The sequence below is a fragment of the Parasteatoda tepidariorum genome, chromosome 1, assembly GCF_982258835.1.
Source record: "Parasteatoda tepidariorum strain Cologne lab strain chromosome 1, Ptep-v5.0, whole genome shotgun sequence".
NCBI classification, from domain to species: domain Eukaryota; kingdom Metazoa; phylum Arthropoda; class Arachnida; order Araneae; family Theridiidae; genus Parasteatoda; species Parasteatoda tepidariorum.
This window is the reverse complement of record NC_141755.1, coordinates 28,419,514-28,563,692: the sequence shown is the minus strand read 5'-3', so window position 1 is coordinate 28,563,692 and position 144,179 is coordinate 28,419,514. Positions and strand designations below refer to the sequence as shown.

Genomic DNA, 144,179 nt, shown 5'->3' with positions numbered 1-144,179 from the left:
TGACAAATACATAATCATAATTTATTATCTAATATGAAAGATAATTAAAGTGCAGCAGAAATAATAACACTTTTTGAAAAAAAAAATTATTTTACAAATTTCCTAACTAAATTTAGTTATATTAATTAACTAATAATATAACAGTAATGATTTTTTTTAAATATTTTGCATCTAAATATGTTTGAAACTTTTGTCTTTATAAAATTATGCAAATAAGGAAAATCAATCATTATAAACAAAAATACTGTTTACAGTTTACTTTACAGCTTCTAAACTTTAGTAAAGGTTCATTGGGATATTGAAATTCTTTTAGCAGTAAAAAGTATTGTGCTTCATATAGCTTGAAACACTTTTAAACTTTAAATTTATTTTAAATATAAAAATGCATGAATAATGTTAAACCATCATACAGGATTCCAACTCAATTTCAGAAATAAAATTCCTTGATTTTTTCCAATAAAATTTAAAATCACAATTTTGTTATACATAACATTTTATTAGAAATACTTTTTATTCTCCAAGCAATGAAAATTGCTTAAAAATATATCATACTACATTTTTGTAAAAAATGAAATTTTCAAAGGCTAAAGATTAATAAATATTTTTTTTCTTACACAAATGCATAAAAATAATAATTGAACAAATGAATAAAATAATTAAAAAACAATATTTTGAACTAAAATTGAAACCCATTGCAATATTGTTAATTAACAAAGTCTCGTAAATAATATAACTAACATATTTGAGAATAAGAAATTAAATTAATTACACAAAAAAATACATTTTGAAAAACAATTATCAATCTTAAGATTCAAAGATCTATCATTACTGAAAAACAAACATGGTTACACTTAAATAAAAATTTGAGACACAGGGATGAGAGTAGTCAGAAAGTATAAAAGAGGAAATCCAAAAAACAAAAACAAAAAAAAAAGAAAGAAAGAAAAAAGGAAAAAAAAGTATATATATATATATATATATATATATATATATATATATATATATATATATATATATATATATATATATATATTCCCCAGACAACATATATATATATTTATATATATATATATATATATATATATATATATATATATATATATATATATATATATATAATATATATATATATATATATATATATATATATATATATATATAAAAACAAAAATTTGACAAAAAAGTGCGATTTTTAAACTTGTAAACCATGTGAATATAAATCCCGATATGAGACTTTTAAATCACGTAAATATCAAACTCTACATCGAATTTAAAAAATGCGAAAATACAAATCATGATTTTTTAATTTTTTGATCACGATGCATAATTTTTAAATCGCGCGATATTACAACCACAAAAACGAATCATGGTATTGGATTTTAAGCTCACGTGAATACGAATTGCTACATGGGGCTTTAAAAGCTCGTAAATACAAATCGCGATATTGATTTTTTAAATCTCGTAAGTAAGAATCGCACTGTACAATATTTAAATCGCCTGAATAAGAATCGCAACGTTCAACTTTTAAATCAGGTAAATACGAAAATCGAGATTTGATAATAAAATCGAGATTTTAAAAATGCATAAATACAAAACACGATATTGGATTTTTAAATGTCGTAAATAAGAATCATAATATACGATATTTAAATAGCTTAAATAAGAATCGCAATGTGCAACTTTTAAATCAGGTAAATACAAAAATCGATGATTGATATTAAAATCGCGTGAATAAAAATCGAGATCTGAATTACGAAAATACGAGCTATCCAGCCGACGGATAAAAAATACGGAAAATCTTATTTTCTGTGCGTGAAATCGGAGAAAATAGCTAAAGTAAGTAAAAATGCGGAAAGGTTAGCAGCTAGGGCGTAGATTGAATTTTCTGTTTATCTTTGAAAATCGTAAATAAATATAATTATTTTACTTTAATGACTGAATTTAAAAAAAACGGGATATTTATTTTAAAAATAACGAAACTTTTAGAGAATCGGAGTTTTTGATAAAAAGGCTGAAATTCGAGAGACAAAAAAAATCTCATCCCTGTATAAAGGTCAACCAGTTTTATCCCAAGGAAATGATTTTTAGAGAAACTTCAGAGGGAGGAAAAGGGACTTCAACAATTTCCCTTCGCGGAAAATTAAATTCCTCATAAAACATTTTAACTTGGGCAAAAAAAAATTTCAGCGGAAATTAGCGGGAAAAATGGAAAAATCTGAAAAACAGCGGAAATCCGCGAATCCGCGGAAGAATCTCATCCCTGGAGACAAGAAATTGTTAAACAAAGAATATTTTATACAATATATTATTCAAATTTCATATATCTAAGAAAATTTAAGTTAGTTGCAACTGATAAGAAATAATAGTATAATATTTACAAGAAATAACAGATATAATAATGCCTTATTTACTCTGAACATTAGTTATGTTTCGCTACCTTGAATTTTAAGACTTAATTATTTTCTTATTTGTAGCAATACTTTATTCATGTTTAACATATAAATTTCATTATTAGCAAACTTTTCCCCCCAAAATCAAATTCTCTTACAATTTCAGATTTAAATTAATCTTAATTTGGTATCATCATCCATTTTTCCTGTGTAATTAAACAATCCAGCTCTAGGGAAAATTTAAATTTCTGAGGATAGATTTACATTTCTCTTTCATTATTTAAGTGCATGATAGAATATTTCTTTATTGAACTAGAACGTAAGTCTGAACCATTTTATCAATCTCACGTTCCACTGTTACGTCCTCTGTACGTTCATCACATCTGGGCTCAGTATTAACAATGATCAGTCCGCAAAGGACCACTAAAATCTGTCTCAGATCACAATGAAATAATAATTAGTTGTTCCCCTGAATCAGTAACAAATTGCAGTCAATTGAGTGTAAAGAAACTACTGTATGCTTGCTTGGTTTCTTCATTTTTTTGGTTTTATGTGTTTTATGTGTGTTTCTGCCAAAAAATTGCATACTTCATCAGAACTGAGAAGATTACACATTTTCTGTACTCTTTCAACTAATTTCATGTTTATAAAATCTTCTTTTACTTTTAATATCAGTATATATATATGTTTATCAGTTATCAGTGTTATGTATATCAGTTTATATATATGCTGATCAACTTGTAAAAGTATAAATTTAAATTGTAACACAAGACAATTATTTAACCTGTTTATTCAAACATAAAATTTTGATTTGTATAAAACTTTAATTGCAATTTATTTCATTTCACGTATTTTTAGGTTTTTTGTTTTGTCTTATTTATTTCTTTTTTATTTATTTCTTTTTTTATTTATTTATTTACTTACTTTGTTAAATCTAAATGGGGGTGGGAACAGACATTTAAAAATGTATACATACTATTGAAATCTTTCAGAAAAAAATCTTTTGGAGCAGTACACAATTTTCTTAATTTCGAGTATAAAATTTAATTAATTTCAAACTCTGCACTTTAGTCATGAGTCATTACTGGCGTTTACCTAAATGTTCTAATAATTGTAAGCTTTCTTAGATTATTTCTTAACATTTCCTTTTAATTTATTTCATTTTTCAATTTTTACACAACACTAACTAAATACAAAGAATATATATACTGATTATAAATAATATTAAATTTTTTACCTATTCCTGGCATGATATAAAACCTATCATTAACTTCAGGATCAACTTCTGAAGTAACAATTTTCACTTTTGGAAAAGCATACGCTATGGTGTGAACACCTAAAGAAAAAATATAATGAGGATGTGTTTAATAAAATAATTTTAAAAAAAATAAAACCAAAAATTTAAGTTTTTATATACTATGAAAATAAAATTTTATAAAATATAGGTAAATCACTTGAAATGACCAGATCCTTATTTGATTAAAATTAAAATTAACACACAAACAAAGGATTATATTATTTCCTAATAAACTTGGTAGATATGGCTGGTAGATAGTCTTTTGCTTTACAAAATTTAATTCCTTTACGATTTTATTTACAATACCATAAATATAAAATAAGCAGTGACATAGATTTGTTTGATGATTGATTAAAAATAAATGATAAAAAAAACTCCCATCCTATCAAATACATATTAATTCCATCATGAGTTTCAAAAACCAAAAGAATTCAATAAATGCCATCATTGAAAAAAAAAAATTTAGAATAAAGTTATGACATTTTTCAACATAGTCACATGAAGTTAGTGAGTTTTATTCGTTGCAGCAACTAAATGTATATTAACAATAATTTTTTAAAAATTTTTTAAGGTAAAATAAAGTATAATTTAATTTTTCAATACTATAATCTGCAGATTTATCCATGAAGAATCTGCATCAACCAAAATGAGTTTAGGAAGTTAATTGCTTTTTCTTTTTCAATACTACTGTGTTTAAAAAAGAATCCAACATAAATATTGCAATCATAAAGAATAATTTTAAAATCACTCGTATTAAAGATAGAAAGAAGTTCCCCTACCTTCTCGCTCCCCAGGAAAATGACGGGGTGAGGTTTCACCCTCTATTTCTCGATCCCCTGTTATTTCCGGGCTGGAGTGTTCAGTAGTAAAGCTCCAATAAGAATAAAACTAATTCATTTCTTTTGCACGGAAAACAGTTTATTTCTCATTTTACACACCAGATGGCAGTACCAGGATATTTTTAAGGTTATTGAAGATAGTTAGTTTGTTTTAAACTAGATGTCAGCACTAACGAGAGATGTAGGAAGGAAACTCGGTACTACTGTTCAGATTGTGACGTTGGCCTCTGTATCTCATGCTTTGAAATTTGTCACACAAGAAAAAATTACTAATCTTTATTTATATTATAGGTAAGTTTAATAAAATTATTTTTTAATGTTCAAAACACATATTTTTTAAATTTTCCTTGCTTGCTGGAAAATCAACATTAAGTCATAGAATGTTGGCTTTTCCTAAAAATTTAATTTTTTAAAATTTTAAGCTAAAAACAAATAAATATTAAAAATGAATATATATATTGTTCATACACATATTTTCATATAATTTTCAGGGATAAAAAAAATAGGCACTTTTATGACCGTTTTCTTGAAAATTAACCGATTGTTAAGTGGTTAACTTCCTTTCCTAATTTTGGTCGATCTGAATTTTGCTTGGATAAAAAGGACTTCCTAAAAGCTTCAAACAGAATCTTTAAAATAGAGCCGACAGTTTTGTCGTGTAAAATCTTCCAAAACATTTTCTGCCAAAAGATAGTTTACATAGAGATAGCATAGAAGTGTTTCCATAATTTTGTCCAACCCCTGAACATATTAATGCCAAAACAACAAATTTTTTCCACTGAAAAAAGCAGTGTCCGCCTTGAATTGTAAAAGAAAATATATAAAGATGACTTTCCATAGCTTATTAAAAACTCTTCATTTAAAATATTAATAAAAGTATAAGAAATCCTGTACCGGATTCAGCCATTAATAAGGAACAAAGCATAATATTTTCTTCGGGGACACAATGGTCTAGAAGCACTCTGATAGCCATCATAGCAGCAGCACCTGTTGCAACAGTGGCGTCCATCAATATGATGAAATAATCCTTGATGTCTTTGGGTAAACGCAAATAATAGAGCTGTAAAGAATAATAAAATAATTATTGAACTCTAACTTGATATTGTGCAGTTAATTGTCGTTCTTTGCATCAAACACAGATGTTTAGACAAGAGACTAGATGTATTTTATTAAGATTATAAGACATATGAAATAGAATAGGGGTGCACAACCTGCAACACAACAGCTTTTGATGTGCAGCCCGCGGGAGTGTCAAAAAATTATAAATATTTTTGAAAAATGCTTTTATGTTTTTGAGCTCTTTTTGCGTAAATTTCTTAGTGAATCAAGTGCAGTTTTTCAACGGTTATTGCAACGGATTTTTGCGGTTATTAAATCGCAATGTTTATAATTAGATATGTTGTAATTTCCCTGTTTTGGGGCTAAAATAACGTTTTTCCCTGACTTTTTTTTACTCTAAAGATTCCTGGTGCATACGAACCTTGTATAAATTCCTGATGATGCTATTAAAGGGCTACACACGCTCATATATATATAAAAGTATACACACGCTCATATATATATATATAAAAAAGTATACACACGCTCATATATATATAGAAAAGTAAACACACGCTCATATATATATTATAAAAGTATACACACACTCATATATATATAAAAGTAAGCTTAAGTTAAAGAAAAAATTATTCCATAGTTATCATTTAAATTCTGGTATTTCCATAATTCAAAATTTAAACTTTGAAATATTATGCATTATATTTCTTTACAAAGGATGCTGGAAATAAGTGTAACACAAAAAAAGGAAGCAAAAAGAAAGATTATTAGAGTACCTTCAAACTGTGGAATCTACATTACCAGAGAAAGGCAAATCCTATAAAGAGCCGATTTTAATAGGTAAAACTAATTGTTGTCAAATTAGTCTACATAATTCTGGTTGTTTGCTCTTATCTGAAACTAATTTAAACATACTTTCAATATTATACTCACTTCAGGCTCTCCAGTTACTTGGTTTGTCTGAATTAGAATTTTTCCTAATCTGACGTCTTTAAGTACATCACAAAGTGCTTGTTCCATAGTTTCACCAGCACGTAAAATAGATACACCACAAATCTAAGGCGGGAGAGAGAAAAAAACTTGATCTTAAAGATTAAGCATACATAATAGAAATAAAAGAAATAGGAAAGCATTGAAAAAAATTCATAAAAAAAACATGTTGATCAAATATAAACTATTATAGGTTTTAACAATAAATTTTAAAAAATTCAAATTGGTATTAAATTAGAATGTTTATTAAAATACTTAACAGACTATCCTATAAGTGAATTAACCATAAAATTACAATGGTATAGTCACCATACATCAATCAAAGAGTAACGGCTAATATTATAAGTAAAACAAAACATAGAAATATGTGACCGAATAAGATTTTGGTAAATAATTAAATTTCAACTTATTAAATTAAGCATAAGGTGAACAAGATAATGCTGGTGTGTATAAGGAATAAGGCATGAATTACCCCATATTTATTGGTAAAGTTAAAAAATACAGTAAAATAAATGCTTAATTCTTTTTATATTTTATCTCACTTTTTTGCCTTTACTTTAACCTGATTCAGATGAAGTGAGATGCTTCGACAGAAATATTTTCAAAAAACTACGACACCATTACAAATTTATATGATTCTGCAGGGTGCATAGCCAAATTATTCAACAAAAAATGAGCACCTTTAAGCACTTTTCAAGCACTCAAAAAATATTTTTAAGCACTTTAAAAAAATATAATTAGTCAGGGTTGGAAAGCTTTTCACAATTAACAGTTTCATCTTGTTTCAACCGTCATATCAAAAAAAAATCATTTTGGCACTGTTTTTGACAATTGTCAAAAATCATTAAATTTTTAATCATGTAAAACGAATGGCGTCTTCATACGCTACGAACTGACAATAAGCCTAAATAGATTAGGGTAGAATTAATTGTGAAAGCGTTGAATAGAACAATGCGAACTGTGTCTTTTTGCATAATTCGAAACTAAAATCAACATAGTAAATGAAAAATCTCATTTTGAAAAAGGAAAAATTAAGCACTTTTTAAAAACACCAAATGAAAAAAGCACCTTTAAGGGCTTTTCAAAAAACGAAAATAAGCACCTTTAAGGGCTTTTCAAAAAACGAAAATAAGCACCTTTAAGCACTTTTTAAAAACGCTACACACCCTGTTCCAGTACATGTTTTTTAATTTAAAATTTATGTTGTTATATCAGTTTTTGAAACAAATATGGTTGAATGAATAATATTTAAGAATATCGTTGAATGAATACTCCATTTTTGAAACAGAAATGAAAACAAATCATTTTTGTCTATTCAAATTATTTGTTTTCATTCCAATTAAATAATTTGTTTTCATTCCTTCGGTTGATGTCAATGGTTTGCTTTCATGCATTCAATCATTTTTCAGAAATGTCAACTTTTAATATTTCATTCTTTTTACCTTTTAAAACAGTTTAGTTTCAGAAATGAAAACAAAACATTTTTCTTGATTGTTCTTTAACAATTTATTAACTTATGAAACACTATATTCTACTACAAGTTTCAAAGAAAAAACAATTATCTTTAATGAAATTTTGTATTAAAACAGATTACAAATCAATCTTGAAGATAAATTTGAATTGCAAGGTCTCCCGATTCATTAGAGCACAATTTTCTTACTCCAAATTATTATCTTTAAAATATTCCTGATAATACATTTGAATAAAAATACATTAATACTGTAAATGATCGTTCAACACTATTTCTGGATTATTAATTAAAACTTATTCCTAAATTGAGTGGTGGCCTGGATTATTAATTAAACAGTGATCTCCCAAATAAGATACCCACTCCAGAGTATCAAAATTGTGGTGGCATGTCTTCGGATCATCCTCAGCAATGTTTTCTAAACTGTCGCCAATAGTTTAATGATATAAGAAATGCAATGTTGAATTGTGTATCATTACACAAACTAGAGCAGAGTAATAGAATTAATCAGAAACAACAAATTAACAACCAGTATCTTCTCAGGAAACAAATAGCTTCAATAATAGAAATTAGTAAAAATGTAGATGCCTATTTCAACATGGATTTAAACTAAAATCTTTAAATGCTCAACATTTAAGATTAAAAAATTAATGATTAAAGCTTATAATAATATTTTAATTCAAATTATGTGATGAACTTTTACCTTTTCAGTAGCTATACGTTTTCCCTGATACGGTACTCCTTGAGGTGTTTCAACTATGATAGGCTGCATAAAAGAGAAAATATAATTATCCGAAGCATACATAAGAAAATAGGGATTTGAGAGAAATCTATTATAATAATTAAAAACAAAAGTAATTTTAACCGATAAGGATAGAAATACTACAAAATTAATTATTGTAAATATTTTAAAAGACAAATATTAATATTATGGATCAAATAATAACTCTTAGAAAGACCTCGATTGGGATTGCAATAAATTTAAGAAATAAACTAGAAAGATTTTAAATACACAGGCCAGAATGCAATATAAAACCAACACAATGATGTATTTTTTAAAACTCAAAATTAAATATTGATACCTGAGTGTGTTCTAGTTGTTCTTTAAATTCTAATGAAGTAGTTATACTTTTATTTGTCTCTTATGACATGTCGACATAAATAATTAATAGAAATTATCATTTGCAATTTTTTTCTATATTTTACATACTTTTAAATGCTCCTTTATTTAAAAAATTTATTATTTTTATATCATTGTCATGTAAAATTAAAATCATATTTAACTAACATTATTCGTTTATTTATGACTAAGCAATTAAAAATAAATAATTCAAAGTAGTAAGCTTATTAGAATGTATTTTGATTTGAAAACTTATCATTTAAAACTACTAATAAAATTACGAGAACAATCAAAATAAAAAGAGAGAGAAAAAAAACTTTCCAAGTATTCTTAAAAGTATTTTTGTTTGATGCGACCACCAACTAGAAATTCTTTGCTGAAAGGGTGACCCTTCCACCAGTTATCTTTGAACAAGTTTTCAGACCCCGAACAATAGACTAACTATCTCTACTCAAACATCTCCTCTAAGTAACAACCTTGTGAAAAATTTTAAGGGATCCCTCTAGAAGTGTAAATTAGCATAACAATTATGAAGAAGCTGAATTTATGAACATAGGCATGAAATATAAAAACAGAATTAAAAAAAATTACCTTGAAAATTTTATGTGAAAATAAAATACTTACTTTGAAAGGCAGCAAAGATAATGAATATTCTATAAGAAGCCTCATAAGTCGCTTGGAGTAAAAAATAAATTCATCCCTAGAAGTATTCTTGTCCCTAATGAAAGTATAGAGACCCTTTATTTGTGATGTGGACGGAAGAATTTGGAGAGCTTCAGGCAAAGGCTGGTCACTATGACTTTCAGCTAGTTTAGATCTATAAAAACAAAATTAGATCTAATCATTTCTTAACATTAACTAATTTTTTTTTAAATTACTAACTACAAAAAGCATACAAATTAAAAACTATGAAACAAAACAACAAATTTATCTATTGTATTTGCAAGCAAAAGTTATATTTATCAAAAAAAATTTATTCTTCTCATAACTAGGAAATGATAAATCATACTTTTTTACTTACCTCAACTTAAGGCCTCTCTGAAAAAAAGTAAAAGGGTAATCAGCACAAAATTGTGAAACTTTAGTTAATACATGATTTTCATGTTTATTTTAAATGATTGATTTAACTCAGGACATATTAACCAAAATACCCCAAGAAAGTAATTTAATGCCATAAGTACTTAAATTACTTTCTTCACAATTTTAAAACGAACATGTAAAAACATGTAAAATTTAACTTACTAGGAGGCTTCGCCCCCTGATCGCTGGCGCTCGCCAACCCCCGGAACTGCCTTGGCAGTTCATTTCGGATTGCTTCGCAATCCGATGCTCGCTTTGCTCGCTCATTGGATACGCTCTTAACGTCTAGCTTTTGTATACTTTTTTGAACACTGAAGTTCCGAAAACTTTTCACTGTAGAACATTCTAAACCTGTGCATTTCAATATTAATTTGAAATTGCAAACAGTTCACATATTTTTCTTAATCACACTATTCTAAATCTCAATTGTTGAGAAAAGTAACTGTTGTAAGTTTTGTTTTAAAGTCTTTCCCACCAGAGGGCTAAAACCATGTGTTGTAAAACAATATGAAATAGTACTGAACGCCGGATGTAAAGCATCGGCTTCGATGAAGAGAATTTTGTGAGAATTTTTTTGATAATTCGGTGAGAATTCACCTGATTAGACATATGATGCTCACTACGTGCTCTTGTGCGCCGAAGCCTATCAATTAAAAATTAAAACTGTTGCCAACGCGAGAAAAGAAATATCATCGGTTTTATTGATACATGCGTATTAGCGTTTTATATAATATAGATATTCATTCTTTTATCACAATAATGCTCATTTACTTTAGCAGAAAAATATATTTTAACTAACTTAATTTTGGAAATAAATTTTGACAGTAAAAACACTGAGTTAAAAATTTTGATAAGCAGATTTTATATTTTATTTCTTCTATGTCTTCATAATTAATTTAACAAATTTACTTTATTCCGATGGTTACAAAAGTGATTTTTGCATGTCAAATATACAATTTTTGCAAACCTTTAAATATGTTTTGAGAATAATTGCTCTTATTATTGTTTGTATTATTGATTTTTACTTTAATATATATATAATTAATATGTTGACCCATTTTATTTTTTAAATTTAAAATTCTCTGAGTTTCAAAAAACGTTTTATCAAAATATTTTGAAAAAAATGCTAAAATAAAGTGAGGGATAAACAAATTTTTACTTAAATCTTTTCTGCAGTTTCTCAGAAAAATTACAACTAACTTGGCCAGCTAAATCTTTTTAATAGCAAAACTTTGCTAGACTGAGAACTGTTAGTACTAAATGGCTTTTATAGACAAGTAAAAATTTCTAAACAAATAACTCGCTTTAAATTTATAAATTATAATATGCTAAAAACATAAAAATTTCAACTCTAGAATTAATATTCCCTTACCAATTGTAGTTGTGTATGCACATGTTGAACAATTAAGGATATAGCTATTTCATTTTCACCACCTAAAAAAAAGTAAATTAAGAAGCTTATAAGGCATATAGGTTTAGAATAATTAAAACAGATTTACAATGGCTTCTGGTGCATAAAAACCAGCCAAATAATAAAACCACATTATTAAAAAATAATTCTTACAAAAAAATTTAAAAAAAATTTTTTTAATGCAAAATTACTTTCACTTCACATAAAAATTTATCTAAAAAATATTCCAACAAAAGTTATTTTTTCTTTAAAACTTGATGCAGGATGATTTAGGCATTTGCTAAAATTTGTAACTAAATTTCTCTCTTCATTAAAGCCATATTTTTTTTTTTAAATTATGAATTTTAAAAATTTGTCAATATGGTATCTTAATCTCAAAATATGATTTTTATCAAAATATCAAAAATATGACATCAAAAATATGAAATATGTATCAAAAATATGATTTTTCCTTTTAAAAAATTAAATTTTTAAGAATATAAAATTTTGAATAAATTTAATTCAAAATTTACAAGTCTAATTTTTTAACTTAAAATATCACCTGCACTTATTAATTAGCATATTTTAGGGGTCAACCCCCATGAACCATTAAGATTGAGTCCTAGAGTGTGAAGATCCGATCATTAAATCAAAAGTTATTGAGGGTGGTCCAATTTTTTGGCACACTGTACTGCCAATGGCTAGGTGAGAAATTTGCTAATTTTCATTTGAAGTAGCATCCATACTTGGGGGATGATCTATTTAGACCTTTAGAGCATAAAAGAAAGAGATTTCAACTATCTTATCTTGCTACAAATGAGAAAAAACTTACAAAAAATTAATTTTATAAAATGTAATTTATTAGAATTTCTGTGATTTTGTAACTATCTACTATTTGGAATCTAAAGTTAATCTTCTGTAATTTGAGACTTCCATATCCCCCTTTTGATGAAACCTCTCACTTACAGTACTGAAACATATCTGCATGAAACTATTTTCATTTATGCACATTACATTGTTTTCTGCAACATTTTTCCCAACTCAAAAATAACATTCCTTTTGATGAGTTATTACCTCTAGGAACAATGAGATCAGCGTGAACAACTGTAGGTGCGATGTAATAATCAAAGGCTGGTTTTACAAATTTCTCATATTGTTTTAATACACCTTCCAAGTCTCGACCTCTTTCCATGATGTCACGTTGCAGCCGTCTCGCCAAACGAATATCTGAATCAGTTTCTATAAACACTTTCATGTCCATCATCTATAAACACAATGGATTTCTTAAATTTCATTCCATCCATTTTTTATGCTAATAACACTAAATTAATAAATAAGAATCAATTATAACTAAAATAACATCAACTAATTCTATATTCAACAAGAAATTTTCCGTGTTTTTAGCTTAAACAATTCTGAGAAACATTGCTAATTATTCAGTATAAATAAAGAAAAGAAATTCAATGCAAACAAGAAAAAAAGTAGAGATAGCAACAAAACTATTTCTCAAGCGATTTTTAAGAACAATAATTTTATTACTATTATACTTAAGAAATATTTACTACTCTCATAAATTGCATACACATACCTTTTTTACCTTTTATACTTTCATCACACTGACAATTAAAAGATTCTATTTTCATTATTAACAGTTTATTTCTTATTAAATTAGTTATAATCTAGCAAAAGAAAATTAATGATACAAAAGGAATTGTATTCTGTATTTGCCTTAGTAATATTTTCTCACTGAAATGGCAATTACAAAATATATTTTAAAAGATCATAAGGAATTTATATTTATCTATATCAAATATTTTTCTGCATAATTCTTTTTTCATTGAATATAATATTTATTGAATAAATGTCAAATATAACATACATATCTTTTAAAATTGCTGATATTTTGTTTAATTTTTAGTATTCAATGGTTTTATGAACTGTAATAAATGTAATAGACAAAATTTAACGTATCAAACATTTAAAACAGTTCACAGATGTTTTTTTTTCTTTTTCAACAAACAAATGTTGCAGAAAATAAATATAAATGAAATATCTTACTTCGACTAGTTGTTTGTTGGCAAAAATAAGTATTCCTTCAAATATGATAACATTAGCACCATACATTGTTTTCTGAAACATAAATAAAGAAAACCTTAATTAGATAATGTAACACAGTTATACATAAAAAATCAACTAAATATTTAATATTAAATAATGCCAACTTAAAGTCTGATTAATTTAATGGTGGAAAACCAACTAAATACACTAATTTACAGAATTATATAAAGTAGATAAGCATGCTAGGATATTTCTACAATACATTTTATAAATATATTAGATAATTTTATGCTGTTTGATTTTAATTGACATATTAGTTTGCAGAGTGCACCAGTACCTTTTTTTACTAACATATCTATTGTAACTGGGATTTATTCTATACCCTAAAAATTGTTAATGAATTCATGATTATTCCAATATCCCTTATTTTTTTAATCATCTGGAAATTTCTGATAATTTCGATTTCAAATAATTTCATCTTCTTTTTACACTAACCCACTTCTCCCGTCTACCACTTTTAGGCTTTGTAGTGGATTGAAGAAAAAATCAGGACATTGCTTTAAAAAAAAAATCAGGACAATTTATGGAAACATATACTTAAGAGAGTTCAGAAAACATAGATATCAAATTTATAATAAACTTTTAAATGCATTTAATTATGTTCGCTGTCTGTGTTAAATACTTTTTAGATATTTTTAAATGAATGCACGAGTAATTAAATATCAACATAAAAATTTAAAGTACAGAAACATTATTATAAGAAACAACTTATGAATACTTAATAAATAAAGCAAAAGTTAGACAATACTTCCAATAAGATTTAACATTTGAAATATTAACAAGAAATAGAGGAAAAAAGGTTAATAACTGTTTTTAAAAAAAACTTAATGTATAAATTTTTAAGAATAAAAAGATTAATTTCATAAATACCATTCTTTTCTCTCTGGAATGTGACACAAAATTATAGATAGGAACATCTACGCTTTTTCCTTCTTTTAACTTCCTTACAGTTTCAATCAGAAGATCGAAATCAAAAGCATCAGGGTGATCAAAATTATAATTATTTTGTTTGGCTAATTTATGTTTTTCTTCATCTAAAACCTGAAATAACATTCATAATTAAATGCACCATTTGAAAAAAAGAAGATGTTTCTAAAAATTTATAAAGCTAAATCAAAACACTGAGTTGAGCATGCTTTTTATCCATTTATTTTTTATTCATTTATGAAGAGATTTGATTGAATATCAAATAAGTATAGTCATTAATAAAGTTTATTGACATGGGTGCAGTACTATAAAACAAGTTTAAAGACAAAAATTTTAATAAATAAAGTTAGTTAGTCAAACTAATAATAAAAAGGGAAGTACATAGCAGAAAAATTGAATGATTGTTGGAAGAAAAAAAAAAGAGTTTACAAAATGGTAATAAAATTATGATTAAAGTAAAAAGAATTTTCTAAAAATTGTGCTACTTTGCATAGACTTAAAAACATAACTGTCTAAATAATAAATTTTATTAATATATATTTGAATCATTGATTTGTCATGGTGAATAAAACAATTTTTTAAACAACTGAAAATAAGAGATGTTACAATTTTAAAAATATTTTACTCAGAAACCATACACAGGTTGATAGGTAATATACAAGTCATAGTTAGCCTTAAAAATCGTTCAAATTTTTTTCAATCAATGGATAGGTGAATAAAGAAAACCAATGCGAATCAAGCCCAAATAAAGACACAAAAATGGACAGACTATAATAACAATTTTGAAAACAAGAATCTTCCTAAGTGCTAATCACAAAATGATAAGTATGAGACAAATACGTTGCAGGATAAATAGTGGTAAGAAACATTTGGAGGAAGGCTCTAGGGAAGGCTCTGGCCCACAATGGGCTGTTACAACCAATCGAAAAAGAAACCAATAAATTAAAAAAAAATCAAGAAATTTTGCTTATTATTTTCTCTTGTCATTTTGTGTTTTGATACAGAGGTTCTAGTTATCGATCTGAAACTATTGTGTCTCTATTTTTATGCGTTTTTATGCTGTATTCAAGATTAGCTTCATTTCGATGCAGCAGAAAGTATACACTATCTTAATTTTGAGTTAGATTACTTAGAACACTAGACAGAAAATTTAAACAAAATGCTTCAGTGCAGTGTTTTTTTTTCCTTTTCTAAATCAGCATGAAAAATTTTTTAAAAATTATAAAAAAAACCAGTCAGCTGAGCAAGACATTAAAACCCTTAAAGCTAGTATTGTCAATTAAGAATTTTCCCTGAGAATAGGACCTAAGAAAACAAGAGAAGACTCAAGAATTTTCATTTATTTTAAGCTTTTTTTCATTTTGGGATGATAATGGTGTTATTTAAATGAAGTAGAAGTATAATTAACAAATCAGAACATTAAAAGCAGGGCTCATTCATAATATTTTTATTGTGTTAAATATTAATGTTAATGCTAAATATAGTCTTTTTTCACCCAGTTTCTTTGCGTTAAATTTTTTCAGTAAAGTTCTGCACTATTCTTTAAATGATTAATACTTTGATTAATTTTCCTTTTCCTATCCATTAGCAGGAGAATTTAAGGACTTTACTAATTCATTTCAGATACATCTTAGACTGAAATAACATTATTAAAAAAAATGACATTTAATTTTATCATCAAAATTGACATTAAATTTTATTCATTTTGCCTAATTTTCATATATGCAAAATGAGCAAAACATTTGGAAATAATTTTATTTACCAAATAACTTTTTGAAGGGTTTTTTTCCAACACCAATTACACTTTTGTAAACAAAATAATTGTTATATCACATAATGTTATGCTGTGAAGAAATAATAATAAATAGATTGTTTGTATTAAACTTAAAACTTAGAATATTTATTTTAAATAAATTCTTTGTAAACTTTCTTCCAATGTTGCAAATAATTTTCTTGAAACATTTAATCAGATTCTCATCATAAGCTCATAAAAAATTTAAAAGTTAACAACTGATAGTTTATATACTATAGTTCTACAGGTTTTTTTTTTCTTTTTTTCTTCCAAGTATAAAATAGTTCTAAATACTGAATATTATTTAGATATAATAATATATTAGAAAATACAAATTTTTAATGCCTAAAATATTTTTTAAATTCTAATTTTCATTTTAGCAAGTTTAATAACTAAAAAATATGTATTGGTGTAAAGTTGGCAATACTTGCATTCAAGTTATTTTAAGTATAGCTACAGCGACAGAAATTTTTTTTTAGTACAGTGATAACCACTGATAAAATCATTTGCTTTTTAAAATAAAATCTGCGAAAACTGAATCATTTCAATATCAAAACATGCTAAAACTATCTTTTTATAAAATCATTATCACTGTTTTGTAAAATCAAATTTTTATAGCATAGGTTTAAACTCAATAAAAACTCAGCTCTGAACAATTATACTAAATATTCTCAAGTTTTGAAAGCATACGAATGACAAATGTCATTCATATGCTCATTTATATACACCCTATGAACAAAATGTGCGGGTGTGAAATTGAGGAGCTATTGAAGGTTAAGAGTTAAAAATTTGTGGATTTGCATGTAAAGGAGAACAAATAAAAACTGTCTTTGAATTAAGAAAAGTAATGAAATATCTATCCTCATTCAATGTCAATGATCCTTCAATACGCTAAATCTATCTTTAATAGATGACCGAAAACTGCTTGATATTTTTAAAATTAAATTTACAATGAAAACAAGGAAATATTGGAAGTTACTAAAACTTTTCTAAACTTACAAACCATGCTAAATCTTTAATTTTAAAGTTAGATGATCAAACAAATATACACTAATATTTCATATGCTAATATAATGTCTTATAACCCTGCTGCTTTTACAATAATAAAGTCAGCATCACAAAACTGAATCATTATAGCATAAAACTATAGAAAAATCCATCAGCATTAGAGCTTGTTTGCTCAAAAGGTAATTTTTTTAAGTGATTGAAAATAATGTTCAAATACTATTGATAAATTTTTGAAATGGACAATTATTTAAAAAAGATAACATAGCTCCATTTCTTTTTTTTTCAAAATAAAATATGTAAAATATTTGAAATAAAATTAAAAAAAACATGCACACGATAAAAGAAACATTTGAATATTGAAAACAATTAACAACAAATTATTAATCAAAAATACTCAGAATAAAATGTACAGAAAAAATACTATGTATAAAATTTCACAAACAGCAGAATTTAAAAGTATTGAAGGAAAAAACAATAAAAAATATACAGCGAATGATTTTGTTAAAAATTGCATTAAATAAAATTCAATCTAATAAGTTAAAGTAATTTTTTGCTTATAGCATTAGATGCCATTTAATTTATTTATTTTTGCAAATTCATACAGGAAGTAAAACTAAAATAAAATAAAATTCAAATCTAATAAGTTAAAGTAATTTGTTACCTATAACATTAGATACCATTTAATTCATTTATTTTTGAACAGTCATACAGGAAGTAAAACTAAAATAAAATAAAATTCAAAACTAATAAGTTAAAATAATTTGTTACCTATAACATTAGATACTATTTAATTTATTTATTTATGAAAAATTCATACAGAAAGTAAAAGTAAAAGAAGAAAATAAAATTCAAATCTAATAAGTTAAAGTAATTTGTTACTTATAACATTAGATACTATTTAATTTATTTATTTTCGCAAATTCATACAGGAAGTAAAACTAAAAGAAGAAAATAAAATTTGAATCTAATAAGTTAAAGTAATTTGTTACTTATAACATTAGATATACCATTTAATTTATTTATGTTCGCAAATTCATACAGGAAGTAAAACTAAAAGAAAGAAGAAAAACACATTACACTTAAGACTATTATACAGATTTTTATCATTAAGAAAGGAAAGTACAAAAAAAATTGCTTTAACTCATTTTTTAAAAAATATCATATTAAGCTAATCTGGTTATTTTAAACAGTTGATAAAAAAAAGAAGTTATAGTGCAAGTTAATGTTTTAAATATCACAATATTAAATGCATCTCACTTTATAAAATGAATCCATACTGAGAAGCGTAACCCAGGGTACATCTAAAGCTTCTATAACTTTACGTGCAACTGTGGTTTTACCTGAAGCGCTGCCTCCACAAATACCTACAAATAAATATAATGAGCTTTAATATATTTATTATGATAAAAATTATTTGCAATCAAGACATTAGCTAAAATTCAAAGAAAAATATATTAATTTATCAGTACAAATTATTTGATTTGATAATACAGTCGGACCTCTTTATCATGAATCTCAGACAAAAAATTTGAGATAAAGAGGTTTCGAGTTATACAGGCTAATTTTAAAAATTTAATTTAATTAAAAAATTTGATTAAAAGTGCTTTAATTGTTTTTAGTAGAAAAATATAGCCATTTCTGTAAAATAATTATACCACATATATCTAAGTAATTTATTTTTTTAAACATATCTTTAACACTGAAAATAATCTTTTTAAAGATTTTTGACGTCCAACCTTCCTTCCTTGTTTGGGCATTTGTGCTCGATTATTAGAAATTCAAGAAACAAGTTTTGAACAAAAAAATTTAGAGATAGACATAGAAAATACATTGATTTTAGATAGGAAATGTAAAGAATTTTAACAATTTTGAGATAAAGAGGTTTCAGACAAACAGGTTCAACTGTAATATGCACATGAATAAAACATAAATAAAAACTAAAACTTTCATCTCAAATTCTGAATGGGGGAATATCGGAAATACTTTAAAGAATTACCTAAAAAAAATCAAAGTAATTTTTTCAATTTTGCTTGCTTATGCATCTTAAATGATCATCTACTTTAGAACAATACAATGAGATTGATACAAAGCTCACCCAAAAAATTTTTGTTAAAGTGCTAAACCTCCAATAGAAATCCAGAATTATCGCACATAAATACTAGAAAACACTTACCAAGAAATTCTACAATTTTTAAAAATTTTATGCTAATAGTTCATAAACCTTTTAATAAAACTTTATTAATTTCAAAATATGCATTATTTGATCCATAACAATAAGAGATGCAACCTTAGAAAACAGTAACTTCCCTGAAGTTGTAAAAATATACCCTCCATCTTACATTTACGAACATGCAATATTTATTATTCATTATTTTGTAAAACATAAAGCTTTGATATAAAAGAGAAAACCACAACAAATTATGGATTTCTTTCATAATCTTTAAATAAAACTTTCCCATGAAAGTAAAGATAACTAATTGTATTAATGAGCTAAGATTCAATGTTTTATTTAAAGTTTTAACTGCAAACAACATTTAAGTAGATTCAGCTTTTGAAACCCAAATTTCATAGTACGCCAAAGAAAAATATCTGGACAAAAATCCAGACATGTTTTGGAACAGTATACCAAACTACTTTTTAAAAAAGCAGACAAACTAAAAAAAAATAATAATATATAATAAACTCTAGATAATTATAATAAAGGAAAATTTCAATACATAAGGATATTAATAAACACTATTTGTAATTTTGGATTTTTTTGACACAAAAAGTTATAACAGTTATAAGTATAATTTTATGAAAAGAGCACGGGATAAGTCCTAATAAAACAAATAGAAAGTTTTCAACTCTAAACAACTCTAACAAGAAAGTTTTCCCTTTAAAAGTAGTAAGACACAGTCATTAAATCAATCCAAAGCAGAAAAAACTTGTTAACATAAATGCAGTTCATAAAATTTCTAAAACAAATTTTAATAACAATTAATGAGTTCACGATTTAATGATAATGTATTTTTAATTTCAACGAAATAAAATCAAAATTAAAACATGAATGCATGAAATAATAGGTTACCAGTATGGACAAGATCAAACAAAAAATAAATTACATGAAACAAAAACACTTATTACAGTGATCTGTCTAAGCCAAATTTACTACCGTTTAGCGACCTTCACAAAGTCAACTTTAGGAAAAACAGTAGTTTCACAAAATACTTTTTCTTAAAATTATATTTTTGTATCCCGTAAGAAACAATAAATCCATATTTCTGTGTTGATTTTTTAATATAATTTTTAATTTTCGCAAAATTATATCTAAATTTTCACAAAATAGGTACCTCTCAGAAAAACCTAGACAGACCCCTGCATCATATTAGCTAAAATATAAAAAAATTTTACCAAATAAAATGAACATTTCTTCCTACAAACAAAACAGAAAGAAATCAAAGAAAATTCACACTTCTTACATCATCAGGGGTCTGTCTAGGTTTTTCTGAGAGGTACCTATTTACCTAGACATACTTTGCGAAAATTAAAAATTATATTAAAAAATCAACACAAAAATATGGTAAAAATATGAATTTATCGTTTCTTATAGGCAACAAAAAAAAATTTAAGAAAAACTATTTTGTGAAACTACCATTTTTCCTAAAGTTGAATTTGTGAAGGTACCGCTAAACGGTAAAAAATTTGGCTTGGACAGAACCCTGATCATACACAAATGAAGAGAGAAAAAAAATACAAACCTATTACAAAAGGTTCAACAAGCTGTCCATGAGTGTCATACCAAGGTGGTCTTCCAGCCGTATAAATTGTTCTTTGCCTTGTTCTGAGAACAGGTTCTCGGGTGGCAGATTTTGAAGATGACCAGGTTCGCTCCCTTTTCTTTCGATGAGGAGAAGCGAGGGGGGAGCAACCAGGAGATCTGGGTGAAGACTGTACTTCGTTGTCCGCAGACACATCTTCAAAATTCAGCTCATCACCACTGCCACTGTAATTAAATTGTATCATCATTTAAAAATTATAATTTGAAAAATATATTGTTTAATACAAAACAATGTGAATAAAGTATAAACAAAGGTATAAAAGAGACATAATAATAGTGAATTTTTTCATATTTTAAAATATGCATATTTTAGTCATATTTGTATTTGCAAATATATTTTGCATATATATTTGCATATTCTAAAAGCATAAAACCCAGCTTTTAAAGAAAAAATCAAGCAGTTCTAATAATTATTGTTGAAATAACTTTTGGAATCATTTACATTCACTCTAATTTTTATTATATTTCATACATTAAAAAAACTTTTAAAAAATAAAAATTAGGTGCCACAGATGTAACACACTATGTGACATATGCAATCGGTTTTAGTTGTTCAAAAAAAAATTTCAATTCTAAAAATTAATACAAATTAGAGAAAATGTCACCCATTTTCTTATAACTTACGGTTCTATGAACAAGAACCTTTCTCACTGTTTTATTTCTATTCAAATGTTTAAAAAAAAAAACTATTAATTATTTTTAGAAGTACAATCAGCAATAAAAGAAGTTTTACTCCAAAAAGAAGAAATAAGAGTAAATTTAAGTAAACATATGTGGTTAATGGAATTTAATATTGAATAAATAATAAACTGAGGAATTCTAATTTTATCATGTATTCAAGAATTTCACTTTGTTATAAAAAGTTACAATTCAGTAAATGTAAATAATTATTTATTTATTTTATTTACTTATTTTTTTTTTTTTTTTTTTGAATTTACCACATTAAATTCAGGAGTTACATTCTTGATTACCTTTAAACAATAATATTAATAACAGAAATAAAAATGTATATACTTGGGAAATATATTTAGATAACAGTTAACACAATATAAATTAGAAAACCTCTTTGATTAAAAGTTAACATGATGAAAATATGAATTTATAATTCTATGAATCTAATGCTAGATTATATATTTGAATAAATCAGTAGTAAAATATATCTCCGTTCTTATTTTTTTGAGCTGTAGGTTTTATTACAGTTGACTGAAATCATTTTAAAATATTTTCATAACAATATAACAGACAAATCTGGTAAAAACATAAATATAACAAGCAAAACAATGTCCATTTCTACCTTGAATGGCGATTAAATAAAATAGAAAAATTAACGTTGAAAAATTCTTCTTTATCCATCAGAATGTACTGTTTTTACAGACATCAATAATAAGAAAACAATATAATTTTGTGAAAATAATAATAACCACGTGGCCAATAATTATTATTGCTCATATTATTACGATGATTAAATGAAATTTAAAGAAACGAATGAGATTTAATGTTAGAGATGTTAAACATAAACATCGTAACAAAGAATAACTTGAAATAAAAAGAGCTATGAAGCGAAAATATATTTTTAAAACATGCAAGTCTTTGTTTTGCGGACGATGTTAATCAAAATATTATGAAGCTGATAAAGAAAATAAATATTAAACGACTTCCGGCAACAGCTGGATGAGTATCTCAATATATTTCATGGAACCGATACTATTGCAATACACATTACTTACATTATTTTCATCTTACAAATTGTATACAATATTAATTATGCACACACAACTACCATACGTAAAACGCTCCTCCAATTTTAACCAATCACGTTCAAGGAAATTACGGAGGTCAGTGTAGCAATGGGGGTATTGAGTAATGAATATGTTTTCTATAGTGAACTCATGGCCATGTTTTCTTAAAAAACCGTTTCTTGTAAATGAAAAAAAATTGCCGGTAAGACATAGGATATGACGTACCTATCCGAGCTGGCAGAACTGGGTTGATCATCAAAATAGACACTCGCCATGTTCGTTAAAAACATCACAAAAGAGAGCGCTCCCTACAATTTTAGTAACGAAAGTGCGTTTTTTCGATGCGTAATGAAACGAATTATTTTTTTTTTAAATTTCAAACCCTTCTTTATTTATAAGGTGTTTTTAATGGATTTTGGAATATTTTTTTAGAATAAAATAGCATGCTAATTTGATTTGTTTATAAGAAGTTTTGCCCTCACTGTACTGCATAGCACCAATATCTCAAATTTCATTGATATCGCTGCAAGAAAAAGAAGATAAACGTTTTACGTCATTGAAGTAGAATCTAAAAATAAGTAATAATTTACAATAACCCTTTTTGCTTTTCGCAAATTTTAGGCTAAAAAAAATGGAAAAAAAAACATGCCATAAATATTTAAATAATATTACTGTAGCAATTTATAGAGAAATAAATTGCTTCATTTGTTTTCCTTTAAAGAATTTAGAGATTTAAAGATTAGTTAAGCGTTTTGAAAAGTATTCATTAAACGAAAAAAAAAAATTAATGTTAAAACCATCATTTTTTATTCCACATCAAAACATTTTATCGTGAACGGAGATAATAAATGTTTTTTTTTTATCAATTACACCTACAAAAAACAAAACAAAAATATATACCATATATTTTTAATTTGTAACTTAGTAAAGAGAATTGCTATTCCAACAAATTATCTTACAATAGAAAATTCGATAAACTTAAAAAAAATTCGAATTTTTTTTCCTTTAGATTATTAAGTAGGTCAGACTTCTTTAACATGCTTTTCTTAATTTTCTGTGTATATATATACACACATATATTATATATATATCCGTTACACGTGAACTTAAAGGGCAGAAATTAAGAATTCAAAAGTTCTAGAAGATTTTCCAACAATTGACCTAAATACTTGAAATGAAAAGGAGAATTTCAAATTTTCGCCCATGAAGAGGGGGTAATGATGAAATTTTTTATAAACTTTCCAAAATAATTTACTAAGTGTCATTTTGAACTTAGATATTTTCTTTTTATTAAAATTTCATCTTCATTTTGAATCTTATATGAACTGATTTGGGGATATTTTTTTCTTCAATTTTTTTATAAAAAAAGAAAGTTATATTATTTATCTAAGTGTGGACAAGTTCAAGTCCTTAAATTAATTACTTAATTTTGTCTATTGGTTCTCATAAAAAAAGCAAGTACAAAATCAAAACGGATCAAATTTTAAAGTACAAAAATAAGTACATTCATGTTGTATTAATCAATGTTTACTTCAATTATTGTTAGCCACTTAAATACTATGTTATTATGAAAGACTGAAAAGATTAGAGAACATGGCTGCAAAACTTCTGACGTGAGTGACGAAAATTGATAGTTTTACTATTATTTTTTGATATAACTTCAGTTACACGGCTTCAACTTTGACTAAACTAAATTAACACAAAAATTAACGACCGCGTCAATAATATTTTCCCATTTGAATGTTTTTAACACTAGAAAGACTGAAACTTAATCTATACCTATATTGCCCAAGAGCAGTCAAAATGACTGGATTGTAAAAGAATAAATAATCTGTAAAAAAATTTGTTTAAAATTAATTTTTAATATTTTTTTATACTATTTACAGTTATAAAACAAGTTATTAGTAAATATTGACAATAAAAAAATTATATGTTGTACAAAATTCTACGAAATTGTGTCATTATATACATCATTGTTTTTCTAATTGAAATAAAACGTAGTCAAAATGACTTCCTTAAGCAATCCAGTGTTAAGCATTTTATCAACAAATATGAAAAACTTCCTATTAGATACATACAATAGATATGTATCTAATATAATACAATAGATATATATCGGTTATGGAAGTGGTAAGCACACACAACAAAAATTATCTGAAATACTGAATCGGCAATATTTTTTTAAAATTTTTATTTTATTTTAATATAGATTTTTAAAAAAAAATAGCAGGTGTCCTGCGTGCTTTCAATAATAAATGTTAATAAATTACATGAATTAACGCTAAGGGCTTTTGGTGTAGTCAACCTCTCATCATATTTGGTTAGACAGCCCAGGGTGGGTCAGTGCCTTCCTTTGAATTCGAATCCACTTCTCTCTACTTTTGACACTTGTTCGCCAGTTTTTCTCCTTTAGAGTAAGGAAATCAGTCTCAACTAAATCCAGCCATCTCAGCCTGGGTCTACCTCTTTTCCTGTTCGTTAGGGATTTGTGTAATAGGATTTTCTTTAAATTTGAGTCATCATTCCTTCTGAAAATGTGAGCTGCCCAGTTCATTCGATTTATTTTTATGAATTTCACAATATCTGGCTCTCTGTAGATTTTATACAGTTCAGTATTATATCGTCTTCTCCAGGAATTATTTATTTTTATCCCACCAAGGATGGCCCTCAAAACTTTTCTCTCAAAAATGGCAATTTTATTTTCACCAGCTTGAGTTAGGTTCCAGGTCTCAGAGCCATAGGTAAGTATTGGCCTAATTAATGTTTTATGGAGTAAAAGTTTCGTATTTTTTGATAAAAGAGAGGATTTGAAAAAACGTTTTAAATGATAAAAAACTATATTAAACAAATGTAGTCAACCTCTTACTGCCCTTAATTGCTTCTGTCGTACATTGACGAAATGTTTGAGTAACTATCAACTCATAAAGTTTGAATTCCCACCTATTAAGTTTACCTAATTACACCACAATGAACTGCATTCAACAGGGGGATAAAACCTAACCTAAATTCAAATATAAACCATAAAGTTAAATGAACTAATTTTCTTTTAACAATGAGCATTAAACGTAACTTATTTATTAAATTATATAGTTATAATTACGTTGATAGAATAACATAATTTTGTTTAAAAAATTCCTGTTTTAATTTTCTTTAATTTTGTTAATTATTATTATTCTCATTTGCGTTTAGAATTAAAAAGCGATAATTTAATCACATTTCACTTTGCGTTTCCAGCAACAAACAGTTACTGGTCAAGGGGGTCAAGAACGTTTCGGCTCTTTTATTGATCGGCATGATGGTAACCATTGCGCAGCCACTATCCTTATTCTCCACATCCAGACAAGCTAGTACCCATCGATCTGACACTGAATGGGCTTCAAGGTTCCACCGGGGTTCGAATCCTGACTTGTCACTGACCACCTCCACCACTGAGCGATCGTGGTCGTGGATCTTTCTATTACATGAAAGTTAAAGTTATAATATGTGAAATAAAGTTCTGACTTTACAACGAAAAAGCACATTATACGGCCTTTTTTATTTACTCGCTAGGGTGGAATCTTGCAATCAAGATTTCGTCCATTTTTCGTCTAACAAGAGCTCCATGCCTGATGCCAATGTAAGCTTCAGTCATTCTCTGACAGCTTCAAACAGAATTTATCGCCATTTTATTTACCATATAGAACATATTGTAAATCAAAATTACGTCCGCTTTCCAATTAACTGGATAGCTAAAATCGGAGCTTTATTAAAATATAAGATTCACTTACTACCTGAATGGAACTAGCAAAATTTATCGCCAATCGAAATTTTACCCACTTTCTGACAGGAAAAGAAAGGAAAAAAAGAAAAGCATAATTTACAGACACAAAACTAAAAAGAAGTAAATAAAATTTACAAAAATATTTCAAAAACTACGTTTATCAAATAGATGTAAAAGAAAATAATAATTTAATTTTTGTCAGACTTAAAATTAAAAATGTAAGGCACATCACTTTCATAATAACCATGTATCACCACCGAAAGTTTCCCCACGTCGTTCGAAAATAATGTAGTCCCAACTTTTTTCATTTAGGTCAAGCAAAAAAAAATTTCTTAGAAATCATTTACTCCCTTAAGTCTTCTTCGAAAACGAAGTTTTCGAACTTTTCTTTTATTTTTTCATTTATTTATTTATTTTATGCACTACTTTTCTCTTTAAACTATAGTAACTAAAAATTTCAGAATTTTATTTTATCACACAAAACTGAAAATAGTATAATTTTCGGAAGAAAAAAAAAAATCCTAATATGAAATTTTTTTTATTGTAAAAAAAATTTCACATTAGGATTTATTTTTTTTTTTCTCACTTTGAAACGGTTGAAACAGTTTTCAATCAATTGATTATGAGATCTCTAGGAAGGAAAAAGGTTTCTTAAAATTAGCGACTTACAGAAATTAAAATTTTATTCAAAATAGCAAATTTTAGAAAGAAGTTGATAAAGAATGTCAGTGACTCTTCAAAATAAAAATGGAAAAAAAAGGGCTAAGCAAATGGAACTTACCAATTTCTCGAATACATTTAACTTCCTTTACACCTACATTTTTGAATTCCTATGATTTAGGAACAATTGTTTCTACAAATCTTTTTTCTTCACATTCATGTAATGCATTACAAATCTCTATTATGTAGAGGGGGGGGGGTGTTGTTTGACCTATAAATGCATGACTTTAACCAGTCACGAGTAAGTCAATAAGACGCATTTCTTCCTTTTTCCTTTTCTTCCAAAACCTTGAAAGAAACACTCAAGTGGATCTGTGGGTTTATTTTATTGTTTTCTTTTTGTTCTTTATCCGACATAGTTGTTATTTTGTTCTTAATTAGTGAAAGTTAATGAGACTATTAATGTTAGAAGCATTTAAGACAGTCATCTTTTTCTTCGAAACGCATCATTTCAGTTGTTGTATAAAGTATGAAAGTCGCGGCGAAGATTAAAGAGGAATAAAGATCTTATATTTATTAGAACTCATAAAAAAGGAAAACGATTAACTCAATTTATTATAAATACTATGAATACCTAAAAAACATTCACTTGTCCTATTTTTAAAACGAGTAAGCATTATGACGCAATGGTGAATAAAATATTGGGAATGATTTTAATTAAAAATAAATGTTAAATTATGAAATCATTTTATTTCATTTCGCCAAATTTTTTAATCCTAATTAATTTAGACCAAAAGGTTTTCCAGTCTCAAAATTTTTTTCTTTAAAAAAAAATTTATGAAATAAAAATTTTAAAAGCAGTATTTTTCAATATGACTAAAAAATTTATATCTAATTTATCGTCGTCTTCTGACTGCCCGTTAAACAGGATGCCTGGGGCAGTTGAACCTACCCTCATTTCTCTAAGCAGTTCATAGATATAAAGGCAGTTGAAGATAGATATAAAGGCAGTCCCTGAAGCAGTTGAAGCCACAAATCACACATATAAAATCCACTTGGAGCATCTCAATTGCTATAGTTTTTTTACCTTTCCTTTTCTTTATTTTTGTTTATTAATTAATTTATTTTTGTTTATCTCACATCTCATCTTGTCTTTAGAATAAAAATTGTTTACTTACCGTAAGATAAGACGGGAAGATTTCATTTTCATAAGGTGCGTGCAACACATTGTAATAAGTTACATTGCAGTGATTGTTAAGCGTTTTACAAAGTTTTACTTTATTTACACCAGCAGATATATTTCTCCTAAGAGTACGAACATAAAAGTGACAAATGTTCGTCAGAGCGAAACTGAAAGTAATGATTTTCCAAAACGAAATCGAATCTTTCATTTCTAAATGGTGATATCATTTATCAAAGTTCACACCTAACAATAACAAATTGTTGTGCTCGTATAAATGTGCGATGCGTATAAATTTAGAAAGAAAGTGAACGACCATTTTAAAGGCTCCTATTACAAGGTTAAATTCATGAGTTTTTTTTTTTTTTTTTTTTCGAAGAAAAAAAAAATTACGGACAAGACAGGGCAATGCCCAGTTTTGAACGTGACAGGTGGCTAGTCTCCCTCCAATATAGCATTAGTAATTTTTATTACGCATTTCCATTCACAATTTTTACGAAAAATTGTACGCGTGTTTTTAGATAATATTCATTATTTCATTTAACATTAATCTTTATTTATATTTAAATTTAATCTTTAGCATTTTATTTAAACTTTATTCGTTTTATATGCTATTTTAAATTTAAAATGAATTTATTTATTTGTTTTTTTTATTTATTGATTTAATTTTTTTTAATTTAAAATTTAACTTTATCGTTTGTTTTTCCTTCTTTTTTAAAATTGCCTGTTCTATATTAAGTTTATTTTACTTAAGAGAATTCATTCACTGAGAAAATTGTTAAAATTAGCATTCAAATTTGTCTCAATCTTCAAATTGTAGCTGTTGAATAATCTTTAATTAAACAGAGTTTTACGTGACTTAGTCTATTTTATTTATTTAAAATTATAATTCTAAGTTAAGGAAAAAAACAAAAATTTTTGCAAACGATTCTAAAAATGTTGCAATTTCAGAATTTTTTTTCTTCCACTTTCTAAACTTTAGCTCACGAATAACTTTTGCTTATGAATACATTGCAAGCTTGATACTTTCAAATACTTCATGGAATTTAAATTTTAGACCTGTATTATTTGTGTATTTATTGTAGTATATGCAAAATTTAAAGGTTAACTTTTACTGCAGATCAAGCGGAGAAGAGTTGGATAGATGGTTGGTCTTTTATGGTATAGATGGTACTTATTTTAAGCTTCCTTTTCGGTGTTAACTAATTGAGTACTTGCACTTCAAGAAGACCAACTCCCATACCCACTCATGTGTCCTATGACGTCAGAGAATGCTAATCTTTAGTAGCAAAATGGCTTATTAAAGTTGAGCTATGTTCCTCTACATAATTTAGAATGTTAATTAACGATAAGTTAATACAGAGCCGTATCGCACATCGAATTAGTTGAAATATAATTCTTTCTCCTCTACTTCTTTTTCTTAACTTATATTTACTAGGTGTTTATGTATTTTATTGTGACCGTGATATGTTTTTGTTTTGTGTACCAGGCATGGCAACTTCGATTCATAATTAGTTTGTTTATGTTCCACATGGCTTCGTGCCTGTCCTTATGTTAAGCCTCTGTGTAAATATGTAGTGAAATAATTGAAATCGTTGAGAAAGAATCTTTGTGAAAGAATTTAGAATGTGTCACATGAGAAAATTGATACTTGATGGACTCGGTTTACTCGAAATAAAAGGGAAAGAACAGTTGCTAACGTAAACAAATGCCACGTTTCAACAGCCAATTGGGATCAAGATACCCACACTACGTCACTAGCAGGCATCCCATTGTGAGAAGAATGATATATTTCTTCTGTAAAAAGGAATTTTACATTGTGATTCGTTTTTGATTTTCTTTTAATTTTTCAACAAGCAATACGAAAAATGAAACAAGTCTTTTTCCGTCTTATTTTAAAAGTGTTTCTCAACTGAACTTTTTTTTTCATTGAATTATACCATAATAGTTTTATTTTTCCTTTTTTTTCGTATGAATTTTGTTTGAACTCACGAATGTGAACGATCCTTCATAATCATTTTTCCCCCGAAAAATGTTCTTTCGCCCTAATGACAAATCCCTCGAACAAGGCTAAAAGGAAACGGTTAACTTCTACAACCACAGAAAACTATCTAAAGAGTTTCCAGTCTAATGCTAGACCGTGTTAAAAAGCGATGTATTTTATTTTTTATTTTTAATTTTATTATTATTTTAAAAGTGATGCAAAATGGTAATGCTTTCCAACCAAATCGGTGCGCGCCTATCTGAGGAAATAAGTTTAACTACTAGTGAGAACACGATGTTATCGTTTTCTTTCTAATTTTTTAAATGGATACCTGCAAGTCGTAGGTAAATGGTAGCATTTGTCGATTCAGAAGCCTATCAAGTTCGACACGCACATATGACGTCGCTTACAGGTATCTAATTAAATTTGATCCATTGATTGAATGATAAAAATATATAAGTAAGTTTAACCTCTGGCTCGAACATCTCTATAAAATGGACTAAAAATAACTGAATGAAGTTTAATTAGACTAAGAGAGCTATAATAAAAACATTTATTAATGGCAATGTATCTTATGATTCCAATTAAAGCAAAACCAATATTCGTGCGTGAAATTATTTTGAAAATTCAAGAATACACACAGAATTTAGCTTAAAATATGAGTCGAAAACTTGTATCGCAGTATGCCGTTTACAGGAAAAAACTTGTAACTATTGGTGATGGTGGATGTGGTAAAACATGTCTTCTGTCAGTATTTAGTAAAGACTTTTTCCCAGATGCGTATATTCCAACTGTCTTTGAAAATTATGTTTCTGAACTCGAAGTAGATAACAAAAAGGTTGAATTGTCATTGTGGGACACAGCTGGTCAAGAGGATTACGATAAATTGAGACCTTTATCTTATCCCGACACCGATGTCATTCTCATCTGCTTTGGCATTGATAATTTTGTTAGTTTGGAGAATACCCATAACAAATGGTATCCAGAAATCAGACATTTTTGTCCACATGTCCCAATAATTTTAGTTGGCAACAAGTTGAATGGAGAAGAAATGGAGTACATTATAATACTGGTGATATGGCAACTATTTTTGAACAAGTGAGTTTTGATCAAGGTTTTGAGGTAGCTGAAAAAATACAAGCGTATGGTTACGTGGAATGCTCGGCTAAAACAAAAGAAGGTGTAAGAGATGTTTTTGAATTTGCTGCAAGGGCTACGCTTGATATGAAGGAGAAAAAGAAAACCTCTTGCTCTTTGTTATAAAGTTTTAAAAAAACAATTGTTCAAACCTGTCTTAGAAATGTGACAATTCGTTATTTTTGTTCAAAATTCACATGAAGTTATATTCAGCGTTATTTTATTCTCCGTAATAGTATCAATTCCAAGTAACTGAAGTGAAACGATTTCTTTGAAATGCAAACACTTCACTTGATTCATAAAATATGAAAGTGAAAACGTCAATATTTTCGAGCGCTCAAGAATAGACTCCCATTCTGAAGATTCATCAGGCGTGAAACATCTGGTTATACCATTCTCCAAACTCACTAAATGTAAATTTAGTAGTAAGTCTTGAAAATGGTTGCATATTTTTAAGCTCTCGAATCATGTCTACTTTTCTCTCTTTATATTTTGAAGCAAAGAACAGTATTTACATCATCTAGTAGCACTAGTAATTATTTTCGTTCTTTTTTTTTATATTCAGATAACTTGTATTATAAAATTACACTTTGCAAGACACTTATGACAACAATAACCAAAATATATTTTTAAAGTTTAAGGTGTTTTGTACGACATACCTTTGGTGTATATAATATGAATTCTTATTAAAATGCTATTAAAAAAAGCAAGGACAACATTAGAAGTCTATTGCAGTCATCCATTTGACAATATCTGAAGAAGAAAGCAATAAACTCATGACCTAACTACAAGGTTGCTATAATTTCGGAAAAATCAATAAGGTTTCTCAAAACTATATTAAAAAAATGTTTAAATTTAGCTTCCACTTGAGCGATACGCTACCTTTCCTACGTATTTCATTTAAATTGAAAAATTGGCAGATACGAATAAGTTTTGCTGTCCAACCTCCTCCCCCACTCATAGGCCACATATGGCCCAACTATTTATATTATATTGACGTTTGCCCTCCTTACTAAAAAAAATAACAATATTTTAACATTATGTAGTATCATTATATATAGTTTCTGTATATAAAGTGATAAAAATTGACATTCGGATTTAAAATGAAACTATATTTTATTGTGAAATTTATCGAATTGCGTCTAACAATTCAATCTCACTTCAACAACTTATATTGACTGGACAGTTCACCCTCAATAGGCGTTTGTGCATCATGTATCATATCGAACTCACATTATTCAAAGTGGCCTTATCACGCTATTGGTAGAAAATGACATCACTACGTGTTGAAAGGAAGATGGTATGTATCGGCTGGCGTCTACTTTACTTTAGATGTAGATTTATTAGCCATTGGCAAAATGGGTGTTGTTTTCGGTTTGATGGCGTGCGCATTTTATTCGGACGTCATCACACTTTTCAACCGTGTTCAAGAGTATTAGTAAACAGTGCGCATGCGTCGTCATTGCATGCGTTGCTATGGCGACCGCTGCTGTTTGATAATTATTTTAGAATTCTTTTTTTTTCTTCCCCTAGCAGGCATTTTTAATGTATTTACATAATAATAATTTAAAGTATTTTTATATTATCTTTATTATTAACCTATAATTATTGTAGGAAAAGTATTTTGTGACGTCTTGAAACACGTATGTAGGCAAGATTCGAAAACCAATCCGACCACAAGAGAACAAACATCAATTGAAACAGCTTTTGCAACGCTTGATTGGAAATGTTGTGGCGTTTATCGTAGTCAATCCAGAAAAGAAAAAAAAGCATTTGACCATAGGGTAACTAGTGATCATAATAAAGCGATCACAACTTTTTATATTATCTTCATTAAATTAATAGATAACATTTCTTTTTTTTATTCTTCTAAATGCTCACGTAATATCAGCATTAAACTATAAAAGAAATTATTACAAAATTGGGCGAATTATAAATAGTATTTTTTTAAACAATTTTAGTAATTAAGGTATCCGACTACCTTAAAAAAGAGGATTTTCACAAAAAATCACTTTTTTATTTTATTGCTTTATAATAATGCCCAATTTTTCTAGTTTTAAAAACTGTTTTGTTTTTGAATGCACGTCAAGCAGAACTTTAGTTATAGCTATTTTAGTAACAGATGACAGCTGTCCAACTTACCGGAAATTTCAAAAATGAAGCCGGTAGTAGGTAATACTTTCGGTTCCATTTCTATTTGTGTGTTTATTTTTCTTAGATATTTAATTTTTAAAAGCTCTTAAACTCACGGCTAATAATCTGAATTATATTTTAATTAGATTTTACGTTTCGTGGTTACTGTTTGTGGGTAACATGAAAAGTTAACATATTTTCTGATAGTTTGTTTACATTTGAAGCGTACTTTCTATATCTTGATTTTGATTTGTTTTGAAGAAATTTGTTGATTTCTTTCAAAAAAAATTGTTATTTATTTTGATGAATTTATTGAAATGGGTAAAGGACGTACTTCTCGATCTAAGAAAGGTAAATATTACGGTAATCAACATGCCACCAAAAGCGATGATTTGAGTAAAGTTGATTATACCATTTATTCAAAATTGTGTAAAGCAGATGAATCTATTACTTCAAGCTCTTCAAAATTATCGATTTCTATGCATGTCAATACAGAACTGATGCCTTTGGATAAAAACAATCTGTGTGGCAATCGAATAATTGATATTGAGATCCTACTGGTGATATTAGCTTCATTATGTTGTCCGGTTTGCTATGATAACAAATTGCATTTAGAAGAAAATTCTAGATTTGAGCTATTATAAATATTATAAAAAATATTTTTTACTTCTAATTATTAATAAAAACTATATTTAGACATATATATTAAAGTGTGAAAATACAGTAAGATGGTTGTTTAATAAAAAATTGTTCCTGTGTTAAATGCTTTATAAGTAGTAGACTTTTGATGTTATTCACTAAATACTTTAAAATATCGCTAAATAATACGTTAAAATATCGTTACGTTAAATAAAACTAAGAAAATGTGTGAAGGAATGTGCCCCCTATAAAATATAATAACTTCCTACTGACAAACATTCATAGTTTTTAGAAAAAATGTAATTATAAACTTTAATTGTGTTTTTCTCAAAATGACAATTTTGCTGTTTTTTGTCTACGGAAAACAAGATAACTCAACTAATTATAATAAATTTGTCTTCAAACTTTCAGAGATTGTTTCTTGTATTGGTGGTTATGTAACAGACCTCCAGAATTCAGATAACTGTATTATTTTTTGTTTTATGAGATATTTTTCAGTAGATAATGTGAAGAAAATGTGAAAAAAATGGCAAAATATACTTAACATTCCATAAATTTTTTTAATTTCATGCTATCATTTAAGTTGAGGTTCATAACACTTCAGAGGGTTATACGAAACGGCTCAAAAAGTTTGATAGCTGCATGTACAATAGTTTTTTGTGTAGAGTGTTTTCCGTTAATGAGTTATTTTCATTAAAATTATCTAAAAAGTACTCTTTAAACAAAAAATTTCCTGTATATTAAAATTTTCTCTATTAAATATGTTTATTTAAATTAATATACAATATAAATTGCAATAATGTTGTGAAAAATATTTATTTTTCAAAAATTTTGTCCCGAAGGTAGTCGGATACCTAAGAAATATTTATTTAGTTGTATGCATTTATACATAATAACATTTGTAAACAGGACTAAACAAAATACCGTCTACAGTCGCAGCATCTAAGTAGCACTGTTATTATTTTTCCTGCCATCAGTGACTTTTTAAAAATCAGTAAATTGCATTATTGTTTTCTATTGAACAGCAATTTCCTTTATTTAAATTAATTTTTTTGAAATATTGCACTTAATAGCATGTTTGAAAATAATGTAATATATCTTGAGACTGTAATTAAATCAATTATAAATTATCAAATAGAAATTTAAAAAATCTAAAAAAAAAAAAAGTTGTTTAAAGGCAAAATTTTTCAGCCAGTCGATACAATCGCGAGCGTCGATGATACAATTCGACCAATAGCGTGACCCTACAAACTGTGAAATTTAATCGCTCGTGTTCTGTAGAAACTCTTTTGAGAAAAGAGGTTGTTTAGTGGCAACTACCCATTAGGTAGAAATTACATATGCGAGCATGAGCAGACTACGGAATACCAAGTAAGTCTGAAAAATCTCTCAATACGTGGCAATAAAGGCCTGTTTAGACGATCCAATTTCTTGGACAGAGATTGATTGATATTGATGGAAACTTGTTTTGCTTTGAGCTGGGATTGTGCGTAAACAATCATCCAAGTACTTGGCCCAACTTCTTGGACGATAGTAAAGTATGTTCTACTTTCCGTCCAAGTTTTTTCTCCCTTAACCAATCAGCGGCTTAGGTTTTGCGACGTCAACAAGCAGGCAGCAAATTATGTCATTTTGTTGTCTGTTTTCATATATTTTAGTCCAAATAAATTGATCTGTTGCTGTTTATTTGTGTTATTATGATTTTATTTGAATTTATTTAGTAATTTTAAACTTACATATGTATTATTTTATAATGTTGAATATGAACAATGCGCATGTGCAAGTTTTTCTTTCGACGAATCAGTGACATTCGAGAACTCCAATTTCTCGGATTCAAGAACTTGGACCGTGTAAACAGGCCTTAATGGATGGTGTTTTCATTATAAATGTAAACAATAACAATCTCGAGCTCAATACCTGCTCTCGTTTCGGTTAGAAAGTTTGCAACTGCTTACTACAGCTTATTCTGCGAGGCGATATTTTCAAACGGATAATTTTGTTTTCAATAAAAGAAGTAAATTAGATGATTTCTGAGCTCAAATCTGCCGTATTTCAAAAGATATTAATGCTATTAAGTAATTCTGGTGAGTTTGAAGTGAAAATTTGTTTTAGTTATTTATAGATATATTGTTAAAAAAGGTGACATGGCTGCTAGATTTTGAATAACTCGCTTTTTTGGCAGTCCTGATTCGGCCTCTTTCCATTTGTTTATTACTGTTTCTTCTTGTTACAAGCTGTGCACAATCTTACGTTAGTGTTAGCACCGTTAGCATTGTAAACACAAGTATTGTTAGCATTGTAAACACAAGTAATAGGTAATCAAATGCCACGTTTGCAAGAATCTCAAAACACAATGATCACGTTGTGGCTTTAAAATACACCGGAAACAGTAACCTGAAAAAATAGGCGGTATGGAGCTTGCAGCGTTCCCTAGTGTAGAAAACACCAGAATGAGGTAACATGCTTAGGGATCGATATAAAAGTACAAGTTATGCCAATTTTTGAACTTCATATACTATATGGCTAAAATAAAAACATTTTCTTGAGTAACATTAATGTATTGAATAAATTCTTTTTACTATTTTGGTGTTAGCATCGTAGAAAATTTGTGTTTGCATAATAAAATAGGTAATTAATATTATACTAATAATACAAATATATTTAGCAATATAATTATTGCCTTATAAGTCTGTATTTAAGTTAATTTTTTTAATTAAAATAAACTTATTTCTTCCTTTGAAACAATACCTGTATCTTTTTGTAATACAATCAGGTAAATTTTTTTCATAAATTGTGAGCTTTTATTTTAACCAATCTTAAAAAAAAAAACAGTATAATTTTTTTTTCTTATTTCAAAATACGCTTTAGACAGTGATTACTAGGAGAGATGTAAAAAGGATGGTAAGCTATATGTGTGTTGATAAGTATTAATAAAGAGAGATTTTACAAACCTCTCCAGTTACTTCATTTCTTTCGCTTAAATTAGCCACCACTGCAGTGAGCAATCTCGATTGTACAGCAATCACTTCACGTTTGCGCAATGTGGATCTATTAAAACGGAAGTAAGAAGTCAATCAGATGAAGAGATGACAAAATTTCTCTGAGGCCCCCCGCTATCAACCTTTTTATTTTGTTATTAACATTGGAACGCGACAAGTGCTTTTGAAAAACAAACAAATTGCCGTTTCTATAATCCTGCAATGAAAAGGCGCGTAACTGCAGGGAAATATTCATCAGGAGTTAAGATCCTCGAAGATTTTCTGGCTCGGATCGTGGATTTTTTTAGTAGAACGAAGGAAGGTAGTAACCGCACTTGTTTATTTTCAAATGTCAAGTTCCAAGGCACGTGGCAAATTCGAAAAGTTGCTTTGTGGGTGGCTTAATAGCCCAGGAAAACCCTTTAAAATTGGGAATAAGTTTATATTTAGAGGCGTTACTAATTTTCTAATTTGATTTTAATTTCAAGCTTATCTAAGAACTATATACATGTATTATATAAGTTCAAAATGTAGAGAAAACATGGAAAAATTACAGAACAATGGAAAAAGAAAAATAATAATTAAAATATAAAAAACCAGAAAAAAATCCAAAAAATGGAAAAAAATTAATAAAAATCCGGGAAATAAAAAGGAAATCCGGGAAATTTCATCACATGATTATATCCGCAAAAAGGTGTGCTTTCTAATATTGTATCAATATTGCCAAAGCAATATATATCAATACAATAGTGTGAGGAGCACTCAAGAAAAAGTTTTTTATTTTTTATTATTACTTTTCTTTTCCCCTTTTTTCATTGTTCTGTAATTTTTCCATGTTTTCTCTACACTTTAAACTTATTTTATGAGTTCTATTTACTTGCAGCTTATGCGCAGTAAGTAAAACTTATTGTTTTTCTTAATTTTCTTTTTTATTATCTTAAATTTTAAGTTTTTTTAAAAAGATATTCAAAAACTCGCAGCTTCCCTTTCCTTGTTATAGACATTTGTTTTGAGAATTTTAACTAAAAAAGGTAAAATGGTAAGTTTTCGAATATCCTTATTGAAACTTAACTACTTTCCCTTTTTTTATACATAAATATCTCAGGACATATCTCAGGACTGTTTTACATTTGAGATTTTCTTGGCTCCTTACGCCTTGTTCTTCTGTCTTACCTGTTGTCAATTTGTCATCGACTGTATTGGTTCTTTGACCTATATTAACTTGGGACCTCCGTTTACCTGTGACCTTTTAATGTTTTCTTATGTTCACTTCAGGTACACGTTTTTTTTTTAATGGTTCACTTTATGTTTTACTGTTCCTGAATACATCAACAGTTTATACTTTGTGTCCTTTATATCCTGTCACAATGTTAATGATCGCTTTGGTTTAGCGACCCAACTAACTCTGTAATATTACTCGTATTAATCCTATGTACTGCCTGCACATGATGCATTGTATGTCATACTGTACTTTCATGCGATGTGTTGTAAAATTTTTCATTTGTGTCTTTGGATCACTATAAGGGAAGCCCCGTCGGCTTCGGCACTATAAGGCGGGACTCTCGGAGCATTTTAATTATTTTACTGCTGTTGCCATCAGACTCTGTAATGTTTACATAATGTTACTCTGTAATGTTACTTTTTGTATTTTATGTACTTTTCTGTTTTTCTTGATTTTAATAAGCATTTACCCGTATGCCCTAAATTGGGGCAGGTCGGGGTAAATATTTCATAAATATCTCAGGACACTGATAAGCTTAATTTAAAAGGACTCAAGAATAGAACCGTCTGCAAGAGACACTCAAATCGGTAAATATAGCAGATCTTTCGTCTTAAGCCTTCATGTTAGATCAGCTATTTTTAAGCGAAGAGTTGCATCTATCGGACGCATTGAGATGCGATTATCGCAATGTGTTGGATAGACGTGATCACCTATAAGAAGTTTACTGTACTCAGCATTAGGGGGCGTACACGAGCTCTAGAGTTGCGGATGCCATTTTCCTTTTAAAATAAAATTCTAATTTTTACAGAAAAATAAATTATTTTTGTTAGGCCTACTAAAATCAAAAAGGTGCTCAAAAACTTAGTATAAGTGCATATCACTTCAAAGTAGTAGCATCAAATGACCAAGGTACGGCATATAGAGATCCAAGGTACAACACCAATTTTCCTGATTTTTTTTAATGTTTTTTGAAGTGCATGATAGAACACGAAAGATTAATCGAAAAACATATTAGGTATATTCGATGAAATATCAAATTTATTTAAATCATGACTAAGTTGCTTGAATCAAAGAGAAAAGTTCAAATTGGTGCAATGCACAACACTCTCCCCTTTATAAAGAAAAAAGACAACACTGATTTTAAAATTTAGCATGTCTTCATAAGGAAATAAATATATACACGCAATAAAGCAACTATTAAATATGTACAACTCTTACAAAATAAAATGATTTATGATTTACAGTTATAACATTACCAAATCAAAAAACAAATGCAGTTGTTTCGTGTAAATTGCATAAAAGCGATGAAGCTGCTCATAAATAGTTTTGAAAATATAAGCTTAAATAAAATCAGAAAATATTCAAATTCTTTAATAATGATTCCAGGCTAAAAAGACAATCTATTCAAGTTTCATTTGTATTATAAACAAAATCTATAATTTAAAATATAGCATTTATATTGCAATTATAGAATTATAGTTCTTCTTCTACTTGATTAATTTAATTGATAAAAATTTGATAATAGGCAAATAAGATGTAATGTCTCAAATAAGAATATTTTCATTTTTCACACGTTCGATTAACTCAGGCTTTCTTATCATCAGCAATAGGAGGAGTTTTTTCTTTCAATCCTTCATTTCCACTTCCTTTCAAAATGTCATCTTTCTTTTCTAGAGCACCATCATCTTTACTACCATCTTTCTTCAATATTTTGCCTTTCTTTCCTAAATCATCCGTAGCACCCTCTGAATTACTGGAATCACCATCGGCTCCCAGCAATTTCTCGTGTTTCTTCAACGTAGAATCAAGATCACTGCCACCAGCTCCATCTAACCCATCTCCATCCCCACCTAAAACATCTCCCTTTTCTCCAACTCCACCTAAATCACCTCCTTTAGCTCTACTTAACCCAACTCCATCCCTACCTAAAACGCCTTCTTTTCCTCCAGCTCCTCCTAAACCAACTTCTTTTCCTCCAACTCCACCTAAACCATCTCCTTTAGCTCCACCTAACCCAACTCCATCCCCACCTAAAGCGCCTTCTTTTCCTCCAGCTACACCTAAATCATCTCCTTTAGCTCCACCTAACCCAACTCCATCCCCACCTAAAACATCTCCTTTTCCTCCAACTCCACCTAAATCATCTCCTTTAGCTCCACCTAACCCAACTCCATCCCCACCTAAAGCGCCTTCTTTTCCTCCAGCTACACCCAAATCACCTCCCTTTCCTCCAACACCTAAATCACCTCCTTTTCCTCCAACTCCACTTAAATCAGCCCCTTTATCTCCACCTAACGCCACTCCATCTCCACCTAAAACGCCTCCCTTTTCTCCAGCTCCACCTACATCACCTCCTTTTTCTCCAACTCCACCTAAATCTACTCCTTTAGCTCCACTACCACCAGCTCCTCCTAAACCACCTTCTTTTCCTCCAATTCCACCTAAACCATCTCCTTTAGCTCCGCCTAACCCAACTCCATCCCCACCTAAAGCATCTCCTTTTCCTCCAACTCCACCTAAACCATCTCCTTTAGCTCCCCCTAACCCAACTCCATCCCCACCTAAAGCGCCTTCTTTTCCTCCAGCTACACCCAAATCACCTCCCTTTCCTCCAACACCTAAATCACCTCCTTTTCCTTCAACTCCACTTAAATCATCCCCTTTATCTCCACCTAACGCCACTCCATCTCCACCTAAAACGCCTCCCTTTTCTCCAGCTCCACCTACATCACCTCCTTTTCCTCCAACTCCACCTAAATCTACTCCTTTAGCTCCACTACCACCAGCTCCTCCTAAACCACCTTTTTTTCCTCCAATTCCACCTAAACCATCTCCACTACCACCAGCCCCACCTAAACCCTTCATCTTTTCATCCTTTTTTAACACGTTATCAGTATTTCCTAAACCGTCTTTATTTCCTTCAACTCCTTTTAACTTTTCACCTTCCTTTCCCAAACCACCATCTGAACTTTTTGAATCTCCCCCTTCACCTGAACTGCCAGCTTTCTCACCTCCAATATTTAACTTTTTCTCTTTCCCCAAAGCACCATCAGCTCCACCTAATACACCGTCTTTGCTTTCACCATCCTTTAGAATTTTTTCTTTCTTTCCTAAGTCACCACCAGCTCCAGCTAAATCATCATCTTTTCCACCTGGGCTACCTAACTTATCATTCTTTTTTTCTAATGCCCCACCAGGAGAATTATCTTTTCCATTCGTATCTTTTAATTTTTCGTCCTTTTTTCCTACAGCATCCTTATCACCTGCAATACCTGGTACTTTGTCCTTTCCAGAAGCATCATTAGTTCCTCCTAATCCACTATCTTTACCATCATCTTTCTTCAGAATTTTGTCTTTTGCTCCTAATCCACCATCCTTGTCATTCAAAATTTTATCCTTTTGTCCTAGTCCACCATCCTTGTCACTCAACACTCCATCTTTTTTTTCCGATCCCCCATTTTTGTCACTCAACTTCCCATCTTTTTTATCTGATCCCCCATCCTTCTCACTCAATACTTCATCTTTTTTTCCTAATCCACCAGTCTTGTCGCTCAACAATTTATCTTTTTTTTTCGATCCACCATCCTTGTCACTCAACACTCCATCTTTTTTTTCCGATCCCCCATCTTTGTCACTCAACTTTCCATCTTTTTTATCCGATCCCCCATCCTTATCACTCAATACTTCATCTTTTTTTCCTAATCCACCAGTCTTGTCGCTCAACAATTTATCTTTTTTTTCCGTTCCCCCATCTTTGTCACTCAGCTTTCCATCCTTTTTTCCTAATCCACTATCTTTGTCATTCAACGTTTTATCCTTTTGTCCCAATACCCCATCCTCGTCATTCAATATTCCATCTTTTTTTTCTGATCCCCCATCCTTGTCACTCAATACTTCATCTTTTTTTCCTAATCCATCAGTCTTGTCGCTCAACAATTTATCTTTTTTTTTCGATCCCCCATCTTTGTCACTCAGCTTTCCATCCTTTTTTACTAATCCACTATCCTTGTCATTCAACGTTTTATCCTTTTGTCCCAATACCCCATCCTTGTCATTCAAAATTCCATCTTTTTTTTCTGATCCCCCATCCTTGTCACTCAATACTTCATCTTTTTTTCCTAATCCATCAGTCTTGTTGCTCAACAATTTATCTTTTTTTTCAGATCCCCCATCTTTGTCACTCAGCTTTCCATCCTTTTTTCCTAATCCACTATCCTTGTCATTCAACGTTTTATCCTTTTCTCCCAATACCCCATCCTTGTCACTCAACAGTCCATCTTTTTTTTCTGATCCCCCATCCTCGTCACTCAACACTTCACCTTTATTTCCTAATCCACCATTCTTGTCGCTTAACAATTTATCTTTTTTTCCCAATCCACCATCTTTGTCATTCAACACTTCATCCTTTTTTCCTAATGCACCATCTTTATCACTCAACTTTTTGTCTTTTTTTTCTAAAGCAGAATCAGAGTCACCTTTTTTACCCCCAACATTATCCAACAACTTTTTGTCTTTCTCTGAGTCACCATTACCTCCTCCTAATTCCCCCTCTTTTCCTTCCTTTGCCTTCCCAATTTCTGCTTTCTTTTTTAAGCTTTCATCAGTTCCACCTAAACCATCATCTTTACCATCCTTCTTTCCTAAGATACTATCAGTAGCACCATCTTTCCCCCCTGCTCCATTTAAAGTTTCGTCCTTCTTTTTTAAAACTCCCCCACTTTCCCCTAATCCACCATCTTTCCCGTTTGCAGTTTTTGACGTTTTGCCTTTCTTACTTATAGAATCACCAGTTCCTCCCAAGCCATCTTTTTTACCTCCTCCTTTTAGAATACCTTCTTTTTTTCCAGGAGCTCCACCATCTGTTTCCTTCAAACCGATGTCTTTATCTCCAGTATTTTCCTGCGTTTCATCTTTCTTTTCTGAACCACCACTAGCGCCACTTATAACACCGTCTTTTCCAGAAACATCTTTCAACAAGTCATCTTTTTTTCCCGAATCATCTCCCTCTTTGTCTTTACCATCAGCATCTTTTGTTTTTTCTTCCTTCTTACCTAAAGCACTGTTTTGTCCACCATCTTTATCTCCTCCACCAACTGCGCCATTCTTTCCATTTGCATCTCCTAACAATTCATCTTTCTTTTCTAAGTTATCACCAACTCCTTGGTTGCCGCCTACATTTCCAGCTTTATCATTATCCTTCTTCCCCAAAATTCCATCAGCTCCGCTTAAATCACCATCTTTACCACCTGCATCGCTCACCTTTTGTTTTTCTAAGCCAGTATCAACTCCCTCAAGTCCACCGCTTTCTTCCCCAGCGCCATTTAACTTATCGTCTTTTTTACCCAAAGCACTACTATCACCTGTGCCTCCCAGTATTTCATCGTTTCTTATAAGCCCATCATTTCCCCCTGAACCACTACTTCCCTCTCCAGAGTCTTTTTCTATTCCTTCAGTTTCCTCTGGAGCGTCACCACTTCTTTCTGGTTTATGACTCCTTTCATGATGTCTTGATCTATGATTTCTATACGGATGTCTTGCAGGACTATGCGCACCTTCTTCTGGTTCATGATCGCCTTCATTATATTCATGTTCGTATCTCTCGGGTGCTTGGCTTTCTCTATCATGAGCATGTCTTGGAATACCATCTTCCCTGGAATGGTCTCTATGTCCATGGCCTCGATGTCTTCCTCCATGTTTCCCATGCCTTTCGCTGCCATTCTGTCCTTCATGATTTCCAGATAGACTTCTTAAAACTGAATCGTCTTCTCCACCACCTTCTGAGTCATATTCTTCAGACGAGTCTTCATAAGAGTTATCACCGCTGCTATCATAATCAGAAGATTCATAACCTGGAAAATAAGGAAATTAAAATTTTAACTATACATTTTAAAATTTACGGTAACAAAAATGCAGGTTAAGGTATATAAGTTACAGATTAGATATAGGTTGTATGCAGGTCTCTATTTTAGCAAATAAACTAAACTCTGTGGCTCAACAGCTCATAGAGTACCCAGGGCTACTGTGCCGTCTCATTTTTCTTGACCTTGGGCTCTGTGGAGCAGATGTTCCAGTTAGGTGGTCAACCGAACACTGAACCCCCAGTGTTTAGTCCCCAAGTAGCTTGGTACTCATTTTATGGACCAACTGAAGGGATGAAAGGCTGAGTCAACCTTGCTCGGCCCTAAGATCGAACCGAGGATCAGTGACACGAGAGCGCGAAGAGCTACTACTCAACCACTGGGTGTCATTTTAGTAAATAGAGATATTTAAATTGTGAGACGGATCTTGATCAGTTGTCCTTCAACAGTCGTCAAATAATTATTTACATATTCCGGCTGTAAAAGGGAACAATGCATTTCCCCCATTAACTCTTGTTGCTATTGGCAACCAATTGATCAATGAGTGCATAATGTGAATGGATGGATATTTTTTTAAATTTCGCCAGTTTAGACATATCTATACGTATTGGATTAACAAATCTAGAAATGTATATTTGTTTTTAAATTAAAACTTCTCATTAAATTAGAGAAAAATTCTTCTATCATACGGCTTATTAAAAGCGATTCAAACATCATTTACAAACTTTGCACAATTTATAAACCATTGATTTTAAAACATTTATAACCTAAAAAGTGACTGGCGTGGTCCGGCTATCCGATTAAGGTTTTTGTAGGCTGATTTGGTGGTCGCTTTATTAATTTTGGCTAGGATGATCGACTACTTGTTGACACTATATCTCTGCCCATAGGCGCAAAATTGTGATTGTGCCTTTTTTGATCATGGCTTGGTTTGGAGCACTGTGTCGGAAAGTCTAGTCACTGTGTGGTGGCTCAGGGGAGCATTCGCTTTCCAATGAGGTGACTTGGGTTCGAATCCCAGCAATAGCTGGTCGATACGTATTCCGCATCCAGCTTGCACCGATGACAGTGCTGACGTAAAAATACCTTCGAAGGTAGACGGATCATGGGTTAGAGTCCCCTTGCAGTCAGGCTTACCGTGAGAGGTTTTCGTGGTTTTCCTCTCCATGCAACGCGAATGCGGGTTAGTTCCATCAAAAAGTCCTCCACGAAGGCAAATTTCTTTCAATACTTGATCCAGGAGTTCTATTGTTTTCTGGGTTGGGTTCAAAATTACAAGGCTACAGAGTTGAACATTAGTAGTCGTAAACCCGAAATTGGGTCTGCTGTTTAACGACGGTTATAAAATTAAAAAAAATCACTGGGTTCCCGTGAGCTCTATCACTGTGTTGGTTATCACTTGCTCCTGAAAGGCTCTATGATGGGAGTTTTGAAATCTTACCTCAAAAATGTCTACTATGTTCTATTTTATTCTCCATCAAACATTTAATTTTCAAAGTAGGAAAGAAAACAATAGCAAAAAAGTTATTTGCTCGAAAAATACAGGGGAACAAAATTTAGTGTTCATTTACATGATAATTTTAGAAGTTTACATTATTGTTCATTGATATTGCATCCAAATTATGCAAGGTCATGAATACTTCCTCTTCTTTAATTCGGATTTAGGGATTTTAATTCTAAAATAAGTTTTGCTCCAGAAGCTACAAATTTTTTTAAACGACATTTTAATGTAATTCTTGTCGAATTGTACAAGTTTAAAAGCGTTATATATAGCAGAAAGCCGCGTAAATGTTGCGCGAAACTGAAGCGAGTTAGGGCACCGAATCAGGATTAAAAATGCACTGGGAAACAATCCCCAGAAATGTCATCCTAGGCAGCTAGAGACGCTTCCTTATTACGAACTGTTCTTCTGAACAGGTCATAGTAGGAAAACGCCCCTAGAGGCGAATGACTACATTGCCGGTCTGGGGGTCCTATGCAATTTTAATCCTAATGATCTCCCTAACTCCCTTAGAACTTTGTAACAACATTTATGTGACCCCCTGTTATATATAGAATTTTTAAGCTTGTACATTTCCACAAAAAGTAGACAAAAATGTTATTTAAAAAAACTGTTGCTTAGAGAGAGTTGCATATTTGAAATAGGCCACGATACGAAAGTATCTAAGATCTATAAAAAAAATTCCTTGTAACAGAAATTTTTTTTCTCCAGAACGTAATTGTTTTTTCCCTAGGATCATTTTTAAATAAAAAATAACGATAATACTTATATAACTCAAAGTGTTATTATTTATAACAAAAAGCAGATCAAGGGACTTTATTGAAAACAAATTACAGCAATGATTTATATACGTTGAGAAAAATTTAAAATTTAATTTAATTTTCAAAGGGTTTTCAAATTAATTAGAAAAATTCTTTTGAAATATGTCAATTAAACGACCTTGCCAATTTCGAATTTTTTCAGTGAGATTTTACGACTGGTATTCATTAAGTTTTATTCACGGTTTTCTTACATTAGCGTGAAAAACCGGAAAACCCAAACATCTTATTGAAATAGAATAGAAACGAGCCATTAAATTGTTGGATCACGCTATTGATTCAAAACGTTTTCTTAATATCGGTATTAAATTTTATTTCCATGTTTTTGACTCCAACAGAATTTATCACAAAACTAAGCAAATTGTAAATAGTATTTTTATTTTGAACGATTTTATGGAATAAGAAACAATTTAAAAAAATATTTATTTAGTCGCATGCATTATACATTTTAATATTTGTAACAGTACCAAACAAAATACTGCCTAATACTGTTTCAGTATTTACGTTTATTATCTATCAGTTCTTGTGAAAGCCTAACCAAAATAATACTGTTATTTTTTTTCTGCCATCAGTGCCTTTTCAAAATTCCGTAAACTGCATTTTTTCCCCTTCTATTGCACACCTATTTCTTTTATTTAAATGAAATTTTTTGAAATATTAGGCTAAAAAACACGTTTCAAAATATAGCTATATATCTTGAGACTATAATTAAGTTTTTAAATAAATACAAAGAAAATAATAAAAAAAAAACTTGTTTAGAGGCAAAATTTTCAGCAATTTTCCAAAATGAAATCAGCGATAGTCGATATGTACCAGGGGTGGGCAAGCTCCTTGATAATCGAGCCATTATTCAAAATTTGAAATTTTTATTATTACGTATTAATATTAATTACGTATTTAAAAGGTATGCAAAAAAGGTATTAAATTTTTTTCTTACAGAAATTATATTTATTGAAAACATATAAATAAAAGTACAAAATATCTGTATTGAATTTAAATATTAAAAATTAAACACATTTATTTTACTTCTCTTGATAATTGCTTAAAATTTGGTGAATAATTGGTGACAGCACTTCTCAGTAATTCTTTGAGTTGCTGGTTAGTTAAGACTATTCGGTGTTTGGATTTCACGAATTTTAAAGTGAAATAAAATGATTAACATAAATACGTTGTTCCGAATATTGAAATAATTCGACCAGCAGCCTTTTTTTAATTCAAGATACTTCGATTCTGGTACAAATTTCAAAATTCGGTACATACGGAACGATAATAATTTTTTAAAAATATAATAGAACAAAAATGAAAAGGGAACTCTGGTACATTTATCGAGAGCCACAAATATTCCTTCAAAGAGCCGCATGTGACTCGCGAGCCGCAGGTTGGCCACCCCTGATATATACCATCTCCTTTCCCATAAAGTAGTGACGTCATTTTCGACCAATAGCGTGAACCGGCCACTTTTGATTCGTGAATAGAAGGCTACACAAAAACCTGCGCTAATAACTTGGCAACTGCTGCACCAAATAAACAGACAGCGTTATTTTCCCGTAGTTTCTTGGAACAGTTTTGCACTTTTTTAATTTTTTATTTTCGGCAGGAAGCTAAACTTTTTTTTTGTTAGATTAAAATTTTTCTATCTTTCCAAGAATGTATTGTGAAAAAACTATTTTCTCCAATTTTTTAAATGGCTCCAATTTTATTATGACAAAACTAAATTCCTCATTTGAAAAAGTGAAATATTAACAAAGATAAAATAATGAAATTTTAATCTAACAAAAAAAAAAAGTTTAGCTTCCTGCCGAAAATAAAAAATTAAAAAAGTGCAAAACTGTTCCAAGAAACTACGGGAAAATAACGCTGTCTGTTTATTTGGTGCAGCAGTTGCCAAGTTATTAGCGCAGGTTTTTGTGTAGCCTTCTATTAAATAGATAAATAAAAAGTCTATAACTACGAGTGTAAAATGTGCTCTCTGGTATTGTTTTTTTTTTTGTTTTTGTTTTTTTTGTTTCTTGTTAAAAAGAAAATTGTTTCGCTTTTTGTTAAAAAGAAAATTGTTTCGCTGAAATGGCTGAGTGTGAAAATTAAGGATATTTTTTCTTATTTTTGCTCAATGATGTAATGATGTAAGAAATTTCAATGATGCTATGATGTAATAAATTGGAGTAATTTGATAGAAATTCTATCAATAAGGGCAAATCATTAAAGGCTAAAAAATAACTATTTATGAGAAAAAAACGCCTCTACAAAATCTAATGATAGCGTCGCAGGATCAAATGAAATCGTTGATACTGTGAAAGTTTTATGCTTCAAATGCTTGCACCAGGCAATCAGATATTCCATAAAAACAGAATGGTCCATAAAATTAGATATTTTAGCCAGAAAATCACACGGTAGGATCTAGTTCTCTCACAATTCCACATATTTTTGGTTGAAATTAATTTAAGTCGTAAAGGTATCGTTTTACTATAAAATCGTTTTGTAGTATTTCTAATTTTAGCGCATTTACCTGTAATGTTTATTTTTTCTTATCCTACTCCTCTATTATTACGTTTTTGATTTCGATTGCTTCCTAAATTAAAAGTTCAAAATTAAAAGACTTGTTTCTTTATTAAAAAACAGTTCTGTGATATTACCTCCAGGGCCGGATTAACCTAGAGGCAAACTAGGCACGTGCCTAGGGCCTACGAATTCAGGGGCCTACGAAAAACTTGGGAGAAAAAAATTTGTTGACAAAAATAATTTAGCTTTAAAAACAACAAGCGTATTTTGCACAAAATTATGAAGATACAAATAAAAATGTAATATTTTTCGGTAATAAATTATTTTGCAGAATCTTCTGATCTAATATATTACTTTTTTTGCGATTTTTGGATTCAACGAAATCTTGTATTATGCTGTCGAATTCCAAACTACGCAAAATGTCGCAAATTTTAGCATATATTTTGAAAAGAGGGGAGGAGTGGGGGAAGGAGGGGCTATGCCTAGGGCCTACGAAAGGTATAATCCGGCTCTGATTACCTCACCGTAATTTGCTACGTTTTAAAATGTACTTATTTAAATCGGTGTTTATATTTGTTAACAGTTTTTATAATTATTGCTTTCGGTGCACATTACATTAATATAGTATTATAAATTACAGTTAAAGAGATTCGTTAAATGACTAAAAAATTCGATCAGCTTTACGTACAATGTGAAGTATGCAAAAATATATCAACCTGTTTGGTAAACGAAAATATTAAATTATGGTTGAGCATTCACAAAATTTGTAACAATATACTTATACTTTTAAATGTTATTTTAAAAGACTACTGCTAAGAAAAACTATTTATGTTCACTAATAGATATTAATAGAATTACCATGGAAATATTTAGATTTGAGAAGTTGAGGCATAAGCGTGAGCAAACAGAATTCTTTTTAGTACATATATTTTAAGTGAATAATTTCAACCTAGGTAGAAAACAACACGAAACAACAATTATCGCGGCTGACGAGTGGTAGCTAACAGTGTGTGGGGGTGGGGGCAGCCCCTTTATTTAAATAATAAAATGAAAACTGCGTTTTTTAAGAAGACTATAAAAAAGAAATTCAATTTTGACACATTCAAAACGAAAAATATAAAAAGCATTTATGAAAAACTTACGAGGAATTTTCGGTGTTTATACAAGTTTATTGGTGTAGATTATGAAGTTATTATTTTTGGTGTGACATTATTGAGTGAAAAAATATGAAACTTCGATCAGACATTTTTAGTTGCTTCATGCTAAATTTGAAGTCTGTTTTTTCTTTTTCTCCATGTCCTCCATTTTCTTCTGTTTTTTCTTTTCCCATGTAGTTTAGATTAGAAAAAATTATTAACAATAGAATCATGATTTTTTAATGTCAAAAGGTAAACTACCTGTCTTCCTTTATTTAAGTTGAATTTTAATTAAAGTTTTTTAACGGTTTTCTGCTTTTTCAATGTAAGCGAACTAGTGGCAGTTACATTTTTTTTTGCAGCCACATAAATGAAGATAAAAAGGGACACTTCCCCCTTTTTTGAAATTTTCTACTAATTTTGGAGTCATTAAACTTAATTTTTAAACTTTTTTCAAACGAAACTAAGATGTATAATTCCAAATGGATAACAAAAAATACATATTTTTCACGTTCTTTGGATAAGATAACATGGACCGATACTCTTTGTTAAAAAAAATCAAAATTATCGTCCATTTTAATAGTATGTTAAAAAAAATATAGTTAAAGTATAAGATTCAAACTGGAACAACGGTAAATTTTAAGGATTTTCAATTTAGAAATTTTAAATTCTCAATGAATATCAATCCATTACAATATCTTGATTTTTGGCTTTTTCATCAGGAAGATGTGATGAGTGTGCGTAACGAACTTAAGATCGCGAATAAATCTTAAAAAAATATAGTTCAGCAAATTGGCGAATGTAAGCGTGCAAGGATAAAGGCTCCTAGTTTATAAAAATATTAAGTTATTCTGCCAAAATTAGAGTGATTAATAAGGTGATTTTCAAAGAAAAATAACTTTTAGCTCCCAGTTGCTTTTAAACAAGACGAAGTACTCAAATTCACTAATTTAATAAACACTTAACTTGCTCTTCAATTATTATATTTCTTTCGCAAAAGAAACAAAAATGACAAAAATTCAATCTTTTATTTTTGCAACTGGATTGTGAATTTTTTTTTTAATTTCATGATTACATTTCATTGATAACATGACTTTTTGTTTATTCTTATATCGCCGATTCTATCGAAAACATACAGAATTTGAATTGATTTGATTGTAATTATCTTAATAGTAATTTAAATAATTATAATTTAATTAATTATAAAATAAATAATTATAATAAAAATAATTATAATATAAATAATGATAATATAAATAATTATAATATAAATAATTATAATACAAATAATGATAATATAAATAATTATAATATAAATAATTATAATAAAAATAATTATAATATAAATAATTATAATACACGCTAATTAATACTTATAATAATTTGGAGTAAGCAGTAGGAAAGCTGAATATTAGTTCAAAGGGAATGGGAATAGAGGAATTAAAAAAAAAAAAAAAAAGGAGTTAACTTACTTAGTAGTATAACTGTTATACAATCTTTTTCTTTGCCTTGAACTAAAAAATAAATAAATATAAAAACTGTTTTTCCAATTTGTGAACTTGATTGGCTTTGTTAAAAATTAGAACTAAAATTTCTACATGTAAACAAGTCATACCCATTTTTACAGAATAATTTATAATGATTTTCATGGAAAATTTATTTTTAGAATCTTAGCTTTTGTATGGTTATTTTCTTTCAAAATAGGAGCGATTCCCGCTTAGATTTGGCTTTATACTTCGTTTTCTAGCTTAAGAACATAGAATGTCGATAAAATTTATGAATACAATTTGTACCGATTTATTTTATGGTATTACCAAACAATTTTTGAGTGCCAGACTTTTAAAAAAAAATACCAATTCAACCTTAACTATCAATTATAACCCAACCTTAAGGCCCAAATGTGTTTCTCAATCTCCGCACTTAATTTATATTTTTAGAATCCTTTTAAAAATTAAGGTAAAAGGCATATATATAGAAGAAGTTTCACACAAGAAGTTTCTACTTCTCAAATCAATATTTTTTGTTTTATAACCGTCGTCGAACAGCCGGCCCAATTTTGGGTCTACGACGACTAACGTTCAACTCCATAGCCTTATAATTTTGAACCCAATCCAGAAGACAAGGGAACTCCTGGATCAAGTATTGGGAGAAATGCCTTCGTGGAGGACTTTTTGATGGAGCTAACTCGCATTTGCATTACATGGAGAGGAAAACCATGAAAAGCTCCTACGGTTAGCTTGACGGCCAGGGGACTATAACCCATGATCTGTCTACCACTGAAGATATTTTACGTCAGTCTGTGGTCGGTGCTAGCCGGGTGCGGAATTCGAATCGACCAGCCATCAGAGGAATTCGAACCCACTTCACCTCATTAGAAGTCGAAGGCTCTCTACCCTGAGCCTCCATGGCTCTCAAATCAATATTCAAGCGAGGAAGGAAAAAAAAAACGCTATCGAATTTTAATTTGACAAAGGCACAACGCAAACAGGTTGGAGTTTCTTAACTATTTTGGTTTGATGTTTAAATTTGCCCCATAAGTAAGGAGATCCCCGATGCCAGGAAAGAGGTTCAATCGGTTCTATTACGTGCTATTGTGTATTTATGAGGAAGGCATAGTCTTTCTAAGCTAAGAACTTCTGCCGCCACAAAGTCTGAGGCCGTCTGGTGCTATGGAAACAAGAATGGCACATTTTAGAGAGGGTGGCTTCACTCTAGGACTAACACAATAGACAGAAGAAAAAGATTCCCTTTCACCCGCCGACTCGAGCCGAAACCACTCCAAAACAGCGACCCCGCACCCCTACTTGAAATAGTCATACCTCGTTACCATAGTCACCGCCACATGTTCAGACGGATGTCTGAAGGAGTTCTTATTTTAGCCAAACTATAAACCTCTTCGTTTGCTTCAGAACCGGTTTTTGTTATATTTAGAGCAAAGAAGTGGCTGTTATGAAGAAAATATTAACGTTTTGGCTTTAGGCTCGGTTAACAGTTAACTTAGCTTCGTCATAAAATGAAAATTTGATTAATTGTCCATTGGAATAAAGAAAGGGGGAATTGCTGAACATCATAATTTTGTTTGATTGCGGGTTGAAATCTTAAAGTGTTTCTAATGATTGTACTAAAACTCCTCTTTGTTTTAGCCCGTAACCAAATACAAATTTGTTGTTCTGTACAACCGCCTTCCTCAATTGCGATTTGTCAAATTTCGGTAGCGTTTTTTTAACTCCTGGGAAAAATATTACTTTGAGATTTAACTAAATGTCTACACTTTTTAGTCTTCATTATTAGGAAGGCTTTCTTTTCAGTTCAAAAGAATTTATTGCTTTCTCCCCAAAAAAAAACACTGATATCGAAAGAGTTAAGAATTTTTGTGTTAGGCACGATATTGAAAAATATAAATAAATAAATCTATATGTAGTTGAGGCGACCTGTGACTAATTTAAATTAGCAAGACGCCAATTTGAACTTCAAAAAAGTCCATCTACATATTTAGTATCTACTCAATGTTATGATCTTTAGTTAGAATAGAAAAGTTGTGTTCTAGCATTTTTTTTTGCATTCTGCTCTAGATTATTTAGTTCTAGCATTTGCCGGACCTCTTCAGACGCATACTTTAAATAATGACCGAAAATACGGTTTTTAAGCAGAATGGATAGTAATAAGAAAGTAAGTTCAAAACCGCGATAAAATACTTATTTAATTTAACTTAATTTACCTTATTTTTATTGTTTGTAATTATTTCAAAGAATTATACATTTTAATTTTTAGCATTTGTTTGCATATTGTAGCATATTTTTATAGTGTACTTATTCGCCTTTTGGTAACGAAACAAATTCCACTAGAGTCAAATAATTTATATGCCATAAAGGGCACAAACGTTACTTTAATTAAATTTACCTTTAAAAAAAAAAACTGAAAATTTAAATTTTCAGTTAGTATCCAATGGCCAGTAGATTCTAATGTCTTAGCGACTTTTTTCTCATACCTAATGGATGGTGACTGATATGGACAGGTTCTTTTATTTAAATAGCAACTTTTTGCAAACTATTTGTTTATTTATTTTTTTGCTTGAACTAAATAATAGTTTAAAGAAATTCATATTAGAAATAATCTACGGCTGTAAAAAAATTAATTCAACAATAAAAATAATATAAATGTTTGACAAAATTTAGCTAAACATACTGACTTCAAAGAAGATTATGTAAAAATATTTGGGGTGGCAAAATACATTTACAGGCCTGACTACTACTACGCTTTCTGCAAATTATTTTATGGAGTGGTAAATATTTGAGAACTTTTGGTAATGTTGCCAATATTTTAAAAACCTCACTACGAAAGAGCTTGGATCAAAGTGGTGTTGCATATGAACTTTGAAATTCTTTATAAGCAGTGGTGTGGGAAATAAGTTTAAATGAATTAAAAATAACACATTAAAACAAAAACATAGCAACCACTAGTATAAATTTTCACAAAAAGCGTAGAAAGTTGGCGGCCCTGCATTTAATGTACAAAGTTGGCAACTTAGAAATTTGTGAATGGTGAAAGAACTCTCCTTCCACATGAATCTTTCCACCACAAAGTGATGGATTCTGAAGAACCTAAATTTTGAATGGCGACATTTAATGAAAATTTTAATGAAAATTCTGTTTCTATAGATGTACTTTTATAATTATACGAGGTTTGTTTTTTTTTTAAAAAAAAGAGATGGAAAAAGTGACCGGTTGTTTATTTAGTTTAGGTCGTAAATTTTTTTTGTTGCTGCCTTGCCACGTAGCGAGTGGCTATTTTCGATTTTCAAATCAACTTTCTTAAGATTTTTTCATTGTAATTAAAAACCTAAACCAACGACGGTAGATCCAATTGAATCTATGAGTCTGAAAATCAGTCATCTCCACTTTTTTACAAAATTGAGATTCTTATATTTTTAAGTTTAGCTGACGTAGATACATAGCTATAGGTATAAAAATTTCACGTCCACTTACTTGGTATAGAAAATTTTGCGCAGTAAAAAAAGCTCTCTACAAATCAAGCTAATACTTAACTATTCAGTTTGTTGTCTCTTCTGTAAAGAAGTCTTTTTTTTTTTGGAGATGACCGGTTTTCTAACTCATTGATTCAATAATATTTTTGCTTATACACTAATTACATATTTGAATTTATAAAAGCTTGAGCAAACAGGAAAAAAAATCCTAAAGTACTTTCTTATTCACCAAATGCTGTTCGCTAATATTGGACACTAGGTCTGTGGAAGTAAATATGTTTAAAAACTTAGAGAGCAAATGTTTAAAATATATAATTCTTCATTAAAAAAAAAAAAATCATAAATTAAGGCAAAATAGCTTTTTTCTTACTCAATGGATAGGAGGTGGACTGCAAAACCAAGATTGCAAATCCAATGCAGAAAATGAGGTTCATTGCAAGCCTCCCGAAATGTGGAACTATTTTTCTGATGTCTACTTGACACTCTTACTGACAATGTAATGTGATGGTTTTCTAAAGATGCTCAACTCAAAAATAAATTAAGAAATATAAGCACAAAAATTGCTTCGCATCTTGAACGACCAGCTATTTTTCTTTTGTGTAACCACCTGCCCTTGCCAATTATAAGACAAAATATTGAAACCTTAGATTATGCGAAAAACAAAAACTCTTGTACCAACAATGAACTAAGTCTTAAACTAATTGGATATTCCGAGTATTTTTCAAAATGATTTTTATTTAAAAAACAGTGGCAACAAAATACTGTTTGTGCAGGTGCTTCTGCCGTATTGTTTATCTTTAGAATAATTTCTTAATTAAATACGCCATTTGTAAGCACGTTTTTAAAAACAACAAATTAAATTACCCACTTTAGTAAGTAAATGATGTCATTTTAAAAATTATTTTTAGGACTAGGAGTAACTAGCTTTTACCCGATTACAACTGTAGTAATTGGTTACGGATAATACCAATTGATTACAGATAATAATTACGCAGTCATCAATATTACGTAAATGAGGAATTTTTAAGAGTATTTTCAAGATGTGAAGTATTTTTTTTTACTGATTAATACAGTACTAATTGATAAGAATAGGAATAATTTCAACTAATTACAAATAATAATTGCATAGCAATCAAATAGCATACGGATTGCATCAATTAAAGTGATTTTTACTTTTTTTGTACAGAGTAAATATTAATTTGCATAAATCACCAAATGAAAGGAGATACTTCAACTTTACCAGGCTTTTATAAGTAAAATTGCTATAATGTGATACCTGAAACAGTTATTTCTCTTTCCTCACTTTAACATTGCAGCATTTTGATAATACATTTTAGTTATAATTCTCCGGCCAGAAGTTTTGAAATCAAATATTGTATTATTTGTAGTCACTTCCTTTACAGTTCATAGTTACTGGTACCACTCTTTAATTTTCTGGCATATACCATCTAAAGAACTACCCTCTGAATCACTCAGTGTGTGATAAAAAGCATCAACAAAACAACAAACCAAATAATTAATTGTTAGGTTAGGAGAACAATTTCATAAGCAACAACGGGCAGCCATATGGCAATATATTTCCAAATATATTCCGAGAACAGGTCATCTCCAGGATATGACGTGTTTTCGAACTGGAGCCGCGATGGCTCAGGGGATAGAGTGTTCGCCTTCCAATGAGGTGAACCGGGTTCGAATCCCAGCGATGGCTTGTCGGTACGAATCCGCATCCGGCTTGCACCGACCACAGTGCTGACGTGAAATATCCTCTGGTAGATGGATATGGGTTTGAGTCCCTTTGCGTTCAAGCTAACGGTGGAGGGTCTCGTGGTCTCCCTCACCATGTAACGCAAAAGCAGGTTAGTTCCATCAAAAAGTCCTCCACGAAGGCAAATTTTTCCCAATACTTAATCCAGGAGCTCCCTTGTCTTCTGGATTGGGTTCAAAATTACAAGGTTGCGGAGTTGAACATTAGTAGTCGTAAACCCAAAAATTGGTTCAACGACAGTTATGAAAATAAATAAATAAAATGTTTTTGAGCTGAATTGAGATTTTACTGCATGCTATAGGAAATAGGAGGAGAGGAATTTTTTATAGCCTAACTGTCTATGTCAGCTAAATTTGCAAGAATATCAATTTTGTAAAAGAAGTGGAGATGACTAGTTTTCGGACTCATCGATTTAATTATTTATCATTAATTTTGCCCTTGCCAAAGGTTTTGCATAATTAGATTGAACAAAACACGTTTTTAATATTTCATCCCATTAAAATAAAACTTTTACCTGTATTCAGTATCATTTGGCACGATGCTATTGCTCGAGGCAAACTAATGATAGTCAAAATTTACCATAACCAAGCGATTTTACTCCGGTATTTATCCCTTTCGTGGGGCCTCAAAAACCTCTTTCCACAGTATCTATATTTGTATCTACATTCCATAGTATCTACATTTCGATGCAGTTTCAATAAGTGCCAAATATGCTAGTTGCAATTATATTAGTGTATTTGTAACTCTAAAAACTGCACCAATTACCATAAGATCAAAAGAGCCTAATGCCTAAATTAATAAAGCAACATTTGCTTCAATAACAGTACGGGGATTTTCACGTTTCTTCTACGATCAGTACCATTTCTCCATTAGTCTTTCTTTTTATCTACATAGCTTTTTTTCTCAATTAGTACCTATCACCAAAATTAATTAAGCATCATTGATGTCAATAACAGTACAGCGATTTTTTACGGTACCTTTAAACGAATAAGTACCTTTTCTCTAAAATTTAGGATTATTTAATTAGTACCTAGTACCGAAATTAATTAGTTAAGCATAATTGGCGTCAATAATTGTATAACTATATTTTATGTATCTCCTAAACGAATTAGTACTATATCTCCCTTAATTGTGATTTTCAGTATATTACTTATTTTTAATACCGTTGATTTTAAATTATTTAGTTTTGCCAAAACACCTTTTAAACGCATGACTATAAACAAAAAACGCACTTTCAGATGACGTCAGGAACGGTAATTTGGTGACGCAGCCCACCTGTGCTACCACGTTCTTGTTGATTATTGAGTATATCTGACATAACGAATAAAAAATAATTAGGTATATGAGACCGAGAAATAAACTCTTTTTTTTTTTTTCATGAGCTATCAAATATCATTGATGTAATCTTTAAAATATTTGAAGAAATTAAATCGTTAGTGATTTCATTGATAGCCCATGAAAAAATTCCTTTTTTCAAATATCTCTCCTGAACAATCTAATAGAAATTTTTGAAGAATTTTTAATATGGGGGGGGGGTTACAATTGCACCTACCACACACTCTCAAAATGTCAGGACGTTAGCATAAACGGTTCTGAGGTAATAAGAAAAGGAGTTGAGCCTGTCAGATAATAATGAGAAAACACACTCATTATTATCTGATAGGCTCAAACTTGTCTGTGATGATGTAAAATAAATTCATCCAAAAAATATTTGGTTGCTGCATAGACGCAGAACAGAGCTTAGTTTTAAAATTGAGAAACTAGCTGAATGGTTACCTCTCCAGTCTATTAAAGAGCTTCTTCTTTTATTATATAGTAAAATTTACTTTGAACTTTCAAAAAAAAAAAAGAAAAAAGTAATAACTGAAAATAAAACTTTTCAGACCAAGAGTTCACCGAAACACTTCAGCTCACAAACCCTTCATTTTATTTTTTTAACCGTCGTTGAACAGCCGAATGTTGGGTTTACGACTACTGATGTTCAACTCCATAGCCTTCTAATTTTGAACCCAAACCAGAAGACAAGGGAACTCCTGAATCAAGTATTGAGAGACATTTGCCTTCGTGGTCGACTCTTTGATGGAACTAACCCGCATTTGCTTTAAATGTAGTTAAAAACCACGAAAATTTCCAATAGTTAGTCCAGGGGTCGCCAAACTTTTTTGATCATCGACCCCTACATAATTTTTCAAAATCTCCATCGACCCCCGCAAAAGTAATTTCCTGTTAATTAAAATAAAACTCTATTAGATACTGTGTTTGTACATTATTTTATGATTTTAAGCATTTATTAAAGTAATAGTACATTGTGTTACAATACTTTTATGAAAAATATATTAACATTGAAATTTAAATACCTTATTTTTAAATAATAAGTAAAGTAACTAAAGATTTACTGCTTCTTGATCAATGAGATGGGTGTGCCTGGTGTTTTTTTGAAATCTTCGCTATAATGGGTTCAAAAATCTTCAATTTTAACTTTCATCAAAATTGGTCAATTTTGTAATTTTCGTAAAAAAATACAAAGTGTGCTACAGTTTTGTCGCGGGCTGTACTAATCCATATTATTAATGCTTACCTTCTTTTTTGTGCATTGATAATTAAAATTGATATCTAAACTAAACGAATGATTTTATCGAAACAATAACTAATTATCCAAAACTATAAAAGTTTTAATAATGACACTGCAAATATTCAACACAGTTTGCAAAGATGGCTGAAACTGCGTATGATATTTGCATTTGTAACGTCAATGCTCGTCACACGTGACATTTGTACAAGCGCACATAAGCATATGACTTATAAACTGCGCTGAGTTCGTGCCGCTGCGCGGTGGTACATAAATACTTGTTTCACCCCAATAAATATACGTTTATTAATTTATGTTTTATAAAGAAACTGATATTGAGTCAATTATAAAATAAAATTCACAAATTTTACATACTTAATTAGGTATGTGTGATTTGCGTATTGAGAACTGTTTTTTTTTTCGGCCCACAATCGACCCTTCCGATTCGGATCGATCCCCATTCGTCCCCCTGTCTCAGATCGACCCCCTCTTTTGTTAAATAGACCCCTGGGGGTCTATATCGACCACTTTGGCGACCTCTGTGTTAGCCTGACGGCAAGGGGACTCTGACTCATGATCCATCTACCACTGAGGATATTTTACGTCAGCACTGTGGTCGGTGCGAGCCGGGTACGGAATTCGTTTCGATCAGCCATCGCTGGGATACGAATCCGGTTCACTTCATAGGAAAGCGAGTACACTATACCCTGAGACACAACGGCTCCCTCATTTTACTATCATAAACTAACAAAATCGATTCTAATACTTATATTAATGTTGTTATTTTAATAGAATAGTCGGCTATCATTTATGGCGTTCGAACAAATTTGTTTGACTCGTTCCTTAATTTAAGATATTCTTTATTTTTTATTCTTCAAATGTTCAAATAAGAAAATGCCTATTACGCTTCTGATTTAATCATAAATATAACGAGCTGTTTACTCAGCATTTTGGAAAGAATAAAAAAATTAATTAAGTTTATGCTGGCGAAACATAAACGTAATGCCAAATCATATTAAAGTTGAATTTATGAAATTTGTATTAGGAACACACAAATTAAACTTTTTAAAATGAATCTCGATGTTCAATGAATTCAACAGATAAATTTAAAGGTAATGGATTTCAAATATTATAATAATGTAGATTTTCTTTTTTATTATTGAACTTTAATCTGCAAAACAAACATAATTGCTTTACTAATTGAGTTAAATTTAATAGAATTCTATTGAAAGAGATTTTGCATTTTACTATTACTTAAAGAAGTGTTCAAAACGTGGACAGTGAATTCAATCGGTTAATATCAAGATATTAAAGTGAAAAAATTTGAATACTATAGTACAGTGATTTTTTTTAAAATTAAATCTCTATAAAAGGAAATGTAATGGGGGAATTCAGAGTCAGATGTCGGACTTTTTTTTATAAATATATATAAGTGGAAAAGGATTGGAAAAGGATTTAAATTGATTTATATCAGAGTATGCAAGTAATGCTTTTTCTATAAGTATTAAAAATTTCTTTCCTTCTTTTTAAAATTAAAAGTTTAATTCTGAAAAACATATATTTGCTTTACTAATCAAGACAAATTTAATAGCGAAATCCAATTAAGTGTGCATACAAAACTTAGACAGTGAAATAAATTGATTAATATTGATGCACCAAAATATTATACTTTAAACGATATAGCGCTATATATATGTATATATATATATTCATATTAAATTTATTCTATAAAAAACATAAGCTTTAACCATTAATATTCTGGGAAAGATGTAGCAAATTTTTTTCTTCTTAGATAAGTGCACAAACCTGGGAAAATGAATTAACATCAGTGAATCAAATAAAATATAATTCCCCCCCCCATTTCTTTAAGATGAAAGATAAATTCTGACAAAAAATAAAACATAATTGCTTTACTAATCGAGACAAATATAAGAAGAAATGTGGCATTTTTAAATGTATAAAGTTAATTTTGTTTTATAAAAAATTTAATTCTGTGAAACAAACTAATCGAGACAAATTGAATAGGGGGATTTAGGGAGATATGACGCTGCGTATAAGCCGCATTTACATTCTAAACAAGATAGCACCCATCAATCTGAAGCTAGGTTAGATTCAAGCACCGATGAGGATCGAACTTCAGTCCTTGAAAACTACAATTTAGTGACTTAATTTTTTACTTGAACTTAATCCTTTAAAAGAAACATATAATTGAGACAAATTTAGAAGAGAATTCAGAGAGAGATGTCTCAATTAGTTTTGAAGTAATGATACATTAGCTTGGACAAAGAACTCAATAGATTCACATCAATGTAATATAATTTAAATACTATAGTACCGGAGATTTTTTCTATACTAAAGTTTAATTCCGAAATAATTTTAATTCTTTTATTAGTTTTTAAAAATACTGAATTTTGTATGGTTTTATCGTAAGACATCTTCATTACAACATTCAAGTTTAGGAGCTTACAATTTTGCTCAAGCTCCTAATTTTTTTTTATAACTGTCGTTGAACAGCAGGCCCAATTTTTGGGTTTCCGACTACTAATGTTCAACTCCGTAGCCTTGTAATTTAGAACTAATCCAGAAGACAAGGAAACTCCTGGATCAGTACCCCTAGAGGTATGATTTGTTATGGGAACATGGAGGACTTTGTGACTCAACAGATTTAACGTGCATCAGTCACTAATTACTTCACGGGGAGTCTTCAACCGGCGGGGATCGAACCCAAGACTTCTTGGACAAGGGCGCAGTGTCCTACCAATCAGGCTATCCCAGCTCAAGTCCCTAATATTACAAAAAAAAAAATGCCCACTAACTATTAAGCAAGTTCAAGATTTGTCACACACCTATTATATACAGCCGACCGGTATGTGTAGGGGTCAGGGATCTGGCCTTACTTCAGAAAGGTTTTGCGTTTGAATCCCGGGCAAGGCATGGATATTCTTTCATTTTCTGTCCTTACTGTGGGAGCAACGTTGGCTCACCTAATATGGTGCTCCTGAAAGAGTGGTCAACAAATCTGCCCATCAGATGTTTGTATGACGAAAGGTGGGCATTGGAAAAAAGAAAATTCTTCCTTTTTCCAATTCAAACAACTAACTGTATCAAAGCTGAAAGAAAACTCAAGAACAAGTGATGAACATTAAAAAGGAGGTTTGACACTGATTGTCCTCCATTAAAGTCTATGTCACCCTAGTTTGAAATTGGTTAGCTTTAGAATCAAATCAATCACTTTAAACATTCAATTTATTTTCCTTGCCAAGCACGGTAGTTGGTCTAACGCAGGGTTTCTTAACCTGTGGTTCATGGACCCCTTAGGGGTCTATGGGTCATATTTTGGGGGTCCACCGACTGCTCCTAATTTTTAAAACGTTTGGATCAATAATATTTAAATAACATTGATCTTTTTTTATTTCTAAAAGGTGAAAATACATACATATTTGAAACTAGGTGATCGAGATACCCCAAATTCAGTACGGATTGCACACAGCCCTCTAATATCCTTGTCATATTTTCAACATCCTCCACTAACCGGCTTTCAGTTTGCACCATCAGGGGCAACCCCCTGATGACGGCCGCTGTACTATTTTTATTATCCCCTATCAAGCTACGGAAAATTGACACCTTGTTCAGGTTACTAGATCTAGAATTTATTACTAAGAAGAAAGCCCAGTTTTTGAAATCTGGAACATTAGACAAAGTTGCATATCATATTGCTAAAAGCAAGAAACCGCATACTATTGGAGAGACGTTAATTAAGCCATATGCGCTGGAGATGGTTGAATTAGTTTGTAGATTGGAACAGAGAAAAAAAACTTGAGGCAATTCCATTTTCAAATGATGCGACACATTCAAGAATAGTTGAAATTTCTTGCAATATCTTGAAAAAGATCATCGATGAATTGTAAGTATCGTCATTTCCCTTTAGTATGCAACTGGATGAAACTACAGATATCTCGAATTATAGTCAACTTCTTGTTTTTGTTCGTCACGTGTCTCTTGATACTATCAAAGAAGAATTTTTATTTTGTGAGTCTCTTTTGTAAACTACAAAGACAGTTGATGTTTTAGCAATGTTAAATGTTTTCTTTACCAAACAAGACTTCGGCTGGAAAGAAAAACTTCATTCCTTTCGTACAGATGGAGCACCTGTGATGCTTGGCAATAAATCTGGTTTTGCCCTGTTGGTAAAAAAAAAGTCTCCTAATGTTCTTGTTACTCATTGTTTTTTTTACATAAACAGGCTACAAAAACTCTTCCAACTAGCTTAAAAGAAGTATTATCAAAAGTTATTTTAATATCTTCAATATTACATCAATAATATTGAAGATATTAAATAATATTATCAAAATAATTTTATTAGACGTAGAGCTCTTAATCATCGTCTCTTTAAAACGGTGTGTCAAGAAATGGACGCAGAACATGAGGTACTTCTGTACCGCACGGAATTGCGCTGTCTGTCACGACGGTAGGTTTTGAAACAATTTTTCACGTTGAAGATCGAATTATCACTTGTTCTAGAAGAAAAAGATAACTCATTCTTCGAATATTTAAACAAAAAAGATTTTACCTATAAATTGGCTTACCTGGCAGATAATTTTAACCACATGAACAGTATAAGTCTTTTAATTCAGCAGACCTGCCAACCTTAGAAAATAAAAAAGCAGGAGACTCTTTCTGTATCACGACATAGCGCAATATTGAAAATTAAACCTGATTCACACTTCCTACAAGAAGTTTATTTCAAAATATATTATTTACATTACATAAAATAGACCACAATAAGATTCTGACACTGACTAATAAAGATACGTGTTCTTACTATAAAATATAAGTTTCTATAGAATTATATTAAAACATATCTTTTGATTTTTTCAAATTTAGGAAGAAGTTCAAAACTAACAAAATATGTCAATAATGAATACAATACTTTATAAATGCATTTCTTAATTTTTTTTTTAACTGCTACTGTTTTAAAACTGCAGATGTTGCTGATTTAGCATTATTTAAAAAAAAAAAACTGGCATCTATAGAAAGTAAAAAAACATTTTGCCTAATGATGTCCAAGATATCTCCGATTTTGCCATTTCATTGGTTATTGATGCTGTTTTGGTTCACACTCACCATAATTTTTAGTGATGTTACGGGGCAAAGTTTTTCTAAATAAATGCCCAGCATGATCTGAAGCACAAGTTGGGAAGGAAATTGCACAAATTGTTTTTTTCCTCTTATCTTGCACTAAATAGAAAAAAGCAGGAGAAAACACCCTGAAGGCCTGAGGGCGAAGATTTGAGACAAAAGCAGGAGACTCCTGCTAAAAGCAGGAGAGTTGGCAGGTCTGATTCAGGGACCCGATATCACCATGATGGATGCAACTGAGAAATTACAAGCATTCTAATTGAAGATGCCACTTTGAAAAAAATAGAATTCAAAGAGATATATGCAAACTTTTAAATGTTGGTCGAAGTGCTTTCTGAAAATGGATCTTGGCAAAATAATTTGTTACTGAATAACTTAAAAATGAAATCTGTGAACACCTGGAAGTACTTCAAGTTTCATTGAAAAAATATTTTAATTTAGATGAGATAAAGATAAAAGATGAGTTGTGGATTCGTCATCCTTTTCTTTGTGATATTGACTGTATCGATGATATGAACCTTGCCAAAGATGAGCTTATTGATCTTAGAACAAAGTCCTTGCTAAAAATGGATTTCGATTCAAAAACACTCGGAGAGTTCTGGTCTTCTGTGAAAGAAGCCTACCCATTGCTTGTAAAGCGAGCTATTTCAGCTATAATTCCGTTAGCTACAGTGTATCTTAACGAAGCCGGACTTTCCACAGTTGTGACAATAAAAACAAAACATCATTATCGATTGAATGTTGAACATGTTATGCTCGTTGCTTTGTCGAAAACCATCCCTCTATTCAATTTATTAATTAAGGAAAAGCAGCAACAACTTTCAGACTAAAAATTTTAATTTTAAATATTTTGTATACTATTGAAATAATAAAATTAAATGCTAAAATAAATTAAATACTAAAAATTGATGTTTTTTTGCAATTTTTTTTCTCAGAGGTGTGGTTCGTGACTTCTTAAAAAACTTTAAAAGGGGTCCATTGTATCAAAAAGGTTGAGAAACACTGGTCTAACGGTACCGTAGGAGCAAAATAACTTGGGTCCTTTGGTTCAAAGGGCCGTTATTTTCCGATATCGGTCTTATATAGAATTGTTTGAGTCACCCGTATATTTTACAGCCACTTAACAACCAATATCTGCCGTATATAAAGTTGTCACCCGATATTATATATTCATTATTCAGTCAATATAGGACCAATGTTGAAAAATCTAGACATCTCAATATTGGTCCCTCGGCATATGTCCACATATATATAGGGTCAATATTAAGCAAATTTTGTGCCCAACTGGGGCAGATGTAAAATTGTTGCTAGGGTAGTTGGCTAGCTGGTCTAAATCATATTTTCAACGTGAGTGCTGAAACATTCTAGCAGTCAGTGGAAAAAGGCTTGATAGCTAATTATGATTTTGGTGAACGTTAAAAGAACATGTGTATGCAAATTTTTTTTCAGTCATTAGTTTTTATTGTCAATAATAAAAGAAGACAAAACGAAGCATTGAAAATAAAAAAAGAAAAGAACGATAGCATTTACAAATGGAATACTCAGGTTCGTGTTTTGAATTTCCAGTATCCTAATATTATTAATATTTTAAAAAATTCTGTGTAAGTCAATAGCTATAAAATAACTGCCAAACAACGCCGCATAGATTTTGCGTAAATCAAGCGTTTCAAATATATATTCTAATTTGCGATTCGAATTTCGCGTTTTTAAATAATAATCGTATGAGTATGGAAATATCGGGAACCACGTGCGCCATCACTGAAAGCCTATTGAAAAAAAAAACAGTGGTATTATTGGTATTCCTTGCTTCAATTAAATCAAAAAGTGGTTACTCAAATGCGCGATTAAAATTTTGCGTGTCGCAATAATATCGGAATTTTAGCAACAAAATTGCCACTAATTAAAATATTAAGTCTAAAATAATAAAAATCTATTTTTCTAGCGAACGATCTTTTAAATGTTGGATATTTCGGAATTTATAAACTATCAATTTTATACTTCTGCGTCAGCCTCACTACTTAATTAATTCTAGCCGAAGTTATGAAATTTCTTTCTCCTTCTCTGTCTAGTGTTCTTGAAACTTATCCGAAGCTGCGGTCCTCTCTAACAAATCTGCAAGGAATCGGTAGGGCATCTATATTATATAAAACGCTAATACGTATGTATCAATAAAACCGATATTTCTTTTCTCGCGTTGGCAACAGTTTTCATTTTTAATTGAGAGGATTCGGCGCGCAACAGCACGTAGTGAGCATCATATGGCTATTCTATATTATATAAAACGCTAATACGTTTTAATTAATGGGCTTCGGTGCGCAAGAGCATGTAGTGAGTATCATATGTCTAATCGGGTGAATTCTCACCGAATTATCAAGAAAATTCTCACAAAATTATCTTCATCGAAGCCGATGCCTTACATCCGGCGTTCAGTACTATTATATATTGTTTTACAACACATGGTTTTAGCCCTCTGGTGGGAAAGACTTTAAAACAAAACTTACAACAGTTACTTTTCTCAACAAATGTAATGTAGAATAGTGTGATTAAGAAAAATATGCGAACTGTTTTCAATTTTAAATTAATATTGAAATGCACAGGTTTAGAATTTTCTACAGTGAAAAGTTTTTGGAACTTCAGTGTTCAAAAATGTATACAAAAGCTAGACGTTAAGAACGTATCCAATGAGCGAGCAAAACGAGCATCGGATTGCGAAAGCAGTTCCGGGTGTTGGCGAGCGCCAGCGAGCAGGGGGCGAAGCCTCCTAGTATATCAATAATGCCAAAACCGACCTTTTCTAAGAAATAACTTATAATAACGCTTTCAAAATTTTTGGCGGATTTGAGATTGTATTAGTTGCATGCTGTCATAATGTTTTAGCGTTAACGAGAGGGATTTTTGAAACATTTTCGCAAAAAAATGATCAAACTTTTTAAAAAATTAAAAGTTCTCCAGTTCATAATTTTTTAAAAAAAAAATTCTGCCAAATATTTGCATTAACAGTTATCGCAGTATAAACATGTATATGTAAATATTCCGTAGAGAAAAAAAAAAAACTAGCTGAAGCAATATACTGTTTAGATGCTATGAAAAAGTACAGATTTAGCATTATTGGTATATGCATACCTGCGCCAACATCGGAGAAATAAAATAACAGAGATTATACTACATTTTTTGGGCTACAGATACATCATGTATAAATAATCATGGAAGTCAAAAAGAGAAATTCAAAATAATATAAGCACTTACATTTAGCAAAGTAAAAAATATATATATAAATCTTAATGCAAAGTTGATTTTTTAAAAATTATTTATAATTTCTTAAACTATAAACACTCAATAGTGCAGTACTGTCAATAGTACCATCTGTAAAGAAATAAGAGAAGTATTTTTGCCTTTATCGGATATTTTATTGCCAATTTTCTAAAATTTCTTCAACAAATACAGAGAAATTTGAGACTAAACAGGAGATAGAGGTATGAACATGCCCTTAAAAAAGGAGTTATCGCACTTGAATGGTAAATTAGGAAGATAAAGAAATCATTGGTTCGCGGAAATCCGTGAATTAGCGGACGAATCACGTACCGATTGATTATAATATAATTCAATATTAACTGATACTGGGCTGGATTCAAGCTTAGCGTTGCCCTAAGCTATTGAAGGTAGTAGGGCCTTTATTTGTTCCAACTCCAATTCAAGTGTCGTTAATTTAATTATTGTTAATAATTAAACATCAAATTGTCTTTTTTAAAAAGCATTTAATAATCAGGGATGAAAGTGCCAGTTAGCAACAAAAAAAAAAAAGCTGAATATAAACGCAATCAAACATTATGAAATTAATAAATGTATGGAGCTTAAAAAGCTGAATTCAGAGTAAAAGCTGAAAACTTTCATGCCTGAATAATGAAACTTCCGAAAATATAATCGCACTATACAAATAAATCATAAGTTTCGAGTTAAAAACGTATTAAAAAAATTGCTGTTTTTTGAGTGGTTCAACTGTTAACTTTGTTTTACTGTGCAGAAACTATAAATTTCAAGTTGGGGTAGATGAATAGAAAAATGAACAGAAAGCACGAGGGAATTGAAAAAATTACATCCGCTTATTAGTTCGAGAACTATTAACTGCTGAACTTGTAGCAATAAGTATTGCGTCTGCAAATTAGGATGGTCTCAGATTTTGACATCTGTAAATATATATATATATAGAGAGAGCTTCATGGGCCTCTTTTAACAGCTTAAAACAAAACCTAAATAGAAATGAAAGCTAATTTAATTTTGGAGGGACATAAGCTGCTACCAATCTAGCTTACATGTAAATCCGGCTTTGGGCAGAACCCACAAATATTAACAATTTGTTTTAAATAGCGCGTGTTCCATAGCAGCAGATTGCCTGACAAGGGTAGTTCTTTCTACAGACCAATTATTCAAGATCTGCTGATTCATTATACTTTTTAACTCAAAAATCATACTGTTAAAAAGGAGCCACTATGCTTTATATTCAACCGAAAATAAAGGCTGCATTTACCTCACATGAGAAGCGCAGATCTAATATATATCACATGAGCAATCGCAATTTACCAATTTGATTCTCAATTGGTGCAACATCAAGAGACATGATACATATAGTACAAACATCACTTTTACACATCGGTTAATTTGTAAAATCAAATCTTAAAAAGGAAAATACTTAGCTAAAAATTTGTTCTAATTTTACATTTTATGAAATAAATTAGTGATTTTCGTTAGAACATAATTTTATTGAGTTCTCCAATTAACATGAAAAGAATTCTGGATTTTCTGATAGTCAGTAAAAAAAAAATATTTACTGCTTATTTTACTTCGGATATAGAGGATGCTGAAATTTCATTTTCTTCTAATGAGTTTCTTTTCCAAAAATCGTACTTCCGTTCAATTTTGAAGACTATGTCATCAAAGGGGCACTAGAAGTGCTCACTTCATCATCACAAGATTCAAACATTCTTAGGAAAAATGTTTATTCCTTGTTTTCCTATCCAGTGAGTGATAGGAAAATTGTCTTCATCTGCAGTGTCGGATTGATGTCGGTGTCACTTGCCCTCATAATTATTCTAACAAGACGACAGATTGTTAGAGTCACTGTCTCTTACAATGACACTTCAGGCTGAGAATAACGCAATCGGTCCATGGGCATCGAAATTTGACAGAAGTAGTGTTTGGAGGTGGAAATACAAGCTTAATGAACTTCTTTCGAAGTGGGGTGAACTGTGCACACGTGCAAGTTTTAAGTTGGAGGATTGAAAAAAATATTGCGAAAATGAAAATTGAGATCACTACAGTCAAACTATCAACTTCTCAGTTGTTCACTATAAGTGTTTAAAATATTATCTAAATGGAAGTTCCGACGGGACTACTAAAAAAGTTCACCATATTCCACTTTCGGCTGCAATATTAATTTAATTGTCGGGGCTTCTTAATATTTTGCTCAAGGCCTCAACTTTTTAACTTGGACCTTTTTAATAATTAAGATTTTCAATCTAATAAATACAATCTTTTGGTAAATAATTCTGGTTTTAAGGTAAACAGCCTGACAAGGGCATTAGAAATTTTGCTTCTAAAAGTGGATGGCAGTCAAAGTTGGGAAGCTGTGGTCTTAACCAAAGCTAGTTTTTTTTATTCAACAAATACATAATGAACACAACGGCTTTAAAAAGTACACCATAAAGTACCGGGCAAAATCAGAGCCCGTTACAACAAGTCAGTACAGCTGTAGCATTTTTAACATTGGCAACTTTTTGAAAAATTGACAGATGATAATAATGTAAGGCATTTCTCAAAATGGTACACATCATAATTTAGATTAATTTAAAGAAATAAGAATGAAATAAAGCTATTTCCATAATAATAAAATATCAAAATTCTATATTTACTTGGAGTGGATTCCGACAAAAAAAAAGTGTCGACTGGCAGAAATTTTTTCAATTGCAATTTGTTATATTTAATCATCCTAGTCAAAGTTGTTGACTGTTAGTTCTGTCCAATATCATAAAGAGCATTGATTTTCTATGTTCACTTAGTTGCAGTTCGACAATATGAAAATGAAACTAAGGATTGGACTAAACACAGAGAAGCACTGATGGGGGGAAAAGAAAAAGGAAACTTGTCTTTGAAATTATTTTATTTATAATTGATGTTAAAATGACAAAAGCAACATGAAATAAAGAAGTCAGTTTTGTCGGAATATCTTGTTTTTCCACACAAAAAATGCTTGATCAGAAATTAGACCGGTGTTTTACAGTGAAAAGTTTTTTGGATCTACTGACTTTTTGTCGTCTCAATTATGATTTATGTTCTTAATCCATGAATAGAGTTTACTATGATGGTAAAAACGAAATGTAAGGTGAGAGAATTCAATAGCCACGTCGGGTGGCACCTGCATAGGGATGTGTCGTCATCCTACTGTTGGCTCTTCCTCTAGCAGCCACGGCTCCTCCAGTCCTCATTGGTCCTCTAGCATCTTCTGAAAGAATGACATTTTAGTATATGCAAATAATTTTTTTAAAGCAATTAAATTATTAAACTCAAATATACACCCACACAATCAAAATATTCTTTCTAAAATAATGAAATTCAAAAAAGTTTTAGGAAGCATAACAAAAATTATTCCATAAGTTAACCCCTAGCTCCAGAACTGCCAACCTCAGAAAAATCTAAAAACGCTTTCCTCAGACTTAGTGATTACAGCATCTCTCTGGTGGCCACTCTACTTGTAAATTTTAATTCACTGAGATTTTGAGGGTGGAATTTCTAAACATTTAACAGAATCTTACAATATTCGATAAAAAATTTATTTATGCATTCATTAACAATTTATTCATTGTTTTGCACAAAAACTTACGATTCATGTTTAATAAATTCAGTATACATTTTACTTAAACAGGGTGCGTAGCCAAATCTTTGAATAAAAAATAAGCATTTTTTAAAAACTTTTCAAGCACTCAAAAAATCCATATTCAATCAATATTATTGAAAAACAAAATTTTTTTTATAAACAGTTTTAGCATTAAAAAAAAAAGAAAAGAAAAAGGCGTAAATCGAAACAATCAGTACTTTCCCACATCACCGTGTGAATTCAACTTGACCCTGAACTCAGAACAAAAGTACCCTTACCCCCTATGTCAAAAAAAGTGTTAGAAGTAAAATAAAATAAACAAGAAAAAAATTAAAAAGAAAAAAATTTCATAAGGATCTGAAATTCTCTATCCGAATCGGAGCACTCGGGTTTCGGTTTTCAAGTGTGTGCGCAGGCGCAAGTCATAACAAAGGGTACGACATGAAATCCGCGTGAATGATCACGTAGCAAACTCCCCATTTTTCGTGAAATGCATGGGATCCACCAGCAGACGTGCCAACCTAGCAAAATTAACATTCAGGAGTTTCCCTAACAAGAATTCAGGAGATTTCAGGAGGGGTAAAAAAAGGTGCATGGTATGCAACATTTGGCACTTCTAAGGAATTTTAAGTAAAAAATTTATTAAATATAAGAATGCAAGAAATTTTACACACTAATAGAGCAATAATTGTTTAAAAATATTAAATGGAAATAAAATAATTAAACACAGATTTAGCAACACAAAACTATATTAGGTAGATACTCTTTAAATAAATACCATTTCCTTAATAAAACATTATTCAAAAACCCGACACTGTAATAAAAATACACAAAAACTTTTAAAAAATAAACAAATTGAATAAGTATTTTATTTTAAAAAACCAATTCAATACTAATGTCTGTACAATAAAGAACCAATTATCCGGGATGCTCGGGACCATCGCTATCCCGGATGTCTTAATTTCCCGGTTTCCTGGATCGACAAAAAAGTGTCGTTAATCGATGTTTTATCAAACCCAAATTACAAGGAAGAAATGTAAACACATTTTAAAGTAAGAGAAAAAAGAAAAGCACTCCTAAATCTAAAAAGGAAAAAAATTGTAGAAAAATAAAATTTAAAAGAATAAAAAAATTTGCAAGTTTAGACAAGAAAAACAAGTTTAAAAAATAATTACGATTCCTAAATCAACTAATAAACAAAACCAATGATTAAATAACGCAATATATTTCATGGGGGGGGGGGGGCGAAAATAAAAGGAAAACCTATTAATCTAAATAAAAACAACACTTGAAAATTATCGAACCGAAACGATAGTTAAAAGACGGCACTAGCATAAATATTAAAACCTAGAACAGAACAAGGCGAGATCAACGGACTTTAAAAAAAAAAAAAAAACTAATGAAAAAATTTGGTAATACAAATAATTTTATTGAGTGCAAAATTTATCATGAAAAAGAAAAAAAAAACGTAGTGGAATCAGAAAAACGAAACTGCAATCTACTTCATAAAATAATTGTATGCTTAAATTAATAAACAATTCTCCTTTTTTTCTTTTTTATAAAAACGCGATTTTTAATTAAAGCAGGTGTGATTCCACATCAAGAAAAACTTGCGAATGATACCGCACTTCCAAAGAATCAGAATTTATTCAAAAGAAAAACATTTTATTTTTATTAATCGATGTCAAATAGATAAATATATTTTTCTCTTTCATCTTCTGTTCACTGATATGCATGTGCAATGCATTTTCCCCACCCCCTCGTAAATCAAACTAGCAAACGAAATCATCATGCCACTCCTTTGAGTTTAACGACCTAAAAGAGAATAAAGATCTAAAATCTTCAAGGTCGCGGAAGAAATGACGTTTCTCTGGGTAAGCGGGGAAAAAAATTCTTCCCTTCCTCACATTTTCCTCTACTCAACTTCAAGGATTAGTCCAGTTTCCGCTTTTTTTTTTTCATATCGTTTTAGTTCAAAATGGCGGGAGAACCGAGCAAATTTTTTTTCCGGATTATCTGGATACCAGATAAATGGTTCTCTACTGTATGCATGAAAAAAAGAGTTGCAGACTTAGCTCTCCGCAATTAAGTCTTGCTAAAGTCATTGGTACATGATTTGTTGAAATTGATCCATACTTCCGTTTCGACTTAAGACATCCTTGAATTTTTTTTTTTTTTTTAAACATACGAAGACTAAACGAATAATTGATATCACGTTGCTAGTTTACGAGCTTGTTGCCAACCGTGGAAAAATACGCATTAAAAACTATAAAAACAGCAAGATACAATATCAATTCCAACTATCGAGAGTACGAGTTTCCCGACTCCTGAACGGACGTCACTCGATAACGACATGTGACGTCATTGCATTCAACTCCACACGAAAGAAGAGGAAGATTTCACCCGCCCCCAGTGGAAGGGGGCGGGTGAAATAGGAGTGTTTTTAGAGGTAACGTTGAAGAGGGGGGAAAATAAAGCATGTTCAGCTACGCTTCAGGCAGATGGTAGTTTGATAAGAGGGGATGGAATTCAAGCTGAAAGAAAAACTTACCTTCGCACTCGCGGAAAAATTAGGTAATTTTGAGTTTGGCCGTCGATCGCAGTAAAATTCGGGAGTTTTTCAAATCAATTCCGGAGGGCGGGAGAATAACTCAAAATTCGGGAGACTCCCGCAAAATGCGGGAGAGTTGGCACGTCTGCACCAGATATCACTGATGGGGGAAAAAAAGCACTTTTTAAAAACGACAGCTGAAAAAAAACACCTTTAAAAGCTTTTAAAACGAAATCTCCAAAAAAAGCACCTTTAAGTACATTTTACAAACGCTACGCACCCTGTTACAGCTCTATATAGGTATGAATACATTAAAAAAAGATGTCTTTATAACAAAATTAGTTACATAGTGTTAAATTGTCAGTAATTTTATCAATTGCAAATACTCCAAGAATTTTAAAAAGTCTAAATCTTCCTGAGAATTTCTAACTCTGTTTCCAGAGAGAAAAAAAATGCCCAATTTGAAATTTAAGCAAGTTTTTAACAACTAAAATTACTAAATAAGAAATAAATTTATTACAGGGTGCGTAGCCAAATCCTTCAACAAAAAATAAGCACCTCTTAAGCACTCAAATAATATTTTTCAGCACTATACACATTTACAAAATACAAAATAATTTTTTAAGACTTTGCATGATCACGATAAAATAACTAGTTTCCGACAAAGAACCTTTTTCTTGATTATATTAGCCTTTATAAAATGATTGAGAGATTTTTCGGTTCGGTATGAGAGGGTTGAAAATGAGATCTGAAATGGAGAATATCTTATAAAATGCAGAGGAGATGCACATCACATGAGAAGGCAATATCACCAAACCCAGCTCAGTAGACGCACACACGGACTCGCAAGTATTTCATCAAACATGTAAAATGATTGTGAAAACGTTGGAACAATGAGAAAAGTACGCTTTGGCATAATACACGGCTAAAATCAACATGGTAATGAAAAAAAAAAAAAAAAATCTCATTTTCGAAAAGGGAAATTAAGCTCTTTTTAAAAACACCCAATGAAGGACCCTTTTAAATAACAAAAATCGAAAATAAGCACGTTTGAAACACTACACACCATGTTAACAATGAGTAATTAACTTCACACTTTTTAAAAAGGATTCATAGGTTTTTCTAAAAACCTTTCCTGTTAACTTCGTATATTCAACATTACTATTTTTTGCTGTTGACATCTTCGAAGATAGCTATGATTCAGGGTTGGCAGGTTTTTGACATGTGACAGTTTAAACCATGGTTTAAACCGTCACGTCAAAAACCGCACTGTCAAAAATGTCGAAAACCTATATTCATATGTGAAATTTAATTAATACATAAAATTTATATATTTTTTATAAAGGATAGTGTTTCTAAATATGAACTAGAAAAAATAAATTTAAAATTTTGAAGAAACACTTATATTTTGAATAGTAACCAAAATCTTGTACTTTTGAAAGCTCACTTCTTTTGTAATATTATGTATTCATTTTCATGTGTTATTGAAAATCTACAGTGATATTATTAAGAAATTTATTTATAACCAAATTTAGTGTATAGTATAGATTATACTAAAAATTAGACATTTTTAAAGATAAACATTAGCAGTTTTGTACATTAGACATCTCTTAAAGAAAAATCTTTTTAATATTCTTTTAAATCTTCTTAATAATCTTTTTAACATAAGACAATACAAATTTAAGTGCTTTCTGTTAAATACACAGAGTAGTTAGTGTCGATTTACAGTATATTCAGCCTATTCATTTACTATGCTGAAAATTTAGTTTATCCAAATACTTGTGAATTTCATTTTGCTGAATACTATATACATACTTTTGTTGAATATCTAAATATTCAGCTGTTGAATAATTAGTTCTTGCTTTCAAGATATGCATTATTTGTATTCTTAATACAAGTGGGGGAAAAAAATTAAGAGGTAAAAATTGTTTTAAAATGATAAGTGTAATAATTATAAATAAATATAATAAACAATATGAATTATATTTATCATTATTCCCAAATATAACTACTTTTAAATTCAAATTAACATACTGGATAATAAAGATATTCGGTATAACATTAAATTTTTTTTCATTCACTTGTATCAAGTTTGTATTTATACAACATAACTTGTAAGTTCCTTATAAATATTAGTTATATGTTCCTTATATGTCAAAAATGCATAGTAATAAACTTTTAATTTTCTTAAGTATCAAAAAAAAAATTTTTTTTTTCAAAATATAAATATTTAAAAAAATTTTGTGCAAAATTTTTCTGCACATGCATTTGAATATAAATTTCTGAGATTTTAAATCTGTTATTTTACCTTAATTTTAATTAAAAAATATTTTAAAACCTGCTGATTACCTATAATATAATTAAATTTCAGTATAATGCATGGCAACTGTTGGTAGTTTTGAAGTTTATATATTTTTTTTTGGCAAACTTTAGTTTTTGACAATTTTGATGGGTTTTTGACAGTTTAAACCAGTATTATACCCTTGTCATGTCAAAAACCACTTTTTGACGTCAAAAACCCAACCCTGCTATGATTACAATATATTCTTGAATTATACATAAGAAGCGCAAGTCAATGAGCACAACTAACAGAGATAAGACAGGCCCTGCCCAACACAAATTTGTCGACAGAAATTTTTTAAGGTTTCGTATAAACTTTTACGATCTTCAAACTAAGTATTTAAATCTGTTAATAAATAAAAAGGTAAATGTAAAAAAAATTCATTTTTATCAATAGCCTTTTATAATTCTTTTTTTTTAACAAAAGTAAAATTAAAGTTGTCCTTTTCATAGGCGAATCAACTTGTACAATGAATGGTTTTAGCCTACAGTTTAAACTATATAAAGGTTCCCATTATTTTAATTGAGGTCCTTAAAATAGCACGATTATTTATCATCGAATATACAAATACCACCAGAGATAGTCCCCAATTATCTACCTTTCTTAAAAAATCAATAAATAAAAAACAATTTTATTATAATGTAAGTACAGATATAATTGTATTAACAGGGATCGCCTAAGTAGAACCAAGCAATTTTTACAAACCCGGGCAGGTTTTTTTTTTTTAATAAAAGAAATAAGAATATTTTCAGATTGTTAAGGGCAAATTATTTACCTTTCTTAAAAAATCAATAAATAAAATTTTTTTATTATAATATAAGTATTAATATCATTGCATTAATTAACAGGGTTCGACAAAGTAGGACCAGGCATTTTTTGCGAAACCGGGTTCAGATTAAAAAAAAAAAATTTCAGAATGTTAAGGGTTGGAGACATCTATGAAACTAACCAGTGTTCCCTTTCTAATGATTTCTTTGAAATTGAATTGCAAAACTAAGCGTAGAAATTAAGTACTGCAAAGTTTTTCATATATATATATAAAAAAAAAAAAAAGAGCAAATATAGAAATTTGGGAAAAACATTGAAAAAAATACTTGAACATAAACAAGTTTCAATATGTTGATGCTAGACATGCATCACATATTCAGTTGAGGGGCAATCATGCTAAATATTCAGTTATGCCAACAAAAATTGTTCCCTTTCTATTAATGTTTCATTTATAAGGGTATATATTAAAACAATTAATACTAAAAAAGTGAATTAAAGCACGAGAGTGATTTTCTTAACCATGTCATGTTACTTTTCCATAGCTGCCAACATGGATAGGAAAAAATCCAGTAGATTTTACAAAATAATATAAATTTCATGATAATTGTTGCATCATGTACTAAATATTTTAAGCATAGGGAATTTTAGGGATTTTTATAGTCATCAAAATAGAAAAACTGCAATATTTTCCAGTTAATGATTGACATTAAACATACTTAAAATTTTATGTATTATGTTTACTCATAATTTTGAATATTAATAGTCATTTAATTCATCAAACATAGTTAAAAGATTTTTTTAATTAATTTAAAAAGAGAGCTCTGAATAAAAATAAACGGAAAGAAAAAGGCTTGAATTAATTTCTATAAATGAGGTTCACTTCATTATGTATTGTTTATATTTATTTAATAATTCAAGCAAGCAAAGCAATAGTCGGTACAAAAATTCTATTTCAAGAAATTCTATTCTATTTTAAGAAACTTACTCAATTTTAGGGAATTTTCGAAAATGTACAAAAACCAGGAGAATTTTAAATAAACCAGTAGACCAGGAGAAACTAGCAAAATCCAGTAGTCTACTGGAAAATCCAGTAGAGTTAGCAGCTATGCTTTTCTATATTTGTTCTCTGTGAAACATATAAATAAAAGCATCTAAAAAGATTTTTCAAAGGTATCAAAACATTTCTGTGGCCAGAAAATTGATAAGGTTTGTAAAAGAAAATTGATAATTAACAAATACTGACAAATTATTTATTTTTTCATCAATGAAAGACATTTACTTGTAATATTTCTCTATCTTTAATTTTATTTTCAACTATTGTGATTTGATATTTTATTTACTGCAAATTAACAGTTTCAAACTGTAAGTTGTATCCTATTATTATAAAGTAATCCTGCAATATCACCTTATCAGGTAACGTTTAGTAAAAAAATATTGTAACATGATGAACATATTGAAAACGGTATGAAACTTAACCATTCGAAATTAAAACTAAACAGCAAATGTTTTATATTTATTTTTATGATGAGCTTTACATAAAATTATTTTTAACCAAAACTGTTATTACGAATTAATTTTAAAACAATCAAAAGTTGAATTAAAAAAAAAGAAGAAAAGAAAGCATATTAAGTAGCCATGTTAACTGAATATAATGATTGTTACAAGAAAAAGTTGGGATCTTTTAACAGAGTACATTTAAAATTTTATATAACTGCTTGTCCTTATATCACCAAAAAAAAAAAAAAGCACTTACACATATTTATGATGGAATCAGTGTGGGTTATGAGTGATAAAATGAAGATTTAAGCGTGTGATTTAAATTTCCATGTGCGTAAAATTAAAAATACGGAATCGTTTTTATTTCGATCAAATTTTAAAAAGAAAGAAAGGAGGGTCATTGTTTTGCAACGAATTCGAATTTGTAACAAAATTCTCACCCACAGTCAAATACATTAAAATGTAAAATAGTTCTTAGTTAAAAAAAAAAGAACAAGATTTTTAGAACTATCTTTTAAATTTTCAAGACCTGGGATTTATAAATATATACATATCAATACGAAATACAGTATCTAATTTAAATTCTAGCTGAAGCCCGCCATTATTGCATTTTTATTTCTGAAATTAAAATAGGAAAATAAGGAGCATTTCTTTCCAGCCCAAAGAAAGCAACTTTTGTAACTAATCCTGCAGATACTAACACCAAAATTGTTTAATTTATTAAATTTTTCATTGTTTTCAAATGAGATTAGAAAAATTACGAGCATTTCTTTTCCTTCCGATGCATGACAAAGGCACTTTTTGAACATAATTCAGGGGAAAAAAAATATTTCAAATTTTTTTTTACAGAAAAGCAAACCACAACATTTTACTTCATTATTCTCAAATGAGAATAGAAAAATCATTAGCATTACGTTCTCTAATGAGTGAGAAAGGCATCCTTTGAAGACCCCCTTCCCAAATAGGAATCTTGATACAAAAGCTCCGCAATGTTCAGAATTTTAGGCAGAACTTCTGCGAAAATGCGATAAAAGAAATTTCTCTTAAAAATATTTTTGTAAGATTAAAAAACTATTCCTACCAAGCGTAGTGGTGCAAAAAAAAAAAAAAAAAAAAAAAAAAAAATTAAGGACTTCTAAAAAACTGTGTACCAAAGTTAATTACTGTTAAGGGCCTCTACTTTCCAAAATAAAAATCAAGCAGCTTTTAAGGACTATAGGAACACCGTATATATAATAAATTGTATTAACCCTTTGGTTGCGGCTGGTACAGCATATGTACCGGTAGAAAAAACTTCTTTTATTGCGGCGCTGGATCAACAGTTGTACCGGTGGTTCTCTTCCCCCTTTTCTACTAGACCGTCATCGCTCCTGTCATTTCTTCAAGAACCCCCTGTAATTTGCTCCTATTGTTGAAAAAAGACTTCACGTGTGCTCACTTTCGATTCGAATTGGCTGAAATATTTTTCTCTGTTATTATCAGTTGGCGAGTTTCGAGCTATGAGAATTTCTTTCATTCCCTTTGAAAGTCTAGTATCATTTTATTCGTGATCTTTTCAGCGACATTTAGCGAATCCTTGTTTATTGTTTTTCGATTAATTTCTTTGTTAGTTACGTTTATTTTTTGTTTGCGTTTTTGTTAATTTTTTTAAGCTTTTGCTTTAATGTTCTAATTAAATTTTTATTTACGTTTTATTTTTTAATTTGTTACTTTCGTTTTGCATTTTTTTATTCTTTTTACATTAAAAGAATTTTTCGCATCTTTAAGATGCCACGTAGAGGGAGACCACTCACTCAAGATGAAATCCATAAGATAATGAATGATTTTGATGATGAAACATACGCTGATTCAGAATCTGAGTGTGAGGAGGAAGAAGAAAAAAATGAAGTGGATGAAATTGATAGTGAGGATGAATCTATGGATAATTGTCAATCAAATTCTGCAACTTCCAATTTAAAAGCAGTAGAAAGAGTATTTCAATGGAAGGAACCATCTTTTGATGATAAAGTAAATGTTTTGCCGTTTACTGGAAACGTTGGATTAAATGAAAAACATAAAGATTTGAAAAGAGAAGTCGAATTCTTTGAACTTTTCTTTAGTGATAAATTGTTCAATAATTATCTTCTAAGCATTTAAATTATGTTTGTACTAAAATAGCACAAAATTATTATGGAAACAAAGTACTGTATATTTTTTTACATGAGTAATATGCTGTTTCATAGGGTTAAAGGGAAAATCTAATCAACCGTTTGGAACTCTGAATCTAACGTGCACAAAAAGATGAAAGTAATAATTATTAAAAAGATAAAAGAAAGATAATTAATTATTAAACGAAATATTGAATTTTGCCTAGTATGATTGAGTAAATGAAGTTCAATTATTTTTTGTATTCCAGTCTATAGCACAAGATTAGTATGAAAACAAAGTATTGTATATTTTTTACATGAGTAATATGCTGTTTCATAGGGTTAAAGGGAAGTCTAATCAACCGTTTGAAACTCTGAATTTAACGTGCACAAAAAAATTAATGCATGTGTAAATTTTTTCATTGGTAATTTTATGGAATCTAACTTTTGAAACCGCTTAGAAAATGTTTCAGATTTCTTTCTTTTTTAAAACAAAGGAAGAAAAAAAACACATTTATAATATTAATTTATTGTGAAAAAATACTGTTAAAAACCGAAAAGAAAAAAAATTAAATATTTGTGGAAAGATGATGGAGCATCTATGGAAAGGTTTTCAATGCGTGACCTTGAACAGGAAGTTTAGTCACAATGAAACTATCTCTGCTTTTCAAACATTTATATGTGATTAACTACTGAACCATTTTAAAAAGGTATCTTTCTCGCCTCTTGCTGAAGTTCTCAAGGACAAATTATTCTTTCAAGTTCCGACGAAGTTTTTCTATTGAGAGTTTTACAGTTTGTCATAATTTAACTTGCTGGGCACAAAATAAATTGTTACTCCTTCTCTAAAAGATAAAGGAAAACGAAATCATTCCTGCCTCTTCCACAGGCGAGGTGGCATTTCCTGCTTATTGTTGCGTTATCGGTCAGAATGCGTTTTGGGAGGGCTCTTATTATTTATTTTGGTTACTGTCATTTTTAAAATTCTTGACAATAGTTATTTCAAACACCTGCAGAAAGACCACACCATGACTAAAGGAAATGCATGTCTTACCATCATTGTGTCAATAGAACTTGTATAGATGTGTCTTATAACAATTGCTGACTTAAAAATTTCATATATACATGGAAATCGTGAAATACTTCTCAGAGTAATGACGAAGTGAAATAACTCAGGGGATACTTTTTTTGAACAAAACCTTTCCTACTAAAGATAAAAATAAATAAGAAATTAAGAGGAATATTCCTTTTTGTATTAGAAAAAGAAGGGAATAAGGAAAGTATAAAGAAAACCAATCAATCTATAATTGCAAAATTTCAAAATTGAATAATATCTTTACTCTTTCAATATGTGGGTCAAATGTAAGGTAAATGGAAACGTGGCAAATTTTTTATTCCTCAATATTTTTGCTGTAAAAAGATTTAACAATGGAGTTTTTTTATTCTTTGAACTTACTTCAAACATATTCTTTATTTTCAGTGTCTTTATAATTATCTTTTATATTTCTAATAAGGTTTCTATAAAATATTCTTGCAAGATCTTAATGAATTTCTATTTAATATACGCGTGTAACATTTCTGTTTTCAAAACAGAAATGAAGGCGAAACGTTCTCGGAAAATTTTTAATCAAAGAATATTTATATTTTAATTTTGTTTGAATGTTATAGACGCTACTGTAAGGGGAAACTAACAAGTTAAATGAGTAAAAAATGTTTCACAAAACAAAATCTGCATTTGCTATTCTTTTTCACAGATAAAAGTACTTTCGGAAATGTATAAGAGATACAACGTTCATCGTTTAAAATTCTAATAATTTGCTTTACAAAATTATAAAAGCTAATTAGTGTGTTTAAGATTTTAGGATAAGAATAGAACTTCAAATAATGCTTTATATATTCGAAAAAATTAAAAGAGATTTGTTTATAACAGATTAATAACAATCTTTCAGATGCAATAAAACGCACGTTTTATAAGAGCACATGCACATTTTATTAAAATATTTTTTTTTATTCTCTTTTAAAAAATTAAAAGAGATTTGTTCATAATAGATTATTAACAATCTTTCAGGTGCAAAAAAAATTCATATTTTATATTAAATTAGCAACATATTTAAATCATTTTTAAATGAATGCTTTCTTTGCATTAGAAAAAACATCACTTTATTAAGTAAAATTAATTTAAAGCTATATTTCAATTTATTCTCATAATGTGTTAAACGTCACAAATAAAAAAATGCCAAAGTTTGCATAACTATGCCAAAACGTCTACGATAACGATATACATAACAACCCTACTACTTTTGCCTCCTCGAAAAGTAACACACAAATTACAACAAAACGTTTCCTATTCATAGCTGGTTAAAGTAGTTACCACCCACTGACTAAGTGGGGGAAGAATTTTTGCAAAAAGGCGCCGTAACGAGAGGAGAATTTTTTCACCTGACTAGCCGTAACTAAAAGGTTAATAATAAGAATTTAGTCTATAACTGTTTTTCAACCCATACAGCCATTCTTTTTGTCCATAAAAGTTTTAAAGCAATCCAATACAGCATACAATGAATGCACGAAAAAAGAAAGAGGCTTACCACCATATCCATCTGCAAAATTTCCATCAGTATCTGCTGAGTAATCATAATATGAGGCAGCATTGCTGTAAGATGAATTAACATTAATTAACTTTTACACAACAGGTAGGGCTCTGCAAGAATTATCGGCTATACTAACCCATAATTGTTATCGCCATAACCATCACCATAATTATTATAGTCATTTACAGGCTCTTCATATGGCTGCAATAAAAAATATAAACACTTTAGAATTTTATTCCAACAAAAGCTATTTGGAACAAGCAATAACTGCAGAATTCTAATTTTAAAACATAATATATAAACATTAGAGGAAAACCTTGCAATAATTTTTTTAACCTGCAATGTTATGCAATTTTTTTTCACTGAATCGGTAAGTAAGTAATAAAAGCTTATCTAAATACCTCTGATTGACTATACCCTAATGAACGAACTAAATGTGAACTTTTAAGGGCTCTTGTAATAAAAGTAAATTTTAAAGTGGTAAACAAATATAACGTTAAGTTTTTTTAATTGCATATATTCTTGTATATTGATACTTTAAGAAATTTATAATTAAAATCTGACATACATAACAAAGAAAATATGCAAATTATATGGGTTTCATTGCAATTATTCGTGATTAGTATCCTTAAATATATAAATAGTAGCTCAATAGTCTCAAGAGAAATGATTAAGTTTCTTCTTTAGTTTATGTTGTAGCTTTTTTAATAATTAAAAAAGTATAGTAAATAACTATATACAAAAACTTTTTTTCTTGAAATTCTAATTAACTCGCATGAATAAATTTAAAAAAAAAAAAAAAAAAAAAAAAACTAAATGTTGAAATTTCATAACTCCAAATAAAATCAATTTTTGTTTGCTTTCTGCTTCCAAAATAAATTGTTTGTGAGATGGCAAAATCACTAGCTGTTGAGGAATAAGTATTTTTACCTTCAGCGTATACTTTATTGCCAAAAACTTTTTTATTTAAAAATTTCTTCAACAAATACTGAGAAATTTGAGAATGTAATTTTATACCTGCCAAGTCGGCAGGTATAAAAAGTTATAATAAAAAATAACAATTGCAACAAAGTATTAGAAAAGAATTTTACTTTCCACTTTTAATATTAATTTCTAAAGAACTTAAAATACCTCACTTAAATTTAACACTGCCCAATATCACACATTATATTCACTACTGCGAAGAGCATATTATTTTTTATCCCTGAAGTTTTTAAATATAATTACTTATTTCACTCCATTATAAAATTATAAGTTTATTATAATACCTAAGAGTTTTCAAACAAAAATTTGATACTGATAAATACGTGATTTGAAAATAATTTCCTTTCAAAAATATTTCTAAAATCACACTTGGAAGTTTTTAAATATAAATGCTAAAGCAAAGAATTCTATTTCACATTGTCATTCTAACCCTACAGTATTAATAAAAATATCAATTAAAAATCATCTTCAATATCAATTAAAAATAAACCACCAGAAACCACATTTTAGAAAAATTTATCCATTTGCTCAACATTGCAATTACTAAAAACATGCATCAACATTCCTTTCTTTAACTAAACACTTAGAATTAGTAAAACAATATATATTCATATCATATAGGGATCTATTTGGGGAACCAGAGAGAAATGTCACTTCATCTCTTGTTATCAAGATGTAATTTTGAATCAATAATGTATTTACCCTTGTAAGCAACAACCTTTCAATGCTGGATCGAAAATGAATCGAAAAAAAAAAAATGAATTGCTTTCTAAAGCAAACAAATATTTAATGAGCTGAAACAACATTACTTTCTGGTCTCCCTAACATAAATCCTAAGAACTTGTAGCCAGGGCCCAATATTTCGACAAAATTTAGTCATTACTTATTACGACATACTTTCTCACTTCAAGATTACAACTTTATTTTTCACAACTGCCTTACCACATTAAACTCGACCAATTTCATGTTAAATAAAATAATACAAAATGATAAGACACCAAAACAAGACACATGGGTTTTACTGACTAAACTGTCTTAAAGTGTTTAAAATCTCGTACATTTTTAAAAGGAAAATTTTTCATATGTGCAACCATCATACACATAATAATTACACATATTAATAAACATTTATTACTTTTACTTTAAATTAAAGGAAAATAAAATAATGTAATATAATACAAAAAGATTAATAGCTTTTGAAGCTGCACAATTCACCTAATAACAAAGGTGAATACCTTATCCTTCAAACATGTTTTGAATATTGATAAATTATGTTTTCGCATAAGGACAAAAAACGCAATATTAATAATAATAAAATTTTTATAATAAAACAAACCTGTCTTCATTTTCTTTCTTGTTCAAAAATTAACCTTTTACTTTTCAGATTTTTTTTAAAATTGTGACATAATTTGAACAGGATGGTTTAAACCCTGAATTTATCCATTGTCTTTAACCTTGCTAACTCTGCCGAAGAGATATTAGCAATTTATAAAGGATGTAAATATATATTTTGCAGAATATTGTATGCATTTGCTTTATTATGTTGTTCTATTCTAGAAATTTCAACTAGTTCACCCTTAGAATCTAATACAAAACTGTTTTAAATTTTACTTAAAGAATTTAGATTGTTGGTTCAAGGGAGAAATATTTTGCTTGCGATATTTAAGAAACACGAGTGAGAGGAATTGTTATCAAGCTCTACTTGAAATTAGCAAGCATATTCTAGCTAGAAAAAAAAAATTGCCAAAATCATAATTAACCTAATAGTATCTACAGGGGTAGCAGCAAAGTTTTTTAAAACAGACGTGCCAACCTAGCAAAATTAACATTCAGGAGTTTCCCTAACAAGAATTCAGGAGATTTCAGGAGGGGTAAAAAAAGGTGCATGGTATGCAACATTTGGCAGTTCTAAGGAATTTTAAGTAAAAAATTTATTAAATATAAGAATGCAAGAAATTTTACACACTAATAGAGCAATAATTGTTTAAAAATATTAAATGGAAATAAAATAATTAAACACAGATTTAGCAACACAAAACTATATTAGGTAGATACTCTTTAAATAAATACCATTTCCTTAATAAAACATTATTCAAAAACCCGACACTGTAATAAAAATACACAAAAACTTTTAAAAAATAAACAAATTGAATAAGTATTTTATTTTAAAAAACCAATTCAATACTAATGTCTGTACAATAAAGAACCAATTATCCGGGATGCTCGGGACCATCGCTATCCCGGATGTCTTAATTTCCCGGTGTCCTGGATCGACAAAAAAGTGTCGTTAATCGATGTTTTATCAAACCCAAATTACAAGGAAAAAATGTAAACACATTTTAAAGTCTAATGAAAAAATTTGGTAATACAAATAATTTTATTGAGTGCAAAATTTATCATGAAAAAGAAAAAAAAAAAAAAACGTAGTGGAATCAGAAAAACGAAACTGCAATCTGCTTCATAAAATAATTGTATGCTTAAATTAATAAACAATTCTCCTTTTTTTTTTTTTTATAAAAACGCGATTTTTAATTAAAGCAGGTGTGATTCCACATCAAGAAAAACTTGCGAATGATACCGCACTTCCAAAGAATCAGAATTTATTCAAAAGAAAAACATTTTATTTTTATTAATCGATGTCAAATAGATAAATATATTTTTCTCTTTCATCTTCTGTTCACTGATATGCATGTGCAATGCATTTTCCCCACCCCCTCGTAAATCAAACTAGCAAACGAAATCATCATGCCACTCCTTTGAGTTTAACGACCTAAAAGAGAATAAAGATCTAAAATCTTCAAGGTCGCGGAAGAAATGACGTTTCTCTGGGTAAACGGGGGAAAAAATTCTTCCCTTCCTCACATTTTCCTCTACTCAACTTCAAGGATTAGTCCAGTTTCCGTTTTTTTTTTTTTTTCATATCGATTTAGTTCAAAATGGCGGGAGAACCGAGCAAATTTTTTTTCCGGATTATCTGGATACCAGATAAATGGTTCTCTACTGTATGCATGAAAAAAAAGAGTTGCAGATTTAGCTCTCCGCAATTAAGTCTTGCTAAAGTCATTGGTACATGATTTGTTGAAATTGATCCATACTTCCGTTTCGACTTAAGACATCCTTGAATTGTTTTTTTGTTTTTGAAATATACGAAGACTAAACGAATAATTGATATCACGTTGCTAGTTTACGAGCTTGTTGCCAACCGTGGAAAAATACGCATTAAAAACTATAAAAACAGCAAGATACAATATCAATTCCAACTATCGAGAGTACGAGTTTCCCCACTCCTGAACGGACGTCACTCGATAACGACATGCGACGTCATTGCATTCAACTCCACACGAAAGAAGAGGAAGATTTCACCCGCCCCCAGTGTAAGGGGGCGGGTGAAATAGGAGTGTTTTTAGAGGTAACGTTGAAGAGGGGGGGAAATAAAGCATGTTCAGCTACGCTTCAGGCAGATGGTAGTTTGATAAGAGGGGATGGAATCCAAGCTGAAAGAAAAACTTACCTTCGCACTCGCGGAAAAATTAGGTAATTTTGAGTTTGGCCGTCGATCGCAGTAAAATTCGGGAGTTTTTCAAATCACTTCCGGAGGGCGGGAGAATAACTCAAAATTCGGGAGATTCCCGCAAAATGCGGGAGAGTTGGCATGTCTGTTAAAATTTTAGGGTAATTTTAGGAACTTTTTTCAAAAAATTTTAGGGGTAATATATGATTTTGTTAGGATAAAAACAGATCACACGGTAGTTTATTACATAGCAGAAGATTATTACAATTCATCCACACATATCATAAATAATTACAAGCCATAAAATAAAGCTCTGAAATTTATTAAGTCAAGAATGAAATCTCTAAAGTGTAAAAATGAAATTTCAACTTTACATATTACCTATCAGAAATTAAGTGCATAATTCAGGAACAGGCAAAAGTGAGAACAAATCAAGAGAAAAAATAAATTAACACCAACTTGGATTTTTATTTAATTTTTACCTTCTTAATCAAAACTTTATTATTACCCTTTACCTTACTTTATTAAGAAAAACTATTGTGATATTATTAACTTCAAATCAGCAATTTATATTAGAAGTTAGAGAAAAACAAATTAATCATGATCATTTTTCTAAAATATTCTTGATATGATTTGTGAGATTCTTTTACTGCCCTCAATAGTGTTGTGGTGATCTTCAACACTCCTCCATAATTTCGAATGGTATCTTTGATTAGTCTAAGAGACAATAGTATTCTCATGGTGACTCACATTAAGCATTGCTTTATTTATCGAAAAACCTCTCTCAGGATCAGAATTCCCATGTGGCAAAATTAAAACAGTTTTAATTAATGTAGTTAAATTCTTATATTTCAGATTATTGCTTTTTTATTTATATTTAGCCTATAACTCTAATTTTTTAGGAACACCAACAAAATTTTATCAGATTTTTAGGGTTTGCACATACTTTTAGGAATTTTAGGGGGAATGCGACCCCTGTATTTATTTCTAAATACCGTTAGATGTTAATTAAGAATTCAACAAATTCTATTCCCACTTTTCAGGTCAGGAAATGAATGAAACTTTTTTTATTAACAAATACAGAGCGCTCATCAATATTTGGGTGCTTTAAATAGAAAATTTTTGAAAAATTTACTTCAAATCAAAAGAGGGAATACAGTTTAACACCTTCATTGTTGATCTATAACACTAGACCAGAGGTAGCCAAAGTGGTCTATATAGACCTCAAGGGTCTATTTAACGAAAGCAGGGGTAGATCTGAGACAGGGGGTCGATCCGAATCGGAAGGGTCAATTGTGGGTTGAAAAAAGAAACAGTTCTCAATACGTAAATCACACATACCTAATTAAGTATGTAAAATTTGTGAATTTTTTTTATAATCGACTCAATATCAGTTTCTTTATAAAACATAAATTAATAAACGTATATTTATTGGGGTGAAACAAGCATGTACGTACCACCGTGCAGTGGCACGAACTCAGCGCAGTTTATAAGTCATAGGCCCACCCATCTTATTGATCAAGAAGCAGTAAATCTTTAGTTACTTTACTTATTATATCTACTTATGCATAATTTATTATTATTTAATAATAAGGTATTTAAATTTCAATATTAATATATTTTTCATAAAACTATTGTTACATAATGTACTATTACTTTAATAAATGTTTAAAATCATAAAATAAATGTACAAACACAGTATCTAATAGAGTTTTATTTTAATTAACAGAAAATTACTTTTGCGGGGGTCGATGGAGATTTCGAAAAATTATATAGGGGTCGATAATCAAAAAAGTTTGGCGATCCCTGTGCTAGACATTACTTTTGTGAGGATGATGCACCAACACAAATTTTTTTTAACATTAAACTTGAAAAAAAAAGTAAAGGATTAAGCGAACATATAAATTAGTAATGGTAAACTACTGATCTATAAACTTACTCTAGCAGCACGGGCAGCAGCAGGTGGAGGAGGAGCTGCACCAGCAAAACCTCCACGCCTTGGTGAGGGTCTAGGGGGTGCCCATTCATCACCTTCAGGTGCAGCATATGTGCTTTGAACCATTGGACCACGACGGGGTGGTTCTCCACGTCCTTGCATCATAGGTGGACCCATTGGTCTTGGAGGTAATCCTGGTCCACCTCTAGGTCCCATTGGAGGAGGTGCATCACCCGGGAAGGGAGGCTTTCCTTTGCCATCAAATTGGGGAGGAGCATCAAAATAGTCCTAAAAATAATTAACTAACTTGAGATTATGTATATAAAAATGAAAAGCATGAGAAATTTTTTAAAACAATAAGTTTGAAGCATAATGCAGATCAACAAAAATGTAATACTATATACAATAATTTACAGCAAATTTTTAAGTTGTTCATCATTTTTCGATTTTTGTAAAATGTAGAACACTTCACATTGAGTTTCAGGAAACTGTTCTGGCATTTACAACTATACTAAGACATTTTTGTGTCGTTTGTGAATTTCTAGAGAACGCAGTCAAACAAATTAATTAACACATAATCAATTTATTTTTAAGAAATAAAAAATATTGGATATGTTTATTTATTTATATCAGAACTTTCCGATTTTCTACTTATATCAAAGTTTTGAGAAAATATATTAATGTCTATTGCTATTTTAAAATAATATTAAAAGCACTCAACATTTATGACTAAATAATTACATAATTAAAAAAAAAGTTATTCTTAAAGCAGAAAAAGTTCTTCCTCACTATCTTATCACAAACTGTATTTTAATAAGTTTTAAAAATATTTGCATCAAAATAAACAAAAATAAATTGGTAGAATTAGCAAATTATTTCACACACAGCAAATAGAGACTTATAATTTAAAAATTTCCTACCACTCCAATCCAAATTCAGTAATTTTTTTACTGCTTAAACTTGTGGGCTTCGACTGAAAATGTGGGGTCTCAAGTGTGTCACCCAAATGAATAAACCAAAAGATGCTATCCAAAATATTTTACATGAGCAGCATTATTTATTCTTTCTTGTCAAGGATAAAATCGAAAAGATAAAGGAAGGTGACAGGAGAACGATAGATTCTTTAGTATTGAAATAACTTAATCCTCTTAGTTACGGCAAAAAATTTGTATGTTTTAAAAAATGGAGGAAAGATGCAGTTTTTTTTTTCATTGATAGAAGAAATAACCTTCTTTTCAAATTTGGAAAAAATTATGCCCACTCTGAATAGTTTTAAAATGATATTTCGAGGTATAAATGACTGTACACGCCGGGTTACAAGAGTGTTTACTTTACAGAGAGGGCACATAACTTTTTTCTTCTTAAGATTCATGGCGAAATAAACAAAAATTTCCGTAATGAGAGGTGTTCGTTTAGTAGGAGCATCTGCAACATGAGGTTTCACTGTAATTTGATATCTAACCAGATAACTCTTATATCTAGGTTTTAAAGAAAAAATAAAAAAAAACTTTCAAAAAAATTGAAGGCTAATTTTCTTGAAATTTTTTATTTATATCTTTTATATAAGTGGTAACATTAATAAAATATCTGGAGCAAGGTATAAGACTGTCTTTTCTTCCTCATTTATTGTTCTAAATTCATTTTATTGATATTTATAAAAAGTGAGTTTCATTTTGACAAAAAACGCACCAAATTGACTGATTAAATGCAGAAAATTCACGAAAAAGAGAAAAACTTACTGGGACTAAAAAGCGCTGTAACTCGGCAAGAGCTCCAGAAATTCGCCTATAAGCTTCAGGTCCTTGGGCAAAAGCAGTTATTTCTACATGAAGTTCTTCATTCAAATGAGAATACTTAGGATCACCTTGAGATCTTAATTCTTCTTCCTTTAATTGCAATAAAGATTACATTAAAAATGTGTTAGATTGATAACAATATGCTTTTAACTAAATATTTATTATCCTTGAAATATACCTTTCTCTTATCTCTCATGGAGCCTCGTCCTAAGATAGCCATTCTTGTTTGTGTAGCTTCCTGAAGCTGTTGGAGTGAGCTGCCTTTTGGCCCCAAAAGCTTTCCAACAAAGTTAAACTGGAATTAAGAAAAAAAAAAAAAAGTTTTATTTATAACAATTTTCAACTGAATTGATAGAGAAAACATAACAGATGTGAATGAATTTTGTCCTTTTTTGCTAGTGAATAATTACATTTGATATATTTTTACTACTTTTCTTAATAAACAGGGTTAGCAAAGTATTTACAATGTGAGGTCACCAATGCTTTAGGGAAGAACCATAGGTGCTCAGTGTTTTCACTACAGCGCGAGAATCTCGCATATTTTTTTAAATTCTCGCATTAAAAAATGATTACCGCGAGAAATTCGCGCAATCTATAAAAAAATTTCAAAATTAGCGAATTTCTCGCATTTTGAAAAAAATTTCTCTTTTGCGCCATTTAGAATAAAATCCGTTTCACTTTTCTTCCTGAATCTTTTATTATTTTCAACATCTGCCCCATTATCCCTGTTTATTATTTTCAACATCTGCCCATTCCCTATTTACCAGTATTGTTCAGAACCTTTAAGAACAACAGAACACCATCCTTCAGAACCATGGAACCTCTTTCAGAACGCATTTCTCTGCAACCACGTGTTTACCGTAGGTAAGGTTTCTTCATGTAAGACGTTAAAAGTTTTTGCTCGTTAATGTAAGATGGACAAATACCTTGTAAAGCCAATATCTTCTACTCCGAAACGGACAAATGAAAATGAAACAAATGTGGGTAGAAGCGATCAAAACGAAACAAATACGCATTTGAGCAACCTAATGAGAATAGCTGATGAAAAAGTAGATGTAGAACATTTTCCATAGGATGATGCAGCAAAAATATTCAATGCTTTAAAAATTAGAAGATGTTAAAAATGCATCACAATTAAAGAAATTTTATTTTTTTTCAAGTCTCTTTACGTTTTTTTTTTTTTTAAATTTTTGAAATCTCACTTAACTTTTTGAAATCTCACCCTGTTTTTGAGAAAGGGTGAGAAATTCTCAGCCATTTTTTTTCTGAGATGAAAACACTGGTGCTACATTAGAAAAATTTCGAGACTGAACTTATTTTTTTTTTGGACTAATTAGCATGTTTTTGCTATTTTGACTACAGAAATGAGAATGGCCCACATATATCAGTAATTGTTTATTTTTTCCACACACACACACACATATATACTTTATTTGTATTCTGTCCTAGATCTATAAATCTGATATTTTAAAAAATTATCTGAATTTAACTTAGCCTAGTATCACAGAATGTTAGGGGAAAAAATACAAATAAGCTGATTCAGGTTCAACAATATTAATTTTGTTTAAGAAAACCAGGTGTTGAAATCCAGCCAATCCAATTCTTTCAGTCTGGTGACATTATTTCTCAATCGTCTTGAAATAATTAGTCGTAATTAATAATTTGCAAATGAAAACTCAATTTCAAAAATAAACAGGAAATATATATTTATGGAGGACTTTTCTTAAGACTGATTTCAGTCCTCAGAACTGAAGAGTGGCACCCATGAAGAACCTGTTTTTCCCAGAGTTTTAGTCTTAAGTGTAAATTTAAAGGTGGCATTTTTTCAAGATTAGAAATGCTTATCAAAGGCTGGCAAATAAATAGAAATAATTTGTGATTTTTTTTCTTGCACAAGTATATTGCCAGTGGCCTAGAACTATAACTAGTGTAATGAATATTGGGTCATGGTCTAATATTAAATTTTTTTTTTTGGAGAAAATTTTAATAGATTTACTGAAGAATAATCTAAAATCGAACTTTTTCATAATACATTAGAAAAAAGTTTTTACTCATATTTGCTAAGTTTTGAAACTTGTTAACCACTTCACATTTTTTTAAAATGTAAATTCAGCAACCATCTTGTATACAATCACACAAAACACATGTGCAGACCCACAATCCAACAGAAAAACTCCCAAACAAAACTGGCTAACTTCCAATCACAGCAGAGAATTATTTTTTTTGCTTCCTGGTAGAGTAAAAAATGTGATAAACAAAATATACTGATAAACTCTGCTAAGATTTTTTCTTTTAACCTACTCCAGAACAATACAGTTAAATTTTTACATAAAAATATTTATGAATAAGCTTTTTTTGTTGCTATTTGGCCCATTTTTTGGAGCAAATGTTCAATGTTCGACAAAATCTGTATTCTCTCCTAATATTAACGCTTTAATAGTCATAGAATTTTAAGAGATAACTGTTAAAAGCAGTTTTTATTAAAGAAAATGCACACACAAAATATGCAATCAAATAATTTTTTTTTTGTTGCTTTAAATCTTTATTTTTAGAATTATAACATATTACAAATAACCTGGTACTGTCACCAGATGTATAGAGAAACAAACAGGATTCAGAGGATAATAAATAGAGGTGTAACGAATAGCGATTCGGCCAAATAGTAGCATTTATAAAAATAATAATTATTTCTATGTATCAAGTTTTAGTTAAGAAAAAATAATTAGGACTATAATTGGTGTGGGGTAAAAGGAGAAAAACTCGGAATAAAACTTTCTAAGATAAAACTATGATGTTAAGTTGAAAAAAAAAAAAAACAGTAGTTTGAAATATTAATGCACAGTTACACAAAAACAAACTGAGAAGACTGAATGCAGTAAAAATACTGGAAAACTACATATTTCTCTGACATAAGAATTCAATATATAATGCCAAAGGGAAAAATATTTTGACACTATAAGGTTCTAGAGATATTGAGAGAATACTGTAGCTAGTGGAGGTCTAGTTTATATGGAAGAGGGGTAAGAACAGGAATTTTATCCGGCAAACCCCAATGTCAATTTAGACAATAATTAGGAGTCTATGATAATATTAAAGGCATCTTTTATTCAATATAATGACTCAAATCACTATAAGACCTGAGATTTGTCAAACTACTAAAATTGTAAATACACATGGAACCACAAGAATAAATCATTCAAGATATAATTCAAAGTTAAAAAAATTAATGTTTTGTCAACTTCTATAGCACACATTTTTTATGATAACTACCACACATTTCCCCCAGTTTATTTGACATATTTTGTCCGCAATTGTAGCATTTATACTGATTATTATCTAAAAATTAATAATAACAAGGGAGGTAAATAGTAAAATCTATTGTAAATTTTTTAAATATACTAAATTTAACAAACTTCCACAACATATCTAATTTCAGTTACATTTAATAATAATAAACAACTAAAAATTGAATTAACTAATGCAGCAAGTTTAATACCACAAGAATAAGAAACAAACATTCAACAATAAAATTTCAGATTAAGTAATGTTTAGATAAAAAAAAAAAGATATTTACGTTAGGATGTTCATCAACTGGAATGTGAACTTTAACCTTCACCCGAATCTGTTTTCCAGAATGCACTACAATGTGCGAATCTCGTCTTTGAGACTCATCTGAAGAGTCATTACGAGCTTTTTCAATTTCTGTAAAATATTGAAATTTATCAATATACATTTATAAATAAAGGTTGACACATTGTCAACAGAAATTGAACTGAAGAAAAAATTAAAGATTACCAGTTCAATCATTAAACAATAAGTGCTACAAGAGAAGTTTTTCACATTTCAGTTTTATACAGAATTTTATAATATATATATCATATTATTTAAAGATTTCATATTTAATAGCATTTGATTATAAAAATTAACATGCTATTTATAATTGTGAATTCAGTAAGTGATTTGAAATAGTACATATTTAACATGTTATGCTGGTAATATATACAGATATCCCTGTGGCAGAATCACGGCGACATTGTCGCAGAACCTTACAGAGTTCTTGCACGAGAAGAAAAATTTTCAGTTTTTCAGAAATTTACGAGGATAATTTGAACTGCGCATTTGTATAATCACTTATTGTGGCGTCCAATTTATGCTGGTAGTATCATAAATCTATAGAGTGGTTCGAGTATATCTTCGGCAGTTATTGATTTCCATGTGGTTTTTAATTATCCCGATATATTTCAGACAACATGGGAAATTCGAATCGTGCATCCGAGTATTTACTTTTTAAGGCAACGCTTCTATCATTTTTCGGCAATTATTGCTTTTGACTTCTATATAGTATTTAAAATCCGATATTATTTATTACAACAATCAAATCTTGAAACGAAACACTAATTTGAGTAATCCTTTTTGAAGAATCAAATTAGAGTGTCTTCGTCGTCAATTATTTTTTCGGTAACTACAGCTAGGGTTTCATGATTTTTTTTTTAATGTGATGATTTTTAAAATGCAATAATACGCCCATAATATTAGAATAAAAATAATTATATGTTCTTTTTTTTGTAAACACAGCATTCTTTGTTAACTTTAATCGGTAACATACATCTTTGTTATTATTGAAACTATCTTGCAGAAGGATATGAGTGCTAGAGAGTTTTGTCGCAGAAAGCCTGAAAAAATCCTGCCAAAGGGATACAGATAAACCTCCTGGAAGGGACCACTATCTGTTCCACAGGATTTGCCATTGATATCAACGAGACTGCCAATCTCTTTCAGCAATTGTCAAAAAGAGCACTCTAAACAAGAGCCACAGGCAAATATTTTGCATACATTTTAATAGACTTCATTTGTTTTGTTAGTATATTTCGTTTCGATAATTTTGTTGTTTTCTTATTTGACCATTTTTGCATTTGGTACAGAGGTTTACCTGGTCATGCCTAAAGGTTCCCTTCAACGAAACTTTATTGAAGGGAAAGTGGTCATGAATAGTGATTGCTACTTAGAGGTCCTGAAGGGTTCACTGCACTTAATAACAAAATTTAGTTTTACTATCATTTAGAAACACACACACACAAAAAAGAACTCCATTATTTAAATTTCTTTGAAAATTTTTAACATTAAATGATTTGCATACTTAACCCATGAACTAGATTGTAATCATAACTGTTTAATAAAATACTTGACAGTTTTTCTGCAAGAAGGGTCAGGTGAAACCAATTTCTTTCTAAGTGGAAGAAATTTGCCACCTCGATATAAATGAATCCAGAAAAAGACATAAATTTTTTAGAGACAATAATCGAGAGGAGACTTGAATGGAAACGAAACGCTTTGATACACCATTTTGTGTGTGTGTGTGCATAAATCTGGACTTTCATATAAGATTTAGATATAGAATTTAAAATAAAAATGGTACTAACTTATCTCATAGAGCCATAAACCCATTTACAGAGTGACAATCAAAAATCAGACATTTTTTTGAAACCCTCTCGCTCACATATAAATGTCAAAATGCTGATGCTGCATGTGCTTCCGAAAATAAAAATTCTCATTGAATACAACACGTGAAAACCATAAGTAATATGGCATCAAATCTTTACTTTTTGTTTAAGCTTCAATCCATAATAAATGGCTTTTTATGACATGAATATAGATGGTTATTGATATCTACTGGCATTTACAATAGTTTACTACATGTCTTGGTTATATGATGACAAATCAATGAATTGGTAATAAATGCGAAATAGAGAATTTACTCAGGAGTTCTTGGTAAAAAGTTTGATAACAGTTAACAAAATCCACCAATTACAGAATAATTGCATTGTATTAATTTAAAACATAATGACCAATAACTCAAGGCATACTTGTTACACATAAAACAGCTAATAATGGATGACCACAAACATTTAGACACTTCCTTATCTGTTTTACAAAGATATAAAATAAAAATTGGAAGGTAAGCTATAAAACAAAAATCTAAGTGTTTGACTTAATACGTAACGAGATGTCATGGTTCTCCGGCCAATGGGATAATCAAGATAACGCGCCAAAACAAAATATTAATTACCGGTCAGCTTTAGCCGGTTTAAGTTTGCATGAAACTAATGCAGATTATTTCCAAATGTGATATCTTAAGAAACATTCATTGATACTTCTTTAATGTCAGAAAATACTTAAAAAATCTTTGCTTCCATTAGGCTTAAGCAAATAACAAAAAATTGAAACTTTTAAGTGAAGTTTACATATGTTTATTCAAGCTAATATTGTTATACAGAATATGCAAAATGATCAAGCTTAAGACTTAAAATATTTTTTCGTTTGATGGGAAAATATAATCTTTTACTTTAAAAAGGTGACATGCCGGCGCCTTCCAAAAAGCGGTATTGGAAACAGTGGTATCAATTATGTACAAATATATAAATTGTCGACTCAAATGAAAGATTTTACTCACCTTGCTGTAAAAGCTTATATGCATGAGAATATTGGGAGTTCAAAGATTCTTGTTCTTTAAGCAGTTGATTAACATAATCATTATTTTTGGCGCTTGAATCCATGGTCGCCATTTCCAATACAGAACGCCAAGCCAAAGAGATCAGATTTTTTCTTGAATTTTAATACAGTTGCCACAGATGGGAAAATGCATCAAAATTTTTTTCTTTTAAATTTCGAAATAAATGTATAAATAAAAGTATTGAAGGATTTCAAAGAAATTTTATACACTTCAAAATTATATTAAATTATTGCAGAAACAGTTTGTAATGATTTAACCATTTTTAAAAAAATCAATATTCTAATAATTAGAGTATATTCTTACTGCGTTGCTTAATGCGGTTTTTACGCTTTTGTCATTCGTCAATGAATCTCAATCAGTCAATGAAACAAAGAGTGGAAGTCTTATAAAATTATTAATAGTTTTTTCTTAAATACTGTGGATTTAGTTTTTAAAATTTCGTATTAGTTTTAAAGGAATTTTTAATATTTATTTTACTTCACGCCCTCTTTCGGAAATTCAATTAAGCTTGCCAATAAAAAAATATAAAAATAATGTTTGGAAGTTTCGTTTTTTTCTATTGAGTGTTTGTAAACAAAAAGAAAGATATTCTCTTTTTTGAAGTTCATTATTAATTTTTATATGCAGTTTTTAAATATATTATTGCTGCGAAATGTATGTAGTAATATAAGCGAACTATATCTGAAAAATGCATCTGAAAATAACCAATTCTTATTTATTGCATAATTTATGAGTTAAAATATTGTGGTACTTACATGAAATAGTTTTCTTTCCACCACCATCAAGACGATAAGTTGTAAATTCAATTTGAATAAGAAAAATAAAATATGTTTAGATTCAAGTTAAAATATTACAATCATTTTGAATGTTAAGATTTTTCTTACATTTGTAGGATGAAAATTGAATGCGGAGGTTTGCTCTTTACGTCCGATTTTGATTCTGGTAATTTAGATAAGGTTGAGTATATAGAAAACATTGAAGGAAATAAACCTAAATTACACGAATTAAATAGCGATTCTTGTTTACCCCCAGTTTCTAATTATCGTTATATACGGCGAACTAAAAATCGCCCTGAAACTCCCTGTACATCTCCCGTGCATTCAAAGAAATATCAAGTAAAAAAACGAACCTTGTACTCAAAACTGAAAAGCACTGTTTCTAAAGAGTCTCTATCCGGATTTAACACATCTGTTAAAGAATTTAAAGTGTGGACAAAGCCTGATTGCAGTGGAACTCCTTATCAAACAACATTTAGGTAATTTAGCGCTGTATTTGTTTATTTTAATGTGGCATTTAAACTATCATGCGATATGAAATCATCACCCACAGCTGATAAATAAGTTATTTTAAAAAATATATTACGATTATACTGGCAGAATGAAAATATTTTGGGGACATTTCCACATCGTGATCTGTTGTGCTAACTACAATGACCAAGGTACCAGATGAATTTTTAACCGGAAAAATTAAGAAAAAATAATGTAGAGGCTTGCCCGGTGGTTGTTACGAGTTATACCCTTCGAGGTTGTCCCTTTCTGTGATTTTTTTAGTTCTCGCTAGCCACTGCCCAGAAGTTGCCAAGACGTGCTGATTATTCTGCCACAGATCACGATAGGGAAATTTCCCCGTTTGCTCCAGAGATGGCTTAGAGGTATAAGAAATGTTTTTGTACCGTGATCTGTTATGCCAACTACATTCGCCAAAGCACCAATTGGATTCTAAACTTGCAAATTTTTAAACATAAAATATGTAAAGGTTCTGTCAAAGTTATACCCTTTGAGTTGGTCCCCTTTTGTTCTGTCATTTTTAGTACACATTGCCTTCTGACCAGAAATCACCAATATTTAGCTATTATTTTGGCGTAGAAAACGATACAAAAATCTTTACAGCATTCCAAATCTATACATTATGGGACTGTTATTATAGAAATGTGTTGGTAGATATTTCCCAGACAATACTTGTTCATGCACTAATCTAACTAGCAATCAATACTCAAAGAATTAATCATTCATGAGGATTCGATAGAATTGGGTTGAGACAATAAGAAAAAAAGTTTAATGTTTACTTCTGCAATTTTTGCTTACTATGCAGAGTATGAAATGTTCCCAGAAAAGTACTAGTGCACTTGAGCGTATTCAGTTCAAAAAAATAAATTCTTTAATTTTATTAATCTGTCTAATTTTTTTTAATCTAAAAAATAGGTATTTTGACACACGAGTAATGATTATTACTTAGCTTTGAACAAACAAACCAGTTACTTAATTAGCAAATAAAGTTTTGTACATATCTTAAAAATTTAACTTTGCTAAAATTATTTGGAAATTTGTTCATTTTTAAAAATACAAACTAGTAAGAGCTTTTATAATTTTTTTTATATGGCACTTGATTTAAGGAATGAAATGGGGTTAGAATGAAATTCAGTTTCTTTTACTAATGATAGACCTCCATTTAGATTTCTCTTTTCATTTCTTAGTTGTTTGGAGGTTTTATTCTAGTTTGTTTCAATTTTGAATAAGTTCGTATAATAATCGTTTTTTTTTTTTTTAAATTTTTTTTTTTTACTCTAAGGCCCTTTGATAGTTGCTATCTCACAAAATAAAAAACCATACACTCTACTTTACAATAATTTAATAATATGTAAAAAAAAATGTTTTTCTTACAAAAAAAAAAAACTAACTAACTACCAGTTTGAATTAGGTAAAAAGTTCTATGACCAGTCTCACAGGGTTTAAACATATTGTAACTTAAACTTTTTTTTTAAATATTTCTAATATCTTTTATTTTATTTTGCAGAACATGGTTTTATTTTGGAGTTGCTGGTGGTGCCCCTGGCATTGTAGTGAAGCTGAATGTTATGAATTTAAATCGCCAAGGAAAGTTATATTTTCATGGAATGAAACCAGTTTATAAAGTTGTGCCCTCTAAGGAAGGTTGGAAACGAATACCTGGAAAAGTTGATTTTAAGGTATCTATCTTTAAAATATTTGTAATGAATTCTTAGTTTCATTTAGTAAGATTTGATTAATATTTTTTGTTGTTTTTATTGCTGATTATTAATTGACCAGGCATGTGATTTTTCTACTCATTCATGGAATGCGGCGAATCTCAAGATCGTTGATTCGCGGATTTCTGCGAATTATTAATTTATATTGCCACAAAATTTTCTTGGAGATCCGCCAATCTAAAATTTAAATTTTGCTATTTAGGCAAAATCTTGTTAACTAGACATTAATTCCGCCCTTACCAGCACTCTCTTTTTATTCTTCCAAAGTTCTCATTTATGCACGATAACATCTTTTTTATGCAGATTTGTTAGAGAAAGTGCAACTTCGGGTAAACTTCGAAAACTGTGGAAAAAAAATTCCACAATAACGTCGGTTGAAATTAATGAACTATTGAGTAATCTAGGTCACAGCTTGTAATCACTTTTTGACACACTCAGTTTGTGCTTAATCAATGTGGTGTTTTGATTAGTTTATTTTTATTTTGGCTGTTATTCCTGTTGATTTTCTCAATATTTTTAAAAATCCTGATATCATTATGATAAAAGAAATTTGAATTATGCAGTATTCACTATTTGACGTGATAATTCTACGGATTGCTAACTTTTCTAGTATGGCAACTGTTTCAACCATTTCAAGGGTTAAACCCACTTCACTTCACTAGCTCCATCTCAGGGAATTCACCTATTATATCGAGAAGTAAAATTCTCCTAAATTTGCTTATTTGCATGATACCAAGAGGGTTATAGGCAGCTTAATAGATAATAGAACTTCAGATAAAAACATCAAAAGAAATATGTGTGTTACATATTGTATAATTATAAAATTGAATTATAATTATTTTTTATAATTTTTGGAATTTTTTTGATTATATGTTTTGTTTCACTATCACAAACAATAAATTTTTTACCTATACTTTTTGTATCAGTCACTTTTAAAATCAAGACTGCAAGCTAAATATAAAACTGTTAAGTTTTTTTTCTTTCAATTCAACTTAAAGATGATATAAAGCATATCACCTTTTGTACTTAGTAATTAATTATAACTTCTAATGATTACTTTTTTAATTTAGTGTGCTTCTGATGGTAACTTCACAATCAGTTTTTGCCACACATTACCTTCAGAACATGATTCTGTGACGTATTTTGCTTTCACATATCCATTTTCATACTCTGAATGCCAAAATATGCTCGATGCCATTGATGTAAAATTGGGTTCATCATTATTTATCACAAAATCAAAGTAAGAATTTTTTTAATTTGCAACCATTTTGTCATTTGTTTTCATGTTTGTTTTGTCTTTTTAAAATGGTTATTTGATTTATCTTAACAGACCATATTTTGATTGTCTTATTAATTTCTCATTATTATGTAACTGTTTAACATGTTTATAATTATTGTTTTTTGCCTGGGATTCATTTTAAAAATATACAAATGTAGAACAGCAGTGGCTCAGGGGATAAAGTGTTTGTCTCCCAATGAGGTGACCCAGGTTTGAATCCTAGCGGTGACTGGTTGATATAAATTCTGCTACTGGCTTCCATCAACCACATTGCTAATGTGAAATATTCTCAGTGGTAAATAGATCATGGGTTATAGTCTCCTTGCCATTAGGCAAACCGTGGGAGGTTTTCATGGTTTTTCTCTCCGTGTAACGCAAATGCGGGTTAGCTTGATCAAAATGTCAATTTCTCCCAATACAGGAGTTTTCTTGTCTTCTAGATTGGGTTCAAAATTACAAGACTAAGTTGAACATTGACAGTCGTTAACTCAGAATTGGGTCAGCTGTTTGACGCTGGTTATAAAATAAAAGAAAATATATAGATATGAAGGAATTATTTTTGAGAATGCAGATATGGTGGAAGAAAGATTTGAAAGATGCAAGATTTTTTTTTTATCTGCATGGATTAAAAAAAAAGTTAAAAGATTATTCAACTACCAAAGTTTTCTTGTCAATAAGCAAATTTCTTCTCTGGGTGCAAGCCTTTGAAAGAGTACATTTGATTTAAGGTATGTCTGGCTCTTTTATTTGTTTATAAGAAAGTGACCAGTTATTCTTCAAATAACTTCTAATGGTCTCCTTGATTACTTTCACAAGAGTTGTGTTTTCACCGAGTTGAGATCATCATCAACGCTGTTTGTCTTAGAAAACTTCTCCAGTGTTTAGTAAATTACCCTCTTATGTCTAAAGATTGACACTTCTCAAAACTCTGCTACAACGTCTTCTGCTTTGGATGTAAAGAAATATTTGTTTCACGCTTCTGTTTGATCTTCATTTTCTGACTGATTTAGAACAAAATACATAAAAGACTAAAATATAGCCAACTATATATAACAAATTTAAGTTCGTCTTCTGCTTTTGAGTCAAAGATTTTTGTATCAGTTTCCAGAACCAGGTGCATTATTTTTTTTAATAATGTGTTGTTTTAAAATATACTTTTGTTAAACATGTAAACTTACTTATATAAAGAGAAAAGACTGAACTTTGAAAAAAAGTTATTAATTTATAAAAAAAGGAACAGAATTTTATACAGAAAAAAAGTGGTGCTTTGATGAGGTTTTTCTTGCTGCTGACATTCTAACAATTTATTTTGTTAGAATTTAGTGTATTTGTTAGAATTAAGTGTTGTTTTGATTAAATTAATTTAGTGATATTAGTTTGCTTCAGTCACATTATTGTGCATTTAAAAAAAAAATATATATTATGGGTTTTTGTGAAAATGTGGTTTTTGTATTTTAGCCGCCCAGCAGATAGCAATATTTATTATTGTAGAGAATTGTTGTGCTATTCCTCAGAAGGAAATCGAATAGAATTGCTTACTGTTACCTCTTGTAAAGGTCTCACAATGGAAAGGGAAAAGAAATTGCCTGATCTCTTCCCTGACATATCTAAACCTAGATGTCATGTGTTTCAAAATAAAAAGGTAATCTTTTCAATCTTTAACCAATTACTGCTCATTTTTGTACCCAGTTGATGTTTTTCACTAGTTTAAATAATTTAATCTAAGTGATCCCTTGGTCTAAATTGAAAATTCGATCTTGATTTAAGTTTTTAATTTGGATCAGAAGTGTCCAAACTATCTGGCTTTTTAGCATACTAAATCCAGATGGCGGTTTCAAGCCTAACAGCTTGCATATCTGGTTTGCAACAGTTTATATTTTGATTATACTGCGAAACTTCTCGGGAGCGACCACTCTCTGTTTCACTGTAAAATGGTCGTTAATGGAGGTAACTTAGGGGTTAGGTCCATTGACTTCAAAATCTACCTAAAATTACTTATATACTCTCAGGCTATAGATATCACCTTTGTTGGCTACTTCTGAATTATAAATTTGTGCACATTTTTGAACTATAGTCAAAAGGCAAAAAGAGTTGAAAAGCCCTACCAGGGGATCAAGAGAATAAAAATGCCTTGGAAGATGTTCAGATTAAACCCAAAACTGCAAAAAATGAACAATTCTTAACTTTCCAAAGTTGAAGGTAAAAGATGATTCCTTCCCTTTAAGTAGTGCTTTTGTTGATTAGGTCCTTGCTTTTTGAACTTCTTGGGTCAGTGAGTGTGCCCGTAAAGTGACAAAATTTGGAAGCCTCAGATTATCTTCGGAGTATGCACAGGGTCCAAATGAATCTAAATTAATTTGGAAATGGATAACTTTTATGATAATTATCTTAACATGTTTTTTTAGGAGTAGTTTTAATTGTTTATCGATTCTTCCTTAATTTCAGCAATTCTTTGAAGACATGATTTCTTTGTGAAATAAATTGTTGTCTTGTTCTTGATCTAGCTAAATCCCATGCGCCTTCTGTTCTTAGTTATATAACTGTTGTTTTCTATATGCCAAAGAAAGGAAATAGGGTTGTTTTGTTTTACGATGCAAAATTATGAAAGGATTGAGGAATCAACAGGAAATTAGAAGAAAGTAGAAATCATAACATTCTATAACTATTCAGAACATTCATAACTATTCCACCTCATGAGTTAAATGCAGATGGCCAACTGTGATATTTGTTTGGTGTTGACCAATGGGGATTTTGTTTATCAACAAATTTTTATCAAAAAATCTCCATACTTTGAAACAAGTGTAAGTCATTATTTTCTAAGAAATTTGCTGAATTTTGAAGGATTTTAATTGATAAAAAAGTCATGGGTCCAGATCAACATTATGCACCCAACATGTTTGTTTCAAACATGTGAATCCTCCCGGGTTAATAAATAAATCACACCCATTGCTAAAATTATTTTAATATTGGAATGGTAAACCATAGTATATTGACATCAAATCATATTGCATATTGGCATTCAAAATATATTGCACATTTGTTGACTGCAAATTTATTATACTATATAAATATTAAAATTATTACTGTGTAGACTCTTGATTAATCGGTATGAATAAAAAATGCCTCATCCCAATAAGCGCAAGTATCTTAAATTATCAAATTTACCCAAACTTCACATTATATTTTTCGCAAATATTTCTCAGAAAATTTATTGAAAATTTAAATTTACCATGCAACTGGACCGAAACATTTGAATTAGTACAAATGGAAAAGAATGGATGGCAACTCTATGTTGGACGAGGTTTTTATTATTTTTGTTTTGAGCTATCCTGACTTATTCCCAATCTGGGTAATCCTAAATGTTAATCAAGAGTCTGCTGTACAAAAGTATATAATTTAGTGCTAGTAACTAACTAACATATATTAATTTAGTGTATTAAATTTGCTTATAGGTTGTTTTCATCAGTAGTAGAGTTCATCCAGGAGAAACTCCTTCTAGTTTTGTTTTGAACGGTATGCTTCACTATTTGATAAATTCAAAGGATAGTATCGCAAACAGACTGAGAAATCTATTTGTCTTTAAAATAATCCCCATGTTGAATCCTGATGGTGTGTTACAAGGACATTATCGTGCTGATCTTCAGGGTTTGAATCTGAATCGTATTTATATGGTTGCTAACTATCAACAGCACCCTTCTATTTATGCTGCTCGCACAGTTCTTTTACATTATCACACTATATATTCTTCTTCAGATGATTTGTTAAATTCTCGCAAACCCTTCCCCCGAAAGACCAAATCTAGCCAATATAATATTAATCTTTCTTTAAGTCAAATAAATAAGAATCCTGCCACCACAAGCACAAAAAAATTTTCAAAAGATTTGCTGAATCAAATGCATAAGAAATCAGTTGCACCTAAGCACTCTTTGCACACATGTGATACACTCAGCAAAAATTTAAATTTCTTATCATCTGTACCTGTTATTTTACCAATATCTACTAAAGTGTGTAATACTGTAAGCTCACAAGAAGCAAAGCATTCTGGGAAAATGCACCTACTCTCTCCCGTGCCTGTTGTGGATGAAGATAGCCTTGATTTGTCTGTGGAAGACATGAAAAGGATTCAAGGGACTTCAGATGTTTGTAATGAGTGCAAGTTGACTGATTTTCCATCCAAAAAGGTTCTCTTTTGAATTCTCTTGATTATGGTATAAATTGTTTTATATTTTCAATGCTTTATTGAAATTAAATGTGCAATTTATGAAATATTTATTAAAAATCATATTATAGTATCAATCATAAAAGAAAAGTTTATCAAAATACTTATGTTAGTAGTTCCCCCCCTCCACACTAATTAAGGATGGATGCTTAAAAAACTTAATATTATATATTACAAGATTTAATTAGTTTCAAACTTGCTGGTTTTCAGTAAAACCTTTATCTTTTTGCAATATTTTTCTTGTTTTATTATTTAAAAGTAAAGCATTCCCACAACTGCCTGAGTGAGCCCGGGAAATCATGGAGGTTAAGGCTCCACAATTTGGTGATCAATGGCATGATTGTGACAGTGTGGACTGCATTGTGTACTGGCTGCCTTTATTTCCCACTCAAGGTGGTATCTATCGATCTGAATCTGGGTGGACTTCAAGCCATAACTGGTGATTGAACCCCAGCTCTTCACAATGACAGTTTTCCACCTTAACCACCAAGCTATGGCACCTCTGTTTTATTATTACTATCAAATTTTTTTTATTGTAAAATGTTAATTACGATATAGATAAGGATAAAAAAATAATTGTAATCTTTAAAAATTTAGTGCAGACTATTTCATTTGCAAACTATTTCTTATTAATATTTGTAATTCTTATATTTCAGATCATATTTTTGATATAATTTTTTATTTTTCTGGTAGGATTATTCATAAATTTATTTAAAAATTACTTTGCTTCACTTTTTCTCATTATTTTCTAGGTTACATTTAAAAGATAGAAAAAAAAGTTTAAAATACTTTTTTTGAAAGGCTTAAGAGTAATAAATTTTTTTTAATTCAAGGTAATATGTTACTTATTGTGGTAATAAAATTTTTTGTTTTCTTTTGTATTATTTTGCATATCTTTAATAATTATTGTACAATTATTTAACTCTTCTATATTTTCAGTAAAACTTTTTTTTACTTTTATTGTAACAATAATGAAACAAAAACAAGTTAAATATAATAATTTTATGCAAAAATTCTCTTTTCTTTAAAATGTTTTTCTTGGATAAAATTTTGAAAATTTACCAATATTTTTAGCAAAATAATTCTATAATTATGTTTAGTATAATTATAGTTTTTATTTACTTGTTTAAGCCTTTCGATTGAAAAGAAAAAACCTAAACAATCTTTTTAAAATATCACAGCTATTTATTTTTGTACTTAATACAGGGTGTGGTTCAACTTCCTCTGATTTTTGGAAGGCTTATAAAAAGATTTTGTGAATACAGTTGTGTGTTCAATTCCGTGTATGAAAACATCAAAGATTATGTGTTCATGCTACTTATGCGACATAATTTAAAAAAAATTATGACAAAGGATCACAACCGCATTCACTGCTATTGATCGTGATTTGTTGCAGCAAGTGTAGCAAGAATTTGATTTTAGACTTAAACTCTGCAACATCACCAAAGATTCACATATTGATCATTTGTGGAAGGAAATGTGATATTTCTTTATCAGGCAAAGTAAAATTTGCTGATGTATAATTTTCTGTTCTAAGCCTTCCAAAGTGCTAAGGGAATACTGATGCACCCTATATTTCAGTTGTAAATTATGCTATGACATTTGTTTTAAAAACTCGTGTATGGAATGAAAATATAATCAATCCATTTGCTATAAATTTTGTTAATGATAATTTTATTATTGTTAGCTTTCCATTAATAGTTATGGACTTGTTTGCAGTTGTAGATCAAGTTCATTAGTGAAAATTATCGGCAGCAACTTTAAATATTCATCTAGTATTTTAATGATAATAATGATCATTGAAATCATTTGCAGTTAAAGTTAATTTCAAACTGCAAATATGTTATAGCTGTGAATATTATATTTCTTTTCAAAAAATTTATTTTGTTAAAAAAACTGTAAAACTAATGCAACTGATTTAACAGTGTGAGAACAAAACTTTTGCATAATTCAAAACTATAGTATATATGTATCATGAAGTCATTGAAATTTAATGGAGAAGTGAGTGTAACCAATTGTTAAAATGTTTAGTGACTTCTGTTACAGATCATATTAAACAATTTTCTGGAATTAAAAATGCTATAAAAAATGTAATTTTGATGGAAATTATGAAATGAAAAAAAAAATTTACCTTTTTTTTAATATATATATATATATATATATATATATATATATATATATATATATATATATATATATATATATATATATATATATATATATATATATATATATATATATATATATATATATATATATATATATACAGTACCCTTCCATATTATTAGGGACACTTAAAATTTCTAAAAAATTGTCCTTTTTCAAAGCGTCATAACTTTTTCAAAAATGAATCAATTTTCATAAAAATTTCAGGATATCATGTTCAGGTCTTCTACTTTCACCTAAAAATTACTAATTCAATTTTTCTCAATTGTTTGCATAAATTTGCCCATTTGAACAAAGCAAGTTTTTTTTGAAAAAAAATGTCAAGCCAGACAAGGTGCTACTTTGTGACAAAATTGTATACATAAAAATCATTATTTACACATTAAAGTACAAGTTGTGAACTTTAAAACGCGCTAATGTAAATGACTTTATGATTTTTTTTGCCCGAGATATGAGATTTTGAATTCGAATTCACAACATTAAATAGTGAAAATGTTGACGTTTATAAATAAAACCAATTATTTATACTTTCGAGTATAAATATAAAAATTTTATTATTTATGTAATTTATTATATAATTTGAATAAACAATTCAAATTTATTATAAAATTTTGATATCGATTTCATTCAATTCAATTGAAATCTAATTTTCACCAAAAATACTGCCACAACTCACTTTTCACTGTAAATGACAAGAAAGTTTCAAAATCTCATATCTCAGTCAAAAAAAATCTTAAAATAATTTACATTAGCGCGTTTTAAAGGTAACGACTTGTACTTTAATGCGTAAGTAATGATTTTTATTAAAAAAATTTTGTCGCAAAGTAGCAACTTGTCAGACTTGACATTTTTTTTCAAAAAAAACTTGCTTTGCTCAAATGGGCAAATTTCTGCAAACAATTGAGATAAATTAAATTAGAACAGATTTGATTAGAACAGATTAGAACAGATTGTGTTATGGAACAGATTTTCTTGTTTTTTGTGAATTCTGAGGGTTAACTTTTAACTTTAAGGTTAAATAATTTGAATTGAGGCACTTTTTGGAGTTTATTAAAGCAACTGTGCAATGTGTGTTAAAATGGAGCATTTTTCATTGAACTTTCTATCAAATTCTGCTTTACAGTAACAAATTTGTAAAACAATCTCTTTATAAAAATTGATAAGCGCATAATAAGTCCCTATCAGCTGTTTATAAAATGCATTCATAATGACTCACCATTTTTTTAAGCTAATTGTTACTTGAAATTCATAATTTCCTGTAAAATTAAAAGAAAAAAAAATTGTCATGCGATGACATATGTTCCTCTTAATAGGAAGTTAGTAAAAATTTTTTTTTTGTATTATCATTGACATTTGTGTTTTAATTGTCCCATTTCCTTGCAATGGATATATACTTGAAATAGAAAAGTGTATCCATCTTAGATCACTCTGGAGAATGATGTCTCCTGCAATTGTATTGAAGCAAGTGATGCTGATGATTCATCCTCATTTGGTTATGAAGTGAAACTTGGAGAGGGCGATGCATCAACATTACTAAAAGATGTCCCCTGCATCAAACCAGAAGAGAGTGGAATAGCTTATTACTTTGACCTCCATGGTCATGCTTCTAAAAGAGGCTGCTTCATATATGGAAATTATTTTCCTGATATTGACAAGATGGTGAGATTTATGTTTTTTTTCTGAGGAACGTCAACTAACTATGATCACGCAGACATACATTTCAGAATCATAAAGTTTTAATGAGGAAAAATTATGATACCTCGATGTTTCAAATTCTGTTTTTGTAATTAGTTTATTGCTGTGATTGTTTGTGCCTTAGTTTAGAATTAAAAATTTGCGATAAAAACACCTTAAAATAAATTATTTGCATTCATAACACATTAATAGAAAATAAATTACTCTTATAAATCTTTGATAAAAATAATTTGCATCCAGAATACTTAGATGAAAAAAAATTTGCACTAATAATATTTAAAAAATAACAATTTGCCATTATAATACTATGATAAAAAATAATTTTTACTCACAGTACTCAAAAAAATAAATAGAAAATAATAATAATTTGCACTCATAACAAACATATAGACACAAAATATCTTTTACTATAAATAAATTTTCCATTATTAAAAATATATAATGCACTGAAGAGCAAATAGTATCATTAGTATTAAATTAGTTCCTATTAAAATATTTTTTGCCCTAAAAATTAGATATTGGATACTTAGTAAATATTAAAACCAATACCAATGGTCAATATTTATCATCACCACAACTGAAACAACCTATTTACCTATAGTTACCAAATTACCAATGCCAAATATATATAGTCAATCCTAATTTCAATTTTGATAATATGCAATAATTAACTAACAAGTGCTTTTATTTATTATCAACATTAAAACAAGGCATAAATGTGAATTAGAAATAGTACCAAATCCTAACTACACATTTGTTTACATCACATTAGTTTTTTGTTCCATCTTATTAAATTTATAATATAAAATATACAAATAGTGTACATATACATATATTGTTAAGTGTTAAATTCATGGTGGGAAGTATTTGAATTGAACTTCAAAGTGCAATTATGTATTTCCTTTTATTAATATAATTAATCTTGATACTGCAAATTGTTTTTAGTTTAACTTATATTATAGGGCCCCAAAGGTATGCCTTGTCTAGTTAATATTTCTTGTATAATGTAATAGAAATAAGCAAATGTATGTAGAAAGAAAGGCAGTTTCATGAATTAAGTGGCTGTATTAATTAAATACCTCTGTTTTCTCACGTTGAATATTGTAGATTGAGAAATTATGTAAAGGAGAAAAAACATTCTTTCAAAGTTTTTTACTTACGAAAGTGTCTATAATAAGACAAACTAAATTTATAGAAACCTTCTCTATTGTTTGCGAGTAAAAATGAGCTTTTCATCTGTGGACACATTTGTACACATAGAAAAAGTTGGGTCTTTAGGATACCTTTACAAATTACTTTATTGTATAAACAAACTCTTTATCAAATATTTTATTTTCAAAAAAAAAAAAAAAAAAAAAAACCCTTTGCAAATTATTTAAACATAAAAATTGGATAGTATTAAAAAAATTTTAAAATGTTATGATAGTAATAAAAGAAACTAATAAACTTATTAATTTTCATTTAAAAAAATGGATCTTTCACAAAATTATTCTTTAGAAAAGCTTAGTTGATGATGTCCTTAATTTATAATTTTAAAACTATAACTTGTTGAAAGAAATATTTTGGTGTTTTTTTGGACTGATTTTTTATTAAAACATAAAAACAAAATGTTATTTTCACAGAATGAGGAGATTTTTCATAATTTCACTAAAATCAGGACATTTCTCAAAAAGTCTAGAAAAACTCTGATATTTAGTTGATTATTAGTTTATGTTATAAGAATCTGATTGATGTTTCAACAGTTATTCTTATTCTATCACATTTTTTAGGTTGATTGCATGTTTTTACCAAAATTAATGTCTGTCAATTGTCCCTATTTTGACTTTTCTGCTTGCAATTTTTCTGCTGAAAATATGTATTCTGGTTCTAACTCAAATATCCAAAGCAAAGAGGGAAGTGGTCGTGTCTCTCTGTATGTCCTTACTGGAATAATTCACAGGTGAAATTTTTTTTCTTTTTCAAGTTCCATTAAAATGAAAAATTGAGTGAAATTTTAAAATTTATTGATTCCAAATTTTTGTTTTCAGCTACACACTTGAGTGTAATTACAATACCTGTCGGTTTAGTGCTAATCAAAAGAGGCTTAAGGGATCAACATCTGATGTGCCTTCTCAAGTATTCTTTACTCCTGAAGTTTATCAGCAGGTGAATGTATTTCCAGAATACAATATTCTAACATATAACGGTAGTTGCGAACTCTACTGGTTTTTGAATCAGACAACTGGATTTTGATAGCTTCTTCTGGTTACCTGATTTAATAAAAAATTTCTCTGATTTTTAGAAAACTCTCTAAAATTGGAAAAGTTTCTTAAAAATCTGTATCAAAATAGTATTTTTATTGTTAACTTTGTTGCTTGAACATTTTGGTAGATATTACTTTTAAATAACCAAGCAACAGCTCATTTATAGAAATCAGTTTTAAGCTTCTGTTATTTTTCAGATATTCTAAAACTTTCATCCTCTTTTTTTATTTTATTTATTCAGAACCATCTAAAATGTATTCTGAACTAATTCTTTAAAATTATAATTTTGAAAATTAAAAGCATTTTATATTAAAATCTATTTAATATCAATAATAAATGGAAAATAATACAGTCATAGTTTGCAGTGTAATATAGTTCTTGTATTTAATTGACTGCAAAAGTCCCTAAAATTTCCTTAAATATTTTAGATGTTACTACTTTAAAAAAATTAAATAATTTTAACTGAAAACTACAGATAATTTTTAAGCCAACCTATTCTACAAATACAATTCTGGAACAAGTGTTGAGAAGTTAACAATTGCCAATACAGCAAAACATTTCTTTTTACATTTTGTTAATGGCATTTATTAAACCTGATGTATGTTGAATCTGATTTCCGTTTATCATTTTTGAATTATCTTTTGCTGAATTTAATTAAATATTTATTGTGAAGTATTTTTGTTTAGTTAAAAGCATTTAACAAATTTAATTCTTGTAAATTTCTGAATATTTTTTGTTATAATATATTTATTGTGATGAAATATTCTTTCAAGATATTAAATATTTTTTTATATCTTATCTATCTTCATCAGGTTTGTCAGACTCATTGGTCACTTTAAAATATTGCTTCATTTTTGGTCTGAAATTAAAGTATTTATTATTTTCTCTGAAATTTCTTTGTTCATGTATATATATATATATATATATATATATAATAACATGTATATTTAAATATAAACTTCATCAGAAATCAATATTTATCGTAAGTTTTTATAAGTATATTTTTTTAATTGGAAATTTTATTTTCTTATCAAGAAAGCTATACAATTGTAATTTCTGTTTGCATTAGAAATTTTTTAATGGTAATCAAAACAAATTTAATTACTATAAAATTTAATAATTATTTTCCTAATTTTAAGAAACTGTAATAAATTTTAACAATTTTAGAAAAAGTTTTTATTATTATTATTTTTTAAAATTTTTGGTGTCTGAAAACGTTGTAAATATCTACACTACATGAACCTCAAATGATTAAAAAGATTTCAGAAACTCCCATCAAAATAAAGCTAAATTACAATTAAAATATTCCAAAGAAATACTAATACAGTAAAAAAATATTAAATGAAATTTATAATACTTTTTATAAAAATTATATAAAAAGTATATTAAAAATGATCTTTTTAGTTATTTTTGTTTCCAAATATATTTTTCATTTAGTATTTAAAATAAACACGAAATCGCCAACTAATGTTGTATGTAATTAAAAAGATCAGAGAACTTTTAGCTACAAACATGTTAATTTTCTTCAAAATTTTACTGAAATATGTCTCCATTAATTGACGGGTTTATTTTCTTTGCTTAAATTTTTTGTAGAATTTTAAAAACATAATAAATGTAAATAATGAAATGAAAGTGAATGTAATCAAATATTATTTAACAAAAGTTGTTGAAAAATAAAAGTAAATATCTATGTTCTCATTTAAATTTTAATTCATAAGCATATTTTGTTGAACACTTTGGGAAATGAAAAGTTACCTATATATTATAATTTTAAGGAAAAGAACTTATTTTTAGATAAATCTGAAAAAGAACCCCATTTATTCACAAACGTAACTTTATTAATGAACTCCCCTTTTACCTTTATTGAGATTTGTCGAGATAAATAAATTCACGAATCCATTGACTAATCATGACCTTGCGTTTTCTTGCTGTCAACATTCTTCTTTTTGTTCAGTTAAATCGGCAGACCTAAGACACGTTTGAAAATATTTTCACGCAATTCAAATACAGCTGATTGACAAAACAAGTTACAAGGAAGCTCTCCAAAAAAACACAAATATGCCGATTACTCAATATAAAGTGTTTTTTTCATAAAAAAAATATCTTGGGCTTGCTATACTTTCTTTAGTTGACTTTTGTTCTAATATTTAATTCTTTTTCAATTTCCATTAAAAAAAATATGCTAAATAGATGCTTTCAGTTGTATGAAGTAAAAGCTTATGTCAAAAATATTTTGTCATTACTGTTTTTGTGAGTTTACAAAAGTGTTTTAATAGCATGAGATTTGCCATTTTCGTATATTATCTGTAAATAAATAAAATAAAGATTATAATAAGTGTTTCAATAACTTTCAATTGTCAAAACACAGGTCAACATTCTTTTCAATTTTGATAAATATTATACAACACTCATGTTAATGATATTTATTGTCAATTTGTAAGGGTTTTATTGCCAATTAGATTGTCCAAATTCATGAAAAATTTTTATTTTCCTTATTTTTAGCTGAATTCAGCTTTGTTGTTTTAATTTCTTCTAAATTTTATTTTTTATTTATTAATCTTTTCATTCATTTTACATATACTAAATTAGTTTTTAATATAGTGTTGTTATTTTTGTGGTTTAGATTGGAGAATCACTTTTAGTTTCAATCCTGGATGCAGTTGGTCACAATCCCAAGTCTCAAATTAGTAGCTCTCAGTTTCTATCCATTCAGGGGGTGAAAGAATGGTTGCGTCAGCATGCTTTGTCTCTGAGAGGCAGATGTGGTCCTAGTCACACAAGAAAGAGCCCTTCTGTTTCTGGAATTAGGTTTAATGTTTATCTACTTGTATAATTTGTTACTGAATGCAATTTTTTTTTAAGGAATAGAGTTTATTATTTAGGTATTTTTATATATATTTTTTAAAACATTTGTTTAACTATATTATGCAATGAAGTAGATATAAATACAATTAAAATCAATATAGTTAACATGTTTTTAGAAAATGTAGATGGATATATGCATAATACTTATCCACTATATGATAAAAGTATAAAATCTAACTATGTGCAACTTTTCATGATATTTCTCTGTCTCTCTGTATAATAGTAATAAAAAATTAATGCTCATATATGATTTAGGAGGTGCCAGTTTACACGTTCTCATTAGTCATCAATACTTTTTGTAAAAGTTAAATTTAGAGAGGAAATTGTGAGTGAACAATGAAGGGTAACAATACTTAATAACGTAATTAGGTGTCATGAGTTTCATTTAAAAAAAGAAGAAAAATCTGAACAGACCTTCCCTTAAGCAAACCTAGGCAAGCACCTGATGTTGAAAAAGGGCAAGAAATTCAAGTTTGATTTATTTAAAATTATTGAAGATTTTTTAAAAATGTTTTTCACTCTTTGGAGTATAGAAGTACAAAATTAATTTTTTTTCTCATTACTCTATCATGGTGCATAGTGTTTTTAAAAAGTGCTTAATTTTCCCTTTTCGAGAATGAGATTTTTTTTTATTTACCATGTCTATTTTCGCTACATATTCTGCATAAGCGTGCTTTCCACATTGGTTTTTTCAACGTTTTCACAATTTATTCAACAGCAATCTATTTTGACCTACCGTCGGTCCAGTATGAAAGCGCCAATCATTCTACATGTTTGATGAAATACTTGGGAGTTCGCATGTGCGTCAATTGAGCTGGGTTGGGTGAGATTATTGCACTCTCATGTGCAACTCTGCTGCATTTTGCAAGATATTCTCAATTTCTGGCTTCACTTCCCACCCTTTGGTATTGAATCGAAAAATCTCTTGATCATTTTATAATGGCTAATATAATCAAGAAAAGAGTTCTTTGCAGGTCGTCGGGCTACCGAAGCGGGGGTGCCACCCCCTCCGCAGAGGATCAACATTGTGATGGCATGTCTTCGGATCATCCTCCGGGATGTTTCCCAGACCGTCACCAATAGCCCATTGTGCAGCTCTAGTGTGACGTAAATTAACAACAACAACGACAAGTTCTTTGTCAGAAACTAGTTATTTTATTATGATCATGAAAATTATTTTGCATTTTGTTAATGTATATAGTGCTTAAAAATATTTTTTGACTCCTTAAAAAGTATTTAAAAGGTGCTCATTTTTTGTTGAGAGATTTGGTTATGCATCCTGTCTATATTTTTAAAATATGTAGCAAATATTGAAGCATGATCAAATTAATAATACAGTGGTCATTTTTATTTGACTAGCCCCCGCTACTAATTGTTTTTCTTTTTTAAAGAAAGCAATTTTTTAAAAAACTGCTTCATATTAGCTTTCAGATAGCCACATTCCCTTTTTATAGGTGTAAACGGACATTGCTAATCCTGTTTTTTGGCATATGAAATTACTATAAAATTAATAAATTTTTTTTCCTTCAAACAAATTGTGGACAGTTAGTCTTTTACACATCAATACTCTTTTTTATGAGCTCTCTTCTATACATATTGGATGGTAATATTTTTCGATACGGTCCTGAAAAAATTATTTAAAATCATTCAAGTGCATTCTCTTGGTGGTTTCAGTTAAAGTTTTTTCCCATATTGGATGTACAGGAAAGAAAGTTTTTTTGATACCTTTAAAAATAATATGCAATATGCAATGAAAGCAACCATTGATATCTAACATCCTAGTCGCCATGGCTTTTATTTGGAAAAAAAATGTGGTAGTTAATTTAGTTAGCTTTACTGGCTAATAGTCAATATTTATTCAAATAATTGAAATGTGCAGACATTTGTATCAATTTTCATTAAAGGCAAAAATTTTTTAATTGGATGTCCTTTTTTTCTTTTCTTCTTTTCTGTTTTTTTTTTTTTAATTTTTTTTTATGTAGTGTTTTTTTATTTTAATTATTTTTTTCCTCGCAATTAATTGGTTTTAAATTAGAATGTTTATTTTATCTCATTATTTCTTATAATAATTTTTTAATGTTTGTAATAATTTTTCAATAATGTAATAATTTTTTAATGTAAACATTTATTTAATATAAAGATTTATTATTGTAAATTTTTATTTATGTAAAAATTTTATATTTATACGAAAATTGTACACTTATATTAAAAATTTTATTAATCAATTATTTCTATAGTTATTCCGTAAAGATTTCTTCTGGTATATCATTATATTAAAGTTATTTGTATAAAAATTTAGATTTAGAAATTTTGCATTTAAAAAAATGTTATTTGGTTTGGAGATTTTTTCTGATAAATTTCTATATTAAAATTATTGTTTTTTCAGTACATGATTAAATGCCTTAATGAATTGGTTATTGTTAATTTTATCATAGTTTTAAAATTGTAAAACAGATATTAAATATATTTTGATGATCACTTGACTTTTTTGTGGCCCTATAATTAATTTTATACAAATATTTTTCTTAGCAATGCATATTGTTTGTGATTTTTAAATTTGATCCTAATTCTTACTGACTTTTTCTAGGTCTCAAGAAAAAATATCTCCCAAATCAATAAACATTAAAAAATCATCTTTTTTTCCATCATCAAGTAAAGGTACTTTTTACTTTCAAATTTTGTAATGGATTTTTTATATTTCAGGAATGTTTTCAACAATTTTAATTTTGTTTATTATTTGCGTAAATATTTTTAAAATTAAAACTATCAAGCAAAGTCAAAATCATATTAAAGGTGATAAATTATATATATAAATATTTAAAATTGTTATAATTATACTATTAAGTAAGTTAAATTGAGGCTCAAACCTCAAACAAATACTTTTTGTCTTTATAAGTATTCAAACTCATTTAAATATTTTAAAATGAGCTACATTTAAAGTAATTGTCTTATGACTTTTAATATTTTTGTGAATGTTAATTATTTAAGTTATTAGTTGCAGTTCATATAAATATGCATGTTTCATTTTGCTGAAATTCTAAGAATGCACAAAAGGTTGACTAGAAAACTGGAAAGGGGAGATTACATCTGAAATTTAGTAGTGTTAGTAGCGCCATCTTTTTTGGGTTATTAAAATAATAGTGCCTTACGTTATTAATATCAACAGTTTGTTGTTCAAAATTTTCTATTTCAAAAAAAGTAGCCACTGTTAAAAATGCTGCAACTGGCCAATAAGAAGTTGTAAAATTTCCTAATTTTATCTTTTACTAGCTGTTAGGAAACAAAATACATGTTATTGATTATATTTCAAAATTTATTTTTAAACTTTAAGCATGTTGCGTTTGTGAGCATAACAATAATAATAGTTAGATGGGTTCTTATTTTGCTGAAAAAGATAAGAATGATTTTAACGAATTTCAACTAAAATGTGTGATGTCTCACTTCTTATTACCTCCTTTCTGCCCCTTATAAAAAATTGTCCCATCTTCATGTATGTCATCATTTGTAGGCGCGTCATTAGTTGTGCAGTCTAAAAATATTTAAGTTGGTGATTTTTATTAATTTTAACTAAAATGTGTGATGTCACCTGTCTTTTTATCCTTTCCCTGTCCCTTAATTAAAACTGTGAGAAATTTCCCGTAAGTTCTCATCTCCAAACATGATATAATTCGTGGACAGCCTCTAAGTTTATTCTTTCACAATTTTTTAAAGGGATTCATCGAGAATCATCATCCAGCACTGCAAATTTATCATCAAATGCATCTGATTCTGACGGTAGACCTGTAAATTTGAAAAGAGATGTCCGTTCCAAAGTCAGGCAAGGGACAATGTCTTTGCTGTCTTCTCCCGTTTCTTCAAGGCCGAAGATTTTGCAGCGACGCCACACATTTTCTCAGGAAAGCCCTCGCAAGCCTCTTAGGCGAACAAAGCTGCCAGTTAGTAAAACTACACCCCCTTGAAAGCTATATCAAAATCAAATAACAAGCACATAGTTTTGTGCAAAATATTATTTTAAAAAAATTCTGTGCTTTTAGATATGTTATTAAAGAAATTTATCGTAAACTGTGTAAATTGTTAATATAATTGTATATTTTTCTGTGTAAAGTTTAAATTGTAAAAATAACCTGAACAGTTAAGCTTAAAAAGAGTTTTTCTTAATATTTTCTGTTTTTTATTAGACGCCCCATGCATGTTGTTACATTTATTTTTTCTAACAACTATTTAACCATAACACAAAGTATGTGATTTAAAATTATCTGATCTTAATACTATTAAGAAGAATTTAATTCCAACTTTATTGGGTTTGACCAATAAATCGAAAAAATATTTGCTATTTTTAAAAATATTTTCTTAAAACAGTTGCTGTTTAGGCTTTAATAATTAACTTTAACCAATTTATTTATGAATTAATAAGAGCCTTTCTATTTTATGATTCCTTTCAAAAATTGCTTTTTTCTTACTTTTTTTTAAAAGTTAGTCAATACAGTTTTTTGTTGTTCTATTAAATTTGAGATTTGTATATTGTTATTACACAATTAAAGTTTTTTTTAAATGAGTTTTAGCTCTTTTAAAACTTTTTTTCATTTTAATGTCTCAAAATAATTGCATTACTAATATTTTTACATTCATACTATTTTTAAATAATTAGAAGTTAAGCATTTGTTAGAAGTATAGTTTTGCAGTGCACTAAATAAAAAGGAAAACACCTTAATATCTTTTGATTGAATGATTGGATTTTCACATACTAGTACTTAACTTTTATGGATTGAAGGCTTAGCATGAAATATGCTAGTTAATTAGTACAGAAAATCTTTTAACATGCAGAATCAAACACAAAATATATTTTTTTAAATTAGCTTACCTTTTTTCATTGACAGATTTGGGTTCTTGACTCTGAAAATAGGATTGGGGGGCAAAGTCTCATTATTCAGATTTAAGATAGGGATTCAGATTTAGTTTGAGAAATTATAATTTTTGCTATGATTTTGTGAAATGTCCTTTGCACCAAATCATAAGCTTCTCTGCGGTTAGATCCTCAAATCATTAAAGTTGAGTCCTACTACATGAAAATCCTATGATTAGGATCTTTTATTTCATTTGCGCTCTATACTGTTATTCACTATCATTATAAAAATTAGTTTGAAAGAAATAGCAGTGGTAAAATTATTCCAGGGTTTAAATAATTGGGAGATTCTTTTAATTATCTTGGAAAAAAAAAAGAAAAATTTGCTCTAGCTAAAAGTCTGATTATATAGCAGTGAAGTGCAGAATCTGGATTTATTAAAAAAATAAATAAATCCAGGAATGGAATTTAACTAATACATTTTGGTTCATGAAATTAAATTCTACATATGGAGTTTTAAAATTTCTTAAGTTCTACGCACCGACTCTCAAAATTTCTCTGATTTTAAAGCAGTACCTAAAAACAAAAATTTATTTAGAAAATCGAAATTCCAACTAATTCATTAGAAAATATTTTAAATTAAAAGTTGGTTTAATTTAAAGAAGACGAATTTATGATCAATGTTTCATATAACATTTTCTATAAGCCTATATCTTGGTGTATAAGTCGACTTTTTAAACCCCAAAGTTTTAAGAAAATCAGGGGGTTGACTTAAACGCTACTAATAAAGTCAATTTTGATCATAAAATATTGCATTCTAAACAAAGAGATAGATATGAATAACTCTATCAATTTATCCCTTTCAAAAACTATTATTAATATGTTATATACAATTAGTTTTGTATTTTCTCTCATCATATTTTCTTTACATATAATGGGTTTTTAGAAGCAATATTTTAAATTACGTCAGAAAAAATTAGAATAAGATATTTTATTCAAGAGTATTTCAAAAATGTAACATGATGAAACCTTCAAAACAGTGTGGAAATGTGATGTGAAATCTTTTTAATCTGAGACTTAATATTTTTATCTTTTTAATTTTATATATTATTATACTTGGTTTTCTTTCAACACACCCAGCATGCTAGAAATTTGCTTCCATGTAAACAAAAATAGGTTTTTTTTGCTTTTGCGCAGGATATAATGTATTTAAATCATAATTAAATAATTTTAATCTATGAACTGCTTGATTTTGAGTTGTGTTCTAGTCTTTCAAATAGAAATATTTAATAAATGCATTGAAAAAAATGCTATCTCAAATTTAAATTTCAAATTTACTTTTAAGGAAACCCTGAAAATTTTCAAAGTATTAAAGGAATTAAAAGTTATAAATTTTTAATTCCTGAAATAGTATTTTATTTTCATATTAGTAAAATAAGTTTTTATTTTAACAAATTGCTGAAATTGTTTAAGCATGCTGGTTTTTGAATGATTTAAACCTTATTCTTGGATATATTTGAATGTAACAAAGACAAAAAATAGTTATTAAATTTTATTATTTCATTTCTTAAAATTTAAATAAATGAAAATGAATGTGCAATACAAAGCAATAGTTATGTGTATTAATGTGAATTAAGTGTATATTATATGATTAACTTTTATTTTCATTTTAAACTTACTTTGTATAAGCATGTTTTTTTTATTGTGGGGTCTCAATTTTAATCGACTAAAATTTAGTTTCTAAAGAACATATGCATGGAACTTTTTTCTGTGGCTTTAAGTGTGTTAAACATAAGTCACATTAGTTTCTTATAATTTGATGTGACTAATAATTTACTTAAGCAGCATTTTGCTTTATAAATTTTAAGGGATAGAATTCCAAACTTTTTATTATAATATTCTAATTACAAAAAAGATCTTTGTTTTCATAACCTTAATTCAGAGTTAGTTATGTGAAATACTTAAAATCTCTCATGACTCAATTTTTTATTCTAAAAAGTGGACAAATCATTCTACATATAACATAAATGGTTTCAAAGTCTGCCCAACCAATTTTTCCCCCCAAAATCTATTTATTTTTTAAGGGATTTGATAGTCTTGATTGAAAACAGTCCTTTTCAATTGGTTTAGAAAATTTAACCAAATTAGTTTTAATTTTTTTAATATAGTATTTGAATGAAAAGATATGTAAGGTGTAAATAATCTGAATTTTTCTTTTTGATACAGTTCTGCAGAATTTACAGAATCACTCCTTTTTGATAACAGTTCTACAGAAATAATCTGAATTTTTCTTTTCCTTTTGATACAGTTCTACAGAATTCGGCAGTTTTTGATTTTTATTCTCTGAATATCTTTTGATAAAAAAAAAAGACTATTTTAAAGATACTAATAGTAAACTAAAATGTATTTGATTCATACTCAATTTTGAACTATTTTTAAAAAAAATTGTGAAGTTACTTTTTTAAATTAAAAAATATTTCAAAGTTTTGCTAATTTCTGCCTAATCTAAAAAACTATTTCAGTAAAAAAATTCACTTGTTTACTTACTTTTAAAAACAATTGTAAATCATGTCACTCCTCTTTAAAAAAAATACAAATATAAATAAATAAATTACCAAAATAGTCTCTCAATTTTTGTTTCACATGAAAAAAAAATTTACTTAAAAAGTATTTTTGATAATAAAAACTATCTTTAATCATTTATTTTCTTTTAACAAATGCTAAAAAAATTATCTTGACTTCAAATATTTGGATGAGTAATGTTTTTTGTATGTCCTATAAATTTTTTGGGAATTACTGAGCTAGTTTTTTCTCCAAACATTTCATTTACTATTTTTTGAGATTTTGCATTAGATCAATAGTGTTAGATTTTCATAAAATTTTAAAACAGCATTAATGTAAAGTCTCAAAAAGTATTGAGTTAAAATGTTTTAATTTTTCTTTTACTCTGTTTAGATTATTGGTGGCTGTGCATCATGAGAGAATCATACCAATTAATTCGCTAAGGTCGTGCACCTCCTTCTTTCCACTTTGTGGTTTTGAGACTTGTGTGCCATTTGCCATGCGTTCTTGACCTTTTTATCACCTTCTACCTGTTTAGACCTAAAATCTGTGGGAATTCCCAAAAAAACAGGGATAGCGAATTGGTCTTTTATAGTTTTGGTGTACAGTGAGCAAAAGAATAAGCAAAACACCTTGAATAACTTTTTATCTAATGGTCTGATTTCCATGTTATAGGACTCAATCTTAATGGCTTGAGAGGGTGACCTCAATTACGTTAATTTGTTAGAGCAGACGATTTTTTAAGTTAGGAAATAGTACAAAAGACAAAAACATACTTTCTCTGAATAAATATACCTTTTTTTTTGTTGATGGATTAAGTTTTCTGACTCCCAAAGTATAGGGGGTAGCCGCAATCTGTGAAATATGGTCAAAAGTTATTTTAAATAATTGTTTCTTATCTAAATAATTATTATCGAATAATTTTAACTAATTATTTTTATTATTTTATTTAATAATAGTAAAAAACTTTAGATTTTTAAGGTACAGTGCCCGCCGCTAATAAAATCACTGGATAATAAAATCAGCCGCTTTATAAAATCAAATCGGCAAGAACCAAATCGTTACAATATTAATGCATGTTAAAAGCATCCTTTAATAAAATCAATGCCGCCGCTTTTTAAAATCAAAATTTTGACTACATAATAAATCAAAAGTGCAATATTTCAGGTTCTTTTGTTCTTATTTATAAAATTTTATTTTTTCAAAGTTTAAAGACTTTTTTAGAAGAAGCAACAGTTACTCACAAGCCTGTGAAGCTGGCGTGGCTAGCATTTTCCTGCGATATTCATAGTGTAAGAGTTAAGGGAAAATGTGGGTGGTAAGTGGCGAGTTCATAGAAATCAATGTCAATTCCTTGACTTGAATGAAGTTTGGAGAAACCTATCTCACTCAACAGGGGGTCGAATTCTTATCTTACTTTTTATTGAATGAACCATAGAAGGGAGAGAAGTTTCTTTTGTTATCTATCTTAACAGAGAACATGAATAGATTTCCAAAAACTGTGCGCATGTTCTGTAGCTATTGACGATAAACTGCAAACAACAGGAGAAAAATCTGATTTTGAAATTGTTACAAACATCAAAAATTACAAAGTTATTTTCAATCAAGAAATGGAGGAATCAGACTCAGAAGATGAAATGAACTCATCAGTGCCATCTTCAATGGAAGTCAGAAAAGCACTTAATGTAGTGCGGCAAGCTTTAGAACAAAGAGGAGGAAACATCGAAAACTATAAAAACTTCTATAAACTCTCAAATGATGTTGAAAAGTTAATTTTAAATACTGAAACTCAAGCAACCATTGATCGGTTATTTGCAAAAATTTTGTAAATTTAATCTTATGTAGGGTTTTACTTTATTAAAATAATTAAATTAGTTAAAATAAAACATTAATGTTGTCATTATTTCAGCTTTTAAAGTGTGTGCATTTAGAATACAAAAAATTTTTTTTTTTCCAAATGTTGAATCGCCTCTTAATAAAATCAGCCGCTTAATAAAATCAAAAGAGCATAAAACGAAAGTGATTTTAATAAACGGCGGGCACTGTATACACATTTTTTCATTTTATCAAAAAATGTAATTTTATATCGAAAAATACAAATTTAAGCGCAATCAGTCTTATAGCTCCTGAGAAATCGAATTTTGAAAAGTCAGATATTTAAAATTCAACTTCACAAAAACTATTCAACAGATTTCATTCAAATGTTATATTCTGGCATAGAAAATTACATTATTCTGAAATGTGTAAAAATTTGTCTACCATATAATTTAAAATTTCCTCTACTATTATCAAATAAAATACTGAACAATTATTTAAAATTATTTTTTGCATGAAATTATCTTTCGATAAGTGTGAGCCGAAAATTTTTCCATCCGCTTTAAAAGTTTTTGAGATGAGGCGAAATACGCAAAAAGTAAAATTAACATTAAGGGGTCCCTATATTCCCAGATTGCGACTACTCCCAATATTTCAGGGGTCAGAAATCCAAATCTGTCGAAATAAGATATGTTTGTTCAGAGAAAGTACGTTTTTGTGTCTGATTTTGTACTTTTAAATTATTGTCTGCACTAACTAATTAGTCTAGTTCTAGATCACCCCCTCGAACCATTGAGTCCTAATACGTGAAAATCTGATCATAAGGATCAAAAATTATTCAGGATGTTTCGTTTCGTTTTTTAATTATTATTTTTTTGAGAGGGATTATTATTGTGGCCAAGAATGTGTGACAAATGGGACTTGGGTGTCAAAAACCCTAAACTGGTAAAAAATCTCTTCATGATCTTATACGGCAAAATACCAACATGACTAACAACTGAAATGTAAATATTTTTTTGTGCTATTGCAATGATCTTTGTTAACTGCATGGGTTATTTTTTTTTATTTTTGGATCAAAGAAGTATTATATCTGTTTTCTGTTTGGCAACTAATAAAATATGCCTACAAAGCTATTTTTTAAAATTTAATTTTGACTGTGGTAATTATTTGTGACATAGCGCTAAAGAGAATATAAAATTATTATATGTCACACGAGAGAGCGCATGCATTTAATCATTGCTTTATTTAATATATTTGTTGTAATTTATATGCTGTTATATTTTATATATGTAGATATATGTATTCTCATATTTGTTATATCTCTATGTGTTAAACCAACAAAAATAAATAAATAAATGAAAATTCTAAAAAATATTTAAAAAAAATTTGTGTTTGCATCGATTGAAGTTATTTTCATATACTTTCAAAACTGTAGCCACTCAATTTATGCTTAAATTGGCTTTTCAATTTCCACCAGCTCTTTAGTAGCAATTTAATAGTATAATTATAAACTTGTTGAAGTGGCCATAGTATTTGCTATTATTAGTATTTTAGTAAATTAATATTTTTATTCTGATCTGAATTGTTGTGAAAGAAAGTGTGGTTTATAATTTTCAGTAAAAAGTATTGAAAATTTTATGCGAATTACATCCCATTTATTATGTTGAAACTCATCCTTAAGTAATATACTTCTGTACTTGGCTATAAAAGTTTGTGAAATAACTTTTAAAATTAGATAACAATACATTTGTAAAAATACGTTACAGCTAGTTCTGGTTGTCAAAAGGATGAAAGAAAATAATTCAAACAAGAGAAAGGAGATTCTTTTTTTCCTTAAGAGCAGCGAGGTGCTAAGAATTGGAGAGAGAGAGTGGGTCTTCGACACGGAGCTTTTGGTGCCCGCTTCAAACTGTTTTGACGATTTCCGTTTGAAAACAAACTGAAAAGCAGGGACTAATATAGGGACTGCCTTTATATCTATGCTGAAAAGTTTAATCGGCTTTCCCCTTAGAAGAAAAGTTGAGATGTTTTTTCCTTCTCCTTTGTTGCAAATGAAAGATTTTGTGTAGAATTCATATGTTTTAAAAACGAACTTCATTTTAATATATTTTACAACGCTGCACCGATAGTATTTTTTTGTCATGTTTTTATCAAAATATAAATTTATGTAAAATATACATTTAGAAATTGACAATTTGATTGGTGCATTTAAAGTAGAACGATCAAATCACGTTTGGTTGGAATGTTCTTTAAGTTTATAAAAATCGTGAATCGTATTTTATTATTCTTTAAGATTTTGACTTTTTATTGTAGTGTAATTTCCTGATAGAAATATTTAAAATATTGATTCCAGGAAAAATTATGAATTGAATCAATCAAAAGATCAACTGTTAAACGATTAAGGATCGTTAACCGTCAAACGATGAACTGAAAAGTTGAAGAAATATGAAGCGTTCTTCAAAAGCGGGTACCTAATCTCTACCTGTGTCAAAAGGAAGATGCTGTGAATTTTCACTGCGATTTCTCTTTATTTATCAAAATTGGAATATGACTCTTTCTTTTACACTTTTCTTATCAAATTAATATTTTTTTTTATAAAATCAATCTTGATTCATCATAAATTATTTATCTGCTAACTTAATCAGCTACCAACTGCTCCAACAGAATGACAAGGCTAGATGGTGATTTCTCTTTAATATTTTCTTTTATATTATACAATCTGGTAGAAAGCATCTTTATATCCAACTAATGTATCATGGTGTGGGAATGTATTTCACGATCTGGTCTGGGCCTCTTAGTTCCTGGTGTTGGGGAACATTCTGAACAATGCCGCTCTCTCAAATCTATGACAATATTGCAGGGAAGACTGGTTCAGGGAGTCATTTTTCTTCCAACAGGTTAACTGCTTCATTCAGACAGCGAGACATGAGAAGATATGGCTTGACGAAATGGGTGTTCGATTATTGAATCAATACCATAAAACAACTTTAGAATAAATTAATATACGCGAGAAAATAAAACGCTATCGAAATTTGTCGAGTCACTACTAAGTAAGGCAAAAGTAAAGAAGTAAAGCCTGTTTGATTATCGGAGAAAACAGAAAAGGGGATGAAAGACGATTATTAGAAACACTTCCAAGTGTCGTTAGGCATCGAAACTGGTTTTTTAGTTTTGTTTTCTTTAGCCGCGATTTGAGAAATTTCGAAAGAGTTTTTATTTTCTTCTCGATTAAATATTAATTGGCAATCTCCAATGTGCACACTTTTTGGTTTCATTTTTGATAAATATTCTAATAATATATATTAACGATAGTGATTACGGAACACTCACTATACAGTAGCCCTGACGCAAAATATGGTAACTACAGTTTTTAAAAATTTAAAATTATTACAAAAACAATGCTTTTCGCGCTCGCTGACATAATCCATTTATTTCTTTCGTTTATTTAAAAATTCAACCATAAGTAATGTGATTTTTACTGCGCCCAGAATTTTTTTTAGTAATATCTAAAAATTTTATTAATTCAACGGTAAATGTTGACTTTTATAGGAAGGGGAATCTCTAAATTTGCAGTAAATGTAATTAATCCAAAAGCAATGAACATTATAAAAAAAATCTTGACGCGTAACTAGAAATACATTATTTATACGTTGACGAATTTGTATGTAAATTGGATTAAAATTAGAAGAGTTATCATATCTGTGAGCTTCAAAATTTTGGAAAGCTTATTTAATCTTTAAATGCTTAACTGCTTCCATTCATTTCGATTCGCTAAAAGCTGTATTTTTTTCTTCAGGTTTTCTAGATTTATGAAAAATTTAGTAATAAATCGACACATAAAAGTTTCAGAACCTATGCTTATTCATTTATTGATTTTTTTAAAAAGTTATATGTGATGTCAAAGAAACTGAGGTTTCTATGGTCAGTTTTTCGATCTTTTGGTTCAGTTTTCTTTTAGATCAGTTACGTTTTTACTTTCAGTTTAAAAAGTACTGCAAAACATAACCAATTTTCACTACTTACATTCATTCTGATTCCTTGAAAGATTTACTTTTCATAAGTTTTTCAGATAAATGAAAAGTTTGAAAACAAATAGACGCATTATAGCTGGAGAACAAATAGGATTACTATTAATGTTTGTAAAGTTATATGCTGTGCCTATGAAACTGAGGTTTCTATGGTCAGTTTTTCGATCTCTTAGTTGTTATATTTTACTTTCAGTCTTAAAAATACTGCAAACTATAAACCAATATTTACTACTTACATTTATTCTGATTCATTGGAAGCTGTACTCTTTGCTTGTTTTCCAGATAAGTGAAAAGTTTAAAAACAAATAGACACATTATAGCTTGAGAACCTAAGATCATTCACGAATTAAGTTTTGTAAATATATTTTTGAAAATGAGGTTTTTATGGTCAGTTTTTCGATTTTTTAGAATAGTTTTCTTTTAGTTCAGTTTCAATTTCAAAAGTACCGTAAACCGGGGCGAGTCTACCCATTTTTTCAGTTTGCCAACTTTCAAGTGGTCAAACTTTTGTAAATATTAAAGAAAAAAGGCTTTTAATAGGTGTTTCGGAATCGCTATTTATCCCTCTTTAGAGCTGTGAAATCGATTTTAGAAAATATTGACAGTAACGCTGTTACTGTATATTTTTATAGAACTGCTGACAAATCTCTCGTATGGGGCGAGTCTACCCATTCGACTAAAATGAATGTTAACATTGTAAATAATCAAATTTTACTATTAAATTGTTATTTTAGTTACTATATAGGATATTTATGAAGTAAAATTCATAACTTTATTCCATTTTTTTATTCATAAAATAACACAAATTGAATGTTTGATAGATTATCACATTTTGATCGCAGTTTTGTTTTTATAATCATTAACATTATAAAATAAAAAATTTTTCTGATTATTGTTGATAAAAATAAATTAAAATTAATATTGTTATTGTTTGGGTTTTATCTTTTGAAAAGCTTTTTCCATCTCAGGTGGCATTTTTTTGCAGCATTTAAATCCATTTGTTTTGCGAATATAATTTCGAACCATCTCTAATAATAAATAATAATTTATTTAACTTGCATTAAATAAAAAAAGTTAATTTTGTAATATAAAAATTGAAAAAAATAGGTATAATAAACATATTTTATATTTACATTTATATTTAACCTATAAATTTTCTTATTAATGATAAATCAATGCAGAAATTTATTTATCAAATTTATCAATGCAGAATTAAAATAATATACTCAAATTTATTTAAAATGACTTAATTTTAATATAAACAAAGTTCTAAATTATATTATTATGCTTTATTAAAACTAAATACGAATGGGTAGACTCGCCCCGCGAATTCTGGCTTTTTGTTTACAACAGCAAAACTTACATTCTTTTTGGTTTTTTTCATATAAAATTAATGTAATCTTAGTCTTAGATAAGTTTATCACTTAACTAAAGTGAAAATAGTAATAATAATAATATACTTACGGAGCACCGACTAAAAGTTTGCTGATTTTCATTACAAATCTTTCAAAAGACGTTTGAACAGGTCGGTTAAAAAGACACCAAATAAATAAAAACGAATTAAACTACCACAGCGCCATCTTCCTTAGAGTCAGAACTAAGTCCTCCGTCGGTAAAAATTTTTTTATTTGCAATTTAAAGTAGTGAAAATTAAATAAAACTAAAATGGGTAGACTCGCCACTGGATGGGTAGACTCGCCCCGGTTTACGGTACTGTAAAATATAAACCAATTTTCACTACTTACATTCGTTGGAAGCTGTACTTTTTGCAGGTTTTCCAGATAAATCAAGAGTTCAATAATAAATCGACACATTGCTTGAGAACTAAGGATTATTTGCTAATAAATTTTTGTCAATTTTTAAGTTGTGCCAATGAAACTGAAGTTTCTATGAACAGTTTTTCTATATGAGTCTTTTATATTTATAAGACAATACAATATCTTAATGAGTAGTCACTAAACTTATTTGCAGCTTATATTTCATTATGAACAGTTAAATTAAACTTTAATAATTAGAACATTTTTTAAATGACAGATTTTTTGACCTCCTAATAATAAATCGATCCTTTTGTTAAAAGTTAAAAAACTAGCTGTAAAATTTTGTTAACATATTCATTTTTTTTTAAAATTCTCATCTTTTTTTTTCTTTTTTTTTTCAATCTCATGTTCGATTTAAGTTCTTCTGCAAGTTTATTGTTGATTTTTCCTCTTAAAAAATTTGAAAACTCAGGCTATTATTAACTACTTTATTTCAATTTGATGAAATGCATAAGAAAGGAAAAACAACTATGTCATTTTATGTTTTCTACATGGCGCCATCATCATATTCGAGGGCTACAAATTATTTTGGCTAATCACAGTTTTATTGCATACCGACAGCTTTATCACCCAACGTTGGCTTTTAAAACTAAAGACAGGCAATCATCGTATGCGACATTTATTATGCTTTTTATTTCTGATAAGAGCCGGCTCTTTCTTCAAAAGGGTTTTGAGATATTCAGAAATTCGTTGACTTATAAAAAGTTTTATGAAAATGATATATGATAATATTAGGTTAATTAAAAAAATAAAGTTTATACGTTGCTCCCAGCAGAACTTTTAACAAAACTGAGCTATGGTTTGTGTTGGAGTAGAATTAAAAGTTAACAATAAATCAAAAATATTTAAAAAAAAATTGATTTGAAACTTGTTTATTTAGTTCTAGAGAGCTTGCCGCCTATTTGTTTTGCTCACCGAACCTTTTGATTGTGTTTGAAAATTTTTTTCTTCTTGATGATAAACAAATTAATACTGTATAATTTCTAGCAAAAATCAAAACTGAAAAAGAAATAAAAACAGAATAAAATATTTTCTAGCACACTTTATTTTTTTTGTACATTTTTCGTACACTTCATTTTTAAGGCATAGCTCAAATTATTGTATTTTATTCCTTCTCAATTAAAATTGATTTGTTTTAGAAGTTTGCTGTTGCTTAATTTTTAAATATTAAAAAAGCAAAAACAAAAAATAGTTACTGCATGCCAGTGGCCTGTAGACGTTTGACCCCAAACCAACGACTTCAAGCCGAAAAGGAGGATCAAAATCAAGTATTAGTTGGGTCTTCGGATTCAAAAAAAAAAAAAAAAAAAAATCAGGAGATCTAATTAGAAGACGTGTATAATCGATAGATCGTCAAAAACTATTATTTTAAGTACCGTCATTCGGGGCTACTTTGTGCAAATTCGAATTTGGCATTTTTCAAGTGCTGCTATTCAGTATTATGTTTATTTCACGTTAAAAATGTGTGGAATTTGAAGATAGAAGTCTCTTCTATTACTACAAAAATTTTTTCGAATTTTAAAACAATCTCAGAGTGTGTTTCGTTCATCCAATGTCAAGAAACTTTCCGAGGACGTCGGATGTCGAAAAGTGTGCGTGCAAACTTTAGCTGTGAAATGCAAAGACGTTGATAAAACAATTGTCGTAAGTGCAAAATTTTTTATTTATATATTAATAAACAATTATATCATGCTAGCTTTAAAAAAATTTGAAAATTAATAACAAATAAACGGAAAATGAAAAAAAAATGCACTTTGGGGCTACTTTGTGCAAAGTTTCATTCGTTTCTTTTTCCGACAGAAAAATGGTCAGACGTTATAAAAAAATACCTGGAGCGAGAAACTACCGTGATTACACTTTAGAAAAGCTGCAACAATGTTTGCAAGCAGTTGCTGGTGGTATGTCAATTGCAGAAGCTTCTCGGAAGTACAAAATCCACAGAAATACTATCTCTAATAAAATTCACAAGAAACACGTGAAACTTCCTGGTAAACTATAATTTTTCTACTACAAAGATTTTTCTAATGAATTAATCAAACTATTTAACACATAAAAATATATTTTATAGGACATCAGGTGATTTTGACAGAAACTGTAGAGCAAGTTCTGTCATGTTCATTCAAGGATGTTATGTTCAAATTTAACAGTATTATAAATGTTAATGAATATGTAATAATTATTATTTTTGAAATTTTATTCATTTCAATGTTCAAAAATGTATATGGTTTCCTTTTGTTTAAACTCAAATGTTTTGAAATAAACATTCTTTTTAAGAAAAAATTCTTTATAAAAAATAGTTTTTTAACGCTGAAAATTATTTTCAAACTAATATCTTTACATATCTTGATGTTTTTGTCTAGAAAAATGTCAACAATCAACTTTTTTAACAATTTTACATCAATATTTTACTAAGAACATGATTATTAAACTGAATTCCTATCGCTGCACAAAGTAGCCCCATTTGGGGGCTACTTTGTGCAAGGTATGTTTTGACTTATTATTCGTAAATATTGCATACAAATAATGCCAATATTGATCAAATTCACTCGTCTGAGTCCAGTTATGAATATAATATCGATACATTTTACTAAAGTTTGAATTAACATAGTTTTTTTACATGTCAAAGTTCAAAAACAGCGAAATCCTGCACAAAGTAATGACGGTATAAATTTTTTTGGCAATTAAATACTATTTGGTTCATAGAAGATATTTTATGAAAAATAAAATATGTTTTTCGAACAATTTTAATATTTAAGTTTTAGGTCATTAAAAGTTTTTGGGAAATAAAGGAAAATAGTAAGAAAGACTTAAAAATTATTAAAAATAAAAAATTAGAATTTTTAGGCAAAAATTTGAATATTCCATTTAAATTAATAAATTTTTTATCTTTTAACAATTTCTGCTGGCATTTGTATAAAGATCAAATATAGATTTAGATTTTTACAAATGTTTTTTAATCATCATTTATTTTTTTGTCCTTTTTTTTCGAGGATATGTATTGGAGCATTCTGTTTGAAATAATAAATTTTTTTCCTCGTAAAATAATTCCGGCTTGGATTTACATAAAAAGTGCATTTCAAGAAAGGATTTAGATTTATATAAATGCTTTTTACTATCATTTATTTATGTCTTTTTATCCTCTTTTTCAGGGGTGTATATTCGAAGATTTCTCCCGGGCATGCTTACACTTCTGCACGCCACTGCTACATGTCCCTGAAATTGAATTAATATTTTATTTGAATAATGTATTGTCTGTTCGAGCTTAACGATTGTAACATGTGTGTATTTAATGCATTATTTGAAGGGAAAAGAATGAAACTTTCATTTCAAATCCAGAAATATTACTCACGTTGATATGAACTGTCTTGCAAAAAAAAGTGCCATTTTTTTACGAGTAAATGTGAGTTAATGCACCTACACAAAAATCTATTATCATATCAATATCACGTAGAGTGCCTCAGTATTTTGTTCAAACCGAATTCGATCAGTTATTTATTTCTCGTTTGTTTATCGCTTTGAAATAATTCAAAATATAATTTACAGAATCGTCTGGCTTTAAATACAATAGAAAGCGAATCTTCATTCAAAGTTATTATAAATTCATACAGTAAGTTGTTCTTGAAATCAGTCTGTTATTTGAAATAAGATAGAAAAACAATTCAGTGTTTTGAATACGATGTGTTTTGTTCTAAAAAATAATGTTTTGGATAAAATTTGCCAGCATAAGATTGTTAAAATTTGAGTTTTAGTTTTATTCGACAAGCACAATTTGTGTATTTGTTACGGTGAAACACCGAAATCTAGAGAATGTCGACATTCACCGGTGAATGTCAACATTCACGTAGTCGCTTGGTGTATGTCTGAAATATTTTCTAAATACCCTTATTTCTGACTCTCACCGGTGAATGTCAGCAATCACATAGTCGCTTTGGTGAATGTCCGAAATATTTGTTATATCCAATTTTACATTAATTTATTCGTTAATATTATTATATTTATTTGATATATTTATATTTATTCTATATTTTAATACTTACTGACGATAGATTAGAAGAAACAGTGTTTGGAGTATCGGGCAAATATATACCGGGCAAGGGCACTTGACCTTAAAAAAACATCAGTGTAGGGTATACCGGGCAGTGGCACTTAACCTTAAAAAAACATCAGTGTAGGGTATACCGGACAGTGGCACTTAACCTTAAAAAACATCAGTGTAGGGTTAAAATATCGAATAAATGTAATTATATCCACGAATAAATTCATATCAAATCGAATGTAATAAATATTTCGGACATTCACCAAAGCATATCTGTGATTGTCGACATACACCGGTGAGGGTCCGAATGTACAAGAATGTAATGAAATATTCGATCTTTCACCGACGTATTTGGTGTTTGTCGACATTCACCGGTGAAAGTCAACAACCACCGATTTCGGTCTTTCGCCGTGACATATTCACTTTGAGGATAATTTTAATCACTAATGCTGCAGTAACTTTAGGTGGTTATCATCTGATACCACCTTTGTTGCTGCTTGTTTCTCTCTTTTTTTAACAACGAAGTTAGAGTAATTGATCATGGTAATCTTATTTTGTATTTAAAGGTAATTTTTTTCACAACACTGTTTACAATGGACAAAAGTAGTGCAGTCGCTTGCAATCAAAGCAACTTTATATGGTTATCATATGATACTACACGTTTATTTTGTTGAACTTTATTCTTTCTTCCTTTTTTTTATAACAAAGTAAAATCAATTAGGCAGGGTAATCTTATTTTTCGTAACACTGATTGTTATGTACACAGTTTGTGTTAGCATTTAAGATAATTTTTGTCACTATTGTCGCCGGGAATCAAAACATCTCTTCGTGGTTAACATATGATACCGCACGTGTTTTCTATTGGTTCTTTTTCCTCCTTTTTTTTTTTAACAAAAAAGTTGAAGCTATAATTCTATTGATTGTAATCCTATTTTTTACAACACTGTTTGCATGAACAAAATTTGTGTAGTCATTCTGAGGATACTATGTTGCCGAAACTAATGTTGCAGAAAATTATATGGTACATTACATTTTTGTTGTTATTGATTGTTACCTTTTTACATATTTTTAAGAGAGATATAGAGCAATTGATCATGGTAAATCTTATTTTTCATAACACAGAATACAACGAAACAACAATGTAAATAAAACACAAATAAAGGTACATAAATGGACATACTATAGTTTCGGTTCTATAAACAAGAACAATCCTAAGTGTCAAAGAATAGAACCGAAAACATATTGTGAGAGTGAAATACATACTTTTGGATGTATGAATAGGGCTTAGAACCGAAATTATGTATTTGAGTCTCACGATATATTTTTAGTTCTATTTTTTGACACTTAGGAATGTTCCTGTTTATAGAATACAAAGTATAGTATGTCCATTTCAGTTTTTTTATTTATGTTTTATTTACGTTCTTTTGCTTTATTCTTTCGCAGCACAAAGTAAGTCCTATCCTCATTAGGATTTCATACGCTGTTAGAAATCTCTCGGAAAAAATGGTTGAATAACATTTTATTTAATTGTTATTTTACCATATTCAAGTAAAACAGTCAACCATTAATAAGATTAATATTCAAACTGTTCACTGTGCGAAAAACTATTTATTAACTGCTTTTACCTAATACGGTTAAACAACCAGAAATTTACCGCACCAACTAAGCCCACCTAATGAAACAACTTTGTTCCTTGCAATTGCGTACATATTACAGCCGAGAGAGCTAATTTGTCAGTTTTATGACCGATACAACGGGGGTTAGAGTCCCAGCGTTGGCACCACAATATTTCCTCCATTCCCTACAACACATGAAGAGTTTCCAGTGTCCTCCAATCCCCAATTTTTGATCCTGGGCTGTTAGAACACGATGCTCTCATTCACGCATAGATGGCGCCATAAAGCTGCATTATTACGGTTTAGTAATCATGCTGGTTGTAAATGGTTTAAAAAAACCGTATTGTTTTGTATTCATGGTTTTTTAATCCTACTAGTTGTAAACGGTTTCAAAACCGTAAAGGTAAAAAATGTTCTTTACAGTAAACTTTGCTGTTAATTGAATGGACAGACTGCTATTTTTACCATAATTTGGGGAATGAAAATTCTAACAGTGTAACACTACATGCTGTAAACGCAATTTGTGAAGTTTAAGGATAATTTCAACCACTAAAGTCGCAGAAAATCAGACAACATTGCGTGGTTATCATATGATAACACATTTTTTGTACGTGTCTTTTCTTCGTTTTTTAAACTGAGAAGGTATGGTAAATGATCATAATTACTTTATGTATAGCCAAATCAGATTTATCTTAGAAGGTAGTAAAGAGGTTGTTTTTGAAAATTTAGTTAACTTTTTTTTATTATTAATTTCGAACTAAAATTTTTATTAATTAATCGATTAGTTGTTAGCTATATTTAACGAACGTTGTCTATTTGCCTAAGCATGACGAATTGTGCCATGACGAACTATTCTTACTGTTGATAATTCTTACTATATTACTTTCTACATAGATTTTAAAATATGCTTGTTGATTATCTTATAGGTAGACGAACTTCTCTGTTTTTAATTATGTGTTTGATTGTAGGACACTTTTAACGATCGTTTAAGCTTTTAATTCATATTTTATTGCTGTCCATCATCTTTAACTAATGTTTTTGAGTTTTTATACTAATTTTAGAATTAGATCCAGTGAAGTGTAGACAAATTGGTTTAGCTTATTTGAGTTTTTTTATTCAGGTAGTTATAGATATTGTAAGGGATAAGTTTTTTTTTTAGATTTAAAATAAAACAAATTGAATTTAATTTATTAGATCAAGCTATAAGATAAAATTAATATATTTTGTTCTAAAGTGTGTGTATAATTACGTTGCCTTCAATTTATCTATTAATTTGTCACCCAATATTACAGATGTTTGTATAGTTACTATTTAAAATCAAAGAGAGACTGAGTTATCTTTATTTTGTGCAAATATTGTGGAGGTATAAAATTATCTCTAAATGTTTTGTCGTCAGAGATAAGAAAACTCTTGTCGTTTCAGAAGCACTTCAGATCTGATCATTCGGATTCTATTAAAAGGCATTCTTAATGATATGAGTTTTAGGTCAATGTTTGTGTTACTAGGTATGATTTAACAATCAGACATGCTATTAAAAAATAACAGATCATCAAAGATATTTTTTTTTATTGTATGAAAGCTGGCTTAAACCAGCAAACACTTGAATAATTTTTGGGGTCACCTTACTTGGTAAACATGCTCTACATGCACGCGTATATGATAACTGTTTTTGTTTGTGGCAAAAGTGACGAAGAGGTTAAATGAAAAACCTTTTTAGATGAATTTGTGGTAAACTGGTAAGATGATATTCGGGAGAAAACTGTCGTAAGTTCTGATGACAAAACGCATTCTAAACGATTTGAGATACTACAAATACAAATAAAGGATAAATCATCAGAGAATTGTTTTTTATCAATTTATTATTATTATTTAGATTGAAGCCACCTAAAACCAGATGATCTGAGAATTTTTGGGAACATCTTTTATTGAAAACACGCTAACACGCACCTTCTATATTGATTTTGCTATCAAAGGAATTTTGTTATCAACGATAATTCTTTGAAGTGGATTAGTAGTACCAGATCTATATTTGCGAGAAAGAAGTATGTAGAAAACCTAGGTTAGGTTATGATAAAAAATACACATAGAATAAATTGTGAACAAATAATCGAATTTTCACTGCTTAGAATATTTAAATCGAATGATTTTAAAAATATCAGGTTTTTGAAAATTAAAATGAAATAAAACAATTCCTCGGTAATAAACGATTCTACAGCAATAAATTGTAAGTTGATTTGCATGATTGACTATTGATTGTTTTTGATTTGATAAGGTTATACTATAACAGCGTATACTCTCGACAAGGTCCCTTCATCGACAGGCCATTTCGCCAACTGGATCATTTAATCGACAGGTCATTTCGTCGACAAGTCATTTTGTCGACGGAAGTAATTCGTCGATAAGTCATTTCGTCGACAGGGTCATTCGTTGATAGGGTCGTTTTCTCGACAGGCTTCATCGACAGGGTCGTTTCATCGACAGGTTGATGACAGTTCTATAAAAAATGCGTAAAATGTTTTTCGTCAAAGAGATTTTTGATCAGTGGTGCAAAAGTTAATTCTTAGAAGTGCTTTAGAATTTTTAATAGTTATTTTGTTATTTTTAATAGTTATTATGCTTTTTTCGATAGATTTGTGGTGAGCTGGTAAGTTATTCGAGAGAAAACAGCCGCAAGTTCTGATGACAAAACATTTTCTAAATGATTTGTGATATTATTGTTAAAAAAATCATCAGAGAGATGTTTTTTTTAAAAAATTATTATTATTATTTAAATTGAAGCCAGCTAAAACTAGCTTATCGGAGAATTTTTGGGATCATTTTTTATTGAAAATATGTTAACACGCACCTTCTGCATCGATTTTGCTATCAAAGGAATTTTGTTATCAACGAAAATTCTTTGAGGTGCAAATATATATGGAATAAATTTTGAGCAAATGATCGAATTTTCACAGCTTTGAATATTTAAATTAAGTGTTTTTAAAAATAACAGATTTTTGAAAAATTAAATAAAACAATTCTTCAGTAATAAATTATTCTAAAGCAATAAATAGTAAGTTGATTTTCGCAATTAACAATTGATTTTTTTAGGTTTGATAAGGTTATACTGCAGCAATGTATAATCCTATTTGTTTTAAAAATAACATTCTAAATTATTAAAAAATTATATATTTTGAGCAAATGATTCTATAAATATCTAATTTTTGGATTTATTTCCTTTTATTAATTTGAATTTTTTTCGTAGCAAATGTCAGGATAAAAATGAAACAAGAATTAAATTTTCGAAATCGTTTTCGTTTGTTCAATTTTCAAAGTAAAAATTAAATAAAATAGTAGCACTTTCTGAATAACAAATGATTCTACAGACAATAATAGATTGTAAGCTGATTAGCACAACTTTACGTTAATTATTTTTAAAGACTTTCAAATGATTGCTCTAACAGCACAGTATCGCTTATTCACAAAATTATTTTACAGATTTATACAAATAGAATAATTTGATGCTTGAGCGAATGATTCTATAAATAACGGACTTTTGAAATCGTTTTATGTTTCAATTTGAATTTTTTATTTTAAAATCAAATAAAAAATATTCAGGCACCTTCTGTAAAATGAATGATTCGACAAAAATAGTTTTAAAGTTTATTTGTAAATTATTGTTTTAACAACGCAACCATTTATGCAGTTTGAGCCCCTTAGTATCACAATTAAAAATAATATTTAAACTTGATGAGAAGAATATAATATTTATGCAAATTTTTTTTATAAATATTGGATTATCAGATATATTTTTTCGTTTTAAAATTTTTATGGTATAATAAAATAAAGCTACAATTGTCTCCTGTAGTTTCAGTTGTATTTTTTTCAATTTAAAATATTATATTTTATAAAACAAAACGCATTGATTTGGGTGACAATTTTATTGCGTTTCTAATTAAAAATGTGAACGTAGACATGTATGAATAATGAAATACAATGCATTACACCAAATATCGAGGTTAAGGATGTTGATAACAAGAGTCTAAGATTAATATTTGTATATTTAAAGTAAAAGGAATATCAAAACAACCAACTTGAGGTAAATTCGATAGGTAAATAATGATTCGATAACGCATAAGTTATTGAATGAGGTCAAATATTCAGAATGAGATTGCGAATCTTTACACAAATGATTTTTCCTGGTATCGAAAATGAAGCATAGTGTAATCTGCTATTTATTGTGTTTTCATCCAAGTAACAGTAGCTTCAATATTTTTGTTACTTCACATTTGTATGGGTTTCAATTAAAATGCTATTTTTTGTTGTAATCCTGATGAAAAAAGGCCAAGGCGAAATCAATTTGCTAAGCCCAGGACGGTAATGAATATTTGGCACCCTAGATATTATTAACAGAACAAGGCAAAAATTGGGTTGATAATTTAAAAAAAAAAAATAATGGCATATATTTTCTTCTTTTTTTCTGACGAAATTTTCTGACGTTTTACTAGAAATCGCATAGTGCTTTGTCCCATATGCATTTTATAGTTTATTTACAAACATGGATTACACTCACAGCATGGATTAACTACACTAGAAGGTCACTGGTTGTGAGGCTATTTTACATCGCATGCACTTATATAGGGTGTTCCGTGAAGATAGCTCCTCATATATTTTTAGAATCTTATGAAAAATTAGAAAAAAAAAAGCGTACACATTAGGGGTCGAAAATTAATATCAAAACAGATTTAAATGGCTGTGGATACTTCAAGTTGTTTCTGATGGTCGTTTTTCAGGTCCTCCAGCAATCAAACCTGTCTTGTTGTTGTTCTTTATTATATTTGTGCCTTCCTGTAGGATAATTAGTCAGATCTTGTTAGAATTTTTGTCTTTTTCCGGTTAAATATTAATTTTCCGGTGAAATAATAAACTCCTAATAAAAGTACTTTTTTGTTTATATATTTGATAAGGCAATTAAGGGAAGTTTTTACCAACACTCTGAACATTTGATATGGTACTCTGAGGAAATGTTTCAGTACCTCTACATTGTTTTTGCTGACGTGACTAAAGCTTTGCCTGAGCAGTGGTGGCTGAGGAGATACAGTTCTAATCTCGAAATGAGGTGATCCCCCAGCAATCGCTGGTCGATGCGATACTGCACTCGGTCACCGGGTAGAGCATTGGTAGTCGTAAACCCAAAATTGGGCTGGCTGTTATAACGACGGTTATAAAATAAAATAGAAAAGAAGAATGCTGACGAAAAATCTCCTCAGTGATTGACGGATTATAATTTAAAGTCCCCTTTTTGTTAGGCTAACCGCGGGAGGATTTCGTTTTTTTTCCTCTCCATGTAACTCAAAATTGGGTCTACTGTTCAACGACAGGTATAAAATATAAAATAAAATAGAAAAAAAAGAGCCGTGGTAGCTCAGGGGTTAGAACGCTCGCCTCTTAATAAATTGAGCTTGGTTCGAATCCCAGCGATGGCTGGTCTATACGAATTCCGCACTCTGCTCGTACCGATCATGGGTTAGAGTCCCCTTGCCGTCAGGCTAACTTTGGGAGGTCTTCCTTCCTACACTCCCCCTATTTTCTTCTCCCTCAAAAATGTTAGTTCTCTCAAAAAAGTCCTCCACGAAGGCAAATTTCAACCAATATTAGATTCAGGAGTTCCCTTGTCTTCTGGATTGGGTTCAAAATGACAAGGCTGCAAAGTTGAACATTGGTAGTCGTAAACTCAAACTTGAGTCGGCTGTTCAACGACGGTTATGAAGCTTTTCCTACACTGAAAAGGAAGCTTTTTAGCAACCGTTTTTCACTTTATTTTACCACGCCGTTTATCAACTTTAAATCCACTCATGAAATTTTTAAAAGAGCAATAAAATAAGCAATATTTATTTCGAAAGATATCGTTTTGCTCCTAAAGCTACAGATTTTATTTAAAAAGATATTTTTAGTCCATTTTTGGTCGAAATGTGCTAGCATAAAAATTTCATATGTAAAAAAGGATCGAGTAAATGTTGCAACTAACTTTTAGCGGAGTTAGGGCACGTCATCAGGATTACAATTGCCTAGGAGCCCATGTCCAGAAATGTCTTCGTATTCGGCTAAGGGTGCTTGCCAATTATAACCTGTTCAGAAACACACGAAGAAACAGATCATAATAGGGAAGTGCTCTTAGCGGCGTATGGTGACATTTCAGGACTTAGATTCTTATGCAATTTTAATCCTGATGATATGAAGCTTGGAAGGAAGAGCCTATTGCAGATTTGCTAAGGAAATCTCCCACAATAGAAAAAAAAAAGTTTTTTTCCTTCTTTCCTCAGTGTTATTTATCAACCACATATTTAGTTCAGAATATTTTATTTTAGGAACTAATTTGAATTTAGTCTAAAAAATGTCTAGAAAACGTAGAAATATATAGGTATATTCTTATTTGGTATGAAATCCACTAACTCCGAAAATAAATTTTCTTGTTTAAATCACCATAGTGAACCTAACGCTAAGATTTCGGTATCGGTTTTAAGCATTAAAATTTTATTTTAAAGCTCGATACACGCGTGAAAATAATTTAAGTACATATTTTGATTTATGAAAATTTTGTTTTAACAATTTAATAATTTTCAATTAAATGAAAGGAGATAAATAAATATATGGGGGATAAGCCTCTACCACCACAATCTTCGATTTTAGGTTAAATTTTTAATTTGTATTTTTTTGATATTTTTGGTACTTAACTTTAAATGTTATATTATTATTTGACCGAATAATACTTTTCAAAATTGTAGAAAATAGATCGGTCGCTTTGCTAGATTAGGAGAAATAGCGCTTGATATTTCTTCAGAACTTCTATGGATTTCTCTACAAAACTTTAAAGAATAAAATAATGAGACTTATAATTTTAAGTAATTAATATAAAATAACCTGTTTCTCAGTTTTTAGACTTTTTGTAATCTAATTTTAATACTGTTTAAACTGATGGAAATCGATTTGAATGACGCTAAAAAATTCCTTTAACGTAAATTGCATGAAAACAAAGATACTTATCAAAAATAAAAAAACCGGCAATAATTTAAATACTCATCAAAAACTGTTGAAGGTAGAATTTTATTTTATAACCGTCGGTGAACAGCTGACCCAATTTAGCTTTTACGACTACCAATGTTCAACACCGTAGCCTTGCAATGTTGAACCCAATCCAAGGAAACTCCAGTATCAAGTATTGGGAAAAATGTGCCTGCGCGGACAACCTTTTTGATGGAGCTAACCCGTATTTGCGCTACATGGAGAGGAAAACAACGATAACCTCCAAAGGTTAGCCTAACGGCAAGGGGACTCTAACCCATGATCCATCTGCCACTGAGGATATTTTACGCCAGCACTGTGGTCAGTGCAAGCCGGATACGGAATTCGTATCGATCAGCCATCGCTGGGATTCGAACCCGGTTCATCTCATTGGAAGTCCAACGTTTTATCCCCTGGCACCTAGAACTACCACGGCTCTGATTGAGGAATTTTTTTAAATTTTATAACCGCCCTTGAACA

At 29.3% G+C, this 144,179-nt stretch overlaps 5 protein-coding genes and 1 long non-coding RNA gene across 13 annotated transcripts in view; 3 read left to right on the top strand and 3 right to left on the bottom strand.

Moving 5' to 3' along the window:
• The window catches only part of l(2)k01209 (uridine-cytidine kinase-like lethal (2) k01209), a 31,021-nt gene extending 2,260 nt beyond the window's left edge, over positions 1-28,761 (bottom strand). Inside the window, exons 1-13 of one of the 5 annotated variants that reach the window (XM_016055775.4) lie at positions 28,633-28,761; positions 21,216-21,460; positions 18,733-18,839; positions 14,619-14,789; positions 13,689-13,760; positions 12,705-12,894; positions 11,613-11,674; positions 10,182-10,198; positions 9,785-9,977; positions 8,744-8,806; positions 6,516-6,638; positions 5,421-5,586; positions 3,628-3,726 (exon numbers count right to left, since the gene is read on the bottom strand). In XM_016055775.4, the coding sequence (XP_015911261.1) occupies positions 3,628-3,726; positions 5,421-5,586; positions 6,516-6,638; positions 8,744-8,806; positions 9,785-9,977; positions 10,182-10,198; positions 11,613-11,674; positions 12,705-12,894; positions 13,689-13,760; positions 14,619-14,789; positions 18,733-18,839; positions 21,216-21,460; positions 28,633-28,682 (1,558 nt within the window). In that variant the 5' untranslated portion in view covers positions 28,683-28,761. Of the gene's footprint in view, positions 1-3,627; positions 3,727-5,420; positions 5,587-6,515; positions 6,639-8,743; positions 8,807-9,784; positions 9,978-10,181; positions 10,199-11,612; positions 11,675-12,704; positions 12,895-13,688; positions 13,761-14,618; positions 14,790-18,732; positions 18,840-21,215; positions 21,461-22,589; positions 23,548-27,575; positions 27,811-28,632 lie in introns of those variants that run through there. The other 4 variants (XM_016055776.4, XM_016055773.5, XM_016055777.5 and 1 more) reach the window with 4 other exon arrangements.
• A 2,432-nt stretch (positions 28,762-31,193) lies between these two features.
• LOC107442249 (ras-like GTP-binding protein RHO) lies at positions 31,194-32,473 on the top strand. Its single transcript, XM_043041614.3, is given in 2 exon segments — positions 31,194-31,660; positions 31,663-32,473. Coding segments are annotated over 2 exon segments (603 nt in total). The 5' UTR covers positions 31,194-31,276; the 3' UTR covers positions 31,882-32,473.
• A 7,599-nt stretch (positions 32,474-40,072) lies between these two features.
• Positions 40,073-56,128, bottom strand: LOC107442250 (uncharacterized). Of its 2 annotated transcripts, XM_016055765.5 has the most exons (3): positions 55,894-56,055; positions 52,012-52,053; positions 40,073-44,576 (listed from the first exon to the last, which is right to left on the bottom strand). In XM_016055765.5, the coding sequence occupies exons 1-3, from the start codon at positions 55,955-55,957 to the stop codon at positions 40,312-40,314; spliced, it is 4,371 nt and encodes a 1,456-aa protein (XP_015911251.3). In that variant the 5' UTR covers positions 55,958-56,055; the 3' UTR covers positions 40,073-40,311. The 2 variants fall into 2 exon arrangements, with proteins under 2 accessions (XP_015911251.3, XP_015911252.3); XM_016055766.5 differs by lacking the exon at positions 52,012-52,053 and having other exon boundaries at positions 55,894-56,128.
• Positions 56,129-60,861: 4,733 nt separating this feature from the next.
• LOC147816353 (uncharacterized) lies at positions 60,862-71,240 on the top strand. The gene is made up of 2 exons (XR_015432998.1): positions 60,862-60,969; positions 71,050-71,240. It is a non-coding gene; the product is annotated as an uncharacterized LOC147816353 (long non-coding RNA).
• On the bottom strand, positions 71,133-98,547 carry LOC107442252 (uncharacterized). Of its 2 annotated transcripts, none has more exons than XM_016055771.3 (8): positions 98,414-98,547; positions 95,537-95,664; positions 92,141-92,257; positions 91,906-92,052; positions 90,170-90,454; positions 83,872-83,936; positions 83,733-83,797; positions 71,133-71,492 (listed from the first exon to the last, which is right to left on the bottom strand). In XM_016055771.3, exons 1-8 carry the CDS (start codon positions 98,523-98,525, stop codon positions 71,383-71,385), a joined length of 1,029 nt encoding a protein of 342 aa, XP_015911257.1. In that variant the 5' UTR covers positions 98,526-98,547; the 3' UTR covers positions 71,133-71,382. The 2 variants fall into 2 exon arrangements, with proteins under 2 accessions (XP_015911257.1, XP_015911258.1); XM_016055772.3 differs by having other exon boundaries at positions 71,133-71,489.
• A 290-nt stretch (positions 98,548-98,837) lies between these two features.
• LOC107442251 (cytosolic carboxypeptidase-like protein 5) lies at positions 98,838-121,169 on the top strand. Of its 2 annotated transcripts, XR_011636637.2 has the most exons (12): positions 98,838-99,728; positions 101,267-101,438; positions 102,548-102,717; positions 104,215-104,398; positions 106,209-106,937; positions 110,564-110,800; positions 112,606-112,775; positions 112,864-112,981; positions 115,703-115,887; positions 118,532-118,602; positions 119,656-120,245; positions 120,304-121,169. XR_011636637.2 is itself a non-coding variant. In XM_016055768.4 (11 exons), the coding sequence occupies exons 1-11, from the start codon at positions 99,367-99,369 to the stop codon at positions 119,901-119,903; spliced, it is 2,646 nt and encodes an 881-aa protein (XP_015911254.2). In that variant the 5' UTR covers positions 98,838-99,366; the 3' UTR covers positions 119,904-121,169. The 2 variants fall into 2 exon arrangements, 1 of the variants encoding a protein (XP_015911254.2); XM_016055768.4 differs by having other exon boundaries at positions 119,656-121,169.
• Positions 121,170-144,179: the final 23,010 nt, after the last annotated feature.

Bases quoted from the DNA above. Each gene is read 5' to 3' on its own strand.
- LOC107442252 (XM_016055771.3), bottom strand. From the start codon at position 98,525: ATGGCGACCATGGATTCAAGCGCCAAAAATAATGATTATGTTAATCAA. The intron at 95,665-98,413 runs GTGAGTAAAATC...AATATTTTACAG, and splicing joins ATATAAGCTTTTACAGCAAG to AAATTGAAAAAGCTCGTAAT. The intron at 92,258-95,536 runs GTAAATATCTTT...TCTTAATTCCAG, and splicing joins CAGTTGATGAACATCCTAAC to TTTAACTTTGTTGGAAAGCT.
- LOC107442251 (XM_016055768.4), top strand. From the start codon at position 99,367: ATGAAAATTGAATGCGGAGGTTTGCTCTTTACGTCCGATTTTGATTCT. The intron at 115,888-118,531 runs GTTTAATGTTTA...GACTTTTTCTAG, and splicing joins CCTTCTGTTTCTGGAATTAG to GTCTCAAGAAAAAATATCTC. The intron at 118,603-119,655 runs GTACTTTTTACT...AATTTTTTAAAG, and splicing joins TTTTCCATCATCAAGTAAAG to GGATTCATCGAGAATCATCA.
- LOC107442250 (XM_016055765.5), bottom strand. From the start codon at position 55,957: ATGAACCTCATTTTCTGCATTGGATTTGCAATCTTGGTTTTGCAGTCC. The intron at 52,054-55,893 runs GTAAGAAAAAAG...TTTATTTTTTAG, and splicing joins GTCCACCTCCTATCCATTGA to TTCAAGGCAAAGAAAAAGAT. The intron at 44,577-52,011 runs GTAAGTTAACTC...CTTATTTTCCAG, and splicing joins TATAACAGTTATACTACTAA to GTTATGAATCTTCTGATTAT.